Source organism: Lupinus angustifolius, chromosome LG12 (assembly GCF_001865875.1).
Source record: "Lupinus angustifolius cultivar Tanjil chromosome LG12, LupAngTanjil_v1.0, whole genome shotgun sequence".
Taxonomy (NCBI): Eukaryota; Viridiplantae; Streptophyta; class Magnoliopsida; order Fabales; family Fabaceae; genus Lupinus; species Lupinus angustifolius.
The window spans coordinates 14,983,412-15,122,899 of NC_032020.1; the positions used below are offsets into that span (position 1 = coordinate 14,983,412).

General features: G+C 32.6%; 21 protein-coding genes and 2 long non-coding RNA genes across 38 annotated transcripts in view; 14 read left to right on the forward strand and 9 right to left on the reverse strand.

Annotated features, from left to right (window-relative positions):
• LOC109362797 (ATP synthase delta chain, chloroplastic-like) lies at window positions 3,957–5,060 on the forward strand. Its single transcript, XM_019608815.1, has 2 exons — window positions 3,957–4,855; window positions 4,894–5,060. Exon 1 carries the CDS (start codon window positions 4,077–4,079, stop codon window positions 4,818–4,820), a length of 744 nt encoding a protein of 247 aa, XP_019464360.1. The 5' UTR covers window positions 3,957–4,076; the 3' UTR covers window positions 4,821–4,855; window positions 4,894–5,060.
• LOC109361460 (nucleotide pyrophosphatase/phosphodiesterase-like) lies at window positions 7,519–16,071 on the forward strand. Its single transcript, XM_019606919.1, has 12 exons — window positions 7,519–7,758; window positions 8,164–8,255; window positions 8,434–8,503; window positions 8,593–8,697; window positions 8,884–8,976; window positions 9,313–9,442; window positions 10,141–10,222; window positions 10,313–10,445; window positions 11,002–11,207; window positions 11,308–11,433; window positions 15,168–15,477; window positions 15,683–16,071. The coding sequence occupies exons 1-12, from the start codon at window positions 7,552–7,554 to the stop codon at window positions 15,986–15,988; spliced, it is 1,860 nt and encodes a 619-aa protein (XP_019462464.1). The 5' UTR covers window positions 7,519–7,551; the 3' UTR covers window positions 15,989–16,071.
• LOC109361461 (probable inactive purple acid phosphatase 27) lies at window positions 11,977–14,754 on the forward strand. The gene is made up of 6 exons (XM_019606920.1): window positions 11,977–12,109; window positions 12,446–12,575; window positions 13,274–13,355; window positions 13,446–13,578; window positions 14,135–14,340; window positions 14,441–14,754. Exons 2-6 carry the CDS (start codon window positions 12,446–12,448, stop codon window positions 14,568–14,570), a joined length of 681 nt encoding a protein of 226 aa, XP_019462465.1. The 5' UTR covers window positions 11,977–12,109; the 3' UTR covers window positions 14,571–14,754.
• Window positions 21,363–23,671, forward strand: LOC109362646 (exocyst complex component EXO70B1-like). Its single transcript, XM_019608598.1, has one exon. The coding sequence runs from the start codon at window positions 21,514–21,516 to the stop codon at window positions 23,521–23,523; it is 2,010 nt and encodes a 669-aa protein (XP_019464143.1). The 5' UTR covers window positions 21,363–21,513; the 3' UTR covers window positions 23,524–23,671.
• Window positions 28,475–38,546, forward strand: LOC109361970. Of its 3 annotated transcripts, XM_019607517.1 has the most exons (29): window positions 28,475–28,626; window positions 28,777–28,978; window positions 29,080–29,198; window positions 29,297–29,413; window positions 29,777–29,923; window positions 30,098–30,475; window positions 30,560–30,714; window positions 31,116–31,243; window positions 31,326–31,417; window positions 31,552–31,801; window positions 31,888–31,945; window positions 32,399–32,547; window positions 32,663–32,733; window positions 32,825–32,995; window positions 33,655–33,726; window positions 33,854–33,955; window positions 34,033–34,122; window positions 34,862–34,937; window positions 35,012–35,105; window positions 35,188–35,257; window positions 35,386–35,565; window positions 36,284–36,406; window positions 36,504–36,587; window positions 36,657–36,841; window positions 36,974–37,112; window positions 37,205–37,264; window positions 37,658–37,762; window positions 37,860–37,974; window positions 38,056–38,410. In XM_019607517.1, exons 1-28 carry the CDS (start codon window positions 28,531–28,533, stop codon window positions 37,971–37,973), a joined length of 3,627 nt encoding a protein of 1,208 aa, XP_019463062.1. In that variant the 5' UTR covers window positions 28,475–28,530; the 3' UTR covers window position 37,974; window positions 38,056–38,410. The 3 variants fall into 3 exon arrangements, with proteins under 3 accessions (XP_019463062.1, XP_019463061.1, XP_019463060.1); XM_019607516.1 differs by having other exon boundaries at window positions 30,098–30,714; window positions 37,860–37,998; window positions 38,068–38,546; XM_019607515.1 differs by having other exon boundaries at window positions 30,098–30,714.
• LOC109361971 (conserved oligomeric Golgi complex subunit 2) lies at window positions 39,448–45,464 on the forward strand. Its single transcript, XM_019607518.1, has 12 exons — window positions 39,448–40,037; window positions 40,493–40,699; window positions 41,782–42,118; window positions 42,358–42,519; window positions 42,733–42,832; window positions 42,921–43,136; window positions 43,224–43,332; window positions 43,558–43,758; window positions 44,009–44,113; window positions 44,758–44,883; window positions 44,962–45,096; window positions 45,189–45,464. The coding sequence occupies exons 1-12, from the start codon at window positions 39,582–39,584 to the stop codon at window positions 45,300–45,302; spliced, it is 2,268 nt and encodes a 755-aa protein (XP_019463063.1). The 5' UTR covers window positions 39,448–39,581; the 3' UTR covers window positions 45,303–45,464.
• LOC109361977 (F-box/LRR-repeat protein At3g58900-like) lies at window positions 46,342–49,125 on the forward strand. 2 transcript variants are annotated; one of them, XM_019607528.1, is made up of 5 exons: window positions 46,342–46,495; window positions 46,715–47,613; window positions 47,695–47,838; window positions 48,255–48,588; window positions 48,915–49,125. In XM_019607528.1, exons 2-4 carry the CDS (start codon window positions 46,729–46,731, stop codon window positions 48,555–48,557), a joined length of 1,332 nt encoding a protein of 443 aa, XP_019463073.1. In that variant the 5' UTR covers window positions 46,342–46,495; window positions 46,715–46,728; the 3' UTR covers window positions 48,558–48,588; window positions 48,915–49,125. The 2 variants fall into 2 exon arrangements, with proteins under 2 accessions (XP_019463073.1, XP_019463072.1); XM_019607527.1 differs by having other exon boundaries at window positions 46,342–47,613.
• LOC109361976 (argininosuccinate synthase, chloroplastic) lies at window positions 48,965–52,882 on the reverse strand. Its single transcript, XM_019607526.1, has 10 exons — window positions 52,766–52,882; window positions 52,401–52,453; window positions 52,242–52,281; window positions 51,474–51,615; window positions 51,122–51,170; window positions 50,768–50,950; window positions 50,551–50,625; window positions 50,247–50,432; window positions 49,752–49,840; window positions 48,965–49,635 (listed from the first exon to the last, which is right to left on the reverse strand). The coding sequence occupies exons 1-10, from the start codon at window positions 52,833–52,835 to the stop codon at window positions 49,083–49,085; spliced, it is 1,440 nt and encodes a 479-aa protein (XP_019463071.1). The 5' UTR covers window positions 52,836–52,882; the 3' UTR covers window positions 48,965–49,082.
• LOC109361975 (protein ROOT INITIATION DEFECTIVE 3-like) lies at window positions 54,024–57,449 on the reverse strand. Its single transcript, XM_019607525.1, has 8 exons — window positions 57,050–57,449; window positions 56,555–56,668; window positions 56,123–56,256; window positions 55,872–56,016; window positions 55,574–55,770; window positions 54,932–55,053; window positions 54,581–54,813; window positions 54,024–54,366 (listed from the first exon to the last, which is right to left on the reverse strand). The coding sequence occupies exons 1-8, from the start codon at window positions 57,305–57,307 to the stop codon at window positions 54,118–54,120; spliced, it is 1,452 nt and encodes a 483-aa protein (XP_019463070.1). The 5' UTR covers window positions 57,308–57,449; the 3' UTR covers window positions 54,024–54,117.
• On the forward strand, window positions 59,675–62,745 carry LOC109361978 (proteasome subunit beta type-5-B). Of its 2 annotated transcripts, none has more exons than XM_019607530.1 (8): window positions 59,675–59,804; window positions 59,897–60,020; window positions 60,203–60,332; window positions 60,486–60,592; window positions 61,469–61,603; window positions 61,685–61,788; window positions 61,871–61,971; window positions 62,447–62,745. In XM_019607530.1, exons 2-8 carry the CDS (start codon window positions 59,907–59,909, stop codon window positions 62,572–62,574), a joined length of 819 nt encoding a protein of 272 aa, XP_019463075.1. In that variant the 5' UTR covers window positions 59,675–59,804; window positions 59,897–59,906; the 3' UTR covers window positions 62,575–62,745. The 2 variants fall into 2 exon arrangements, with proteins under 2 accessions (XP_019463075.1, XP_019463074.1); XM_019607529.1 differs by having other exon boundaries at window positions 59,795–59,813.
• Window positions 64,423–67,402, forward strand: LOC109361974 (nucleolar protein 56-like). Of its 3 annotated transcripts, none has more exons than XM_019607521.1 (9): window positions 64,423–64,535; window positions 64,708–64,929; window positions 65,015–65,229; window positions 65,323–65,480; window positions 65,571–65,758; window positions 65,848–66,100; window positions 66,328–66,476; window positions 66,565–66,705; window positions 66,914–67,402. In XM_019607521.1, exons 2-9 carry the CDS (start codon window positions 64,725–64,727, stop codon window positions 67,240–67,242), a joined length of 1,638 nt encoding a protein of 545 aa, XP_019463066.1. In that variant the 5' UTR covers window positions 64,423–64,535; window positions 64,708–64,724; the 3' UTR covers window positions 67,243–67,402. The 3 variants fall into 3 exon arrangements, with proteins under 3 accessions (XP_019463066.1, XP_019463069.1, XP_019463068.1); XM_019607524.1 differs by having other exon boundaries at window positions 64,434–64,535; window positions 64,719–64,929; XM_019607523.1 differs by having other exon boundaries at window positions 64,443–64,531.
• LOC109361980 (adenylate kinase 4-like) lies at window positions 70,389–73,463 on the forward strand. 3 transcript variants are annotated; one of them, XM_019607532.1, is made up of 7 exons: window positions 70,389–70,468; window positions 70,509–70,745; window positions 72,155–72,300; window positions 72,399–72,518; window positions 72,677–72,844; window positions 72,998–73,087; window positions 73,299–73,463. In XM_019607532.1, the coding sequence occupies exons 2-7, from the start codon at window positions 70,634–70,636 to the stop codon at window positions 73,398–73,400; spliced, it is 738 nt and encodes a 245-aa protein (XP_019463077.1). In that variant the 5' UTR covers window positions 70,389–70,468; window positions 70,509–70,633; the 3' UTR covers window positions 73,401–73,463. The 3 variants fall into 3 exon arrangements, with proteins under 3 accessions (XP_019463077.1, XP_019463076.1, XP_019463078.1); XM_019607531.1 differs by having other exon boundaries at window positions 70,395–70,499; window positions 70,632–70,745; XM_019607533.1 differs by lacking the exon at window positions 70,389–70,468 and having other exon boundaries at window positions 70,523–70,540; window positions 70,632–70,745.
• On the reverse strand, window positions 72,154–73,079 carry LOC109361981. Its single transcript, XR_002109333.1, has 2 exons — window positions 72,967–73,079; window positions 72,154–72,887 (listed from the first exon to the last, which is right to left on the reverse strand). It is a non-coding gene; the product is annotated as an uncharacterized LOC109361981 (long non-coding RNA).
• Window positions 75,456–78,316, reverse strand: LOC109361972 (cyclin-dependent kinase G-2-like). 2 transcript variants are annotated; one of them, XR_002109332.1, is made up of 5 exons: window positions 76,907–78,316; window positions 76,551–76,775; window positions 76,339–76,450; window positions 76,006–76,250; window positions 75,456–75,930 (listed from the first exon to the last, which is right to left on the reverse strand). XR_002109332.1 is itself a non-coding variant. In XM_019607519.1 (4 exons), exons 1-4 carry the CDS (start codon window positions 78,235–78,237, stop codon window positions 76,152–76,154), a joined length of 1,767 nt encoding a protein of 588 aa, XP_019463064.1. In that variant the 5' UTR covers window positions 78,238–78,316; the 3' UTR covers window positions 75,474–76,151. The 2 variants fall into 2 exon arrangements, 1 of the variants encoding a protein (XP_019463064.1); XM_019607519.1 differs by having other exon boundaries at window positions 75,474–76,250.
• Window positions 80,098–82,909, reverse strand: LOC109361973 (malate synthase, glyoxysomal). Its single transcript, XM_019607520.1, has 4 exons — window positions 82,493–82,909; window positions 81,854–82,179; window positions 81,242–81,572; window positions 80,098–80,813 (listed from the first exon to the last, which is right to left on the reverse strand). Exons 1-4 carry the CDS (start codon window positions 82,871–82,873, stop codon window positions 80,157–80,159), a joined length of 1,695 nt encoding a protein of 564 aa, XP_019463065.1. The 5' UTR covers window positions 82,874–82,909; the 3' UTR covers window positions 80,098–80,156.
• On the forward strand, window positions 100,835–102,176 carry LOC109361759. Its single transcript, XM_019607299.1, has one exon. It carries the CDS (start codon window positions 100,912–100,914, stop codon window positions 101,776–101,778), a length of 867 nt encoding a protein of 288 aa, XP_019462844.1. The 5' UTR covers window positions 100,835–100,911; the 3' UTR covers window positions 101,779–102,176.
• Window positions 105,117–107,383, reverse strand: LOC109361922 (lysine histidine transporter 1-like). Its single transcript, XM_019607447.1, has 7 exons — window positions 107,220–107,383; window positions 106,697–107,080; window positions 105,956–106,349; window positions 105,650–105,755; window positions 105,459–105,550; window positions 105,308–105,376; window positions 105,117–105,215 (listed from the first exon to the last, which is right to left on the reverse strand). The coding sequence occupies exons 1-7, from the start codon at window positions 107,381–107,383 to the stop codon at window positions 105,117–105,119; spliced, it is 1,308 nt and encodes a 435-aa protein (XP_019462992.1).
• On the forward strand, window positions 116,938–119,283 carry LOC109362546 (nucleoside diphosphate kinase 2, chloroplastic-like). The gene is made up of 7 exons (XM_019608401.1): window positions 116,938–117,234; window positions 117,328–117,384; window positions 117,534–117,620; window positions 117,928–118,008; window positions 118,107–118,219; window positions 118,292–118,341; window positions 119,020–119,283. Exons 1-7 carry the CDS (start codon window positions 117,001–117,003, stop codon window positions 119,085–119,087), a joined length of 690 nt encoding a protein of 229 aa, XP_019463946.1. The 5' UTR covers window positions 116,938–117,000; the 3' UTR covers window positions 119,088–119,283.
• LOC109362545 (26S proteasome non-ATPase regulatory subunit 6 homolog) lies at window positions 120,069–124,889 on the reverse strand. 2 transcript variants are annotated; one of them, XM_019608400.1, is made up of 9 exons: window positions 124,663–124,889; window positions 124,447–124,561; window positions 123,669–123,759; window positions 123,441–123,586; window positions 123,127–123,346; window positions 122,917–123,025; window positions 122,555–122,723; window positions 122,307–122,456; window positions 120,069–120,274 (listed from the first exon to the last, which is right to left on the reverse strand). In XM_019608400.1, the coding sequence occupies exons 1-9, from the start codon at window positions 124,796–124,798 to the stop codon at window positions 120,250–120,252; spliced, it is 1,161 nt and encodes a 386-aa protein (XP_019463945.1). In that variant the 5' UTR covers window positions 124,799–124,889; the 3' UTR covers window positions 120,069–120,249. The 2 variants fall into 2 exon arrangements, with proteins under 2 accessions (XP_019463945.1, XP_019463944.1); XM_019608399.1 differs by lacking the exon at window positions 120,069–120,274 and having other exon boundaries at window positions 122,124–122,456; window positions 124,663–124,888.
• LOC109362547 lies at window positions 120,293–121,315 on the forward strand. Its single transcript, XR_002109416.1, has 2 exons — window positions 120,293–120,373; window positions 121,052–121,315. It is a non-coding gene; the product is annotated as an uncharacterized LOC109362547 (long non-coding RNA).
• Window positions 126,066–128,302, reverse strand: LOC109363031 (GDSL esterase/lipase At3g48460-like). 2 transcript variants are annotated; one of them, XM_019609194.1, is made up of 3 exons: window positions 127,595–128,302; window positions 126,236–126,751; window positions 126,066–126,202 (listed from the first exon to the last, which is right to left on the reverse strand). In XM_019609194.1, exons 1-2 carry the CDS (start codon window positions 128,216–128,218, stop codon window positions 126,245–126,247), a joined length of 1,131 nt encoding a protein of 376 aa, XP_019464739.1. In that variant the 5' UTR covers window positions 128,219–128,302; the 3' UTR covers window positions 126,066–126,202; window positions 126,236–126,244. The 2 variants fall into 2 exon arrangements, with proteins under 2 accessions (XP_019464739.1, XP_019464738.1); XM_019609193.1 differs by having other exon boundaries at window positions 126,066–126,751.
• LOC109362866 (RPM1-interacting protein 4-like) overlaps window positions 135,381–139,488 on the forward strand; it is a 7,643-nt gene continuing 3,535 nt past the window's right edge. Inside the window, exons 1-3 of one of the 2 annotated variants that reach the window (XM_019608926.1) lie at window positions 135,381–135,648; window positions 136,881–137,072; window positions 137,189–137,219. In XM_019608926.1, coding sequence (XP_019464471.1) covers window positions 135,640–135,648; window positions 136,881–137,072; window positions 137,189–137,212 — 225 coding nt within the window. In that variant the 5' untranslated portion in view covers window positions 135,381–135,639 and the 3' untranslated portion in view covers window positions 137,213–137,219. Of the gene's footprint in view, window positions 135,649–136,880; window positions 137,073–137,188; window positions 137,618–139,488 lie in introns of those variants that run through there. The other variant, XM_019608925.1, reaches the window with a different exon arrangement.
• LOC109362865 (protein STICHEL-like 2) overlaps window positions 138,106–139,488 on the reverse strand; it is a 4,894-nt gene continuing 3,511 nt past the window's right edge. For all 4 annotated transcript variants that reach the window (XM_019608921.1, XM_019608922.1, XM_019608924.1 and 1 more), the window contains exons 5-6: window positions 139,295–139,488; window positions 138,106–138,795 (exon numbers count right to left, since the gene is read on the reverse strand). The exon at window positions 139,295–139,488 is cut by the window's right edge and continues 22 nt beyond it. In XM_019608921.1, the coding sequence (XP_019464466.1) occupies window positions 138,224–138,795; window positions 139,295–139,488 (766 nt within the window). In that variant the 3' untranslated portion in view covers window positions 138,106–138,223. The remainder of the gene's footprint in view (window positions 138,796–139,294) is intronic.

The window sequence follows — 139,488 nt, forward strand, 5'->3', positions numbered from 1 at the left end:
TTCATAACAAAATATAATTGATGCATTTAATTATTTGCATACGTTTTCTCAGGATGAGTATAAAGAATGTAGATGAAGATTGATTTTAAAAAATGAAATGTGACAATGCAACTTTAATATATTTTCTCTCTTCGTCAATAATCAGGCATAATTAAAATGTGCAATTTTCAATCGGGACAAAGAGATAATATTTTATGGAAAAAAAACATGTTATCGTTAAATATAGACAATGAATGATGATTATTTTGTGAAAATTTTGTAGCAAAAGTTTGAAAGTAAAAATGCAAGTTATCTTAAAAAGCAAAATGAAATGTTGCTTTATAAGAAAGGAGATGAGTAGCATTTTGAAGAAGAAGAAAAGTGAAGTAATGGAGAAGTGAGACCAAATATGAAGAGAGAATACGTAATAAATGTTTTAAAAACAATATAATGTAAATTAACTAAACTACCTTTGAAATGGAATTGTGTGAATAAAATGAAATCCGGCTATGGGATTTACTAACTTGGATAAAGAGATTCTTTAGTCGGAGTAAGTTAGCATTAGGGATGACAAAAAACCTGATTCATGGATACTCGTGAAAATGCTCACAATATGTATTCATAATAATAGCTTATGAGTTAGAACGAGTTTTATGATATCCGCCTTGCAGGTTCCGCAAATTTATATTTAATTTTTAATTAAATTTATATATATATTTATTATTATTTTAAGATTATATATCATATACTTTATTATTATTATTTCATAAAAAATTACACATATTTGATTATGATCATAAATTTATCATATAAATATCATATTATTCATGTAATAATTATTTTTACATATTGATTATTACAATGTATATAAGTATATAATTAAAATTAAAATTTTGTTGGATACATGTAAATATTATAGGATTAGCATTATGCACCAAGACTTTTGGACAAAACTAAACTTCTTATTTTAGTTGTAATAGGTTTAGTAATTAAAGTATTTTTATAATTTCCATTTTACAAAAAGAATTGAGTTCACTCATCCTAACCCTATTTCCCTCCCCCATTAACCTTATCTCAAACAGTTTGGATCCTGTCATGTAATGGAGAGACCAATACCAGTATTGGATTGTGACACATGACAATATTATAATTAAGGGTCAAGATTTTCAAATGAATTTTTCAATTTTAAATTAAAATATTATGGAAAATGTTTCTAACCTTTCTCTTCCTCTTCTCCAAAATCACCTACCACAAAAAACCTTGAAGTTCTCTATCCTCCATTAACCTCATTGATGTATGATAAGTGCCAAATTGTTAAACAAAATCATATGTTTTGGGGCACTTAGTGCACATTTATGATGTAACTGTGTAAGATTCCTGATAACTTAATAATCTTGTCCTGTGTAGGATATTTTATATGTTTATGTTATCTCAAGATATGATTTAAGAAAAAAAGGAGAAAAATATGAAGATTGGTACTTCTGAGCACCGCAAGCCTCGCCCAAGCGAGGAGAGGGTCGCCCAAGCCACAAATAGGAGAAAAATCACCAGATATCATTGTTGTCATTCGCCCAAGCGAGGGAATGTCGCCCAAGCGACAATTGGACCAAAAAAGGACCTGATGTTAGGCCTGGTCCTCACCCAAGCGAGATGCTCAGGTCTGAAATCCTCTTATTTACTCGTCCAAGCGAGAATCTCTAGCTTGGGCGAGGGCTTGGAAGTTGGAACTGATATTGGCGGTTTTCAGAAGTCAGAAAGGAGGCTATTCACTTTTCAGAACACATTCAGCACGAAAATAGAGAGAAAAACAAACGGATTATGATAGAAATCGTGGAAACGATTCCACTTCACATTATTCCTTGTATAATTTCATGATTTGAGTGTTGTAATAGCGAGAAGGAGTGATTAGATACTGTTGAGGGATTCGAAATGTAATATTCAATCCTTTGTACTCCTGGATTCGATTCCATTGTAATTGTTATTTGATTTTGGGAAGTTAATCTCGTTCTTAATGCATAAATTTAATTTGCTACTAATTTCTTGTTCTTGGGTTCAAGTTTAATTGGGAAGTTAAACTTGACACCGAACCTGGATCATCTTCCTTCATACATCATTACTCTATGAATGGAGAATGATGCATGAATTGCTTTTACATGGAACATAATGCTAGTTAATTAGTCAAATATCCAATGAATTGTTATTTGAGCAATTATCTAAGGATTTTACACTCAAGAGATTGATTTGAATGATATGTGCATCTGAATCAGTAACTTCATAATTCACTTGGAATTGAATTCATAGATATCATTGGGAAATAACGATGCATTTTGATCCCAATTTATTTTACTTGTTTTTTTATTCAATTTATGAGTTTTTACAATTAAACATAAAATTTTATACAAACATCATTGCAAATATATACTCAATTCATTCTTGTATGAATTAGTATAAATCCACTCTGCTCCCTGAGGACGATACCCCCGTACTTTATTGGAATTTATTACTTGTACGATACGATGCACTTGTCGTTCCGTAAATATCTAACAATGCCTTCACAGACGTGGCCTTCTCGATGTAAAACCATGTGAAATCATCACCTGTGTGGTGGGAGTATATAACACTGATGAGATTATCAAATTCTCTCTTCTTTCATTAACCTCCTCCATTAATGTGGTGAGATATGACTTCCGTTAAAATTTGGGGAAGAGAAAGAGAGGGTAAAGTGTTTGTCTTTTCAAAGGCTTGGTTTTTGTCAGACATATATAACTTTTAAGATTTTGTGACCGTAGGATGATTTTAGGGAAGAAGAAGGAGAGAATGGTTAAAACTTAAAAAAAATATTCATAACTTGCTTTAATTTAAAATTAAATAAATTTATTTTAAAATCTTGGCACTTGATTATAAAATTTTATAATGTCACAATCTTACATTAATATTGGTCTCTCCATTATACGAGAGGATTCAAACTCTTCTAAATGATAGATACCAAGAGTAATACCCAAGTACAACATGTTATATTTTTTATCAATCAGTTGTTATATATGGGATGTTACTACACCAACTTGCTTCTCCAATAAAATTTATCATTATATTAGTTTCTCAAACATTAAATTTCTCAACAACGTCTTTCTATTAAAATATTTTTCGTCAATCAATTGTTATAGTCGATATATTATTCACCATTCATTTATATTATTCGAAAAATTAATGATAATTGAAAATGAATGATAGATGATGGATCAATACATAAAACTTATACACTATCGATATATATATATATATAATATATATATATCTTTTCCTCTAAAATTAATCTTTAATGTGCAAATTTGATGAGCAATATCATTGGACAATTATGTTGGTGACACCATAATTTTGTAAAAACTAAGTTGGTGGCTATCAAAATAAAGATTTAAATGACAAAATCAAATTTTACGATTAACATGTTAAATACAATAACTCTTTTAAAATATAAGATGATTATTTCTGCATTAAATCCAACATCTATATATTTGGGGGAAAGAGATGTTTATCATATAAGTATAGTAATGGAAAATAAGACGATTTTCATATTTTATAAACTCCATCATATATTTATATAATATAGTTTTAATACCTAATTTTGTCTAACCTATTTTAATACAATGAAAAAGGTAAAGGGGAGGAAGAAAGAAATTTTTTTGGGTATTTTTATGGTTTTATAAAACCAATTATCTTGTACAAAACCATGAGTTATAGGGCCATTTGACTCATCTTGCTCTATTAGGGTGTTACCACATGTTCCTCCCTTCACACCAACACACTTTCGCACCTGCATCCCTTCTTCACTGCTGTAGTGAGTCACTCTTATCCCAGAGTCTTTGTAAAATAAACTTGAAAAACATAAAACAAAATCCCCGTTTCACCAATAAGAATCTACCACGTGTTCAGTCGCTATTATCTTATCTGAAAGCCAAAGAAGCTATGGTGTATGTTCCTCGCAATCGTATCCTATCCATGAAATCGAACAAAACACCCCTCTTCTCATTTCTCAATCTCTTACACTAATTTCTCAATCTCTTGCACTCTTTTCTTTCTCCTCTTTTCTTCCACCAAAAATGGCTTCACTACAACCAACCACAGCAACACTCCAATCCAAATACACCCAAATCCCTAGAAACCTTCTCACCCAAAAACCCATCCTCAACCTCTCCCTCTCTACCCCAACCTTCTCTTCTTCCTCCCTCAAACTCACCACCACTCGTCGCTCCAACGGCGGTGCACTCGGCGCCAGAATGTCCTCCACCGCCGCCAACTCATACGCCACCGCCCTCGCCGACATCGCCAAATCCAACAACACCCTTGATGCCACCACCTCTGACGTGGAGAAGATCAACGAGATCTTCTCCGAGAAGCAGGTGCTTGAGTTCTTCATCAACCCTACCATCGCAGTTGAGAAAAAGATCCAAGTCATCGATGACATTGCCACGTCATCAAGCCTCCAACCTCACACTCGCGATTTCCTCAAGATTTTAATCGACTCGAAAAGAATCGATATCGTGAAGGATATAGTGAAGGAATTCGAGTTGGTGTATAACACGTTAACGAACACGGAACTTGCTGTCGTGAGCTCGGTGGTGAAGTTGGAATCGCAGCACTTAGCGCAGATAGCGAAACAGGTTCAGAAACTGACTGGGTCAAAGAACGTGAGGATTAAAACAACTCTTGACCCGAGTTTGGTGGCGGGTTTCACGGTCAGGTATGGGAATTCGGGGTCTAAATTGATTGATATGAGTGTTAAGAAGCAGTTAGAGGAAATTGCTGCTCAGCTTGATTTGGGTGATATTAAACTCGCTGTTTGAGTCTCTTCGTATTTGGGTTCTTTTTTATTTATGTTCACGTTTATGTTCCTATATTTTGTTAAGTATATATAACTATGAAGTATGGATCATCAAGTGTGTACAACCTTCTCACACTGCCTTATGTACCTTTTGCTTTTGGAATATTTGGGTTCATTGTGCTTTCCAAGCAGTTTTGGATGGCTGCTATTTTGGGGTGAATTATATTGCCATTGTCATAAAGGAAGTGGAATTGAAATATTAGTCTCTGTCATTTGAGTCTACAGTATAGAAAAATGTCCTACAATTAAAATTTGACAATTTTTCCTACGAGGGTACTCTTATTTTATCGCCTGAACTTGTTAAGCTTATAGTATATTGATATTCAATAAATGAGTTTTATTTTGATACGCTTGAACTTGTTAAGCTCATACCTTATAGTATTTGATAAACTAGTTGAAGGAGTTGATGTATTCATAAGCAGGGTTCATGACGTTCTGCTCAAACTAATCTTATAAATAAAAAACTAAGACTAACCCAGTTTGGTAAGAGATAATTTTTACCATTTTGTTGGCAAGAGGTTTTGGAACAGCTCCTTACTTATGTGTTCTAATTTCATGAGTGAATTGGAGTGAGTTATGATGGATAAGTTAAGGCTTTATAAAAAGTATTTTTACATCATTTTATATTTATCGTCATCTAATTTTAATTTTATAGTTGTAAAATATTTCCAATTCAATTGATTAGATTATCAGCTGCCCATTACTTTTAAGCCAGATGCTTAGTTTTTAACCTTCAAACAACATTTTAGACTGAACTTTTTTTGTTTCAAACACCTAAAAGTGTGCACTTCATCCTTTTCTTGTTTCCTTTCCTACAAGGGCTTCCAATGAGTTTCCTTTTCACAAAGGTGTTATGATGGTAATCAATTCATTTAGTCCATTCCACCTATTATAATTAAAGTTTGTCCGTTGTCTTCATTGTCTTCTTGGTCTTAGTTTAGTTGGGATTTTATGGTGAAAATTTAAAATGTGGAGGCATCGCTTTTCATTCCAAGATTAAGGCAATCTCATCTCGTCGGGCTCGAACTGGATAAAACGGCATCCTTTTGATATTTAGGCACCAAATGCTAAGCTAATATTAATATATATATATATATATATATATATAGTAATTAGCTTATCAAAAGACAATAGTAATAATATCAGTGTTGTTAAAACCGTACCGGTTATCAAACTAGTCAGTATACTAGTACAATGGTTCAATAATTAAACTGCATGTCGGTTAAATTGGACATACCTGCTTTTATATATATATATATATATATATAACAAAAAAAATTCAACTAGGTAGATACTCAAATTTATAATTCATATTTATAATCTACTCAAAATTCACATAAAAAAACAACTTTAAGTCTTTAACAAATTCAAAGTCTAAATTACAAAACAATTATCAATTTAAAAGTATCACTTAACAATCACAAAATATAAATAAATGACACAAATTCACAACTCACCTTACGAAACAAATAAATTTGGAGTTTTAACATTTAACACCAATGAGTCAAAGTTGTCTAATATGTTTTTAGACAGTACTCTAAGATTACACAAATCCTATCGAGATTATATTTTTGCCTTAGAAGTATGTGTCTTGAAGTGTTAAAGAAGAGTTGGAAAGATGAGTCACATTGTAATAGGTTTTTAAGTTATTAAGTTTTTTTATAAAAAAAATATGTGTATAAATTGGCCGGTTTAGTCAAATACCGGTCGGTTCACCGGTTTTGATATTTGACTAGTTCAACATTTATATCGGTTAAGGGTCTGATTCGCCGGTTTTTCGGTCGAACCGGCCGGTACAGTACGGTTTTTATATCATTGACTAATATAATGACTTAATTATAAAAAGTTGTTTCAAAATTATCAAATAAGAAGTGACAATATTAAAAGAGAATAGAATTATAATGTAATATTTTTTTGAAACATCAAAAAAATTAACTAAATTGACTAGTTTTATTAATATTTTTAATTAAGTGGAAAATGTCTTGTAATAAAAGAGTAGCTAACATGATCCCTACATTATCTGAAATTTTGTATCTATTAAAGAAACTTAAGTTTATAATTTTAAAATTATAATGTAGTCTCTATGTACTAATTTTGACGTCTCAATATCAAGATGCAGCAGTTGTAGAAACATTCTTTTGTCAGTTTAAGTGATATTAGGAACTGTCATTTACTTCTTATATATTTTCAAATTTTTGAAGCGCAAATCTTTATGAAAACAAATCAATTTTAATTGTTGTTAAATTATTATACTTCTCTTTCCAGGGAATGATAGGGATTATTTTTCAGATTTAAACTTACTAAGAGAAAAAAACTGTTTTATCTAAATAGTTCTTAGATAATTTTAGTAAATAATAAATTGAAAATCTCGTACAAATGCACCACTCTGGCACCAGTTAAGTCATATACAATTCAGCATAATTTCCTTGCAAGTTGCAAAGGTCAATGAGTTATCGTGTTTTAATCGGGACAGTAGAATATTCGTGTTTGTCCTCTGCCTAAATGAAACCGACAATTTGTTTGTTTCATTGCTGTAATGATCTGTTAATCTATTCATTTGGTGTAAAAATCGGAGGAAATTTAGTAATAAAGTCAAAGTGGAATCTCGGTATCCAAACAGCACATATCATCATATTCACTATATATATCTATGGATTCAATTCTCGTTCCAAAAACTGCATGAATAAATTGAAATGGAGTTAGAAAATCGTGTTATTAGATTCCTCATGTGCAACATGGTTCTTACAATAATAGCGTGTTTAATCAATTTGAGCCTAGTTTATGGTGATGTTAATGGATTTGATGGGCAACCACTCTCTAAGGTTGCTATTCAAAATGCTGTTGTTTCGCTTCAAAGTAGCGTCTCCATTACCGCTTCCCCTTCTCTTCTCGGCACTAAGGTAATGTCATCATTCAAGATAAGCTATATAACATTAAGTTGGCAAAAAACAAAGTGTTACGATGTTTATTAAACTACTTGTTAATGTTGCTGTCTAACTTTGATGTTAGGAAATGGTAAATATAGTTCGTATAAAAATTTCCTAAAAAATAGTATGTCTGGAATGCTTTAGTCTTTAATGAGTCTTTTCGACACAGATTAATGAGTTCAATGTGACATGTGATGTGAGTGTCTTTAGTACTAGATAGTGATTGCGACACGTAAACAAATAAATTTTTAACGGCTATAATTTTAAGTAGCAGATATTTTAGACTAACGTATCTTCCTACGATTTAATTTTCGTGATATTTCAGTTAATTGTTATGGACAGTTTTAAAGTATTTTTTAAATATGTCCATGATTTCAGGGTGAGGATACTGAATGGGTGACTGTAGATCTTGACTACCCATCTCCTTCTGGAGATGATTGGGTAGGGGTTTTCTCTCCAGCAAAGTTCAAGTATGTTCATATCTCTTTCTCATGCTTGATTTCTATTGAATATAACTCAACACTAGATACTAAAACTTTACTAAGCAGTTATCCAATAACTGACATTTTCAAGTCTAGTTATTTCTAAATCCTGCACATCCAATTAGTGCTAGAAGTTGTAAATGAATGTCGTCTTTTTCAATGGCAGTTCAAGAACCTGTTGGCCCGGAAGTGACCCAAAAGAACAGGCTCCTTACATATGCTCAGCCCCAATAAAGGTTAGTGTCACGAATCTCTATACATATGGATTAAAAACTTCAAAGTGCAGTAGTGTTAATCATGTGATTTATTTGAATGTTTGTACCAGTATAAGTTTGTGAATTTGAAAACAGGAAAAGCTTCTTTGAAGTTCCAATTGATCAATCAACGTGCAGATTTCTCCTTTGCACTATTCTCGGGTGGATTATCAAACGTGAGTCTGTGATTCTTTCAATGCTCATGGTATGTTGAGTCTGACCTTGTATCTAGCATTGCGTTGCTGTTTACAAGACCGGCATAACATATCAATGCAGTGTACTTAATACAAAATCAGTGTATCTTCATTCACAATATGTAAGATTATATTCTATGCTGGTAATAGTATGATTGAACATTGCAGCCTAAACTGGTGGCAATTTCAAATTCCATATCATTCGCCAATCCTAATGCGCCTCTGTATCCACGCCTAGCTCAAGGGAAGTCTTGGGATGAAGTAAGTTTATACTCAAGCTCTTAGTTCTTCGATACTAGGCTATCACAACTAGTAGTATCCATTACTTTTATGTGTCCTATCATGGCTTTAATTCAGTCATGCAGTTCCTTTACTTGAAGCATCACCTTAAATTTAACTAGTATCCTAAGGCACATGATCTATAAAGTTCATAATTTTGAGCCCCCTCTCACCAGTGATGATAACATTCTAAAAATATATCATTAGTCTTTCTAAGTATGGCATGATAATATAGGAATGTGAACTGACACAATCTGTTTTTCAGACATTCTGGAACCACTTTTAGAACTATACACTAATTTCAGGGTTGTTGTGCAGATGACAGTTACATGGACAAGTGGATATAACATAAATGAATCTACACCGCTTGTTAAGTGGGGTCCTAAAGGGAAAAAACTTGTTCAATCTCCTGCTGTGACATTGACATTTGGTCGTTATAGCGTGTGTGGTATGGTTTATTTAATCTGATTAGCATGGCACAGTGTTGGGTTTTTATTGCATACATATTCTGAATCAGTTAGTATTTTTCCAAAAGTAACTGAATAGTAAATTGAATTTGTGCTTGCCATTCTGTAAATGAGCGAATCCTGGCTAAGAGCCATCAGGACTCAAGAACATTAATTACTTTGCAACTGAATAAAATAAAATTTCAAGGTTTATATACATCTTTCCTACTCTCCAAAGTCCCTTCTAAAATGCTCCCTGTAATGCATTATCAAACTCTTCCAAAGATAACAGTTTTATTTTCCAGAAAGTTATACTAGAGACGCCTTATGAAATGAGTCAAAGGAGGGGGTAAGAAAGACTGAAATGAAAATCTATGCTTACAGGAGTATGTTTTAAGTTAGCAGAAGTCAATAAATACATTTGCCATTAATTCCTTTCCTGATTGAAATTTCAATCAAATCTTGTTTCCCATGTCTTCTATACAATTTATAACATTTCATGGCAAGCTACTGCTTCCTTATGCACCTGAAACTAATATTTGGAGTATCAATTATGCGATATGTTGGAAACTTGTAATCTGTTATATACAGGATTTCTAGCTTCTTTTTCATTTTCAAATGGACTCCTTTCAGTACAAATTGAAAGCAGGCTCTTCCATATAGCTGTGCTGCATAATGTGGTTATTTTTCTACTCCACAGGTTCTCCTGCTTCGACTGTTGGTTGGCGTGACCCTGGTTTCATACACACAAGTTTCCTTAAAAATCTGTGGCCAAATTTAATGTATGAATTTAGATATCTATTTATGTTTATAACCCAATGAGAAACTGGCAGACTTTGGTCCATGCCTTTACTTTAAATATATTTTTTCAGGTATACATACCGATTGGGGCACTTGTTGCCTGATGGTTCATATATTTGGAGCAAGCAATATTCATTCAAGTCATCACCTTATCCTGGACAAAGCTCGCTGCAACGTGTTATCATGTTTGGTGACATGGGGAAGGTAATATTTATGATTCCAAATTAAAATTTATATTAAGAGAGAAGATTTCTAAGCCCTTTAAGAGGAAGAACTTAATATGTTGTGAACCAAGTCCAACTTTGAGCATGCTTATGTAAGAACAAAGTAAGCATCAAACCAATGATGGCCTTATCAAGCAAAATATTTTAAGCTTTTTAACTTCTCTATTTATTTGACCATTCTACACTAAAAATGTATTCAGTGTAGTCTTGAAGATCATAAACCATTAGTTGGCTGTATAATCGATATTTTGGAAATTGTTAGACTAGAATATTTAATTACAATAGTCATATTCTGCTTTCAGATGTCTCCATTGATTATAATTGTTTATCTTATTGACTCCTGTCTTCTGATTTAAGTGTCTTTGTTTTCTTTACCCGGCAATTTGACATCACGGAATTGACCTATTTAAGCTTTCTTTTGAAGCTAATTCACAAGATATCATCATTTCATTCAAATTTTAGAGAGAGAAAGAGTATGATTACTGAGCATGAATCAAAATGAGAAATATATTTACTTTTCTTCCAAAATGTTGCAGGCCGAGCGTGATGGTTCAAATGAGTTTAGCAACTATCAACCTGGTTCACTTAACACCACTGACCAGCTCATCAAGGATTTAGAAAATATTGACATTGTTTTCCACATTGGAGATATTACATATGCAAATGGATACCTCTCTCAGTGGGACCAATTCACAGCTCAAGTGGAACCAATTGCATCAAAAGTGCCATATATGACTGCCAGGTTCGTTTACTGTCAATATCTTCTCCTCCTGGGATGTAATGTAGATTTATGTATTACTGATATATTGAAGAATGAAGAATAATTGTGAACCATCTTGCAGTGGTAATCATGAACGTGACTGGCCCAACACAGGATCCTTTTATGACACTACGGATTCAGGTGGGGAATGTGGAGTTTTGGCTCAGACCATGTTTTATGTTCCGGCTGAAAACAGAGCGAAGTTCTGGTAAATTGACATTCGTGAAACAATTAATGCTATTCGTTATATGTTTTCGAACATTACAATTAGTTATAAGACATGAAGCTGCACATAATGAAATTTAACATAAATAAATTGAATCAATGCTTTTTTAGTTACAACTTACAAAGGAGGCTGAGTTTAAATAGTGGGAGCTTTTGTAAAATGGCTCATGACATAACTATGCTTTTGTATCCTGACAGGAAAAATTAGTTGATCCCACCTTATCGGGTCAAGGCTTGGTTGTTATTGTATCCTAACATGAAAATTTCTAAGTTGATACAAAAATTAATTTATAATACATAGTAGTTGTTGGACCAGACTGTGACCGGGGAGCCTCCAACAATCGGTTGGTTCCATTGTTATATGGGTATGGGAAGAGTGAAGAATCACAAGTGAAATACCACGTCTTAAACCAAAACTTTAAGGCATTAGTTCCATGAGCCTTTCCTTCTTATAAACCTCGGCATAACATATCAATGCAGTGTACTTAATACAAAATCAGTGTATCTTCATTCACAATATGTAAGATTATATTCTATGCTGGTAATAGTATGATTGAACATTGCAGCCTAAACTGGTGGCAATTTCAAATTCCATATCATTCGCCAATCCTAATGCGCCTCTGTATCCACGCCTAGCTCAAGGGAAGTCTTGGGATGAAGTAAGTTTATACTCAAGCTCTTAGTTCTTCGATACTAGGCTATCACAACTAGTAGTATCCATTACTTTTATGTGTCCTATCATGGCTTTAATTCAGTCATGCAGTTCCTTTACTTGAAGCATCACCTTAAATTTAACTAGTATCCTAAGGCACATGATCTATAAAGTTCATAATTTTGAGCCCCCTCTCACCAGTGATGATAACATTCTAAAAATATATCATTAGTCTTTCTAAGTATGGCATGATAATATAGGAATGTGAACTGACACAATCTGTTTTTCAGACATTCTGGAACCACTTTTAGAACTATACACTAATTTCAGGGTTGTTGTGCAGATGACAGTTACATGGACAAGTGGATATAACATAAATGAATCTACACCGCTTGTTAAGTGGGGTCCTAAAGGGAAAAAACTTGTTCAATCTCCTGCTGTGACATTGACATTTGGTCGTTATAGCGTGTGTGGTATGGTTTATTTAATCTGATTAGCATGGCACAGTGTTGGGTTTTTATTGCATACATATTCTGAATCAGTTAGTATTTTTCCAAAAGTAACTGAATAGTAAATTGAATTTGTGCTTGCCATTCTGTAAATGAGCGAATCCTGGCTAAGAGCCATCAGGACTCAAGAACATTAATTACTTTGCAACTGAATAAAATAAAATTTCAAGGTTTATATACATCTTTCCTACTCTCCAAAGTCCCTTCTAAAATGCTCCCTGTAATGCATTATCAAACTCTTCCAAAGATAACAGTTTTATTTTCCAGAAAGTTATACTAGAGACGCCTTATGAAATGAGTCAAAGGAGGGGGTAAGAAAGACTGAAATGAAAATCTATGCTTACAGGAGTATGTTTTAAGTTAGCAGAAGTCAATAAATACATTTGCCATTAATTCCTTTCCTGATTGAAATTTCAATCAAATCTTGTTTCCCATGTCTTCTATACAATTTATAACATTTCATGGCAAGCTACTGCTTCCTTATGCACCTGAAACTAATATTTGGAGTATCAATTATGCGATATGTTGGAAACTTGTAATCTGTTATATACAGGATTTCTAGCTTCTTTTTCATTTTCAAATGGACTCCTTTCAGTACAAATTGAAAGCAGGCTCTTCCATATAGCTGTGCTGCATAATGTGGTTATTTTTCTACTCCACAGGTTCTCCTGCTTCGACTGTTGGTTGGCGTGACCCTGGTTTCATACACACAAGTTTCCTTAAAAATCTGTGGCCAAATTTAATGTATGAATTTAGATATCTATTTATGTTTATAACCCAATGAGAAACTGGCAGACTTTGGTCCATGCCTTTACTTTAAATATATTTTTTCAGGTATACATACCGATTGGGGCACTTGTTGCCTGATGGTTCATATATTTGGAGCAAGCAATATTCATTCAAGTCATCACCTTATCCTGGACAAAGCTCGCTGCAACGTGTTATCATGTTTGGTGACATGGGGAAGGTAATATTTATGATTCCAAATTAAAATTTATATTAAGAGAGAAGATTTCTAAGCCCTTTAAGAGGAAGAACTTAATATGTTGTGAACCAAGTCCAACTTTGAGCATGCTTATGTAAGAACAAAGTAAGCATCAAACCAATGATGGCCTTATCAAGCAAAATATTTTAAGCTTTTTAACTTCTCTATTTATTTGACCATTCTACACTAAAAATGTATTCAGTGTAGTCTTGAAGATCATAAACCATTAGTTGGCTGTATAATCGATATTTTGGAAATTGTTAGACTAGAATATTTAATTACAATAGTCATATTCTGCTTTCAGATGTCTCCATTGATTATAATTGTTTATCTTATTGACTCCTGTCTTCTGATTTAAGTGTCTTTGTTTTCTTTACCCGGCAATTTGACATCACGGAATTGACCTATTTAAGCTTTCTTTTGAAGCTAATTCACAAGATATCATCATTTCATTCAAATTTTAGAGAGAGAAAGAGTATGATTACTGAGCATGAATCAAAATGAGAAATATATTTACTTTTCTTCCAAAATGTTGCAGGCCGAGCGTGATGGTTCAAATGAGTTTAGCAACTATCAACCTGGTTCACTTAACACCACTGACCAGCTCATCAAGGATTTAGAAAATATTGACATTGTTTTCCACATTGGAGATATTACATATGCAAATGGATACCTCTCTCAGTGGGACCAATTCACAGCTCAAGTGGAACCAATTGCATCAAAAGTGCCATATATGACTGCCAGGTTCGTTTACTGTCAATATCTTCTCCTCCTGGGATGTAATGTAGATTTATGTATTACTGATATATTGAAGAATGAAGAATAATTGTGAACCATCTTGCAGTGGTAATCATGAACGTGACTGGCCCAACACAGGATCCTTTTATGACACTACGGATTCAGGTGGGGAATGTGGAGTTTTGGCTCAGACCATGTTTTATGTTCCGGCTGAAAACAGAGCGAAGTTCTGGTAAATTGACATTCGTGAAACAATTAATGCTATTCGTTATATGTTTTCGAACATTACAATTAGTTATAAGACATGAAGCTGCACATAATGAAATTTAACATAAATAAATTGAATCAATGCTTTTTTAGTTACAACTTACAAAGGAGGCTGAGTTTAAATAGTGGGAGCTTTTGTAAAATGGCTCATGACATAACTATGCTTTTGTATCCTGACAGGAAAAATTAGTTGATCCCACCTTATCGGGTCAAGGCTTGGTTGTTATTGTATCCTAACATGAAAATTTCTAAGTTGATACAAAAATTAATTTATAATACATAGTAGTTGTTGGACCAGACTGTGACCGGGGAGCCTCCAACAATCGGTTGGTTCCATTGTTATATGGGTATGGGAAGAGTGAAGAATCACAAGTGAAATACCACGTCTTAAACCAAAACTTTAAGGCATTAGTTCCATGAGCCTTTCCTTCTTATAAACCTTTGCACTCCTCCCCGCATATCCAATGTGGGACTTCACACTTGAATAAACCCAATAGTAGTTGTACTTTCATATTTTGTATCCAGCAGTAAAGTAAAATAATTGAGAGTTTCATTATGAAATGCAGGTATGCAACAGATTATGGCATGTTTCGCTTCTGTATAGCTGACTCTGAACATGACTTCAGAGAAGGATCTGAACAATACAAATTTATCGAGCATTGCCTTGCAACAGTAGACAGGCAAAAACAACCCTGGTTGATCTTTGCTGCTCATCGTGTTCTTGGATACTCCTCTGATAATTGGTATGCGCAGCAGGGTTCATTTGAAGAGCCCATGGGAAGAGAAAGTTTGCAGAAAGTTTGGCAGAAATATAAAGTAGACATTGCATTTTATGGCCATGTCCATAACTATGAAAGGTCATGCCCAATTTATCAGGTAAGAACAATAGCCAAATATGCCACCATTTACTTTCTTCCTTGTATGCTTTTCATGGTGTGGTTTTCTTCCTTTTCAAAATTGTTGAGTTGATCTATGGTTGGTGCTCGTTTATTTCTGTATTACTTACTCCTATGTTGCAATGCTGAGCTTGTTCTAACTAACATGAAAATGCTAATTTTACGATGCACCAAAACATATGCAGAGTCAATGTGTGAATTCAGAACGATCTCATTATTCTGGCACTGTGGAAGGAACTATTCATGTTGTTGTTGGAGGGGGAGGAAGCCACCTGTCGAAATTCAGCCACGTAACCCCCAAGTGGAGTCTTTACAGAGACTACGACTTCGGCTTTGTCAAACTGACTGCGTTTGATCATTCATCTCTCCTATTTGAGTACAAGAAAAGCAGTGATGGAAAGGTTTATGATTCTTTCACCATTTCAAGGGATTACAAGGATGTCTTGGCCTGTGTGCATGATGGTTGTGAACCAACCACTTCAGCACATTGAACTGAGTCTTTTATATACATACACATTCTTATGCTTTTTTTCTTTTAATATATCCATAACATGTTTTTATGGCTTCAACTTTACATATTGCAATAAACACTGTCAAGTAATAGTTGTTAGTTAGTAGTTACGCCTTATGCAAGAAATAGGAAGCTTGGCCTTTACATTACTTCATAATAACGTGCATGTTAAGCTGCATAACTGCATTAGTGAAAATCCAAATTTAAGTGCAAAATAAAGTAATAAATAAAGTGAGGATAAATGGATAACACACCTCTCATTTGTTAAAGATACAAAAACATTCATGTTCCTTTACTTCAGAGCTTATACTTTTTGGGAGAATTACTCATGATTTTCTGAGGAGATAGTAACCACACCACATGCACAATAATGAAGAAAACTACTAATGCTCATAGTGAAGTAACAAGCATCAAAGAATATGTAGGTAGAGTAAAACACAAGTGACTTAGATGCTATATTTTGATTCAAAACCTAAAAACTGGGTGTATGAAGTTTTTCACAAATAAGTTCTTCACTCATTCTTGATGTATAGAGTAATATACTTAAAAGTTTATCATGACCTTACCCTATGTTTACCTTGTGTACAAACTCGCGAAGGATCTTCTTGAAGCAATATTGCGAGACTTGAAATTTACACCAATGCAAACACCGAAGATTAAAAGTTTAAAATACATTGTTCACACAAACTATATAAAACTATGCTTTGCAAAGATGCTAAAAGTGTAAGTTGACACAAGAAAAAGAGAAATGGATAGAGATGACTGAGAGTGTGATAATGCAAGTGAGGATGATATGCTAGACTTTTAATTATTTGATTTGGACCTTTCATTATCACATTATTTTTGTATGAACAAAGTGTTTGGTTTTCTTTAAGTAAATTTTTTATTAAGAGATAAAAATACTTACAACGAAATATTGACAAAAAATGACATCCTAACCTTACCAACAAAAACAAAACAATACTAATGTTTCATTTGGTTGGGAGAAGAAAATAAGAAGAAAGAAATATGTAAGAAAGAGAGTGAAAAGAGAGAAATGGATGAGAAAGATATGAGAAATAGAGTGGATTTTAGTGTTGTTTGGTTGTATAAAAAAAGAAGAGAAAGAAGTGATTTTTCTCCCCTCACTCTTCACTGGATAAAGATTTGTTGTCCCAAATTATGTTTCAAATCATGCCGAACATTATTGAAAATATTTCATGTCAATTAAAAAAAAAAGTTCATTATTTTTTGTTTTTTGTTTCAATATTATTGGTGCATGACATGGTTTGAGACACAGTTTGGTACAATAGATCGGGGTCTCTCTTCTCATCTCATTTTCTCTTCACTTGGGAGGAGAAAGAGATTTTGCGTGGCCCTCTTCTTTTTTCCTCTCCTCCCTCAAACTCTCTCCTAAACCAAATGAGAGAAAATGATATTTCTCCTCAACTTCTCTCCTCCCACTCTCTTTCTCTTCTATTTCTGCCCTTCCAAATGAAGGCTAAGGCCTGATTTGGTTGAGGTGAGTGTGAGAGAAGAGAAAAGGAGAAGATAGAAAGTGAGAGGAGTTTACACATTTCTCCTCTTTGGTTGTGGAGTGAAAGAGAGTGGAGAGAAAGAAAAAGGGTGGGTCCCATGCCAAATTTTATTCTCTCCATAGATGAGAAGAAAGTGAGTTGAGAGAGTAAAAATTTGCAAATGCCAAAATTGTCCCCACTAATTTCACACTATCACATACATGGGCCAAATACATTATTGTGGAGTTCTAACCATTAAATATCATATAATCATTTTATGTGATCCGTTTGTTTAATATTTTTAACTATTTTAAAAGTATAATTAATATTTGTTTTCAAAAACTTGAAATAAATACTAATTTATTTACTCATTTAAAAACCAAATACATTTTTATACTTAAAACTTAGAAAATAAAGTTAGTATATGAATATTTACAAAGATAAACTTGTATATGCATAAAAAAACTCACATTTTATTTACCATTTTTTGTTCACTCATTTTTATTTTCTATTATTATATTTATCATCTACCTCTAATGACATATCCCTAACAAAATTGTGAGTCACACATAGAATTAAAAATATTATTGTTTGTGTGTCATCATCATTATTAAGGTTAATTTTAAATATTAATCAATTTATTTATTAAATATTTCAATCGTAGTTTAATATTATTTTTAGACAATTTAATTATTTAATCATTTACATAAAAGTATATATTTAGTAACATTATATTTCTTAAAAACTTTAACTAATATTTAATTTTAACCTAGAATGAAAAATAGTATGAATGTGAATGAGGGTATAATTGTCTATTCAATATGTGGAGAAATTAAATCATGTTCTCTCTCTTCTTTTTCTTTTCCTTTTCTCTTCTACCAAACAACCCATAATTCCACTTTTTTTTCTCACCTTTTTCTTTCTCTCCATCCTCTTTCTCACCTCTTTCTTTCCTCTTAACTTCTTCTCATTAACCAAAGGAAGGCTAAAGGAATGCACTTGCACAATCTGTGAGAGGCATTTTCACCTTGTTGCTGTCAATGGAATGATTTGGTTCGAAAATACCTATAACTCTGACTCCATATGCCTACAAACAATGGTACAACTTATTTAATATATTATGGTGAAATTTATGTTTTGTCTAAAATACAAGATTAAAAGCTTGGTCTATCTGAGTTTGGAACTTGCTATTTTAAAAGTTTGGTATTCGCTTGTTTCATTTGTTCATACTTTATGGTGACACTTTTTTTGACACAATTGCATTGCAAATAGGCAATTTACAATTTTTTGGTTCCTATATATTGACCTTATATTATGATAGAAGTGAGAGTGAGAATGTTCAAACAATTCATAACAAGAATAAGATTCAGATAGACGCTTGACGGCTTGAGTGCTGACCAGCAAATTGATCGATTAATATTAAATTAAAAGAGATCCATTTAGTTGATAATCACTGGTCAAATGAATTAACAAATACGTTATAATTATTTTAGTGTAGAGATTTATAGTTAGTTACCACATCACTTGTTAAATGAATTTATAAAGAAGTAATATGTAGACACTGTTGAAACTTGAATGTAAAGATTTAAAATATTGTATTACTTTTTTAAAGATCAATGATAATTAAATATGGATAATGAAATGACTTCAGATTTTTTCTCCTTTATAAATATAAAATCTGCATTTTCAATTAATTCAGTCATTCATCTATATTTGACAGAATCAACTTTGTCTCAAAAATATATATATTGAGAAATTAGTATACGTTTAATACATTTTTCTCATAATAGAGAAAAAATGTATACATTAGAAGTACAAGAGTTTTTATATGTCAATATATTATCCATCGTATATTTTCAATTATTATTGACTTTACAAAAAAATATATATAAATAAATAATAGATGATGAATATCTGTATATAAATTTTTACATCATCATCGGTGCATAAATATTATACTCAATATATTTTATCACAACATTTTTATTCTTTACTTTTTTTGGTAGTGATATCACAAATTTTCACTTATTTATATATTTGGCTTTTTTTATATTTTATCTCAAAATTATGTGCCTGGTCAAATTATTATAGTTTTCACACTTAAAATACTTCAATATGGTATATAATTTTTTTAATTTGGATTATTCAATGAGCCTACGGCATGCATTAATTGAAACTCTTTCTCAAATAAAAAGAAGTGGACCCCCCTTAGAAATCTTAACAATATTTGAATGATAGTTATCATGATTCAGGTGGTATGATTATGATAGTGTCATCTTATACATACCTAAGAGTAATTGTAAGGTATCATGAGTCTTTTTATTGTTGAACAAGTATGATTAATAATAAACAAGACTATGATATTATGATTATGATTGTGATAGTTATCATGAGTCTTGCTTCTTATTTTTAAAAATTTGTGCTTAAAAAATTGTTTTCTTCATAGTTTTAAATGAAAGGCGGGATAAAAACAAGTTACTATATTTAATTGAGAAAAAAAATATATGCAATAATAATATATAAGTTTTAATACACTTTTAATATCATCATCATCCAAGTTACTTTGCAAAAAAAAAATCGTATTAATTATTATATTATTGATGAACACGGGTTGACTATTATCGTGTTATTAATTCAGTGTGACGACCATAAAATAAACAACCATAAGAATCCAGAGTGCGAGTTACGACACTGGATACGCAAGATTGTTGCAAGTGCCATAAATACACGCCGTGATTAGCAGCGCCTATCTCTCTCTCTCTCTCTCTCTTCTTTTAACATCCCAAACAAATCAATCATTTTCAGATGAAAAGTAACAAATATCTTTTTATATTTTATGTGATTTCATTTTAGTGTGTTTACTACCTTTTCCCGACATTTATGAAGTGGGTTTAAGTGACAATTAGTCTAATTTCCTTTAAATATGTTTTTAGATTTAATAATAGAGATTAAATATGTGTATTGAGAATATAAATTTTTGAACATATCATTTATATAAATTATTTTATTTAAAAGTTACTAATTGTTAAATCAGGTAAAATGAATAACGTAATGACGTTATAAAAAACTCACATTTTTAAAATGCTGATAACAGAGTTTAACATTTTAATAGGAATAAAGATTTAATATTTATATTTTTTTTTCATTTTCTTTTATAGTGTATTAAAAAGAATATGTTAATATTAAATGGAATATTTTTTAATTTCGAGTCCACAAGACATTATTGGAAGCTGGAGAAGTGTGTTTTATTTAACATATAAATGATATAAGAACATACCATACCTCATAATTAAATATATCATTTTAAGTTTTAATCAACAAAATGAATATGAGAATGAACATACTAATTGTTGGTCTAGTTGTTATGATCTTGCTGAGTTTAATTCGTATGACTTAGTGAAAGTGATAATAATATATTCAAGATTAATTCCTTATCAACTAGGTAAGATAATACATTAGTTATAAAAAACAACCTTGTAGTAATCTGATTTTGAAAAATAAAAACTTAAATTAGTATACAATTATAATATATAAGTTAAAATAGTTTACGTAATTATAAAATATATTAAAAAATATAATTTTAAACTACATTTGATATTTTAGGAATTATAATAAAGTTTCTAATTTTTAAGCAACCAAAATGTTTGAGGAATCAGAATTAGTAAATGTTTTTTTAATGAGAAAGAATTTACTTATTCTAAAAATAAATTTAAAAAATTAGCTTATATTTTTGTCATTAATTTTAAATTTTTTTAATTATTTAGATTTATTAATTAATTCAAATATATGGATTGAAATTGATATAGTATTTTTTTTTTATTACCGGTAGAGGTAATAAGAGTTAATGAACAATCCCAGATAAAAACCTCCTAACAAAATATTAAAGACGAACAAAATGACACATCGCTGTGAATAACGCTTTACGAGAAGATCTTTCTTTCCCGATCCTCCTTCTTACCCACTCTCGCAATTTCTGACCCCAAACCCTAGAAATTCAGTGGAGTAAGAAATGACCACCACCAGATTCAGCGGCGGCGGTCGTTGCGGGGGAGGAGGAGAGGACCGTGTGCTTGCGACAGCTCAGCAGATCGTCAATAGCCTCAACACTGCTCAAGAGGTTCGCGAAGACATGCTCTTAATCTTCTCCAACTTCGATAACCGTCTTTCCGCAATGTCCGACCTAATCAAAGGCGAAGGTTCCAACAACAACAACGATGACGACCTTCAACGCTTCCAAGCCGCCGAGAAAGTCATCCTCCGCTGGGACGCTTCTCTCTCCGCCGGACCTTCCCGCCACTTCAACTCCCTCTTCGATTCCCCAATCGAAGTCTTTGAGTACTTCACTGCTCTCGACGAAATCATCATCTTCATGGAGCAATTCTCGATCTCTCCACCTCCGTCCGATGGCGGAAGAAGCGAACAAACCATGGCGGAGCGTGCAGAGAACGCGGTCCAGCTCGCTATGTCCAGGCTTGAGGAGGAGTTGCGCCACGTGCTGATTCGCAACACTGTACCTCTCAACGCTGAGAGCCTCCATGGTTCAATGAAGAGGGTTTCGCTCTCTTTCGCTTCACATATTGACGAGAGTTTGGAGAGCTTCGGTGATAACGGTAGTGATCGAGGTTACGATCGGTTTCACTCGCGTGGTTCTAGTTTGGACTATGATGATGCAGTTGTCGATTTGGTGAATCTTGATGCGGTTTTAGGGCTGACAGATATTGTGGATCGAATGGTAAAGTCTGGTTATGAAAGAGAGTGCCTTCAGGTTTATAGCAGTGTTCGCCGGGATGCTTTAGATGAGTGTTTGGTAATTCTTGGTGTTGAGAGGTTGAGCATTGAAGAGGTGCAGAGGATTGAGTGGCAAAGTTTGGATGAGAAGATGAAGAATTGGGTTCAAGCTGTTAAGATTGTTGTTGGTGTGTTGTTGTGTAGTGAGAAGAGATTGTGTGATAGTGTGTTTGGTGATTTGGATGAGATGAAGGACATTTGTTTCTATGAGACTGCTAAAGGATGTGTGATGCAGTTGCTGAATTTTGGTGAGGCTGTTTCAATTTGTAAAAGGTCGCCAGAGAAGCTGTTTAGGATATTGGATATGTATGAGGCTTTGAGGGATGCTTTGCCTGATTTGGAGTCTTTGGTTTCGGATGAGTTTGTGATGGGCGAGGTTAGAGGAGTGCTGATTGGACTTGGTGAGGCCACAAAAGGGACGTTTGCTGAGTTTGAGAATTGTATTAGGAACGAGACTTCCAGAAAACCGGTCATAACTGGGGATGTTCATCCATTGCCTCGTTATGTGATGAATTACCTGAAATTGCTTGTGGATTATGGGGAGCACTTGGACCTGCTCCTAGAAATCAGTGACGAGGATCTTCACCATTTGCAGAATGATTTTGGTGGTGGTGGTTCTCAGTTTGAATCCATGTCCCCCTTAGGATGTCGAGTGCTGTTACTGATGTCTGAGCTTGAGTCTAACCTCGTGGAGAAATCAAAACTCTATGTAGACAACGCGATGCAGCAAGTATTTCTGATGAACAATCTCCATTACCTTGTGAGGAAAGTAAAAGACTCGGATCTTGGGAAGGTATTGGGAGATGATTGGATTCGCAAGCGCCGTGGTCAGATACGCCAATATGCTACGGGCTATCTCAGAGCCTCTTGGAGCAAGGCCTTATTTTGTTTGAAGGATGATGGAATTGGAGGGAGCTCTATTAGTGCAGCAAAGGTGGCTTTGAAGGAGAAGTTCAAGAATTTCAATGCATGTTTTGAAGAAATATACAAGAATCAGACAGCTTGGAAGGTACCAGATGAGCAGCTTCGAGAAGAGCTACGGATATCTATATCACAGAAGGTGATTCCTGCATACCGCTCATTTCATGGGAGGTTTAGTAGTCAGCTAGATGGAAGGCATGCGGGGAGATACATAAGGTATACACCGGACGATTTAGAAAACTATTTACTGGATTTATTTGAAGGAAACCCTGCTGCTGCATTGAATCATGTAAGGAGAAAAAGTACATAGGATATAGAGTGCTGATAACAGGTGAACTCATTTTACAAGGATCAGTTGTGAAAAGTTTCATGTATCATGTTTATATTTGTACTTGGATAGGTGTTATTTATCTTACAGGTCTTAATGTTAAACGAATGAGACTTTATGAAATTAGACTCTCCTCCAAACTCCCAATCCCCCTCCCAAATACCCAAAAAGGAAATGTTTGATTCCCCTGCGATTACAACCACAAACTATTCACAAATCTAGTGTGGCGCACTGAGTCAACTTTTTCCTCATAAAACATTATCTTCGCTCTGTCGTTTGCCAGTTGAGACTTCAGGACATTGCATTTGACACGGAAAATGGATGACAGTCTTTTCATTATACTTGCAAATGTTGTTTTTTGTGATTTATAAGATTATTCATTATTGTTCATATGTCTATAGTGGTTTGGAATTCAAGTGCATGTGGAAATTCACTCAAGTTCCGTAGGTTTGTGGGTTTATACTCATTGAAAGACTTGTCTTGATTGCCACCAGTTTTACTTAACTAGAGATTCTTCCATTCATTGCATCTGCATTTTCATTTAGGAATCGTTTTGCAGTTATAGCTTTTGTAAATGGCCAAAACAGAGATGTTTATTTCTCTAATTAAATACATATCTGCAAGTTGTATGTTTCAGATCATTTTGGTTTAGCTTGGCCGGCCAAGGTTGCAGGAACTGCTCAATCCTAACCATGTCTAATAGTACGATATGATTTTGTCCTCTTATCGCCTGTTTGTGAGATAGTTTTTGGAGGCTAAGAGAGGGAAAGGAAAAGTTTGGGAGCCATGAAATGCACTTGTAAGATGGCTCTTATGCCTTTCATTTCCTTTATTCCTCTCACAAACAGACCCTTCATGAGTGATAATAGTTTGTATTGCACATCTAGTATAATAAAATCAAGAGGAATGGTTTTGTTGATCATCTGTCTACTTTTCTGTTAGTTTATAATCGTTTCTGATTTAACTCTGTTGGATTAATAATGGTTAGAGAGTAAGAGGCATTACCTGGTGGGAGGGGCATGATATGGAAGCTTCTCTAGCTGTCATGTGCATCTAAAATATATTTTAAATTATCTCATTCCTCCGTATCTAAACTTAATGAATAAATTTTAATTCATTCAATTTATTCATGACTCTATTTTTATGGATTTAGATGGATAAATATTCAATCTATAATCTATTTGATTGTTTTTATTGAAATTAAAAATATTATTAAACAAAATCATTATTATAAAAACTACTATCTAATAAAACATTTTTAAAAATCTCCTTTTAACAAAATGTTTTTAAAATCATTTAAAAACACTTTTAAAAATCATTTTTTGAACTTTTAAAAAAATACAAAATTCTATTAGCATGCGATGTTTAAATTCTACGTTAAAGTACAATATTTATGCATTGTTATTGTAAAAATTTATACATAATTAGTTTCATCCACCATTTATTTGAGTCTCTTTTTTTAAGAGAGAATGATGATTATTGATTATATATAAATGGTGGATAATGCAGTGGCGATGTATTAAATTCATATACTGCCAATACATACATTTTTCCCATACTTATATATATATTATGTACTTAAAAATAATCTTTTAATATTAATTACATACACATATTCTATAATTAATCAATTTAATAAAATATTAAACGTGTAAGAATCATGGATGAATTTGTTTGAATTTAATTTTCGTGAATATTAAATGAAATTGAAAACCAAAGGACAATCAATTTTGAAATTTTGTTTTTTTGGATGTATGAGATATTCATCCAAATGAATATATTTATGAATATTCATTATATATAATAAATGGATTCAAATCTATTGTTAAATTTTTCTATTGAATTCATCCATTTAAATTCATTGGCTCTATGAATAAATTTGGATGGATTTTGATAGATTGTGAATAATTTTGTCATATCTGATTCATAAAGGTACTCTATTTTTGGTTTCCCATTTCGCACTAGAGACAATCATATCCGATCCGGGAATATCTACAGGTACGTGAGGCTAATTCTCACGGCGGACATTTTTCCATCCACAAGACTCGATCCCGATAACTTGCTTAAGGGAAATCAAACATGTAACACTTGAACCAACACTCGTATGTATGAAGGGATTATTTTGCTGTCATCTATGGTGAATAGCGTAAAATTGAGTATTTCTACCTATTACGGGTGTTATGACCATGTCATGAGTTGTCTCAATTCCAACCCAATTACAGAGTGACCACAAGGTGAGCCTGAAGCAACATACAGAACCAACCCAATTATCACAAAACCGACTTCTAATGTCATATGACAAGAAGTTAACAAGAATAGCGAAGTCCAATAACCACCTGGGAGAACATATTTAGCAATGAAATAATGTTCAATGGAATTTGTCGGGAGCACGTCATGTGATTAACCAAACAGGAACCTTATTCTTTTCCTTTCAAAATCGATAATTGCCGCACCAAACCACAACACTCTTGATTAAACGAGACTAAACTAATGCGTCACACATATGACTAGGAACTACTTTATGGACAAACCCTAATCCTGTAAATGAATGAGGAATCTCTCAAAATGTAAATCGTCATCCTCCTAAGCATCTAAGGTGAAAAATATGTTTGGTAGTATAAAAAAATCGAGAATCTTAAAATACGCTTAAAGTTCATTTTGACGTTCAAATTGGAATTGTAACTAGAATTGAAACTGACTTGGAATTGTAACTGTAATTCTAAAATAATTTGGTACTAGGGAATCCCCACCCTTTCGAGTAATGAACTAATCTATTTCTAGGTTCGTGGATACTCTTTCCAACAACTGTTGCTCCCAATAATTGAACTCTTAACATTTTGGTCATCATACGGATATATAGTAAAGTCTTACACTACTAGATCAACACATTGTTGGTGACTATAATTAAAATTAACTTAGAATTGTAATTATATGTTTGGAGTATATTAAGAATTGGAATGCATATTTAGAATTTGAAGTTGAATTCCAATTCAATTACTTGTGAGAATTAGAATTAAAAAATACAGTATTCCACATTAAATTTATTTTTATTTATTTTTCCAATTCTAATAATATTCAAATTATAAAATTTATTGCACAACAAAAATATTATTTTGTATTTACATTTTAAAAAACTGATTTTTAAGATTAAAATTATAACCACGCCATTTAAATAAAATAAATTATAATCAGAATGAGGAAAATAAATAAATCTGATGACATCTAACTTTTGATATATTGTACAGGATTCAAAAATTAATATGTGCCACTAATAATTTCTTAAGAATATATGAATATAATCACAAAATATAATCCCCAGATATTAATATATAAATCAAAACATCAACATCAAAACTTCAAATAGTATCACGATGAAAACTTAAAACAGTATCGTGATGAAGACTTAAAATACAAAGTCAAAATTACTCACCATATGTAAAACTAAACAATAATATCAATGAAATTCAATATACTATCAAACTACTCATTTCTTGATTTGCCACAAGTTCTGCAACTTTCTACGTGTAGTTGAAAGAATCTTAAATGACTTATATTTTATTGTATCTTCCATATAAAAAATATCTCAAGTTTGGAGGAATTCCAAACTTTCCAAATCTGGTACTTTTTGAAATGGAATATATGAATTCAAACTCATACAAATTATGACAAAACGTTGGTCACTTCTACTATTAAATTTCAAGAATGATCCGTTCGACTTTTGAAAACGATATTTAATGAGAGAGACATTTACACATTATAAAAATAATTAGTTCCTATATGTATTATTTATGAATCAATTTTTAACCTTCTAATTTTTTATCTAGCAGATCTTATACTAATAAATCAATATTTTTAGCTGGACACTTTGTCCTTCTCCTTTTCTAATGTAAAAAAACTGTAGAGATTCCGTGATTAAAAAATATTAATTTTGTTATGAGCAATGATGTATGAAGTGGAAAAGAAGGTTGAAAAGCTTCACTGTGCACAGTGACTTCGGAAACGAGCTTTCCCGTACTTTTATTATAGTAGTCAGTTTCAGTCTGCAAAAAATACAACGTAATGAATCAGAGTCAAACGACTCAAAACTAGAATACTCAAACTAGCCACAAATGCAACAACTCAGCGCATTATATTCATTACCCCCATGCCCTGCTAGATTGCGCCACAACTAATACATAAATCCTTATTCATGCAAATGGTGTCGTGTACCAGGTACAATTAAAATTAAAAAGAAGAAAATAATAAAAGGTGTATACTAACTTTCCAACTACTCCCTCCATTATATATCATTTAATGTTTTAATTCTGTTAGTTAATTTATTTCAATTTTTTTATTATTTTATAAACTTAATACATATTTATATTTTAGTTTTGTTTACTATTTCTCATTTCTTATTTTCACCTCATATTTTTTCATTTTTTTGATTCAGTTTAATGTGCATTAAATACTTTTATTTTAAACAAATTATTTTCAACTTTTACTTTATTCATTGACTTTATAAACTCTCTACATAATTCTATACATCAAAATATTTTGGAAATAAGAAAATATTAGTCGGTTCACAAATACGTGAATTGCTGTTAAAGTTGTTGGATAGGTAATATTACTATCAGAACACAATCATTTTATTTATTTTCAGCTTTATTGGCTAATTCAGAAATTGTTGTAATCGCTATTAATGTAAATATTTGTAAACAATTATTATATTATTCTTCTATTTTATTTTTTGAAGAGTTAATAATAATTAAAAATAAATAAGAAATAATGAATTTATAATGTATTAGATTGTTAATGAATACATTTTTTTTCTCTATTTTTTAATGTTAAGGATGAGTTAGTACCATAGTAAAAGACATTTCACTAATGTACCAAAAAAAAGACATTTTACTAAAAAAGAAAAAAAAGTAAAATAAATTCATTTATATATTGAAAAAACAAAGAGGTGTGAAGCTAAAAAACAAGAAGCAGAAGAAAGAAGAGAGAAGAAGCATGGTTTCAACGAGACGCAGCGGTTCTCTCTCTGGCAACAATTCCAAAAGATCTTCTTCTTCTGAAGATAAAACTCCTTCACCCAAGCGTCAAAAGGTTCTTCCTTTTTCTCTTTTCTGTTCTCTTTTATTCAATCAAATCAATCCAAACCGTTCGACTCTTACCTATTACTTTTCTGATAATTCAACCCTTAAACCTTGTTTCTTCTTTATATTATAATCTTTACGATTTATTCGATTTTTCTAGGTCGACAATGACGGTTCGTCGGAGAAACCGATGCCGGCGGCGGAAAATTCCAAGGAGTTACGTATTCCAGAGCCGGCGCCTGATCCCGGAGAACGTGGCTCCGGCGATGTTCAGATCGCTGGAGATGGTGCGATTGATGCTGTGAGCTCCGGCAAGGCTGATGCTACCGCCACTGCAGCTGTGGTGGCGCCGATTGCTGATGGTACATTTTAGCTCTCAGATACATAATTTTTAATCCAAATTTTGTTTCTTTTTTGTTTATTATACTGAATAGGTGTTTGGTTATTGAATTTTGTTATGAAGGTTCTTCGCCGATTGATAAGGCCAAGGGTGCGTTCTCTTCTTGGAGTGCGCATCAAAAGCCAAGTCCTAAGCTTGAGAGTTCAGCTCCATGGGGCAGGCTCTTGTCTCAGTCTGCACAGGTAATTTCATCGTTATTGAGTCAAGTGAATAAGAAGTGTTTGCAGTTGGGATTTTTGAAGTTCAAAGTTTGTTAATTTGAACTTTGTTACTGTTGCAGCATCCAAATGTCATCATTTCCCCACAGAACTTCACGATTGGTTCCAGTAGAAATTGCAGCCTGCCACTGAAAGATCAAACTATAAGTGGAAATTTATGCAAGATCAAGCACAGCCAGGTATGTCTGAAGACTTCAAGTAAGGTTTCTAGATGGAGTTTTCAAACATTGATAAGATTGTGTGTGGCCAGGCTCCTTTCAAAGAAGCACATCCTAATGGGTCATTTTACCTGGTTACTATTTCACAAAGTTCTATAATCCCTATAGTTAATTGCAGTCAGGGTTGTAGTTCTATTATGTTTTCTGCAATTGCAAAGGCATCCAAAAATGTAATATCGTAGCTATGATTGCAGTTTGGACCGTAAACACAATACTTATCTGCAGTCTTGTGCTTGGATAAATGGTTTTCTTCTAGTTGTTTGAGGTGAGTACTTTAGGATGTGCATCTGAAGTATGCTTACTGTTGTTTATGGAAATGATCAGGGCAAGGGAAGTAATGTAGCTGTGCTAGAAAGTACAGGTAGCAAGGGATCTGTGCTAGTAAATGGGACGCTTGTCAAGAAGAACACCAACTGTGTTCTTAACTCGGGTGATGAGGTTGTTTTTGGTTTGCTGGGAAAACATTCTTATGTATCCTTTTAGTTCATCAAATTCAATTTGATTTTTCCTCCCAGGTGCTTCTTCAAATGAGAAGTATTGATTATACTGTTTGGCTATTTCTCAATTATCTATGATTCCCTTGTTCCCAAGGTTTTTATTTTTAATTTTTGTATGGATGATTTTCTTAATTTGTTTTCAACCTAGATTTTTCAGCAACTAAATACTGAGGTTGCAGTTAAGGGTGCAGAAGTCCAGAGTAGTGTTGGTAAATTTCAGCAGATTGAAAGGAAAGCTGGAGATGCTTCAGCTGTGGCTGGGGCTTCTATCTTGGCTTCTCTTTCTAGCATCAGACAGGACCTCACAAGATTGAAATCTCCAGCTGAAAGTTCCACTAAACCTCACCCGGAAGCCCCTAGTCATTCTGTTCCTCATGGTGGTATAGAAATTGAGATCAATGCCTTCGAATCAACTCCAAATGTGCAGAGTGATAAAGCAGCTGATGTTGGAGCAAGCGACAAGGATTCACCAATGGATTGCGATCCAGATGCTAGGACAGAGGCTGGCAATGTAAAACTCTCTGGGGTGAATGATTTCCTAAGGCCTTTCTTCAAGATCTTAGCCCGTCCTAGTTGTAAACTGAAATTGAGCAAAAGTAACTATAAACAGGTATTGGAAGAATTAAATGGGACGCTGGATACACAGGCTGCATCGACTTCGACTACATCTGTGCGCTGTGCAGTATTTAGAGAGGATGTCCGTGCTGCAATACTGGATGGAAATGAAATAGATGTGTCTTTTGATAACTTCCCATATTATTTGAGGTATAAATATCTTCTAATGTATATCTATTGCAATGCTATGTGTGATCCTAATCCTATAAATGAAATTAGTCTGGCTACCTTTATTTTTATTTATCATTTGAATTTGTTACATGGTGTAAATTTATAGGTGCAGCTTTTATTATAAATGCCTTCTGAATCAACTTACTAGCTTTCACGTATCAGTTGTTAATGTTGTCGCATTGTCTTCTTGAAATGTCTATATAGTTGGATATTAGGAACTTAGCAATGGATGTTAGCATTTAATTTTTTGGTATGTGTTGAGGTTGCTATGATTCTTTGTAACTAAGATTATTCTTTATTTGTTCGATTTGATTACATCTTTGTTGCAATTTGCTTGAAGCCATTCTTATAGCTTCTTCCTTCAATGGATATTTTTGCAGTGAGAATACAAAAAATGTCCTGGTGGCAGCTTGCTTTATACACCTCAAGCATAAAGATAAAGAACATGAGAAGTACACTACGGATCTTACAACTATAAACCCTCGTATTCTGCTCTCGGGACCGGCAGGTGTGTGGGTACTATATTACTGCTCCCTTTATTTTTCTTTAATCGTTTCCTTAAATTGCCATTTTGTTGTTGTTGTTTGCAGGGTCAGAAATCTATCAGGAGATTTTGGCAAAAGCACTTGCAAAATACTTTGGAGCTAAGTTGCTCATATTCGATAGCCATTCACTTTTGGGTGTAAGATAAATCTTCCTTGTTGGTCTCAAACTGTGATCAAGCCATGCATGCTTCTTTTGTTGATGTGTCCGTGAAGTGTTTTGAGTGAAAACTCTGACTCTGATAATCAATCTTTATTTTCTGTGTGATGACAGGGTTTATCCTCCAAGCAAGCTGAGCTACTCAGAGATGGATTTATTGTCGAAAAAGCCTGCAGAGCCACCAAAGAAAATCCTACAGCCACAGATATGGCTAGGAACATGGATCCATTAGCTAGTGAAACAGATATGCCTAGCTCTTCAGACGTACCTACATCATCATCTGGCCCTGAGTCTCAACTTAAGTTGGAAATTGATAACATACCATCTACCCCTGGGACAGCCAAAAATTGCTTGTTTAAATTAGGTATGTGCTCTTTCACTTATGTGCATCTCTAAGGTGCTTTGATTTCATCTCAAAAGTGTTGGTAATTTCCATATATAATCATGCAGGTGATAAAGTGAAATTTAGCTGTTCATCTTCGTGTGGCTTGTACCAGCCATCTTCAAGGTACAAATATGATGTAAACTCTTCTGAACTGATTTCTTTTATTCATTGATATACATTGTTGTGTAGACTTTCTTGCACTTGTGAGATGAACTATAGAATGTAAGTTATCATGAATGGCTCCTACTTTTTATGCATGATATAGTAGTGTAATGGTGGATGATCTTCATTCACCAAATTGAGGTGCAACACCACAATACCCTGGTTAGTGGTTACTCTTGATTATGAAATGACAATTCATATAAATTAGAACTCTCTCAGCAATTGAATTGACCTTTTCTATAGTTTCAGTTTCTCTCCATTTTTGTAGAATGTAATTCAGATATTCTTTTTCTAGCTTATCCATCCATATTCCCCTTGTTTTCCTCTCAACAAATTTCTCCACTTTCACCAATTCCAAACTAAGTGCAACTGTTTCTGTTTTTATTTAACATTGATTAGAAATTTCACATATAGGGGCCCACCTAATGGAAGTCGGGGAAAGGTTGTCTTAATATTTGATGATAACCCGTTGTCTAAAATTGGTGTGAGATTTGATAAACCCATATCTGATGGAGTTGATCTTGGAGGTGCCTGTGAGGGAGGTCAAGGATTTTTCTGCAATGGTAATACATTACTATCTGCTACAACATTTATTATATTTCTTAGATATTCTATTTTCTTGTAAATTTGAGCCTATTTTGGTCCTAGAATTTGAAGGTGTATTTTTTCTGTTTTCAGTCAATGATCTTCGTTTGGAAAACAGTGGTGTGGAGGAACTGGACAAATTGCTTATCAATTCGTTGTTTGAGGTTGCCTTTCACGTCGCTCTGTGGTCTATAAGCATCTTGTAATCATTTTCTAGCCCAATGTTATACTAAGATTTTATACATTTTGTGTCAGGTTGTTTACAGTGAGAGCAGAAATGCACCATTCATTTTATTCATGAAGGATGCCGAGAAGTCTGTAGTAGGAAATGGAGATCCATTTTCATTTAAAAGTAGGCTTGAAAACCTTCCAGACAATGTGGTGGTAATAGGTTCACACACTCACACCGACAGTAGAAAGGAGAAGGTAATATATATATATATTGGTTAAATAAATTTTTAGGTTCTTATATTATTTGGGGTTTAGAATTAGGTCCCTATGCTTTTAATGTTTGTGATTAGGCCTGTGCTGTTAGAGAACTATTATAACTTTTTAATGGTGCTGGATTGAGGGACGATGACCTATTTTGATAATTTTGAAACTATTGGAATCCAAAAAGTTTGTAATTGGGCCCATATAGTTTCATGACCTTACGAGTGAACATTTGAGCACCGCTATATGTTTAACATTGCTTTAATAATAGGGATCCATTTAAAAAAATTCGAAACTATAGGGACCCAGTTACAAGTCTCCAAAGATATATAAGGAAATAATAATTAAGATTAATTATCCCTTTTTTGGATCAAATCATAACCCTGTTCTGTAATGCTAAAGTGTCATGCACATTGACCCTGAAACTGAATATCTTGTCTGCATGTCTTTTGGTTTATTTGCATGGGAATTTGTTGAAAGAATGAAATAATCAGTTTCTGAAGATCTGTATTGTTTTAGTAGTTATGCAATTTATAATTTTATTTCATTTTGTTTTATATTAATTGGAAACTAAGAAATATTTTTCTTTTAGTGAATAAATGTTCAAATTGGAAGTTATAAATTAACTCTTTGAATTTTTTCTTTCCTTGCAGTCGCATCCCGGGGGTTTGCTTTTTACAAAATTCGGTAGCAATCAGACTGCCCTTCTTGACTTGGCTTTCCCGGTAATGGCTCATCACCTTTTAACTCCACTTCCTTTTGTTTGAAAGTGAGAAGCAGGAATTGCATGTATATGCTTGTATTTGCTTGTATATGCTTATATTAGGGAACATTATGCATTTACTTTTTCAGGATGGTTTTGGACGATTGCATGACAGAGGAAAGGAAGTCCCAAAGCCAAACAAAATGTTGATTAAGCTTTTCCCTAATAAAGTTACAATTCACATGCCACAGGTACGTTCAGTGGATTATCTGTCATTTGTTTGTTCATAACTTCATATATAATATTCATAGTATATTTTCTGTTGTAGGATGAGGCACTTCTAGCATCTTGGAAGCAGCAATTGGATCGAGATGTCGAGACTCTTAAAATCAAAGGAAATTTGCATCACTTGCGCACAGTAAGTATCTTGTGTTAGCTTGTAATTTTAGTTCTGACAGCATGATGGAAATATATTTTCATGTTTAATACTTGTAAATTTTGCACACGAGAAAACAGGTTGGAGGCTATACGGAATTTTCCTTTATACGCCATGTTATTAATGGTACTGTTAACTTCAAAGTGTGATTTAGATATGAAGGATTGGGATACCAATCATGCAAATTATGCTTCCCATTGAAACTTTATTTCCCAAGGATATGTGTTCTTTAGATCAGCGTTTAAGATTTTGAAGGATGTTTCGGTGAGTGTGTGGGTTTTTAGAGGCTTTTACCTTGTCTCTGTGATCTCCCAACCTTGCATAATTTGCCACTTGAAATTTTAACCTCTTGTATTAATCTAAGACTGAGAAGCTGATGAGTTAGAATTCCATCTGGCCCTTGATTCTGTTAGTCAGCTTTTCTAGACTGGAGAATTTTGATGGTTGATTCTTTTGGTGTTTTAGTTAGTCCTCCTATAAGTTATTATCTTCGCAGATTTTCAGAGGTCATTTTTTGGTTTGAACAAAGACTGCGTACATCTACCCTACCTAGACCTCACTTCATGGGAGCCTTGTGCATTGGTCTCCCTAATAGTACATAATAGGATTACTCAAGACATATGTTTAGCCGTATATTATTATAAATGTTTGATTATTTATAGTTACATTAATGGTGTTCTTTGCTTACAATACTTATAGTCTATCAAATTTTATTTAATAGGTTTTAGGCCGTTGCGGAATGGAATGCGAAGGACTTGAGACCTTGTGCATTAAGGATCAGACACTTACAAACGAAAGTATGTTCTACCATTAAGTGGTTTAGGATTTGCCACTCAAATCTCTCTCCTATATCATGTTTGCTACACTGCAGATGCAGAGAAGATAGTCGGTTGGGCTTTAAGCCACCACCTCATGCAGAATTCTGCAGCTGATCCTGATTCGAAGCTGGTCTTGTCTTGTGACAGGTAATTGCCAACTTGCATCGCTTGTATTTTTGAAATACTGTGTGTACTGCATTATAATTTTATAATGGTGTTACCCTACCAGCATCCAGTACGGAATTGAGATCTTGCATTCTATCCAGAATGAGCCCAAGAGCCTGAAGAAGTCTCTTAAGGTGATTGTAATGCTCTTTTGATACTAAGAAGTTTGTTCCAGTTTTGCTCTTTATAAGTATTTCTATTGGGAGAGTTTAACCAACTTCTTTCATGAACACTACTCATGTGTTGTCTGAAATGAAATCAGGATATTGTAACAGAAAACGAGTTTGAAAAGAAGCTTTTGGGTGATGTTATTCCACCTAGTGACATTGATGTTACTTTTGATGATATTGGAGCTCTCGAGAATGTCAAGGATACACTGAAAGAGTTGGTGATGCTTCCTTTACAGAGGCCTGAGCTGTTTTGCAAGGGACAATTAACCAAGGTTATGCTTTCTTCATAGATAGAAATTTATTTTATTAAAAGTTTTCGTTTCTGCTCTTTATGTCAGCTGACCGTGTTTTGAAAATTGAGATAGATCCCACTATATTTTTGCCTCTTTTTATCACGTACTTTTACTACTTTGCTGAATTGTTCATGGACTTATTGATTTTATGATGATTTTGATGGGCTATGATGATGCCTTCTCCCTGTCCCCACTAGAAAAGAGAGGGGGAAAGAAGAATCAGCTGTGTTTTCTTAAATCCTGTTTTTGGAGTGACCTTGACATCTGGGGATCTGTATCAACAAGATCTAGTGGTGTAAGGCCCCACTAGATCTTCAAAAAGACCAGTTCGATTCCCGGGAGCAACACTTGTTGGGAGGGACAGCCACGCACCCCAAAAGGGATTAGTTCCTGGGGATACCCTTGGTAGTTCCAAAAAATATGGGGATCTGTAGCTTTTGTATGTGTTATCTGATATTCACTTGTGCATGATATGTAACTCATTTGTTGTTTGCAATCCGTCATAAAGCAATCTGACATAAAACAATGAAAGCTAAAAACATTTGTGATGGGCTTCTGGTTCCCCGAAATTATTTCCATATTCATTGAAATACATGGTAAACGGTGTAACTTATAAAACCATTTTTTTCTGTGATATCACGCCCTTTGTCAAAATATTACACATGCTGATTTCTGACTGAGTTTGCCTGTTGTGCAGCCGTGCAAGGGGATCCTATTATTTGGCCCCCCTGGAACAGGTAAAACAATGCTTGCAAAGGCAATTGCTACTGAAGCTGGTGCAAACTTCATCAACATTTCTATGTCAAGTATCACGTCTAAGGTTTAATTTGTGCCCCACTGGATGTAGTTATTCTTAGTATCTTACCTATATCAGTTTGTTGTACATGTTAACTCGTTCTTGCCCCTTTTTGCTTCAGTGGTTTGGCGAGGGCGAAAAATATGTGAAAGCTGTTTTCTCTCTGGCTAGTAAAATTGCTCCTAGTGTTATATTTGTCGATGAAGTAAGCTTTTCACATAAAATGGTTTTCGTTTGTTTTGTATCATCAGATGTAACTTTACTATTTTTTTAGGTTGACAGTATGTTGGGACGGAGGGAAAATCCAGGGGAGCATGAGGCCATGCGGAAGATGAAAAATGAATTCATGGTGAATTGGGATGGGTTGCGTACAAAGGATACTGAGCGGGTTCTTGTGCTTGCAGCAACTAATAGGCCTTTTGACCTAGATGAGGCTGTCATAAGGAGGCTGCCACGGAGGTATATACCATGCTCAATTATGCTTTTGATATCCCTTTTCTCCTTTTTCTCCTCCCTCTTTTGGGTGAAGAGGTGCTAAAGAACACTAGGTGCATGTTGAAGTTTTTGTAATCTTTCGGTCTTCTTCTGCAGATTGATGGTAAATTTGCCAGATGCTCCTAACAGAGCAAAAATTTTGAAAGTTATACTGGCAAAAGAGGAATTATCCCCAGATATTGATTTGGATGCAGTTGCAAGCATGACTGATGGATATTCGGGAAGTGATCTAAAGGTTGTAGATGTTCTATTTCCTGTTATCCAATAATACTTTTAACATTGGTGTTATATGTTTGTCATTATTTGATGTATGCTCTTATACTGCAGAATTTGTGTGTAACTGCTGCACACCGTCCAATTAAAGAGATATTAGAAAAGGAAAAAAAGGTATGGTTCTTCTATATGTTGTTGTGTGTTATGCTTGGTACCTTATGTTGTTGTGTGTTATGCTTGGTACCTTATGTTGTTGTGTGTTATGCTTGGTACCTTATGTTGTTGTTAAAACTTAGGTTTAGTACTTCTATTGGTTTGTCATTGCTTCTGACTATAAAAATACAGTTAGGAGGGTTCCACAAATCATTCTGGAAAGTTTACATGCTCTTTGAGCATTGTAAAAATTAAGTTATATGTTGACCTTTGTTGGGACAATACTATTACTATTTGGTGATGCTCTTAGGTCTTCTGTACATATGTATTCATATTAGTTCATAGACATTCGTGGTTGTACTACTTGGGAGCTTAAAGGAGATTCCAACCTAATGTGTTTGAGATGCATTACAGGAATGTGCTGCTGCTCTAGCAGAAGGTCGACCTGCTCCATCATTATGTAGCAGTGTGGACATCCGATCTTTAAACATGGATGACTTCAAATATGCACATCAACAGGTATGAAACGAGAGCCTCTTTTATGCACTCACTCCCTATCCTTCCAGCCCTCCATTTTTTAATAAAAATTAACTTTGTATATTATGTTTTGAGGCAGGTCTGTGCAAGTGTTTCCTCCGAATCAGTAAATATGACCGAACTATTACAATGGAATGAACTCTATGGCGAAGGTGGTTCAAGAGTAAAGAAATCTCTCAGCTATTTCATGTGAGGGCTGTTTCTTTGGTAGACACCTAATGCTGCCTCCATCTCGTAAGGTCCGAGCATTTGTAGTTTTTTTTGCCCATCAATAGGGCTAGCAGGGGTTGTTGTTCAGCCATTTCCTTTGTAAAATGAAACCTTCTTTGAAGTTACTTTTCTTATGTCCCAGATGGTAAGTTTTGAAGGGAGTGGAGAGCCTTACAGGATTTTGGTCATGCTCTTCTGCTTTTGTTTGGTTCCTCGTCCCAAAAGAACGCGGGTTGAGTTTTTTTGTTAATCTTTTGAAAAGTTTTAAATGTTGGACCATATAAGATAAAGATAATATTGTAGATGATCCCGTGCATATATATTTGTTGTCACTCCTATTGAGATATGCTGGAATAATAAGCATTTAGGCCCTATCATTCTCTGTTTTTTGTTCATATCATGCGTTTTAAAGTCTCTAAATTGATTCCATGGGAATGCAAGCGATTGATGAAGTTGTATCCTGCTACTGCAATTATGCTGTGCATAGAGCGTTTATCTTTATAGTTTATTAAATACCTTTAATAGTAAGTTAACATTCCATGTTAAATTCACACTATATTCCCCCTGGCAATAGGAAGAGTGTTGGTTGCGTTAAATTGTAGATAGCTACTTCTGTGTGTGGATATATATTATGTAAATTTGACTTTTACTAGTAGTAGATGCCACAACAATCTATATTATTTAATAGAAGGGTTTTCTAGATCTTCATGTTTTTAACTAAATCAAATAAAAGTTGAAAAACGTATTGATAGGACTGAGATGAAACAGAAACTAATTTCTGGACTAACTTGAAATCAGAAAATAATTTGCACTAATTTTTTCATTCTCTATCATAGTCAATGTGCTTTGGCCTCTTTTATGGACCAGGTATTCTTTTTTCACCTATCATCTCACAGTTCACTTGCCATCTCTGCAGCTAGCATTAGATCACAAAGAGTTCAGCCTTGGTTTGTCTAGCTGTCTAACAAAAACACCCAACTAGAAGTTCACAATTCTTAATACAATACAAAGGATAAACGAATGCAACAAAAACTGGCCAGTGAGTACTACCACTGAAATGAGGATAATTTTTTGAAAAATGAAATACTCAGCCAATATAATCCATACTTCAACCTCTAATCTTGCAACCACTAAAATTAGACTTGTCATAAAAAAGTTTGGGTATTTGCCCTAAATTATAGATTGAATAGTAGAATTTACAAAATGTTCCATTTTTATATGAAAAATTAGATTACATGAACTCTACATTATACATGGGGTAGAATATTATAAACTTTATAATAAAATTTACATATTGTTTATGAAATAAATGGATGAATCAAACCAAACTCAAATCAATTACCCAGAAAAGGTTTAACCAATAAAAAAACACAAAATTTATATATAATTAGAGACAATAGGAAAAAATTCACTTTATTTACTATTTACTAGTACCAGATAAAATTTCTCCATCCTCATGGCTTAACAAATATATTTGTATAGTCTCAGACCCCTGCAGTTCAAGCAGTTAGAGTTGTTCATTACACATTTCTATCTAAACAAAAATAAATCCATTTTCTCTTCTACCAAATCAGACACACGCGCGAAGCAAATGGCGGATCCGATCGCAACTCCACCCAGATCCGCCACGGACCTCTTCTCCGATCCACTTGACACTCACCCTCTCTGGTTCAAACCGACGTCATTCCTCTCCCCTGACTTCGATTCTGAATCCTACATTTCTGAGCTCCGAACCTTCGTTCCCTTCGACACTCTCCGTTCCGAACTCAATAATTATCTATCTTCTCTCAACCACGAGCTCATCGATCTCATTAACCGTGATTATGCCGATTTCGTTAATCTCAGCACTAAACTCGTTGATGTGGACTCCGCGGTGGTGCGGATGCGTGCGCCGCTTGTGGAGCTTCGAGAGAAGATTGAGCAGTTTAGAGGATCCGTGCAAGTTTCGCTCGTTTCTGTTACGAACGGGTTGAGGCAGAGATCTGAAGCCGCCTCCGCGAGAGAGACTTTAGAGCTCCTACTTGATACGTTTCATGTCGTTTCTAAGGTTTGAGTTTTTATCTTTTGTGTTTGATTGTAACTTTAGTTATTGATTAGATGTAGTAGAATAGAAGCGAGGACCTTTTATGTAAGAAGATTCTAATTAGTTTGAGTGAATTTATATGTATAGTATCAATTTCATTGTTAGGTTTCCATCGTGTACTCGTATGGATATTGCATTCCATAAGATTTGAAACTTTGAAATTTCATTTTGGTTGCTGCTATGTCGTGCTTACCATATTTGTAGACAATTGTCGGAAATTGTGGCTGATGTGGTTGCAGAGAGCAGGTGACTGCTAGAACCACAATATTATTACAATCAAAATAGTCGCTGACAGCATTTTGGCAATAATTTGTTGCATTGATTTTCAAAATGTTGCGGAATTTAGGCTTAACGCTGTCACTTAAAATTCAATTGCCTTATGTAGTAAAGTTGTCATTTCTGTTCTGTGTGATTTTCAGGTTGAGAAATTAATAAAGGAGCTGCCCAGTGTACCTGCTGATTGGTCAAACGGAGATGTAAATTTGCCAGAGAGAAATTTCTCAAGCAATGGGGTTTCTATGCAACATGTTGAGAACGGTACAAGTGTCAGAGAGACTCAAAGCATGCTACTGGAGAGAATTGCCAGTGAGATGAACCGGCTAAGGTTCTATGTTACTAATGCAAAGGTTTGTTTTAATTTTTTTCTCACTTTCGTTGAACGTTTAATCTATTTATGTTTGTAATGATAATTTCCAGTAAATTTCTTGAAGCAATTGCCATTACAGTATTAGTTGATTAGTACTTGTTATTCCCTCATTGTTAATGTATACACACTGCCAACTAAGTAGCTTTCATGAGAGAGAGAGAGAGGAGACTCAACGGACATACTTGACTTGACATATTGATTGCCATTTTCAGAAGATAAAATTTTAGTTTGACTCCACAGATTAAATAGTTTTACCATATATTTCATTCTCATATGTAACCATTAACCAGGCATTATAAGTATTTATAAGTCAAGAACTGTGTTTACTGGCATTTTCATTGACCTATAATTAGACTTGTTTACACCAGTGGACTTCAGAATGTGAAAGTCTAGAAAGGAATCTACTATGTAACGTGTTCCTGACTCTGATATATTATTGTGGAATTGTACAATATCATTAAAAAGAAAATAAGCAATCTAATTTTTAGATTTTAACAATTTTTAATTTCAGCAATTCCTGTACAGTTATATGGTCAATATTTACAACTTTCACTCTCACATAGAAAGGTCCTCTCACTAGAAGTTTGTGTCCTACAATTTTTAGATTTTTGTTGCCCCTTGTGTGTTAGTATTTTCACTTCATAGATTGTGAAATTCTTAGGTTGTGTGTAAATAAGGTGATTTAGTTAAGTTTTTAAAGTGATTTTGAGGAAATAAAAATTAGTTGAAGAATAGCTTCATCGGGTCCTGCATTAATTAGGAGCTCTGTGGAACTAGGAGTAAAAATGTCAAAATTTTGTAGTTGCATGTCAACTTTTTGGAGTGACTGGTAGTTGATAGCGTTATCTGCCTTGAAGTTTTAAAGATGTTAATGTTTTTATTATATTCATTTTAATTTTTTTATCTTCTAGTGTTCTTTAGATTTGTGATTCATTGTAACATAACCTATGTGAAATGGAGAACTTGGCATGGTGAGAAAAGGTAAATATGTTCCTTGGACCTTTTGTCTAAGGCCTTAGTACATTCTGTGCTCATCTCTTTTACTCTATTATGCCAGTACAGAACCTTCCTTTTATTGAGAATATGGAGAAGAGGATTCAAAATGCAAGCTTGACTATAGATGCAAGCTTGGGACATTGTTTTGTAGATGGTTTAGAGCACCGGGATGCTACTGCAATTTACAATTGCTTACGTGCATATGCTGCTATTGATAACACCAAGAATGCAGAAGAGATATTCCGGGTTACTGTTGTGGCTCCATTGATACAGAAAATTATCCCACATGGACCGTCGACTGTGGCTGCTGGGTCATCCGGGGATGCGCTTCATAATGATTATCAACTAATTAAGGAGCGCATTAATAAAGACTGTAAATTTTTATTGGAGATTTCTTCAGCTGGTACTTCACCTGACTTTTTTGCATCACTTAAATTCACGAGATAAATTGACCTTCTAAATTTAAAGCTTCCTACTCCCCTTTCAGTTTCATATACTGCATATACTTTCAGCTAGACCCTTTATGGTCACACTATGATTTTGCCAAAAAGCCTGTCATGGTTTCCTCAAATTTAAAAAAATGCAATGTGTGATATATAAGAGGTTTTTGTTCAAGTATCTAAAGTTTGGTCGTTGGTGCAGAAAATTCAGGTTTGCATGTCTTTGACTTCTTGGCTAATTCAATTCTTAAAGAAGTTCTCTCTGCAACTCAGAAGGGAAAACCAGGTGCGTTTTCTCCTGGAAGACCGACAGAGTTCTTGAAAAATTACAAATCAAGCTTAGACTTCTTGGCTTATCTAGAAGGTAGTATTCATATCCCCATTCTTTGTATTTCACCTTGCACCTTGATAAACAGAAACAGCAAAGAAAATATGGCCAGAACTTCGTTGATAGATGCACTTATTAATTTATTGATAGATGCACTTATTAATTTATTGATAGATGCACTCTTTTAAAAAAATCGATACATGTATCTTAAGAGTATATATTCACTAATATTGTAACATTTCATGCAAGGCTACTGTCCATCCAGATCTGCTGTTACTAAATTTCGATCTGAAGCAATTTATACCGAGTTCATGAAGCAGTGGAATATTGGAGTTTATTTCTCTTTGAGGTGCTTCTGCTACTTTAAAGTGATCATAGATTTAGAAGGCTTGTATTATTGTTCAGTGACATAGAAACCATATCTGGAATTGCTTCAGGTTTCAGGAAATAGCAGGGTCTCTTGAGTCTGTGCTTACAACGTCTAGTCTTGTCCCTGTTCAAAATCCAGACTCTGGTGAAGCAAATTATCAAGATTTAACATTAAAACAAAGTGTTACTCTGCTGGAGAGTATGAGATCATGCTGGAGAGAAGATGTTCTTGTCCTTTCTTGCTCTGACAAGTTCCTTCGCCTATCCTTGCAGCTTCTTTCTAGGTTATTTAAGCTGTGATGTTGTCTTTTTGTCGTTGTTATTGTTGTTGTGCTGAATGCACAAAAGCTAACTTCTCTTCAAACTTACAGATACTCAAGTTGGTTGTCATCTGGACTGACTGCTCGCAAGAACCGTAACACAAGCACCAGCACTGGGTCTGAATGGGCTGTTTCGGCTGTCATAGATGATTTTATTTTTGTATGCACCATGCCTTCTCTTTAGTGCATATATGTATTTGTATTTGTTGCTTTTTTAACCTACATTCTGTGTGAAATAAAACTTGGTAATTCACTCCTTGGAGTCTTTGATACCTATATTTATGCCTAGCAAACATCAGTGCTGTCTGCAATATTTGTCAGTTATGACAAATGAAGATATGATTGTACCTTACGTGAAATATAACTGATGTTAAATGATTTGTAGGTTATCCATGATATAAGATGTCTGGAGGAGCAGGTTCGTGGGGATTACTTGCAACATGTGCTTCAGCTTCTAACTTCTTGTTCCCCTGATGTTCTTGAATCAGTAAAGCAGAGCATCTTACAAAGCGGTCAATCGTTGAAATATCTAGAACCATTAGTCATCAAAGCAGTGGTGGAGTCACTAGTAGAAAAGTCAGTTGAGGTAGGTTGTAATCTACCTGGTTTATAAGCATATCTGGTGAGAGGAGTATTTATAGTGAGAGATGAGGGGAGAAAATCTTGACAATTAAACCATACATGGATAGTCAAGATTAAAATTTAGTTGTGTCACGGCCAATTAAAAATGTCACATACATTTCTTATGAACTTCTAATAAGATCCAATCACCAGGATCCACTTTTTTCACCTTTTACTAAAGCTCTTTTCCTAACTATGGCCCTGAAATAATGTAGGACTTGAGACAAATGAAGGGAATAACAGCAACCTACAGGATGACGAATAAACCTCTACCTGTGAGGCATTCACCATATGTTTCCGGGGTATTACGTCCCCTTAAGGTATGCAATATCAATAAAGCATGAAGGTTTATTTTATATATTTACCTTGCTTCCTTCTTTTGCTGTTTAGCTCGATTTCTTGACAAAGCAATGGTGATATGTAATATTAGGATGTTGAATCTGATACAGGGGCAGAACCAAATTAAATAATTTTGGGGTGTTTTTTTTATAAACATTGAATTTGATATGTTATTTTACTGTAGATCACTTCTTTTATGTATGGGGATGAAGCTACTCCCTTATCTTCAAGGTAGTATTGCCCCTAGTCTTATAGCATGAACACAGGGCAAGCTTTAAATATCCTTTAAACATTTCATTGTGTGATGCAGACACTTTCCATTTTAACATATAACATGTTCTATTTTTTAGAAAAAGGGATTTTTTTGTGTGGTACACAAACTTAATGTGCCTTTCTTAGGAATCAGACAGCTTGTGTTATTCAGGCCATTTTTAGGTGCCCCCAATTTTGAATATAGTTTTGTTTTCTATATCAAAACAACGCGATGGTAACTGGCATCCAAGACCCCCTCCCCCAATTAATTAAGATGAAGTATGCTTTGTGGGTTACACTTATACATAATTTTTTAAGCAGTACGTACTGTTTTCAAAGAATGTATATTGATGACATGCCGATTACACCCCAGGCTTTCTTGGACGGGGAGAGAGCTAAGAGATATTTGGTAAGTGAAGCCAGAAATGAAATACTCCTTGGTGCTGCAACTGAGATTACTGATCGTTATTATGAGTTAGCTGCTGATCTCGTCAGTGTGGTAAGTGCATTCATGAGAATTTTGGATCTCTTGGATTCTATCTTTGAAGTTGTTTTAATAAATGTTAATCACGAGCAGGCAAGAAAGACAGAGTCTTCACTTCAGAGACTTAGGCAGGGTGCACAAAGAAGAGCTGGTGCTAGTTCAGATGTTTCAGATAATAATGTGTCTGACACAGACAAAATGTGTATGCAGTTGTTCCTTGACATTCAGGTTGGCTTGATACTGAACTACTACCAGTATTATCTTTCTCATTCTTTAACTGCAAACACATTTAGATACTGATTTTTTGCTATTGTCACTAGGAATATGCCCGTAACCTTTCTGCACTTGGGGTTGAAGCACCAAGTATTGCATCCTACCGTTCATTATGGCAGTGTGTGGCTCCTGCAGATAGGCAACACACAATCAATATCTAAGACTTCTCTCATGTGGAGTCACATGGCCTGTAGATTGCTTTCTGCCTTGTTCGAGAGTTTCTTTTGTAACTTAATTCTGAGATAGTGAGATCCATAATGCACAATTTTAGTCTCTTAAAAGGAAAATAATATTTTGCTGGTTACTGCTGTTTAGATGTGTCAGGTTGTTGTCATTATTGAGTTAAAAGAAAATGTAAAATAGGTAAAATTTATAAAAGTAAAATGGATGGATGGTAATGATTCATACCATAATCGAAGACCATTTAATAATTTCTCATCAAAATGCGTTTAGTCCATGGGATGAACCGTCTTGTTTTTTATGGGTAGTGAATGGGTCAAATAACCCAACTCCGTTTGCGGGCCATGACTGAGCAGTTCGAGTTGAGTTGGTTTAACCGGCTAAAAAAGCTTGTATTTCTAGCAAAATAATATTTTAAAAATCGGACAACATTGTATGTGCAAGATTTTTTCTTGTTTGGCATCTGGAATGGAAAAACCTTATTTTTGGCGGGCCTTATTCAAGACTTGGACACCAATAATACTAACATTCTTAAGCATATATGAGGTGGCTTGCATTCAGTGAAGATAGCTTAACATTGACTATAAAAGTAGCCTCTTTTGATGGTAAAAAACTCAAGCGAGTGAGCACCCAATAGCTCACTAGAAAATGAAGCAGTGAAATAGTAAAAATGTAAAATGGTGGATGCTCTTTCCCTCTTCAATTTGGCTTGTTCTGTAGCTTCATCATTAATAGTCTTTTTAAACGGGGGTGTCCAATGGTGGATGCTCTTTCCTCTTCAATTCGACTTGAAAGGTTTTCAGTTCTAACAGACTCGAGTAACCAACAAGTATTATATCCCAAATGTTAAAAACTTCTTTTAATTTTGGTAGCTTCTTGTAAATAAATCATTAAACTTCATTAGATCACGACCTAACAGAAAACATCAATGAGTATGATTTTTATTTATGAAGAGCATTTGTATTCAGTTGGCCAAATTATTACCATATAAAAAATTCATACTTGAAATTTAGTTATTTTTGTTTGGCCAAACCGAGCATAATCCGGATCTTCACATCGCCAAAGGTGGTATATTATTAGTTACTAAGATCTATTTGCAAACATTCGCTTCAAATACCAATCACAATCATAATATTCATCTCATTCAGAAATCACAAGAGAAAAAGATAGGAAGGTGAAAACAGGCATCTTTTCCCATTCATTGCTTCTTCTATAAACGGTTTTACATCTTTGTTAATTAATCATTAGTCATGACTAGATTCATTTATTTTACAGCATAAACATATATTCAAATGTCTTATATATATGCTATATTTGTGTTTTGTTACAATCATAATACACATATTATTTGCTTATCCTGATTATGTATAAATTTTGGTAACATTTATGCCAGGGATTGTCTGCAAGATGCAGATTGCAAAGGATGATAATAAGCAGAAAAGAACAAAAGCTTATGATGAAGATCTAATCAGCCAATTGCCATATGGAATCCCTGTAGACATTTTATCAAAATTGCCAATAGATGAAGCAGCTAGGACCAGCATCCTCTCAAGAAAATGGAGACACTTATGGACTTTTTTTTCAGGGACCTTAGAATTTGATGGTTCACTTATTATGAAAGACATGAAGAAAGATATTAAAAAGGCTTCAGGGAGGCAATTGCAAATGGCAATGGAGATCATGTATGATGCTGAAAGGCAAACATATACAAATTGGATTAATGAATTGTTGGCTTCACTTAAATGCTCAACTCTGCAAGGATTGAAGTTTTGGTTCAATGTTGGTTCTAGGTGTGATATTGATAAGTGGGTTGACTTTGCAATTCAAAAAAAGGTTCAAAAGCTTGAGCTTTATTTTGGACATTCATTTGAATATGTTCTTCCATTGCATTTGTTTAAACATGCAAGTTTTAATTCCTTGTGTGTCTTGAGGCTGAAATCCATTACTGTGACCAAAGAGATGTTAGAGTATTTCATGTGTTGCTGTCCATTACTTGAAATAATGAGTCTGGTTAATTCAGTAGTTCCAAAGACTATGGAGATTTCAGGTTCATCACTCAATCTGAAATGTCTTGAATTGGTAAGATGTTTGGAGCTGAAAAATCTTGAAATATTTGCTGACAATTTAGTGTCATTCAAATACTATGGACCACGTTTGGACACAGAATTTAAGAGTGTCCCAAGCCTGGTAGAAGCAACATTTGGAGGATCATATGCTGAATTCATTACAGAAAGCTTTCTCTCACAAATAAAAGTGCTTAAGTTGGATATTACACAAAATGTACCTGAACTGGTGGGTAGCTTGCCCCCTCCTTTAAGCTGATTTTCTTATTCTAACAACAATTAATATCTTCCTTGCTGTTTTAATCTTCAGATTTACTGGTTCACTCAACTTCCAGAGTTCAAAAATCTCAATCATTTAGAGTTGGTTGCATGTGTTGATGATGATAACGTCACAATTAATGCTTTTGCTTTGCTATTAAAGGCATCTCCTTCACTAAAGAGGTTCACACTCAAGGTCTGCATATCTTTGTATTCATGCTTTTGCTTCAGTCATCATTACTAAAGGAATAGGGGCTTTTATTGTGTTAGATGCAGCTGCTTTTAGATGTAAATAACCATTGGCTTTTTGTAATTGAAATCTTGCACTTTCTATTCGACCCTTTCTTGTTTTAGAAGAACAAATATGGTCATTTTGGAAAGAGAAAGACACAAACTTCTACATGTGACATGCTAAAAGAAACTTGTATGTTTCTCTTTTCATCAAGACCAAATTTTGTTCTACCAAAACAGGATAAAATCCCAATCCTATACTAAACTCAATCATCCAAAACCATCAATTATATACTATTTTATCATTATTTGGCAAATGGTTCTGTTCAAATTCTAAGATAGCTGCAGCTTGAATCTGTATTTTTGTTTTACTTGTCGCAGATGCTAAACACCAACCGCATTTTTAGAACTGAACTCAAATTTTCAAGGCAATGCAAGTACAGCTTGAAGGAGTTGGAGTTGGTTGGATTTTGTGGAGCAACAAGTGAAGTTGAATTACTTATGTACGTGCTTGAGAATGCAGTTGAACTCAAGAAGATAACTATTGATACAAGGTTGCCTACTAAACCCAAATTAAGACGTCAAGGGGAGCACCCCAATACTTGGGATCATGAGAAACACAGAAAGCGTGCATGGGAACTGCAGGACAAAATACCAACTGGAATTGAATTTGTTTGTCTTTAACTTGATATTGAAAGAACAACGTTATAATATTACCATTCTGAGTTGATTTCATCTATAATTAATAAATTTTATCTATAAATATATAATTTTATATAATTGATAATCAAGTATAATTACATTGAAGTAACATCTTCATCTTTTTTAGACTAGAGTAAAACAAAAGATTAGAGTAACGTTCAGTTTTTTTATTTTTAAAAGAATCGTTCAGTTTAATTCTCGGGTTAATCCAGTTTAACCTAGTTTAACACGGTTGGACTGTAATTTCCCCAGTTCAAAGCGGTCAAACTCTCATTCGGATAAGATTGTAAATCAGAACCGTTTTCAAATCAAGTTAACGGCCAGACCGGTCGGACTGTCTAGTACAGTCCGATTCTCACAACACTGCATTGGAATAAAATATCAGCTCATCTTTTAAAAATAGTTCAAAAGTTTTATTGCATCAATTGCCTCCCAAAATAAGTGAATGTCATCAAATCTACTTTATCTATTAAATAAAGTAGCCCCTTTTGTCAAGGGAATCAAAACCTAGATGCCCTGCTCAAGCATTGCTCGGACCCTCATCGGAAGACCATAAAGCCGGATAAACCCAGCAGCATCAGCTTGATTATATATCTCTCCACTCTCAAATGATGAGATGTCTTGCCTATACAGGCTAAAGGGGCTGGTCCGGCCAGTTACGGTAACTGAACCTTTGTACAATTTCAAAGTCACCGAACCAGTAGTTGTTTCTGTGATCTTCTGCATAAAGGCATCCATGGACTCGCGAAGTGGATCGAACCATCTGCCAGCATACACTAACTCGGCATACTTAAGGGCTAATGAATCTTTGACTTGAATCGTTTCTCGATCAAGTGTCAAAGACTCCAGCTCACGCACTGCAGCAAATAGGATGGTTCCACCAGGAGTTTCATAAACTCCACGGCTCTTCATACCTACAAGCCGATTCTCAACCATGTCAATTCGGCCAATTCCATGCTTTCCACCAACTTCATTGAGCTCAGCAAGTAAAGATGCTGGTGAAAGCCTCTTCCCGTTCACTGAAACTGGAAGTCCCGACTCTATCCCAATTTCCACATATCTGCAAGACATAATACATGCATTTATAAATGTAGAATACAAATTTATTTAAAGGACAACAAAGACTTGATGAAGGCCATAAAGAGAGCCAAATCACAAGTAAAGATGGAAGCTTACTCAGCTTGATTTGGAGCATCCTCTGGGTCTATAGACATCATGAACATATCCTTTTTAGGCTCATTAGCTGGGTCTTCCAGAATGTCACCCTTCAGTATCACAGGTTGCATATATCAGAGAAAAAGTGACATGACATTTTCAAAATATAGTTTTTGGGGCTGCACTACATAATGCATAACATAGATACAACTAAAGATTTAGAGTTGCTACGTGATCATCTCTAGGAATTACTATAAATGATGATATGAATTTGATTAGATGATTCACATCTATAGGAATTACTATGTCTGTGGCAGCACTTACAATAAGATGTGTTTAACATCGAGCCATGCACTACGTGATCATCTAAAAGAAATAGGAATGCAGTTTTCATTCATCAAACTTATTCACATTAAAAGTTTTAAATGAAATCTTAGATCCCAAAAATGACAATGTTAGATGTATCTAACATAACACAATAATCAGAGCTAGAATGAAGATAACTGCAAAACATACCTCGTGACTAAGGTGCCAGAGGTTCCTATCCCTGCTATATATGGATTTCTTTGTTACAGGAACAGGTACATTATGCTTTTTAGCATACTCAATAGCATCTTCTCGCCCTGTAATATCCCACTCTCTCCATGGAGCCACAACATTTAGCTTGGGGTTTAGAGCAAAGAAAGTGAGCTCAAAGCGAACCTAAATGATTATATAAATGTGTCACAAGAAAATAATAGATATCATGTAGTGTTTTGAGCCTAATAGTAGAGAAATAATTTATATGATGTAGTGTTTTGGGCCTAATAGTAGGACATGCCTGATCATTTCCTTTCCCTGTACACCCATGGGAAACAGCATCAGCTCCAACTTCTTTGGCAACATCAACCATGGCCTGTTAGTAGGTAGGCATCAGTACATACTATTATAAGCATGGTTCATCATCATGTCACTATGATTATTTTTCAATATAAAGAGTGAACACTACATTAGGAGCTAACAGAATAAATGGTAATATCAATTTTCAAGCGTAGTACCTTTGCAATAACAGGGCGAGCCATTGATGTGCCGAGCAAATACTTCCTCTCATAAACTGCACCAGCACGGAGGCAAGGGAATATATAATCTTTAACAAATTCCTCCCTCAAATCCTTTACCACTAACTGAGAGGCCCCACTAGCTTTGGCTTTGGCTTCTAAACCATCCAGTTCTTTTATACCCTATGGAATTTAGATTTGTTACCAGAATGCAGTAAATAAACAATAAATGGGGTATAGCAAAATCCCCTAGTCAGAATTTGACAATCTTGAAACACCCCTTTGCAATAAAACAAGTTGTAAAACAATAATCTAGATTAAGCAAGCCGAATCTAAATAAAAGTGATAATATACTTGGCCAACATCAGCTGTGAAGCAAACGACATCACAACCATAATTCTCCCTGCAAGACCAAAATCACTAAATGAGAGATTAGAATAAGAACAAATTATACAACAAGGGTAAATTGACTGGGTCTTCTACAGTTCAATATCCCAGATCACATCCTAAATATCTTTAAAAAGCAAGAATAGCAAACTTTTGCTCTCATGCTTCAATGCAAAACTTATAGTTATTGAATTTAAAACTCATCAAAGCATCCATACAATCTCAAAATGATTTCTGATCTCTATTTACATATTGTATTAGAAAAAGTCGAAAGGAAGTTGAGTAGAAAAACTGGAAAGGGACAAGGCAACATATATACCTCAGCCATGGGACAATGACTGATGTGTCTAAGCCACCACTGTAAGCCAGGACAACCTTATTTAACTTTCCACGTAGCCCGCCACCCTTTTTGGATTCAGAGATTTCTATCTCTGCATCACTGCGTACCACTGCTTGTATAACTACACGTCAAAAGAACTTCATCAATGTTACAGACATTAAACTTAAATATTGAGTGGTGAACACACACAGTGCCTCCAATGTGCTCATGTGTTTTCAACAATAACTGTCCATATTCTAACAAGACACATATAACCCCTCGGAAACTTTTTTGTCTTTGGCTGCTGTCATGACACAATTTTGCTAATGAGTGCTGATTTTCAAGTACATGTGAAAAGGGATGAGTCAAACCTTACAGATGAAGAATATTATGCAATAGGAAATACTACATGCTCGTAAGTCAACTAACAAGATGTTAACGAAGGACTGTTGATAGCAATAGGAAATAGTGCATGTTAATAATTAATGAGATCATAAATTAAGACACTCAATTCAAAGATATCTCACTTTCAAAATTTGTTTACCCCAGGTTGAACTGGAAATTAAAATTTGCTTAGGCAACCTCACTCTGCAGTTTACCTCAACTCCTCAAGGCTCAAAGTTCAATTCATATCTTATTATCCCAAATGAAAAATTAACTAGCATAAGTTCATTACGTCATGTTTATAAAGTCAATAAAGATAATGCCACCCTTGAACAAATTCCCATGGATGGGAAAAAGAGCAAACCTGAGACTAAATAATCTCACCTTGATGTTTACTGGTTTCAACAGTTGTTCTTGTCCTCAACTACAGACAGAACAAAATTCCGAAATAAGACCATTAGAGACCCACCAAAACACAGAAATATAGCGAATATAAAAAAATGCTAAAAATAATGGTTTAAAGTTTTGAGTTCTAAAGATAACCTCTTTGAATGATGATGGATTTGCCTTCCAGAACTGCTGACGCAGAAGCTGATCTGGAAATATGAATAATTGCAAACAGTTAGTCTTAAACAATACGAATTCCTTTGTTTAAAAAAACCCTACAAAACTAGGGAAACGTTAAAATAACAATACAAGTTAATGAAGGAGAAATATGTGCCTTCTAAAACTCTAACCAAGAATAATCATATAATGCAATGAATAAATTGTTACATTCAAAGTAAAAAGTCTAGATTTTTTCAATTTCCACTTAACTAAATTATCAGCATGCAAGTTTAAAAGGTAATAGTGTGACAGAAGGGAATTGAAGAAAAAATAGAGACTAAACTGAAAAGGAAACAACAAACCTTTTCTGTGTACGGAAGGAAAAGTGGCAGGGTATGAAAACGATGAAGGAAGTGTTTTCAACTGTGCCATTGTTTTTGGTTGCAGCAACAAGGTACAAGTGATGAGGTTCAGTGTTATGATCTACCTCGGTTCTGTGTTTTTAAGGGTTTCCACTTTCACGGGGCAGTATTGTAAATTAATCAGTTATCCATTTATATTCTCTTCTATTGTGTCCTTGTGGGTTGTTGCTATGTGGTGGGCTTTTGGTTCTAGCACACTTTTCACAAATTATTAAATTATATTCTCAATTAAATTCTCAATATTAGTGCAGGTTAGGTATGGATTAAAATTTTAAATATTTGTTTATTTTTTGAAAAATAAGCTTAAAATGCAAATACTAAAAGATTATAATTTAAATCAGTAAAAAATGTTATGATTGATCTCTGCTAAAAGTTAGAATTTAGTCTTTGGGCGCACTTGAATATAAAGTACAACTACATAAATTGAAAATGCTAATTGCGCATATATAAATATTGAAGAGAGCATGTTGGAATGTACACAATACAAAATTGGCAATTACATGATTGTACTTCTAATTTTCAATGTCAATGATACACTCCAGATTTGCATTATATTTCATTGTTAAAAAAAATGATAGACAACTGTTATTCCAATTATTGTGTGCAACTTTTATGATCATTTGGACTATTTTGAAGTTTAAACCCTCAAGTATGAATTTAGGTTTTGTTTTGACAAACTCTAAGTCAAGATTATGTAGAACAAAGCCCACGGCTATGTGCAAATATGAAATTTGAACTCTATTTTATGGACACTCTCAGCAAATATAAAATTTGAAGATTATTTTTATGAATTCCATGGCAATTCTTATCCTCTTTTTACTATATATCTATTGATAATGTAGAATAATATAAGTGTAATATTTATGATAATATATACTAGTAACAAGAAATTATATGAATATAATATTTATGTATTATTAGTATAAAAATTTATATGTATTTAATATATCATTTATCATTCATTTATATTATTATTTTTTAGTGAGTCATTCATTTATATTAAACTTAATATTGTTAGTTTATACATTTTTTTTTTAGAAATCTTATTCTCTATATTCTCAATGACCTTATGAACATCAGCTGCTACCGGAGTTTACTTTTGGTGAAAAAGAGGTTACCAGAGTTGAAAAACTAATAGATAATATAACTTGAGGTTTTGGTCAAAAGCATATAAAAATCATGATGAATGAATGGTCTCTTTACTTTATGCTAAAGCTAAATAGGATGGAAAACCCTTGCGTTCAGTATGCCATAATAAAAACTTAAAGATCCTTGTCTTAAAAAGGATTAAACTAAGGTTTCTCGCTTTCATCCTCTTGTACGAGGCTTTCAAATTTGAGTTTCTTTATACTAGTTTTTTGAAGGTTGTCTATGTTTGAACAACATAATCTGCTTTGTATCATCCCCAACAGTTGTGACTTCAACTGTTTGTTTATCCTCATGATATGTTTTGTCATCTCTATTGCCCACATACGATGCTCTATATTTGTTTCCACTTTCATCTGTGTGCTCATCGCCATAGACATATCTGCTTTCTGCCCCTGAAAAGTGAACAATCAAAATTGCATATTTTCAGCTGCATGTAAACTACATATATAACTAATAGTACAATATATATTTAATATTCATGTAAAGATTCATGTGTCAGATGTAAAAGCATAATTCTCCATGTTGGTTATAATGGATACATCGTCAAGTCAAATTGTTATACTTTGTGTTAGTAAATGGAGAATATTTAAAGGGAATAGGAAAAACCTGTGAATAAGAGGTGTGATGTCTTAATAAAGTTGCACTCCGTAAATCAATAGAAGACTGGTTTTCTTTATAGAGGCCACATAATGAAACTAGAGTGGTTGCTCCCTTGAATGAATTATATGGTTCGTGACACTTATGAAGTGGAGAAACAATATACTGATTGGAAACTTTCTTATGATTTGATTTAGAGAGCATTGATGACCGCATAACTACCACCAGATTAGTCACTTTCCCTGCTATCGATTAAAGTATATAACCATCAACGTTATTAATGTATGGCTTTGTAACCTCACAATAATTGTCTGAAGAATATTAAGAACTAGAATAGCATAAATGCACAGGTTATTTTACCTTTCTGAAGATTGAACCTTCGAATAATTGTCCTATTGATGACATTCCAGATGCAGATTGTGCAATCTTCAGAGCCAGATATTAGGCCAGCCTGGCAGGAAGTTAAGGCAGTAATCGATCCACTGCAGCATATATTTCACAATATTTAGGTTGAAAACTATGCTAAAAAATTGACCACTCTAAGAAAGCTTCATATCTTTACATGTGTTCCTTTCTTCATATCAAATGTATGCAGTAGAATTAGCTTTTGACAAAATATCTTGGAATTTAGATATATTAGAGAAATATTTACACAATAACAATGTAATATCTATGAATTAATTTCTTTTAAACAATCAGTATATCACTGATCAATTATCTGTAATATTTTTACTCAGGGTCAATTATGGATAATACTCTTACAAGAAAATGATAAATTTATTTTAAGTTTTTATTTCATTTCATATGTTGTCACTGTACCCTTAAAAAAATGGCACCTTAGTTTTTGTTTTCAAATTCTTGTGTGAAAATAAATGGTTAAAACAATCATTAAATGGGTGTTTTTTTTTTGTTAAACTTAATACATAGTTTCTAACCATGGGCTGAGATGAAATCATATCCTTAAAAAATATTGAGAAATAAGCTCCAAGCAAATTATATTACCTATGTCCTTTCAATTCAAATGATTGGCCAAATGTGATAGGACCTTCTTCAAGACCTATGTTGAGCTTGTTGACAATTATCGTTCCATTTACAATTCCATAAAACAAGAACTCATGTCCATGGTCAAGGGAAATGGAAGTTATAGGTAACGAATAAACTTGAGATTGCAGAAGCTTTCCTGATATAATGTCCCAAACCTATGATTAAACAAATTAAAATTTCTCATCTTGAAGTAAAGCAATATCATCAAAATCTAATAGTTTGTAGAATTAAGAATCTTAATGCATAGTTTCATCACCTTGCATGTACCATCAAGGGAGCTTGATACTAAAACTGAGGAGCAACTTCCAGGTAAGGTTAAAAGACCCGTTATAGTGGACATATGCCCTAACAAACAATGCAACAGAGAAGGCAAGCTTCTCGATTCTTCTACATCTAACAGACTTTCATCACATTGAATAGAACAAATGCATAAGAATGAAAGTGCATAATATTTACTTTATTGCATTTATTATTGAAGCTAAAAGGTGATGTAAATTTTGACTATACCTAATCATGGACCAAACACATATCATCCCATCATCTGAACCAGAAATAAGAAGTGAATTGTCATCTGAAAACAACATGCAGTTCAGGGGTTTATTATGAGCTATCCAAGACTTCAGCAATTCTCCACTGGTCACCTACGATTCATGACAATATTTCACTAAATACAAATTTCATCTAATTCCCACATTCAAGCTTATAATAATGGATGTTGGCACTATAATAATATATATGTATAATATATATACATGTGTGTTTGTGTTTCTATTCACATGTATGTTGCGTCATCCTATATATGTGAATAGAAACATATATCAATGAACTGAAAGTAACAAATTGAGAAACAAGTTTTTAACTTTTCTATATAGTAAAAGTAATATATGTATTAGCAAATAAAATTAGACAAAAGAAACAATTTAAGGTGTTCTTACTTACATCCCAGATATAAACATTTCCAGAGAATCCTCCTCCCACAAGATAAAGGCCATCTTTTGTGCAAGAAAGTGGCCCAATGGCTTCCATTGTGTAATTAACAAGAGGTTTTAGGGGCTGAAACAAGGACGTGTAAGTAATAATGGAGTTTTCTGCAGAAAAATATTTAGAATCGTAGAATAACAAGTACTTCCTTCGAAGTTATTGAACTGCCATGGCAACTGTTGGAAATATATCACAATCCACCATTAATTGTACATCACAATCACAAGATAGATAGCATTTGTAAAATTTTGAAAACATTAGATAAATAAAAAGAGATTTACAAAATTACAGTTACTTATTTGTAGCACACATGGCATGGAATACACGTGAAAAATGGCCCCCTGATGAACCAATGAGAAGCAAAAACATGCAGCTTTAATAACATAACAAAATCTTTTAAATGAAATAACAAAGAAACCTCCCAATGGGAGTTTTAGATGATAAAAACGTTACCTTGTTCAGAGACCAAATAACAATGGAACCGCCACCAACAGACCCATGTCTGTTCAATTGAGATGCCACGAGGTATCGGTTTCTTAAGCATAATAACCCGAAAGGTAGTGAAGCACAAGATGGTATGTGAAGAAAGTTGTTTCCAGTGTTAATGTCCCAAACATTCACACCAACTTTCATGCTCTTGTCACTACATGCCACCAGAACCTCTCTTTCTCTCACCATCACCCTTTTTCTCTGGGTTGTGCACATCATCATTATCAACACATTCAACTGAACCTCTCATGTTTTTTTCTTCTTCTCTTATAATTTTATATTGAATGAGAGGTGTATGAAATTTCAGAAAATGACAAAGGTGGTTCACTGAATTTAATATCTCATATAAGTTCTTTGAATATATCCTCCTGCATTTAAAAGAATCATGACTGGTATTAAATAAAAAGTAAGCATATTTAATGTTTTTTGAAATATAAATAATGATAGTATTTTATATGAGTGATCTGTTTCAAGGCACACGAGTTTCAGAACTTGGTTTTGTCTCCCTCAATAATTTTTTTATGTTGTATATTAGGTGTTGTAAATTTAAATAAAATGATTTTGACACATGATGTAGTATAGAAAGAAATTTTAAGAGGATAATAAACATATTAAGATGCAATATGCTAGTGTTGGAGTGAGAATAAATACTGTAAAAAATAAAGGAAAAATAATATACATTAATATTTATATTATTTTTATTTAAAATATGATTATATTTTTACCTTGAAAATACATAGGAAAAAATTACTCTTCTCTTCGTTACTTAAGAGGAGTGTGCTCCTAGTGTTGCTCATGATGACCAGTGCTGATGCTGCAGTAGCATCTGAGTTGTTGCAATGCACTTGAAGTGTGGAGTGCGCATGGCACATGTTTCATGCTCATCAAATATGCTTTTGTTCTGGCTCGTGCCAGTTGGACTCAAATGGGGCGTTACACCTCTCGATTATTTCAAAATCATGATGAAAATTCAGATCACTACCAAAACTCCAAAAGTATTAGCATATGAATTTATATCTCAACAATACATTTATTTTACTGAAATAACTATCATTTAGCCAATGGCAATTGACTCGCATGTCTGAGATTCTGTTTATAGAAATGGGAAGATTTGAGTTAAAATTATATAAAATTGTGTTAGTAGGAATGAAGGCAAACTAAACTAGACAAATATAAGTTGCACTTTCTTATTACAAAAAGCTAATGTCTAACCTTAATGCAACAAATCTTCTTGACTTCACATCTTATATTTGTTAATGGGGAGCCCGTCTTTTGTCCATAATTTGTGTCGTTCTATGTGCCATGAGTTATCGTTGGTCAAAAAAATATTTAATAATTAAATTTTAACTTAAATATATTTTTTCAATCAATCATAAACTCACTACAAATGAAATGGTACTCACTCTAGGATAACACCTCTCATGTTGAAGCTAAATGGTATCTTCAAACGAAATTTAATGCTAAAATGAAAGGTTTGTTTATGAATAAAAACTTTACCTAATCACCATAATTAGTCAAAGTGTGGAAATAATGACCTAATGAATTTGGTAAGTTTTTTTCTTCATAAACCAAATAAAAATATTTATCTCAATAATTTGATTGAATTTTACTTATTATTATCATCCACTCCATTAAATACGGACTACAAATTTTTTGAATTAGGTAACCAAAAAATACATGAATGTTGATTGAAAATGATACTCGCTACTCCCTCTTCTCTTCCTTATTATGTCACTATTTCCCATCGACTTATGTTCCTAATTGCTACAAGGTGAGCCACAATTCCCCAGCGTCACAATGCTTTCTCTCATGCTTACCTAACCATTTTATTGCGTTCTCTATAAAGATTTTGAAAATGTAGTTGTGCATCCACTGTCCTCTGAACAATGATCCTCTACCTTAATGTAGTAGTGCATTCACCTTCCTCTATACTAACCAATGATGTCAAAACCGGACCGTACCGGCCAGTGAACCGGTCTCCTAACTGGTACGGTACAGATGTTGAATCGGTCAAGTATCAAAACCGGTTAAAACCGATGAACCGGCTGGTATTTCACTAACTGACCGGTTTATACATATTATTTTTTTTGAAAAAAAAACTTAAAAAAATCATTACAAGGTGACCCATCTTTTCTACCATTCTTCAACACTTCAAGACATATGCTTCCAAGACATACTCAGATTACATATTTTATTAAAACTCTAAATTTATTTGTTTTGTAGAGTGATTTATAGACTTGTGTCATTTATTTATATTTTGCGGTTGTCAAGTAATAATTTTGGATTGATATATGTTTAGTAATTTAGATTTTGAATTTATTAAAGATTCAAAGGTTGAACCACTGTACCACTATACCAGTACCTGACCGATTTGATAACCAGTACGATTTTAACAATAATACTAACAACTAATTTCTTAGTTAAACTTGACCGGAACTCAATTATTTGCTTATAGAAACGCCACAGTGGGCTGAATTTAAGAATTTCTTTATATAAAAAAAAAGAACTGCGTATAATTTTCTTCTTCTCCTTCATGTACTAAAAAATAAAATGGGTTTCTTACTTGTATTGGGGTGGGCCGGTCCAGACCAATTATTGAATTACCAGCCCAAAACCGATTTCCCTTTCCCCAAGTCAGCAATAGTTTTTTCTGTCTTCAAAAGTTCATATTCCAGCAAACACAGATCTCACACTGCAACTCGTTCTTCTCTCATAATCGGTATTTCATGTTTTATATATTCTCAATCTATATATATATTTTTTATTTCCATAAATATGATTATTATTTTAAAATTATTCTTTTTCGGTTAGGTCTGCAATCATGAAGCTTGATACCAGTGGTCTTGAATCATTCTCTACACAAATTGGATTTCAAAGCGACGTCGTTGGAGATATTTCAGCTGCCCCATCATTCGATCTTCCCAATTCAAGCGACGTGAGTAAAATTTTGAAAACTACGGTTATTATATTGTGCTCATGGTTAATAGGGTTTAAACTTAATTACTGATTGGTTAGTAGGTTTGAAATGGAATGATTGTTATGCAAAAGATTTGAAATTTATTCTCTGGGTTAATGGTTTTATCAAAAGTTATATGTGTTTGTTTGTTTGTTTGTTAGTTTGATGGGTTCGTGAAAGAAGCTATTCAGATGGTGAAACCCGCAAAGGGTACTACAACTCTGGCTTTTATATTTAAGGACGGTGTTATGGTAGCTGCTGATTCTCGTGCTAGTATGGGTGGCTATATATGTGAGTGCTCAACTCATGTTTCATCTTTCCTATTTTTGATATCAACCCATTGTTGAAAGTTGATTTATTTTGTGTCTTCTTTATGTTTGTGTGAATGAAACAGTAAGTTTATTTATTTGTTGTTAACCTTAGTGATTGGTTATTTATTTGCAGCATCTCAGTCTGTGAAGAAAATTATTGAAATCAATCCATATATGCTTGGAACGATGGCCGGAGGAGCTGCTGATTGCCAATTTTGGCACAGGAATCTTGGGATCAAGGTAATACATGCTATTTTCAAAATTATGCAATCGTTTTTATCTGTCTTAGTCTCTTTTGCTAGGTGTATTTTACGCTTATATTAGTGACTGTTCATTAGAAAACACCTAGTCTGGAATAACTAGATACAGTAGACTACTAGAGCCATAAATGTTACTGTATTTGCAATGGCTGGGAGGGTATTTTTCTATTTTGTCAGGTTTCTTGTAGACTAGACATTAAACTATGTACAAAATTCAACTCAGATTGTTTATTTTTTTTAATCTTAAAACAATGGATTCATCTTTTAAGAAAATCTACTTCACTCCATATGTTAGAAGCTTTAAATAATTATTGTTTCCTGCTGTGGGCCTGATGGGGAATTGGGGGCATACTGATCCATGAACCATGATCAAGATTTTTGGTGCTTGTCAAAACTCAAAACTTTCGTAGGCTAGTATTCATGCCAACAGAAATTGTCAAAATTCTTTTCAATTTGTGTCACTTTTATGGATCTTTTCTGTCTCCTTTCTTATAAATCACCTTTTGTTCATTATCTTCCATTTGGCTTTTGGAAGCATAATGTTGATGCATAACTCATGTGATATATTCATATATAGAGCTCTTGATCAATTTTATGACTTACTGAACATTTTTACATTCGTAACTCCACATGATTTTTGGATCCCTCAAGTTTGACAACATGTAGATAAGTACGTTAGTGGATGAAAATGACTTAGTTCGCATGAGGTAGAAGTGTTATATCTTCGCAAGTTAGAGATTTTTTCTCATTGAAGCATTTAACTTGATCTTATGCTTTCCAAATGATTTATTCCTTACACACATACACATGCACAAGGTCACAGATTATTTATCTGATTCACTTGTACTCTTTTTAGTGTCGGTTGCATGAGTTAGCAAACAAGAGGAGAATTTCAGTGACAGGAGCCTCAAAGCTACTTGCAAATATTTTATACTCTTATCGTGGAATGGGATTATCTGTTGGTACCATGATTGCTGGGTGGGATGAGACGGTAACTTAAACATTCCAATTAGTAAGCTTTGCGCTGGTGGTTCTATACTCCTATTTGTGTTCATAATGGATCACTTTTCAGGGTCCTGGTCTGTATTATGTTGATAGTGAAGGAGGAAGACTGAAAGGCACTCGATTCTCTGTTGGATCTGGTTCACCATACGCGTATGGTGTATTAGACAGCGGGTTAGTTAAAGTGTTTTGCTTTTCTATACATCACCTAGAGCTCTTCTGCCAATTTTCATCAACATTTTTCTTGTACTACTAGGTACAAGTATGACATGTCAATTGAGGAAGCTTCTGAACTGGCTCGGCGAGCAATTTATCATGCAACATTTCGTGATGGAGCTAGTGGTGGAGTTGCTAGTGGTACGTTTTCTTTCTCCCCTAAAGAAGACCTGCAGGCTGCATCTTCATATATATGCTTATGACATTTCATTTCTCCCCCTCCCAGCAGCAAGAAAAACAGTTAAATATGTATATGTGCAGTAGCTTATTTAATATGTCTAGTGTGAGGCACACTTGCATTTGTGTTTGAGCACAATTATCATGTGCTTGCTCAAGACCACAACATGCATTGTTCTATCTGGTCTTGAACAAGTCATTTAAAAATTAAAATATAGTCTATACTTTCAAACTGGCTAGGATGAAATGCTTGAAATCATGTTTAGCGTTTAGCAATTATGCATCAATTTATACAAGTACATCAGTGTTGTTACCACCGACCAGGTCAGCATTTTCCACCAGCTATTTTAGACTCAGTGAAAAATATGCACTTTATAGCCATGCATTTGTAACACATGAAACCATTATCTGACTAGTCTTCGGATTTATATGATTATAGTGTACTATGTGGGACCAAATGGATGGAAGAAATTGTCTGGTGATGATGTTGGAGAACTCCATTACCATTACTACCCAGTCACCCCAAGCACTGTTGAACAAGAAATGGCTGAGGCTCCCAGAGCTTGATGGAAAATTAGCCATGCGGATGTCTTCAAAGTTTTCGTTACTTGCTTGCTTTCTTAGTCAACTAAACATGAAACTTTATTGATTTCGGATTGGAAAATCGACATTACTTTGATCTTGATGTATATTAGATCATTAGTGCTGATACCAAAACTATTTCCCATATTTATCTCTGACCTCTCGTCTCCTTTCCCAACCACCACAAGGGAGAAGTGCACTTTTCTTGGTAATCTCTAGTGCATGAAAACTTGAAACGCTGAATATCATTTTAAATGGGAAAGAAATGAAGGCCCTCATTCATAATGATCTTAAATTTTTAAATCAACCTTTCATACGACAATTGAAAATAAAATTTGGTATTGATAAAAAAATAACCAAGTAAAATAACAACAAAACTAGTCAGCCTGAGATTTAAAGTTTGTCGTTAATTTTATAATTCAGTAATACATTTCTAAACTTGGTTCTGATTTTTTAAGCATTAAATATTGAACGATTTCTCTAAATCGCTGAATATGACATTGATAAAGATAATTATCTCAATTAGTTAATCAACGACATCAAAATTTATCTAAATTCATGCACATTATAAACTAAAGTATGAACCACACTTTAGAGAAGCTAGTCCATATAAACAATTATTGCTCTCACTTGTCCTTATTGTATATACTTTTAATCAAATTACACAAAAAACTCAGGTGTTTGTGGTAATTTGGATAGATTTTTGTGGATAAAAAACTTATGATCCAAACACATAAATATAACTAAAATATTAAATATGGTACACTTTAAACTGTGAAGCATATATATTTATGTTAATAGTGTTACAACTATCATAGTATTATTTAAATACATTATAAAGGTATAATGTCGGAAGTTCACATCCTGGTTCTTAGTACCATATTAATGTAAACAACAAACAATTATTGTATAAATTAAAAAAAATATTCATAACAAGATGTTATTATTAAAAGAAATATGAAATAATTGGACATACTAAAAAAGTTGACATTGATTTCTTTTATATTTGGTTATATTTATCCAAATAAAGATTATTTAACAATGTAAACATTTTATCTACATGTGAGAATATATTACTTAACGAATATATATTTTTAGTCATATCAAAAGAATATTGTTGAATCTACCATATAAATAATTAATTATTGAATTTGCTAGTTGTTTCAATTTTTAAAGAGAAGGATTAAGTGTTAAACACTTAAAAACCTAATTTTTTATGTCCATAATAAGCTAAATTAATTCGGTCTTTGTTCATATAATTGAACAAAAATTGAAGTGAAAGGATCGTAATAAAATATTGTTCCGATACAATCAAACTATATTTAGATTTTGCAGTTTTGATTCATTTTAATTTGATTTTCGGTTATATTTTTGGACAATTTTAAATTTGGACACCCTTAAATACAACTAATAGTAACTAACTTGTTTGGTTTATAAAATACTACAATACTATTATAATTTTATCCTAATAAGTCTTCTTATAAAATTGTATTGTTTTATGAAAAAATTATAGATAAAAGAAAAATAGATAATACATAAAATAAATATAATTATCCACTAATTTTTTTAAATGATAAATTATATACTCCATACGACGAGGGAATAGTAATAACTACTAAAAGAAGTCATGGTCAAGTTATAATGTTGGATTCTTACTTTAATTAATCACTCCTAAATCCTAACACGTAAGCAATTTTTTAACCTAAAAAAAAGAAATAAAGATCCGATGGTTATTATTGTCATTTCAACAAAAATAATTGTGTTGTATGGAAGTGTAATGTTGGAGTGTGACACTGTGACTAGTGTCTACTATAAAATCATCCTTCTCGGATTCTTGTGTTGGCGCTGTAAACCCTAAACCCTAGTTGCATTCCAAGCGAATGCTCTTTTGTTAAACACACCCACTCACACGACGCAGGCACCACCACCACCACCAGCCGCCGTTGGTAACTACCCTGCTTTCTCCACCACTCTCAACTCTCCACTAACCCTATAACCTATGTTCACTACAATCATTTAGAAGCATCATAATTAATTATTCCAGTTTTTAAATTTATCTATATCATATATTTCAATTTGGTTTTTGAAACATTGCTCTTTTCATTTACTTTGTTTTAGGGTTTTTTTAGTTTTCAATGGCGCTGTTCCTGCTTTACGAATCCGCTTCTGGTTACGCTCTTTTTGAGGCTCACGGTCTTGATGAAATTGGTCAAAACACCGAAGCTGTTCGCAACTCTGTTTCGGATTTGAACCGTTTCGGGAAGGTTGTTAAGCTCCGATCTTTCAATCCTTTTACATCTGCTCTTGATGCTCTCACACAGTGCAATGCCATCTCTGAAGGTAGTTAACCACTTGTCGAAAATTTTGGATTGATTTGATTGTGTGTTGAATACTTGAATTGATTATATTTGGTGTTCGAGTTCAGGCATATTAACCAATGAGCTTAGGACTGTTTTGGAAACTAACTTGCCTAAACCTAAAGAAGGTAAGAAGGCCAAGTTCAGCTTAGGTGTTGCCGACCCTAAGATCGGTTCCCAGGTATCTGAACTCACAAAAATCCCTTGCCAAAGTAATGAGTTTGTATTAGAGCTGATTCGAGGTGTACGCCTCCATTTTGATAGGTTTGTCAGTGATCTCAAGGTTAGTTACCTTTAGCCTCATTTTATGTTTAATAGTCATAGGAGTAGCACTCTCATTATGTTATAATATTTTTTGTATTCTTGAATTGTGCAGTCTGGAGATTTAGAAAAGGCCCAACTTGGCTTGGGGCATAGTTACAGCAGAGCAAAGGTGAAATTTAATGTTAACCGGGTTGACAATATGGTCATTCAAGCAATCTTCCTTCTTGACACACTTGATAAAGATATCAATTCATTTTCCATGAGAGTCAGGTAGTATAAGTTTGAATTATTTTACTTCTTTTAAGAGAATTAATAAACTTGAAGAGTTAAAATTGCCACATGTTCTTTAACTATGTGCAGAGAATGGTATTCATGGCATTTTCCTGAGCTGGTGAAGATTGTTAATGATAACTATCTGTATGCCAAACTTACAAAATTTATTGAGGATAAGTCAAAGTTGACTGAAGACACAATTTCAGACTTAACTGACATAGTTGGAGATGAAGATAAAGCAAAGGAGATTGTGGAAGCTGCAAAGGCCTCCATGGGTAGAATTCTAATTTTTGTTCTTGTATAAATTGCATTCAACTTTTGTATTATTCTCTATCTTAATCTTTTTTCTCTTGGTTTTCTCCAGGACAGGATTTGTCGCCTGTTGACTTAATTAATGTCCAGCAATTTGCACAGCGAGTGATGGACCTCTCTGAGTATAGGCGGAAGCTGTATGATTATCTGGTTGCTAAAATGAGTGACATTGCACCTAATTTGGCCTCATTAATTGGTGAAGTTGTTGGTGCTCGTTTAATTTCCCATGCTGGTAGCCTCACAAATTTAGCTAAGTGCCCTTCTTCAACTCTTCAGATTCTTGGTGCTGAGAAGGCTTTGTTCAGGTTTGGCCTGCACTTTTTGTTTTAAAGTTTTTTAGAGTTCATACTGGTTATCCGTTTATTGAAACTAACAAAACAAGGCTCCATACAAGAACTGTAAGAATTTGTTGTTTCCTTATGGTAGGTTGTGTTTTGTCGAGACAATATCTAACCTTTGTCTCCAATGTGACACTACTACTCTGATGTGCTGTTACTTTAAATATATCTGACTCTTTGCATGCTTTATTCAGGGCCTTGAAAACAAAAGGAAACACTCCCAAATATGGTCTTATATTCCACTCTTCTTTTATTGGGCGAGCATCTGCTAAAAACAAGGGTCGTATGGCTCGATATCTTGCTAACAAATGCTCAATTGCATCACGGATAGACTGCTTTTCTGGTTTGTTTCTTACATATTTGCTTTAGCCATCTCTTATGCTTAACAGTACTCCTTGCATCAGAAATGATTTTGTTGTACTGTAATGCAGAAAGGGAAAAGGGTACTACTGCTTTTGGGGAGAAATTGCGCGAGCAAGTTGAGGAGCGACTTGACTTTTATGACAAGGGAGTTGCCCCTCGTAAGAACATAGATGTCATGAGGTCTGCTATGGAAAGTGCTGATAATAAAGGTAGGGAACCAGGGGTTTCATATTAATTTATTTCTATGAACTTGTGACTTATATGGTGAAAGCTTCTATCTTTTTTCATTTTTTATGTTAAAGTTAAAAGGGGAAGAGTTCAATTTGTTTGAACTTTGGAAGCATATATGTTTCATTCCCTAATGTACATGTGTAATGAGTGAATATCAGATTTGCTGATTTAAAGTAATTGATGCAGATACAGAGTTGGAAACCGAAGAAGTACCCCTCGAAGCTTCAAGCAAAAAAGACAAGAAGAAGAAGCAAAAGGGTGATGATGATATTGTTGTTGATTCATCTGAGGATCCTAAATCAGAGAAGAAGAAGAAAAAGAAAGAGAAGAGGAAATTGGACGAGGAGCCAGAGGTTGATGATCAGGGTGTAGACGATGGTGCCAATGGGGTTGCAAATGAGAAGACTAAGAAGAAGAAAAAGAAGGATAAAAAGGTTGATGACTCTGAATCACTGGAGGCTGCTAGTGAGACTAAGAAGAAGAAAAAGAAATTAAAAAGTAAGGATGCCGAGTAGATTTTGGAACGCTTTTTAGAATGTGTAAAACGAATTTGTCCTATTATTTTGGACATTAATTTATTTCTGCTTTGAACTTTTACGTATGTCTTCACATGTCTAGACTTGTATTGACTTCTTTTCATTTATCTTATGTTTTGTATTGGCAATTTTGGTATCATCGTAGCATTTGAGAAGTGTCACGTTTTGTTTTTTAAATTTCAAGACCTTTATAATCTTTGCAACTGTATTTAGAAAATTGGCCACGACTCCATGAGGAAGTGACCAACCTTGTTTCTCTTATGCCAAACCATACTTGTACAGAATTGCGAAAATTAAGCCTTATCTGAGCTTTTAAATGGTCCCTGAGGTCATTTTTACTTAAACTACCGAGTCAAAAACTAAATGATCACTGGTTTGACCACAAGATTGTTCTGCAACTCTGCATATTCGATATCTCACTAGCATTGTTAAAATAGATTTGCTTGGCCTGAGAGTGTTCGGGACACATTTGTTAAAAACTTTTTACTTTTATTTAACAGATAAGTGGTGGATTAACGGATAGATTATTTTGTTGATTATCATTGGTCATCAAGTAAGTCTAGATCTACATTTATTTTGTCCCAGTTCAAAGCATCATCTTTCCACGCTAACCAATGTTTTTACATCATATAAAAGTTGTCCCAAATAAGTTCTGGTAGCAGGTTCCCGGATTAACATTGTTAGTTGAATCTTGGATTTAGCTTCTTAAAGTGAAGGTGCACTATAACTGTTAATCCAAAAAAATCACTCGAGATTAGACGTGTGTTTGATTTATTGTTTTTTTTTCTGTAACAAATGCCTAGATATAATGATCGCTCCTAGGATTGCACAAAAATGATATTTATTCCAGCTGGTTTTCAATTAATCACAATCTTATATAAACAAATACCAATATGGTGATGGTCAAGTTATTAAATAAAATTAGATTTCAAGCAATGTTATTAATATCATACTTGTTATCAAACTAGTCAAAGTATTAATATTATAGTATAGCGATTCAACCGATGATTCATTTATTAAATTATATATTGATAAAGTTACATATACATATATAATATATAATATATTAACATTAATGTTAAAAAATTAAAAAAAAATTAATATTTTTTTATTTACATTAAAAAAATAATTTTAAATAAAAATCAATCGGTATGATCGATACGGTTCAATTGAAAACCGGTTGGCATAATCGGTTTTGATCAGTTTGATTGCATGAATGATACAATTATAATATCATATCGACATTAGGGTTGATTTACTGATTTACTGATTGAACTGACCAGCATGAACCATTTTTACAACACTAATTTTAAGTATCATATAAAATTAAACTTCAAAGAATTTGTGAACGATATTTGTTATAACAAAGCATACCTTGACAAAATTAGTTTCAAAATGTAAGAGAATACCTTAACAAAATTAGTTTCAAGTTGCAATTTTGATTGAAATTCTTTTTCGATTGCGAAAGTAGATGACACTTATGGCAGCTGAAAAAAATATAAATGAAAAATGTATGGTGGTGTAATGATGATGAATTGCCTTTGACTTTGATCCAACTCGTAATTTTTAATCCACAATGACGTATAGATTGGTAGTACGATTCAAAATGCCACCCTGTAATGGATGGCTTTTAACATTTTACATAAATTAACTTTCACTCATTCGAAAAGGCAACAACGTATTGAGCCACCAAAAAGAATCAAACTAAATATATTGGGTAACGATATGTTGTTTTATATAGCTTTTCTCACTCAATAAAAAATATCACATGTGTTAGTATGAAGATTTATCCTAACAACAAAATCATACAAAAAATGTAATACATTTTAGGTAAATATAAACCAATAAACATAAAGTCATAAACTTATTTTTCCTAAGAGTGTTGATTGGCTAATAAGTAGATATCACTTAGTGTACTAATTACTTAATGTGTTTTGTCTATATTGATAAATTCTTGAGAATATCTCATATCATACTTACAATCTAACTATCTATTAAGTATTTATCATGTTGTCTCTTATTGATATCAAGTCATAAACTTTAAACATCTCAATAGAAAAACATTTTTTCCGCCTCCTTTCTTTAAGCCTTTCTCTGCAGGTATGATGATGAAGTATCCATGACTAGAGAACATATATACTCACACAAATACACAATAAGTTTGACTTCAATTATCATCCCTATTTTGTATGTCATTGAATTTTATAAGAGACTCAAAATTATTAATAAGGAGACATCTTAATCACATAAAACATATTTTAATTTCCCAAAAAAATAATCATTTCACGAATTTTTTCACACCTACACAACAATCACATTTTTAAACACAAAACCTTTGTAGTTAATGACTATAGAACATACATATAAAAAAGCATGACATATTATTAGGGTTGGCAAAAAAACCCAACTTTGTGGTCACCTATGGAAATATTTGTAACGAGTGCTCGCAAAAATAGCTTATGAGTGAAGATGAGTTCTATGATACCTGCCATGTGGATATCCACAAATTTATAAATTTAGTTTTTAATTTTAATTTTTGTATATATATTATAGTTTTTATTATTATGTTAAAATTATATATCATATACTTTATTATTTTTTTATAATAAATTACACATATTTGACTGCTATAAAAAATTAACATATAAATATCACTTGATAAACCATATTTTAGAAGTATAAAAATGTACTAATGAATTTGATCTCACGGCAACATTTTAGTAAAAAATACATTTTCATTATAATTTTTTAAATGAAATTGGTCGGTATTACCTTACGGTTTCACTAAAAACTAACGATATGACCAATTTTGACTGGTTTTTAACCGATATAATTACATAATCAATATAATTATAACATATTAATATTTGGACCAGTTCACCGGTTTACTAGTTCAACCACCAACCCAAAACACGTTTACCTACCTTCCTTTAAACACGTTTACCTACCCCAAGATTAAAATAATAATAGTTTAGGAAATCTGCCATGACCAAAAATTCCCAGTCTCATACACCTACCCCTAGAAATTAAATTAAATCTACAAGCATTTTAATACCCCTACAACTTTTTCGTAGAGTTAATAATAATTAAAAATAGATAATATATTATGAATTTAAAAACTCACTTACTAGTTGTGCAGGCAGAGGGGGTAAGAAAGTGAAGGAAGGTGACGAAAGGCGACTGAGTTGATTTTGAAGCGTTGGAGGTTTCGAAAAGGGCAACGTTGGAAGGATTAGGTGAGAGAGATTAAGAAATAGGAAGAATACGACATTGCATTGTGAATTTATTAATACGCATTCTTCTTCTCTTTCTCTCTGTTCCAACAACCACAACTATAACCTTAACCATAACCGTATTCAACTTAACAGGAATGGCTGCAGCAGTACCTAACTTGGAAGATGTTCCCTCTTTGGATCTCATGTCTGAGCTTCTGCGTCGTTTCAAATGTTCCTCCAAGCCTCACAAGCGTCTCATTCTTATTGGTACCCTCTCTCTCTCTCTCTTCAAAATTTTCAATTTTTATTGTCTCTGCTTCTTTAGATCCGGGAATTTTAATTAAAAAGTTCAGTGCTTTGTGATGTTAACGTGGTTATTATTTAAGAAGATATGTAGAAAGAATCTCCACTAAGGACTGTAGATGAAGGGTAGCCTGGGTGCTAGAGGTTGTTTATGAATCTTTTAGGTTTTTTCACGTGTCTTATGTTTATTTTTAATGGATGAAATGATTTTCTTATTAGTTTTTAGGAACATGTAGTTGGTGATGTATCCATAGACATGATTACGATAGAACACTACGATACCATTTAATCTATGTAGTCGACCCTATTGACACCCTACTGACCACGGTTCTCGCCTGGTGGGAAAACCCATATTGTTGTACTTGTCGGTCACCACCTAGTGAGATTAAAGTTTGGTTGTTGTTGTACTTGTTGGTCTCATGCTTTAAAGCATTGCCTGGCTTAGAACCCCACAAGGTGTCTCATCAAGCTGTTAATCTTTCTGAACTGCTTGCTTTGCATATGGTAAATCTACATGTATCCTTTTCTTAGAGGTTTTTTCTCTGTTCAGAAAATTGCATGTCGTTCTGCTTGGTATGGATTCACTTGTGCCATTTGTTCTTTCTCATCATTTACTGCATATTCATTTTTAATTGTAATTATTTACATCGTGCCTTGATAATTTTATTACAAATAACATACCAGACTTGACTTTTCTCTGGCTTTGCTTTTCGGTAAATTGTCATGGGCTTATTTTTGCACATTGGTCATGGAGAAGTTCTTACTGTTTGACCAGATAATAAACTAGTTTACTGTATGAAGTTGTGAACTACCGGTGGAAGGATGCTTGGCATGATGAAACTAGTTCATCTAGAATACATCTGTCCATGATGGATTCTTTTATATTGGTTTAAATTAAGTGTTGTGATTACTTCTCTGTGATTGTATATTTGCATGATTATCATTTGAAATTGTACTCCATGACAGAGCACATCCTATAACAGTTACCTGTCAGCATTTTCCTAATAAGATTACCTGGGATCTCTTGTGCTGCTCTCTCTATATGTAAAACAAAACCAAGAAAGTACAAAATTAACTTCATCCATTTAACTTTCAAGTTGGACCTGCTTATGTCACTAGTTTGGATGGGGAATTTGATATGTTTATTCCTATTATAAATTGTGAATGGCTCTTAGTCTTTGATTTGTATTATTCTTTGCAATGAAGTAGACTGCGATTTTACGTTGATGTGTTTCTATCTTTCTTACAAAGATGTTCTATTTGTGCAACTAGTTATTGTAGTTTCCAGGTACTCTTGGCTATCATGTCTTAAGATTCATGATTTAATAGCACTTACCAACACTATTGATTAGTATTATCCAAAATTAATGCAGGCCCACCTGGATCTGGGAAAGGAACCCAATCACCAATCATAAAGGATGAGTACTGCTTATGCCACTTAGCTACTGGTGATATGTTAAGAGCAGCTGTGGCTGCTAAAACCCATCTTGGTGTTAAGGCTAAAGAAGCTATGGAAAAGGTAAGGTTTCTTTCTGTACACAATCTTGGCTTTGCTCTTTTATTCTATGCGTACTTCCCTAGAGATTCCTAATATGACATTATATTATGATTTATCAGGGAGAGCTTGTTTCTGATGACTTGGTTGTTGGTATTATTGATGAAGCAATAAAGAAGCCATCATGTCAGAAAGGTTTCATTCTTGATGGTTTTCCTAGAACTGTGGTCCAAGCACAGAAGGTATTACATTATTTGACAAACAAATTACTCAGTGTTTTTCTTTTGTTTGAAATACTGGATTGTGTATGCGAAAACAGAATCACCATTCACCAGATAACCTGCACTGTTTTACCTGTTGTCCTTCTGCATACAATGAAGTACTTTTTCTTTGTTTGCAGCTTGACGAGATGCTACAAAAGCAGGGAGTCAAAATCGATAAGGTGCTCAATTTCGCAATTGATGATGCAATCCTTGAAGAGCGGATCACTGGTCGCTGGATACACCCATCCAGTGGCAGAACCTACCATACAAAATTTGCTCCTCCAAAGATCTCTGGAGCTGATGATGTAAGTCTGCATCTTTCTGTATAAATTCTTCTCCAGTTTCACCCTGAAAAATGTTAACTGCTTAAGAATGGTTCATGCATAAGCATTATTATCATTTATAAGAGTTCATTTAAGCCTATCACCGGTTTTATAACATTCATTTATTCTCCACAGGTTACGGGTGAACCACTTATCCAGCGCAAGGATGACACCGCAGCTGTTCTTAAGTCAAGATTAGAGGCATTTCACAAACAAACTGAACCGGTATAATTCCAAATCCTTGATAATGTGATGCAATCCTTTTTGTTATGCTTAAATTGAATGTTAATGCAAATTCCCTCCTCCCCAGTTGAACCTATTCCTCTTTATTTCTGATTATTTGAAGAGTGCCTTCTACACTTATAGCTGGTTTTGTAGCTTTTTTTTTAAACTTCCCTTGATGGTTTTCAATAAAAAATGTACTATTGAAATGCAGGTTATTGATTATTATGCAAAGAAGAGCATTGTTGCTAATCTTCATGCTGAGAAACCTCCCAAAGAAGTGACAGTTGAAGTCGAGAAGGTGCTGTCTTCGTAGGGTTACTCTTCCTCGGAGCCTTGAACTTCCATTTTTTTGTTTTTCAATTTGCAAAGTTGTACTCTATAATTCTAAAATCCGCAGACCTCAGCCTACAGATGCAGACAGTCCTCGAACTTAAATTCAAATAGTTACTTAGATGAAATAATAAGTCAATTGAATTTGAAGTTTCTTGTGTTTTATTTCTGCATGAATTCTATCATCAACTATTGCAGATTTTTATATAATTCAAGGATATTCATTTCATTTAAACTTACTGGCTACATGAGCATATAAAGAGGTGAACGGTGTTGTTTGAGTTATTTATCAGATCAGGTGTTCTATCACAGAAGTTTTCACTTTTCACAAATCTTTTTTTTTAAATGGCATAGCCCAACAAGTGTTTCAAATTCTTATATACACAAATGGAATATTATTTTTATGATACGATACAATAAGTAATCAAGATTATTTAAAACCATTTTGTTTCATAAAAAGGGAAATGGTTGTTATCTTAAGAGAGTAAGGTTTTCAGAGGTAATGGAGAGAAAAATGTGTGAAATAACGTTAAGTTTTATATATAATAACTTCATTATCCATCATTTATGTTTTATTATCATTGACTTTTAAAAAAGTGATAAAATTTCACACTAACAATACATAAATATTATACTCTTAATTTTAATCCTTAAATTCACAAATTAAATGCAATAAATAAGAAATAATGAAATTCCGAACAGTATTTTATTTAAAAAAATTCTTCGATAAAATACGATTACTTGAAAGAAAGAAAAAATCCCATCTCTTTCCTTCCAAAATCCTGAATGTTGAACACAAGCAAATAATTGATGTCCAAGAATTTTTATTGATGATATAAGGTGATTAAGTCTTCATAAATGAAGACTAGGATGGTAAGTCCTTTTTTATTCAGGCAGCAATGGGGAGTGGATAATAATGTCAACTTACTAATTTAGTATATGACCTTTTGTACCAGAGGTTCAAAGTTCAAACCCTTCCAAGACATGCAACAGGGAGGAACTGTGAATACATTGCCGAGAGCATTTCTTTCATCACTTTTTTCAACAGTGTATTTCATAGAGTGATTGCAGCCTAACTTGATCGTAAATCATGGTAACTGGTAAGACAGCGGATAATTTTTTTTATTGATTGATTAGGTTGCGTCATTTGATTATTGTGCTTACATTTCGACAAATGTTGTAAATATGAAATAACATACCTTGTTCAAATTTTATTATGAAAATTATATTATCATACTAATTTCTCCTACACATTTCATAAAACAAAAAAAAGTCAGATGTCACAGATATTAATAATTGGTTTATAAATGGCAGATGTCAAGGAAGATTTGTATGAAAATTTAGCAAGGGATGGAATATATAATAAAAATAAGAACAAATTAATAAGATAAAATACAGCGAGAAATTCATCCACCCCTGAAATATTGTTAAGAATAGTTTTTCTCATAGATATTAGAATATATTTTTTAACTAAGGCTCATTAACTAGCGCATTGATCTACTAGTGTAACATCTCAATGTATTAGTTCTAACACTTTGATTTATTCATTGGAACAAAACTTGTTGAGAAAAGTGGTCATGCACCAAAAAGATGTTAGTTCTTTATTCATAAGATATTGGATACCCTAATTACATAAAAAAAAGAGTAAGGTAGGATTAAGAATGAAACCAAATTCAGTGCAGAAAGCAAAAACAGGCACAGCGAGCCACAGATCATGTCAGCATTGTCAATCCCGTCAAAGAATAACAAACCATTTTCAGTCCATCACCTTGTTGTTCTTTTGCTATCACATCACCAGTTCACTGTATTCTGTATATATTATCACTAATTGGAATAGCAATCACAACAATAACAAAAATAGAAACAGGTAGTGTATGTTATTGCACACCTTTTCAGGTCACATCATTCTGCCGCTTCAAATGATGTCAACTGCCTGGTCCTTGGCAATCACCAACACTTCGTGTGTTCGTGATCACTTCGTAAGACAGTTAGAAATATTGACAATATAAACCGGGCGTAGCCAAGAGAAAAAATCGAAAAAAGAGAGAGATAAGAGTGTTACCATAACAAGAAACTCATCATTTATTACTCAACATCCTGAAACATATATGTACATCTTTCACTGAAAAAACACATACCATTGCAAAGAGGCTATGTTACACTACTGAATTGCAGTGAAGAAAAAAATAAGGAACACATGCGCAATGTCATTTTCAGGTCACTTGACAATCACATATCGATCGCTGCTTGTAATGAATAACAAACAATTTTCTAATGGCATCCATTGCCCTGTCCTTCGCAATCAGGTTATCTTTGTATACGACCACCAACTTAGTTAGACACAGAATTACAGAAACAATGAGAATAAAAGAAGCATGTGGACCGGGGCAGCAAAGCAGAATATTTGAATAAGATGTCAATGAGCTAGAGAACATTACCATAGCAAGAAAAAAAAATGGCAAAAGATACGACCAATACCACAGCAAGAAACTCATTATCTATTACTGAAGATCCTGAAATATATGTACATCATTTAGCAAGAAATACACTGAATTTCATTGTAGAAAAAAACCAGGTGCAATGCCAACCTTCTCATGAAGTCCACAGCCCAGCCCCTTCGAAATCACATATTTCTTTCATATGATCAATAACCTTGGTAAGGCAGTTAGAAATAACTACATTAAAAATATCAATGTCCCAGGTTGTTCATGCATCCAGCAAAGGTACCTGGGTCCTAGCCACGCCAAGAAGGAAGAATAGGCTTGAAATCAGATTTGGGGAGGGGGGATTCATGAAACCAATCATGAAGGAGAGCATCTTCTGCGGTTATCCTCTGCAAGAAAAAAATGTTTGTCATATATATCATTCAGTTTCAAGTCACAACAACGACAATCAGAACTTAATACATGAACATCATATACCTTTTCAGGGTCGTAGGTTAGAAGCTTCTCCAACAAATCAAATCCCAGCTCAGACAGAACTGGCAAACCAATGAAAGATGTGGCTCGAAACTTCCTCTTTAGCATATTATACCTAAAACAGCATAAAATTATAAAGAACAAATTGATAAAATAAGAATAATAACAACAATGTATTCTTAAAAAGGAAAGACATGAGAGGAAGATAAGCTTACGGTTGCTTAATAAATTTTCCTTTAGAAGCAGGTAATTTGGATAATCCTGGCCAAATTTTCTCATCTGGTGAGCCCAGGGTCCGGAAAATCTTGTCAAGTTGTTCCACTTCAGTTTTCCCCGCGAAGAGGGCTTCCTTGGAAATTAATTCGGCCATTATGCAACCCACTGACCACATGTCAATTGCTGTTGAGTACTCCTTAGCGCCTAACAGAAGTTCAGGTGCCCTGCACAGATAACCAATATACTAAGATTCTGCCCTATCTACCACAACTCTATCTATATAACTGAAAAACACAACAGTACATATATTAACAGAAATAACTTGAATGAAAACAAACTTTATAATGCTACTCACCTGTACCATAGTGTAACCACAACAGGAGTATATGGCTTCAGGGGACTTCCATACTGCCGGGACAGACCGAAGTCACATATTTTAAGGTGCCCTTCATTGTTCAGCAGAATATTTGATGTCTTCAAGTCCCTATGGATCACCCAGTTGTCATGAATATACTTGACACCTTCAAGAAGTTGCTTCATCATGGATTTTATTTCACCTATACTAAAGGGGTGCTTTTTTACCTTCATCAGCTCCTTAAGGTCATGCTCCATGTATTCCATTACCATAAACGTACCATCATAATCATCCACAGCTACTTCTTTAACATCAACAATGGAAGGATGATCAAAAGACAAGAGAATGTTCATTTCCCTCAAGGCAGACAATGGAAAGCCATCCCTACTTATGTTCATCTTCACCTTCTTTATTGCCACTACTTCTCCGGTTTTCTTATCCCTAGCCTTATAGACAACACCATAAGTACCCTCATTTATTTTCTTAATCATTTCATACTCACATATACTTCTGCTGCTCTGAAACATGTTTCTATTTGTCTGCACATGTACTAAACCACTGTCTTCATCAGAATCAGATGGAGAATCACTAAAATCACTTGGTTCTCCAGCATCATCTCTGGAGTCAGTAGGGAACTCCTTTTCAGAATCAGTATCATAAGCAGAACGGCTCAGATATTGATCTCTTCCACCGGTTCCTGATGATCTAGTGATTGTGCTTTCTGATAGTTCCGTTTGGAATTCACCAATTTCAGGACTTGAAATCACTTTGAGACCTTTGGATTTGTCATCAGCACCCCTTGGAGAAAGTCCATCAGAAGCCCATCTTGACATTGTGATGTTCCATCCCTTCACTTTGTTTTCTTCATCCCCCCCATCTTCCTCATCGTTCCCACAATATTTTTGAGGTGGCACATGTGATGAATTTGGTGGAGACACCTCAGAAACACCCTCTTGCAAAACATCACCAGCTGTAGGACTGTTTGGTAGATTTTGAGGGATGGGAGACACAGGAGCATCCTGTGTAACCCGAATTTTGGAAGAGACTTTCACATCCTTCTCAGCTAGGTCCCATAGAATTGGTGAAAACTTTCTCTTCTTCTCCGGTGGTGTGAAAACATCACCTTCACCATGTTCAAAACAGAGCTCACCTTCTTCTCTCTCCTCTTTTTCACCATGAAAGAAGTTCTTGTCAGAATGGGTGGTGTAATTGTTGTAAGTTCCATCAACTTCCACGCTGTGAGAATCATTGTTATGATGACCAAGTCCCTTTCCGGAACTAAATTCGAAGGAATCTCTTTTCCGCAAAACACTTTTTCGCCCTGCGGCCATGTGATTGACAATCACAAGCACAAATCCTCGAAATCAAAAATCAATTATCGAGGAAAAGGTGTATTCAAACCCAACAACCCCAAAAGTTCTCGATTTTTAAAACCCTATCCCCAAAAAACAGGTCAACGATTCGATATTCAGTAATTCAAATAACCCGATTCAAAAATTGGAAAATAAATTCAATTAAAACTGAGTCTTCTACCTCAATCCAATAAATAGCGAATTGTATCAAACCGGAAATTTAACAAAATACGAAGAAAAAAATATATTGGGAAAAGGGGGAAGAAAGAAAGAAGAGGAGCAAAACCCAAGATAATCGCAACGCCTCGATAAGATTCAGATGTATGGAATGGCCTTACCGGATGCAAATTGAGGAAACCCTAGATGAAAGGGAGCAATTGGGATCTCAAGAACGATATCGATATCTCAGAAGCCGATTTGGTACTCTGCGTTTCGTTTACGCGTTTTTTGTGAGCGATTAGGTTAGGGTTGTGGGCTTTATATTATAAACTAACAAAACGTGTTGCGTGTATTGTAGGCGGTTTATTTTCATACATATTATATTACTGTCAAATTTATTAATTAATTTGTCATAATTGAGAGTAGTTTTATTGTTTTAATAATCTTATTCTTTAAACAAATAATTTTGATCAAATATATGTGAACCAACAAGGTGAATGATTAGATTTTAATGAGTAAATACTTATTTGGAATAGCAGTTCGGTACTTTTAGATGAATTAATTCTTTAGGAAAAGAGTGAAAGAATATCTTGACAGTATTAAAAGGAAAATATTTTATATGAGAAAGAATATTTTATAAAGAATTATTTTTCTAACAGATATTGTCTATCATCTTTATAAATTGCATTTCTCTTTCTTGTTGCTGGTTACTATGTACATAACTAACCTTAGGATTGGGTACACGTCTTTTAGAAACACACTTCCTTCTAAGTTAGGTCACAGACGTATGGGTCTTTATAATACCATCAATAATTCGACGTTATATTGATATTATTTCTTTAAGAAAACAATACATTCTTATCAGGGAAATCAAAAATAATTATCTGTATAATTTATGATTCCTTGTTATTATTATGACATTATTTCTACAAAAAAAATAATATAATATTATCTTCTTATTTTGAAAATGTATTTAAATAACTAAACATTACATCAAAAAAGTATTTGATATCAATCAAATAGACTCAAGTGTAAATTACAAATATTTGATATAAAAAAAAATATAGCAGATACGAAATGTTTGTCGTCACACTAGTTCTTATAATTATAAAACTGCATTTTTAGTTTTGTTCAGATAAATTTAGTGGTTTATTTACTTTATGTAAATACTCAGTGTAGTTGTTTTTGATTAGTAGTTAATACCATTCTATACACAAAATTGTGAATTTACATTATCATATTCAAATATTAGATCCAAATGTTTGAATGTATAAAAAATTTGAGACAGAAGATATCAAATTTTTATCACGATCTTATAATAACAATCAAAAGTATTAATTTTTATTATATTAAATCTAATGTATTTATCTATCTATTTGCCAAAAGATTCAAAACCTAATAATACATTAACTTGTGCATTGGATGGATGTCTTACAAGTTGATACTTTAGAAAACTAGCTAGCAACATCTCTATGAAGGTGCTCCTGAATACTATCAGGTGGGTTGCTCCACAATGTTTCATAAGCTGCTACTAGTTAACATAAAGAATACCAGTCAAATATAAAGAAGAAAGAAACATAAAGCATAGATTGCATAAGTCAAAATAACTAGAATCACGAACTTTATTCCTTTAATGCATAATTATGAACCTTAGTTGGCCTTGCCATATTTGAAATTACATAAAACACAATCCAAATAAAAATAAGCATACTATTAAGTAAAATGAAGCAATTCAAACTTCAAAGGTTTGATAATCCCCTGGGATGATGCATGACTATATGATTATAGGCATCCAGAGTCAGAAAATCATCCAGTATTGGTGATGTGCATTGCTTGGTGAAGAACTTGCAAGCTTCCTTGTACATTCCCTTCTTGAACTTCTCTTTTCCCACCTCTTTTTCAATCCTAGCCATCTCCTCTTCAACCACCCTACCAAAAAGTTCCTTGTTCACTTTCACTCCAAGTCCATCCCCATTCAACTCTACTCCATACTTGATCCACTGCCAGTTCTGCACCCTGCTAATCTCAGCAGTGGCAGCATCTTCCATGAGGTTGTAAAGAGGAACTGAACCAGATCCAGTGAGCCATGCTGCAACATACTGAATACCTACCCGTGTGTTCAGTCGAAGACCATCCATCGAACGGGTTCCTCTGGGTATCTGCAAGAGGTCTTGTTCAGTTAAGTTTGCAGCATCTTCACGCTTCATTGTCTTAATCTGATTAGGAACATTTCCCATGTTGGTGTTGAAAATTTCCATGCAGGCTGGAATTAGACCAGGGTGTGCTGCCCATGTTCCATCATGTCCTGCCACCACTTCTCTAAGCTTGTCCTTCCTTACCAATTCCATTGCTGCATCATTAGCCACTGGATCATCTTTAACTGGAATTTGAGCTGCCTGTTGAAGAATATGAAATTAAATACATTTTTGTTATAAAAAGCTGCATGCATCTATGGATTTTCCACAATTTAATTTCTTAGGTTTGCAGCCAATTTGTTCACTCAGATTTTGTGATAATTTTACTAATTTTCATATCTGACACTGCCCACTAGTTAGCACTTGATACAGATTTTGTGGGTGCACTTCACATTACATCAGTTTAAGGAAGGGGGTCCTGGTGTAGGCCATGGCCCCTTCAACTTTGTCATGCTTTTATGCATTATCTTTGGCTTGGTCTAGGCCCTTTCAAATTAACTTTTTTATATTATATATATTTGGTTTGGTCTAGTTCCCCTCAAATTATATTTCAGGCTCCACCTTTTAGATGGTGAAATAATGTGTGTGTATACATATGCAGAAATGGTAAAACCAAACTAGTTATATACCATTCCTCCCATAGCATGAACACCACGCTTATGGCAAGTCCTGATGAGAAGATCAGAATAGCTCTTCATGAAGTGTTGAGTCATGCCAACCAGGATCCTATCCGGTAATAGGCGATCAGGGTGAGCCTGGAAGGTCTTGACATAACTGAAAATGTAATCCCAACGACCACAGTTCAGACCCACGGAATGGTCCCTCAGTTCATACAGAATTTCATCCATTTGAAACACTGCAGGAAGTGTTTCAATCAGAACAGTCGCCCTGATACTTCCTCTTTCTATTCCTGCAACCTTCTCTGCCCTCTCAAACACGTTGTTCCATATCCTAGCTTCCCTATCAATCACAATAACAAGGTACTTTTGTATGTATCATTCGATATAGATCACTTAAGCTACATTAACCACTAGTGTCAACATTTTTAATGTAATAGCTTATAACTGAGCTATCACATTAAATAATATAGAGAAAAAGGCTGCACCAAATTTATTATATCTCCAAAACAAACAAAAACATCCTAGCCTTAGCTAAAAGTTTATACATATAAGTTTATCACTTTAAGGTTGCTACTTTTGTTCTGTAGTTCTTATGAGTTATTATAGCATATTAATACATACCTTGAATTCTCCATTTTGGGAAGATAGAAGAAAGGGCCAAACCCAGCACCTTGATTAGCCCGGAAAGTTGCATGATTGTGGTAGAAGTAGAGACCAAAATCAACAAGGCAACCAGTTGCAGGTTCACCATCAATCAGAATATGAGCCTCAGGTAAGTGCCAACCTCTTGGTCGGACAAAAAGCTTAGCAGTTTGATCGTTGAGCTTGTAAACCTTGTTCCTGCTTTTGTCATTGAAGCTTATTGTTCCAGCCACAGCATCCTTTAAGTTCACTTGGCCTCTCATGAGATTCTCCCAGCTCGGTGACAGTGCATCCTCAAAATCAGCCTTGTATTTAAAAGAAGAAAAAACTTTTCAGTGTTTTGTTTCAGGACTAGCCAAATCAAATCCACCTCTTGTGTGGAAAACTGATAGACAGACAAATATGTTTAAGGATTAGTCATATCCAAAGTTTTAAAGGGGTCGGGAACAATAATTGCATTCATAATATTGCAGTTTAAATAGTTTTAGCAATCATGAATCCGAAAGCGATTAGTTCCCTGCTATAGGCTGAGCAGATACCCAAAAAAATAGTTTCAGCAACCGAATCATGATTGCCATCCAACTCAACGATAAAAACATAGGAGTGCAGTGTACTTACCATAAAGACTTTGGCTCCAGAGTTAAGAGCATTGATGACCATCTTTCTGTCCACGGGGCCAGTGATCTCCACCTTCCTATCAGAAACAGCTGGTGGAACAGATGCACAAACCCATTCTCCTTCTCTTATGCGCCTAGTGGCTGGGTCAAACCCTGGAAGAGCACCTTCATTGTACCTCTTCTTTGCTTCTCTTCTGCATTCAAGTGCATACTTGACATGGCTCCTGAATTCACGTTGCAGGTCAGCAACGAATTTCAAAGCATCCCTTGTGAGAATTTTAGCAAACTCTTCATCATATCTTCCTCGAATGTCCACTCCTTCTGGCACATCATAGTGCGAGTCAATCCTTTTCATTGATGGTGTACGATTGCCAAGGTCCATTTTTGCATGCAATTGTAGTGTGAGTTGAGAAGAAGGGCTAGTTAGAATTTATATTCAAGTATGGAACAAGATGTTAGGCTAAAAATAATTTTTGTTCTTATCTTTTTGAAGTGTGCAATTTTAGGTGATCTATTTTTTATTTGTGATTTTCATTTTAGAACTTTTGAACTGGAATGTGATATGATAGTATATCTCAGGATCAGATAATCAATCACATACAATAATATATACATTATGACATTAAATTATTTAGATAAAAGTGTTTTAAATAACTAGTAAATGCACACACAAAAATATGATGAAAATATGAAATTATACATATAAATAGATTGTTGTGACAAAATACACTATCTACTTTAGGCTAAAGAAATATGAATTTTTGTGCAAAATCGAATATGTACGTATAAATAAAAGGCATGGGTGACAATGAGCGATGGGGATCCTCTGTCCCCAAAAATTCATGTCCTCATGTACCAAGCCAATGAAATATTATAGAATAGCATAAAAATATTAATTTATGTTATTTAAATTTTATTTTTAATCAAATAAAATTCTCTGATTGGATGGGGACACCAAATGGGACACCAAATGAGACAGGTGATCCCCATCCGACAATGAGACAGATTGGATCAAGTCATATGTTTGTCTACTATCTAACCCTAAATTTTAATTATGCTTAATTTTTGAAATCAAACCTGAACATATATTTAATAAAACCAACCATATTCTCAATCCAATTATGATCGAGTTAAATTAAGTGAACAAATAATTGAAGCTAGGACTCACTCCAAGCATTAAATATTTTATGCAAATGTATTCAAAACGTTATATTTGGGAATAGATATATGTATTTTAGGTATAATCATTTAATTAAATTTTAAATAGAATTGAATTTTTAGTATATTATTGAGATTTTATTAGTTTTTTTTATATAAATACGTGTACGGACAAATCTTTATTGTTTAGATATTAAAAAGAGACAGGGGTGGTGTAACTTATGAAAATAAAAATAAGGAAAATAATATAGATTGATATAGGGAGCATAACCGATATGGAACAGAAGATATTGAGTGACTTTGTGTGCGTCAGAGGATCAGGTGATACAAGAAAATTACCATATTTTATTGACGATAAGAATAAGGAGGCGTTATTGAATTATGTGCCATGCCATTATTGGGAGTTTTGGTCATGTACGATATCATACTGAGGGCCAGTGAATGAGAATACGTTGTCCTAACTTTGTCCTAAATACAAAATATTTATCTGAAGATGTACTTATGTAAAGAAAACCTACAAAATATTCACATTATATTAAAATTTGAATTTTAATTAAAATTTAATCTTAAAATATAAATACATTTGATTATAAATATGCATATTGGATATATTTTTAAAAAAATTATATCTTAAATCATGTTCAATTAAATAAACCTTTATAACTCGCCAGAGTATTTACAATGGATTGTTCTTAACTATTCTTATGAAAAAAATAAGAATATTTTTATTGTGTTCTCTACTATGACATTTTTATTTTATGAATTTTGTTGTTAAATAGGAACAAGGAGAGATAAATAAAAACAAAGATCGAGAACGAAAAAAATAGTGTTTGGTTAATAATGAGATAAATTGTGAGATCTAAATAAAAAATAAGAATTATGTTTGTCAGTGTGAAAAAAAAGTATATATCATTCTTATTTTATAAAGAGTTATAATAAATTATAATATATGTGATATTTATATAAGAATGAGTACGTTATTTGTTATTAAAGATGCTCTTAGTGTGCAATTCCTTTTTTTTTTTCTAACTCCATTCATGCAAAATATACAAAACCACTGAAGTGTGAAGTTTGACTAGTTTTTTTACAATTCTACGTTATCTTATTGGGTTATTTTAAGTGGGAATGAGCAAGTTACCTTGCATTAGCATGAAGGAGGAGTAACTTTACTGCATGATTAAGAACGTATATATCATATGTATATTTACATGGTTAAAAATATATATGTTACTCATAGTTAAAATACATATATTATATGTGTATTCATATTATTAAGAACACATATGACCCATATTCACATGTTAAAAACATACATATTACTTGTACATTCATATTGATAAGAACACACTAGTTATTCATGAATTTGTATAGTTATAAAACACACATGTCACTCATATATTTGCATTGTTAAGAACACATGTGTTACTTGTATACTTGCATGATCAAACACATAAGGAAAATAAATGATAATTTCGAATTTGATTTTTTTAATGAAAATGAGAAACCTAAACATGATACAATGCGATTTTTTTGAAAATAAACATGATACTAAATGAGTAATTTTTATTAAAAAATATTTAAAAGTTACAAAAAAAAAATCTTCAAATTCGAATTTGATTTTTCAATTATTATAATGGGAGAAAACTAAAATTTAAATAATCTGAACTGTGATATTAAAATTCAATGAAAAAGTATCAAAAAACTTTGATGAAATGAAATTACGGTAATTTTAGACTAATATATTATAACAAGGAAATAAAAGTATAGTGTGAGAATATATACATGAAAGAGATAAAACCATTTTGGAGGGGAGAAATGAATGAAAAGTTGATATGTAGCGATGGATGATGTGGAATAACTTTTTCATTATATACTTAATAGATAGTTTATCTCGTACTTATCCACCATTCTTTTTCCTTCACGTGGACCACTCGACCACGAGTTTGCTTTTTCATATATAGAAAATTGTGTATAGGAGTTATGATTCTTTAATTCGTTATTTATTATCATAAAAATTGTGTGAAAACCATGATTTTTCTTTTATTTATATTAGGTTTTTAATGAAGTCGTGTATGTGATTAATGACGTCTGCAAGTAGGCTTATTACTTTTCGTTATAATTAATTGCAAATTGGATAAAGTAATAGCCTCCCAGCTATGAAATATTCGGTCCAACCAGTAAAAGTGACAAGAGAATCATTAAATATGTTAATTCTTAGAGTAATAAAAACCATTAAATAGTATAGATAAATTAATACAAATGAATGAGGTGAAACTATATAGTAGATTTTCAAAGAGATTATATTAAGATTTTGTCATCAAAAGTGGGATCATAAGAATTACATGTTTTCTCACAAACTCAACCACCAAGATTTATATGAAGTTTGACACCTACACCTAGGGGTGAGCATGTGGGATCATAAGAATTACATGTTTTTTCTCTAAGTTCAATGATTATTACTTTTTAACACACAAAATATAGTGATCAATCAATAATTAGCATTAAATTATTAAAATATAAATTATATAAAAAGTAAGGATGTAGTGTGAGAATGTGCATATATATACTTCTACACTATATATAATGAGAAAACATTATGTTACTACCACCATGATATAATTTTACTATTTTGCCTTTATTATTTTTTATTTTCTATAAAAAACATGTAATCATATATAATCACTACCGATATATTAACTAGTCGCTCACCTTAATTTGACCATGAAAATAAAGACAAAAAATATAATATATAATGTGCATCCAATAAAAATTTCAATAAAGTATATTCAATTAGAAAATATATTATAATTTACCAAAATAAAATATATAAAACTTAAATATTTGACACAAAAAAGTAAAAATGTAGGTCGACATATACAAATTGCATGTCGCCACACTAGTTGTAATAATATAAAAACCTTCTAGGAGGGATAACATGAGGAAAATATGACATGTGGCTTGAATGAGTTTTTTTTAATTATATAGTTAATAGAAAAAATATATATTACATGTGCATTCAAATGGTTAAGAATACACATGTTACTCGTGCATTTCTATGATTAAAAACACACATGTTATCTGTGCATTCGTATTGATATGAACATACATGTGATTCGTGCATTCATAATGCTAAGAAAACATATGATATTCTTACATTCACATGTTACCCATACATTCATATTATTGTGTTACTCGTCTATTTGTTTGTTCAAAGTCATAAGAAAAATAAATGACCATTTTGAATTTGAATTTTCTGATAAAAATAGGAAACCGAAACATGATACTATACGATTTTTTTTTAAATAAATATTTTAAAAGTTATAGAAAATTAAATAATTTTTCCAATTTTGAACTTGTTTTTTTAATAAAATATGAAAACCAAATCATGATATTATATGAGTCTTTTATTAAAAATATATTTAAAAGTTATAAAAACTTTAGTTTTGAATTTGATTTTTTTAATTATAATAGGGAAAAATTAAAATCCAAAAAATCTAAATTGTGATATTAAAATTTAGTGGAAAAAGTATCACAAAATTTTGATAGGATGAAAATTGCACTAATTCTTAGAGAAATAAAAGACATTAAATATCATAGATAGATTAATACAAATATTAAATGAGGTGAAAGTGTAAAGTAATTTTTTAAATGGATTATATTAAGATTTTGTCACCAAAAGTGAGATAATAAAATTTATATGCTTTCTCACCCGCTCAACTACTAAGAATTATATGAAGTTAGACACTTACATCCCTATGTGAGAGGCGAGATAGAAGAAAGACAAAGAGGTAATAGTAGAAATAAAATAAAATGAAACATGAAAGAGAAATAGTATGAATATGAAAAATCATATCAATTCCATATAATGTTCGCTGATTATTAGTTTTTAACATAACAAAATGTAGAGATCAATTAGTAATTTGTATTAAATTATTAAAATACAAAATTTATAAAAAGTAAGGATGTAATGTGAGAAATTACATGGTAATAATATAAAACGTTTTAGGAAGGAAAAAAGTGAGGAAGAGATAACATATGGCTTGAAGGAGTTTTTTATTTATTATATGGTTAATAGATGGAAGGAAAGTGTTTTGTGAAATAAGAGAAAAAATAAAATAATATGATAATTATATTATTCTATTTACACGTACAATTATATTTTTATCCTTAATATTAATATAAAAATAGTAATTTTCCTTCCACAATAGAGGATCACTACTGGTGAATAAATTGAATGAGTTCATCATGAATGTATGAAAAATTATCAACCAATAAATATAATTATATTAAATTATATTTTAAATAATCAAATAAATCAATATCCAAAGTTAATGTATAGGTCCATTTATCAGTCCATTTTAATGATATCTAATTCATTTGTTTTCGCTCATAGAAGAGAGTATTTATCAAAACATTTTTTATTAATTAAACCACTTTTGTAAAGTACTTATTTAAAAATAACTATATAAAAACACTTTTCCAATAATATTTTTAAATAAAATCATTTTATTCTCTACAAAAATACTTTTCCAAAAAAACATTTTTTAAGTAAACACTTTAAATTTAAATCACACTATAGTATAAGAGTGATAAACAACACTTTAGAACTAGTGTTTTAAATAATATCTCTTTATAATTGTTAATATATTTTGTAACAAAAAATAATGAAGATATATTGAGTCATATATTATTTAAATAATTCATATTTTGTTTAACTTAATTACACTTATCACATTTTTTCTTTAAGATATTACATTTTTTCTCATGTATGGGTAATGAGTATAATATATGGACATAAATTCGAAAAGTTTATATAGATGTAAAAAAAAAGATTAGTTTTGTAATTCCACTAAAACCCACAATTTGTTAGTATAAGATGTTGGAGGAACCTAAAAGAAGACAAATGGTAGTTAGAAGTGACATTAGTTACAAATAATTGAATTGATTAATATGAATCATTAAGATTTGATTGGATGAAAAGAGATTTAAAAGCATATTCTCATTCACAACTGGCTACCTTTATCATAAGAAGGTAATAAACTACTTGCATTGTCGTCTTAAATCCTCTTAGCATTTACTAAGTTTTATGGAGTTTTTAAAAGTATGAATGTATTTGAACAACTTAAATTTAACAAGTTACCTCATATCAATGAAAATTAAATATTATAAATATTATTGTTTTTTGATTTTTTTAGTGCATTTTCTTACAACTTGTCTCCCCAATAATGAATATGAATCTAACTCATTTAAAAAGTTACCATCGAAACTACGCATGGACAATATAGTTTTTATAATATTTGGTCGACCTTGATCTATTTTTTTTTTTAGTTTAGCTCAATCAAAACTATTACCTCATCCTTATCTATATGTTCATTTTGAATAATTTTATAGTTTCAAACTGTCCGTTTAGAAGTCAGCAATGCATTAATTATTATTTTTCATATTTACTACTATTATTTAATACTTTATTGATTTCAGTAAGTATTGAACAAAATAATAACTACAAAGATAAATGATATATTAGGAAAAAAGAAACAAATGTATAACCTAATCATGAAGGACGAGGAACTCAACAAATTGTGTAAACTTTATGCACCAGATATAACGTTTCAACGTGAAAGGTGTATATTGAGAGACAACGAGATCTTTTTGAAAATAATATAAAAATATTATGAAATTAATTGGGTGAAACATAAAGTGAGGCAATAATGAAATGTAGGTGAGGGATAAGCATGTACATGGATCAAGTCATAAAAAGCAACACTATCCGTAGATAAAACACAAACTTAAAGTACTAGATTATTAGAGTTGTGTCCAAAGATGGAGGTAATGGGATGACATGTAAATGAATTTACCCCCTCTCAGCTATTTTTATATTTACATATGTCTATTATTATTTGGGCATGTCTTCTTTCTCTTATTGTCTTATTCTCTGTCTTCACTCTAAATTTTCAACCAATATACTTGCACACTAACTACCAAGAGCACTTTATTTCATTATTAATACTTCACAAAACTTTCTAGAGAGGTTGGGTAAGTAATTTAGTCTTTCATCTCTTTCATTTTTCTCATTTCACAAAATTATTGATTTAATTAAGCATGTAAATGTTTTTTATCCTGCAGTTTTTTTTATAAGAAAATTGTATTAAAACATAGCATAAGGGGTGTCCACCCAATACAAGGAAGATCAAGAAGTGATCTTTTTACAAGCTAAATTAATACATAACATTGGGTCAATACACTAATTTGCAAAAGTCAAAGAAGGTAAAGTTACAAAAGAAATAACCAGATCCAAAATTTAGTTTGAATCCTATCCATTAAATGAATATAACTCACTTCTTTGTCCATAAAGATAGTTTCGTTCCTCATAATCCAGATTGACCACACCGCAACAAACCACAACATCCTCCACACTTTGGCAACTTGAGAGCCAACGAGAGAATCATGAAGATTAAAAAACTCAACAATAGTAGGGGGAGCCTGAACTTGAATATGTAACAAGAGATATTTGAAAGCACACAGTTTATCCAACATTTATATAAAGTGTTACCTAGAGATTGTTAAAATAGTTGAGTTTTTGTTAGTCGGTTAGTTAATTTGGTTAGGGTAGTTAGTGTTTTTTCCCTTTATATAGATAATTCAATGTAACTTTGGAATTTAATTCAATTCAATAACATTTTCTCATTCTTTCTTGTTCATCAAGAATCTCTCCTATCCATGCCTACTACCATTTCAACATGGTATCAGAGCTAATTATTTCTCTTTGATTGATTGCTTCCGCTTATCATACATCCTTTCCAAGATTCATCAAAAGTTCAACAAAGAATCATCAAGAATCTAGCCAAGAAGTATCATGCCTTTCTTGCATCTGAATCTATCATCAAGCAAATTTATCGACTTCTGGGCTTCGGTTTAAACAAGTTTTGCAAAGGTTGAGAATCATAACTTCCAGAACGTACAACTTAGTCTCAAGTTCCTTGTCTCCTTATTGAAGAAAAAAAAGAAATTGAGGCAGCATTTTCAGGTTTGGATGAGGCCATTTTCAATGGCATGTTGACAACAATATTTGTTTCTTTCAATTACCTTCTTTCATCTTTTATCAATGACAACAAGAATCTACACATTCTTTCATCTATTACCCCCAATTATTTATCATTTCTTTATTACTCTAGTTTCTTTATCCCTATTTCTCTCTCATTAAACACACAACATTAAAGTGTGTAATTTTTTCCTCATTGAAGCAACTTATAAGAATCAAGATTAAGGTCCATCTCATTTATCTCTTTCATCCGTTATGATATGTTTGCTTCTGTCAAATAAATGGTTAAGCATCAGATGAAATTGCTTCTGCCAAATGGTGATTAAGCGTCAGTATTGCTTTATGTTCAGATTTCAAGACTGGGAGACGAAGATTCACTCACCAGCAAGAGGAGGTATTAGAGTATATCATCGTATTCAACACAATTATTTCAAGCTTGGAATGCTTGATACATTCCAGCTTGCGGGGAATGTTAAAATAGTTGAGTTTTTGTTAGTCGGTTAGTTAATTTGGTTAGGGTAGTTAGTGTTTTCTTCCCTTTATATAGATGATTCAATGTAACTTTGGAATTTAATTCAATTCAATAACATTTTCTCATTCTTCCTTGTTCATCAAGAATCTCTCTCATTAATGCCTACTACCATTTCAACAGAGATGAATGAATTTGATACACTTGAGCCAAATAGGAAGATTTGAAAACATAGCCACCTGAGGCATCTAAGCCCCACCTCCAACTATCTAATGTGTCTTTCTTGCATTTAAACCCCTCTACAATGTAAACTTTCCTGATTGAAGAAGACTATCAATGTAAACAAAATGTAGTCCACAATTCGAAATTGAAAAAAAATCATAATTGAAAAAATTATTTCATTTTTTAAAACTTTTAAAATATTTATTTTCAAATTTATTAACTATATAACAAAAAATGTCATTTCACATCATCTATTGCTATAGATCAATTTCTCATTCATTTTTTCTTCTCCAAAATAGTTTCACCTTCTTCATGTGTACATTCTCACATTATATATTTTCTTTCCTTATTATAATAATATTAAATACATTATTGCATTTCTTAATAATTTCAAAACAAAAAAAATATGTCGTTCATCATTAATCTGTGATGGCCACACTATATATTTCCTTTCCTTATTATAATGATATTAAATTCATTATTGCATTTCTTAATAAATTCAAAACAAAAACCATATATTATTCTAAGAATTAATGTACTTTTCACTCATCAAGGTTTTGTGATATTTTTCAATTGAATTTTAATATCACATTTCAGATTCTATGAATTTTAATTTTTCTTAATTATAATTGAAAAAACAAATTCGAAATTGAATTTTTTATAACTTTTAAATATATTTTTAATAAAAAAGACTCATATAGTATCACAATTTGATTTTCTAATTTTTATTAAAATAAAAAATTTGAAATTGAAAAAATCATTTCATTTTTTACAACTTTCAAAATATTTATTTTCAAAAAATCACATAGTATCATATTTCATTTTTCTATTTTCATTAGCAAATTCAAATTTGAAATTATCATTTAATTTTATTATGTGTTTGAACATGCAAATACATGAGTAACACATATGTTCTTAACAATGCAAATACATAGAAAACATGTGTGTTTTAACTATGCAAATGCACGAGTAACATGTGTGCTATTAGCAAGGTGAATATTCGGATAACATGGATGATTTTAACCATGCAAATGCATAGGTCAAATGTGTTCTTAATAATATGAATGCATGACTAACATGTGTATTTTTAAGCATGAAAATGCACGAGCAACATATTCGTTCTTAACCATATGAATGCACATATAATATGCGATTTTAATAATTATATAATAAAAAAAGGCTCTCTCATGTCATCTATTATCACCATATGTCTATTTCTCATTCATTTTTCTATCCAAAATGGTTTCACCTCATTCATGTGTACATTCTCACACTATATATTTCATTTCCTCATTATAATAATATAATATTATTAAATTCATTATTGCATTTCTTAATAATTTCTAAACAAAAAAATATGTCATTGAACATTAATCTATGATGACTATACTATATATTTCATTTTCTTATTATAATAATATTAAATTCATTAATGCATTTCTTAATAAATTCAAAACAAAAAACATGTATTACTCCAAAAATTATCGTATGTTCCACCCATCAAAGCTTTGTGATAATTTTTTAATTGAATTTTAATATTACACTTCAGATTCTTTACATTTTAATTTCTCTCTGTTATAATTGAAAAAATCAAATTCGAAATTGAAGTTTTTGTAACTTCTAGATATTTTTTAATAAAAAAACTCATATTATATCACAATTTAATTTCCTTATTTTCATTAAAAAAAATTCCAAATTGAAAGAATCATTTTATTTTATATAAAATTTAAAATATTTATTTTCAAAAAATCACATATTATCATGTTTCTTTTTTCTATTTTCACTAGCAAATTTCAAATTCGAAATTGTCATTTATTTTTCTTATGTGTTTGAACATGCAAATACATGAGTAACACATGTGTTCTTAATAAAGCAAACACATAAATAACATGTGTTTTAACTATGCAAATGTACAAGTAGTATGTGTGTTTTAACTATGCAAATGCACGAGTAACATGTGTTACTTATAATGTGAATGTAAGGGTAACATGTGTATTTTTAACCATGCGAACGCACACGTCAAATATGTGTTCTTAATAATATGAATACAAGAGTGACTGATAAGTGAAAAAAATATACACTTTTCACCATCATTTTATGGCACTTATCTTATGCAAACTGTAGAAAACCAACTTAAATTAACATTTTTTAGGTGATTTTTGCATGATTGAATAAATCAGTTCTTTAGTAATTCTTGTCCAAGTTTTCTTTGAGTTTTGTAGGAAATTGAATATTAAAGAATAAATTCAAAGATGGACAAGAACTCAAGCCAAAATTCAAGACAAAAACTCAAAATGATTTGCTAAAAGTAATCAAGTTAAAGCATGGCATACTATGTGCTTAATTTGGTTACTTAGCCTTGAAGGAAGGTAACTTACTTCGTCTTGAAGAAACCTAACTTAAGGTAGGCTAAGTAGCTTGCAAAAATCAAATGCATACCTTAACTTAAAGAAAATAGCCCAAAAGTGTCAAGCAACCAACAAAAATCAAGTACCAAACTAAAGAAAAAATGTTGCTTCACCTTGAAGAAATCAAGCACAAAGTTGTCCAGCCAAGCACCAAGCATCAGGCCAGGTCAGCTAAGCATCAGGCCAGGTCAGCTAAGTACCAGGTCAAGCCAGACCAGTCAAGCACCAAGCATCAGGCCAAGTCACCTAAGCACCAGACCAGGTCAACTAAGCACCAGGCCAGGACTGCCAGGTCCACGCCCAACTGGAACCAGGTCAGCTGAGCTGCTCAAGCAGGCAACTGAGCGTGGAACCAGGTCAGCTGAGCTGTTGAAGCTGACAGTTGAGCATGGGACCAGGTCAGCTGAGCTGCTCAAGCAGGCAGCTGAGTGTGGCACCACGTGAGCTGAGCGCCTAGCCCACCAGAAAAATGATTGCTCATGGAACATCCTACTTTTTTTTGCTTGAAGGCCAAGAACATGACCTCATGGATGACATAAGGCTATGACAAGAAGGAGGAGGTGTTACCATGCATGTAACCTAGTCCACCATAGGGGTCAAGTAAGGGCAAAGTGGCTCTTCATAGGGGCTAATGGTCAACATCTTAGCTGCCAAATAGGGCAGCTCAGAGCCCAACACCTTGGTCTATATAAAGGCATGAAATTCTCAATTTTAAGACATTGTACATTCTTTCTAATTTCTTTCCTCCATATTTTTCTTTCATTTTAGGTGTTTAGGAGCATTATTTCAAGTAAGTTCGTAATTTTAGTTTAGAATTCAAGAGGAGAAATGGAGAAGGCAAATGAGATGCAAAAATCAATTTTGTATTCTTATTTGGAACTCAAAAGCATCCAATCCTTGGATGGATAGCTCATGCTCCTAAACATTTTCTTTCGAACAAGGTTATGAAATTTCTATTTCTTTTTAATTTACAAAAGTTTGAATTTTAATCATTCAAGTTGGTGCTTTGATTAATTTTACTTGTTTGAGAAATTCTTAATGCTATTTTTAGATTGGTCACCTAAAATTGATTTCAAGTCATAAAATTACTTGTCTCAAACACTTAACAAATAAACTAAGAAGTAGTTATACTATTTAGTTTATTTGCCAAGTTAAGCATAATTTTCTTAAGTTCTTATATTCATTACTACTTCAATATTAGAGTAGCCAAGATTAGGGTGTGACAACCTANNAATCTAATCTCTTTGTGGACATAATATTGTTTAGTAATAAATGTAAGTGATTATTATTCTACCATTTTGGGACATACACTAAAAGGAGGATTTTAGAACTTGGTGTTTGAAGTTAATCAAAGTAAAACATAAGAACTTGTCTAAGTAGTTCAAATTCATAAAGAAGTTGAGAAATATTTTCCTTATTCAAAATGATCTTGTCTCATCAAGAATTTGTTAATATGTAGTTTATTTTTCATGTTAAATTGTTTATGTGCAAAACAACAAAAAACCAAAATATGTTTAACTCATTATTTGTGCATTGACATGTTCATATGATTCATTCTATTAGACAATTCCTTGTGGTTCGACATAACCCTATACTATACTACAATTGAATCTTGAAAGATGTGTAAATTGTAAAATAGTAAAGTGTTATCAATAAATTTATTTGTTGAAAACACCTTTTATTATACAAAAGTGATGAAACTAACTTACTAACTTTTATTTATTATTACTTACATTTCACCACTTATTTATTATTTAATACCAACCTTCCTTAAGGAAGACGTTCAGTTTGTTAATAAAAGGAACCCGAAAATGAGTAAATAAATAAATGTCACTTAAATTTATTATTTTTTTTGTTCTTTATTTATTTATTTGTTTCTAACAACTAACTATTTATCACTTTTATACATTAGAATACCATTAAATCGGTGTTGGAATTTATTCCACAAAACCGAGATAATATTCAAATGAACTTAATAATTATGTAATAGGGGATTACTTCGATACCATTGTACCGACGTTAGAATTTATTCTAACAAAGCCGAGATGGGGCAAAGAAAGTATAACTTATTCACATGATTATTAAAAGTAAGTTGTAACTTGAATATTCTTGAAACCATTATACCGGTGTTGAAATTTATTTCAACAAAGCCGAGATAGCGAACAAAGAATAAAACCGGGTTCACTTACTTAATCAAATAAAATAAAGAAAACACACTGAATTGAGAGAATTTCCGCTTTCAACAAATTTGTACTACTGCCACGACGATTTGTTGATAGGGGAAACCTTCCCTCTCACAAAAATAATCTTTCAACAAATTGACGTCGTTGTCGGGGACGATTTGTTGAGAGGGGAAAGCTCCTCAAAAATATCTTTCAACAGTAACATGTGTATTTTTAAGCATGCAAATACACGAGCAGCATATGTATTATTAACCATATGAATGCACATGTAATATATGTTCTTAATCATGCAACAAAAATATATATTAATTAACTATATAATAAAAAAATGTGCTCCCACATTATCAATTGTCACATGTCAATTTATCATTCATTTCCTTGAAAATGATTTCACCTCCTTCATGTGTACATTCTCACCCTCTATATTTCCTTTTATTATTATGATTATGATAATAATAATTCCAAAACAAAAAATGTGATTGTACATTAATCTATGATGGCTACACTATATATTCCATTTCCTTATTATAATAATATAATGAGTAAATTACACTGACAATCCTTGAGTTTTAGTGAAATTACACAAATCACCCAGACTTTTTAAAACATACACAAACTATCCCTAATTATCTATATACATTATACTAACTACCATTGTAAGAGAGATAAACATAATTTCTCAAACAAAAATAGTCATGAGAGTAATTATATCAAACAAAATATAATATAGTGCGAAGACAATTCTAAATAGTTTGAGAGTTGATGTCAATTCATTATTTTTTATTCGTTACATACTACAACAATAATTCTAAGGAAATGTTAAATTACTTTCATACTATATTATAACTATCCAAAATAATGAATAGACATCGACTCTGATACTATTTGGACTTATCTTCATAATATATCATATTTTGTTTGATTTAATTATACTCGTCTCCCTTTTTTATTTAAGAAATTACATTTAACTCTCTTAAAGAGGTAGTCAGTGTAATGTATATATCTAACTCGGAGTAGTCTGTGTAGGTTTTAAAAATGTTTGGACGATTTGTGTAATCTTACTAAAACTCAAGGGTGTCAATGTAATTTACTCGAATAAAATAAATCCATTATTACGTATCTTCTTAATAAATTCAAAACAACAAACATGTATTACTCTAAGAATTAATATATTTTTCATCATCAAATCTTGATGATACTTTTTCTACTAAATTTTAATATCACACTTCAAATTCCTTGGATTTTAATTTTCCCCGTTATAATTGAAAAAATCAAATTCAAAATTGAAGTTTTTTTGTAACTTTTAGATATTTTTTTTAATAAAAAAGACTCATATTGTATCACGATTTGATTTCCTTATTTTCATTATAAAAAATCGAAATTGAAAAAATCATTTTATTTTCTACCACTTTTAAAATATTTATTTTCAAAAAAAATGACATAGTATCATGTTTCATTTTCCTATTTTCATTAGCAAAATTAAAATTTGAAATTGTCATTTATTTTTCTTATGTCTTTGAAGATGCAAATACACAAGTAACACATGTATTCATAACAATGCAAATGCATAAGTAACATGTGTATTTTAACTATGCAAATGCACGGATAACACGTGTTATTAGCAATACGAATGTACGAGCAACATATGTGTTTTTAATTATGCGAACGCAAGAGTCAAATGTGTGTTCTTAACAATATAAATACACGGGTAACATTATGGATGGCAACGAGGCGGAATTGCACATATAGTGCTTTCTCGTACCCATACTCATACTATTTACGGGTACCCATGCGAGTAGCAGACATTTGCGGGTACCCAACGAGTTTTTAAGTTTCAACATATATTTATATATTTTATAATAATCAAGACATAAAAATAATTATTACATAAATAATAAAATTGATGTACATGTTAAGTTTATCATATATTTCAATCATTAAAATACATTATAAAATAATACAAAAATAGATTATATAAGTATAAAATAATAATAAAAATGTTATATATATAAATTATTTAATTAAAAAAATAAATTTATAAATATACAGGTACCCGCTCTCACCCATAAGTCATTTTTACGGGTACTCGTTACGGCTATTTTAATGAGTACCCACGGGGTGAGTATTTTTGTCATCCATAGGTAACATGTGTATTTTTTAAGCATGCGAATGTACGTGCAACATATGTGCTCTTAACCACATGAATGCACATATAATATGTGTTCTTAATTATGCAGCAAAAAAGATACCACCTCGTACTAATGCACATGTAACTTGCTTGAACAACTATCTAGCATAATAGAGGTGTAATTCTAGAAGGCTCACTCAAAATCTCTCACGCGGGTACATCGGATGTGTAAAAAATTGTACAATTTCATGTACCATTTGTTATAATTAGTTAAAAATTATATTTGAGTTAAAAATTTAATAATTGTGTGTTTTTATCCTAATACATATTATATGGAATGATATACATTTTGTGATAAAATATCTCTTCATGTAATTGATTGAGTACTTGGGTGGTTCGCATATTGAAATTCTACTTCTTTGACCCCCCCCCCCCCCCCCCTCTATATATAAACAATTAAAAATAGTAAGGTTTCCTGTTTCTTAACAAAGTGAGTTTTGTGGCATTTAGTTATAAATTTAGTCTTCTTAGCTAATCAAGCCCAGAGAGGAAATCAACGAGGCCCATAGTTTTACCTCAAATCATATATTAGAAGACAACTTATATCCTCTCATCAGTAAAAGTATGATGTGTGTATTATTTTGTTTAATTTTATAAAAGATAATTAAATATAACACATGTCATAATTTTAATAGTTGTATGAAATAATTCAACTCCTTATATATTAGGAGATACTTTATTTTCATCAACCGAAAAGAAGATTAAATGAATAGAAAGAAAATGTGAGAGATAAGTTAGAGAGATCATGCGAGAGTAAGAGAATATTAATTTTTTTCTTGGGAACATTATTAAGTAACACAAATAAATTCTTTAAGAGAGAAAATTGAAATTTTCGTTTTAAAAATTTGATGATTTAATGTATCCAAAAATAGCATACTTGATATTTTTTGTGATCAACCTTTTCCCTTTATCCACAAGTTTTGCTTATCCAATATCAAGATTTTTATCATACTTCTCTCATATGATGCCCATAATAGATGAACCATGATACTTTCCATTATCTGAGAGAAATTTTTATTTTTATTTATTTTCGGTGGCAAAAATATAATTTCATTATATATAAAAGGGTATAAATATTACATTATATTATTTTTTTTGAAGTATTTGTCTCTCCATTGCTAAAAATGATCCATACTCGTAATAGATGATTCAATTCTGGCATTAACTTTAAGCAATTAACCAGGATAATTACACTCCTGTTGCACTAATCAATAATAATTTATTATCCTGTCAAACTAATAATAATTTTTGTTTTACAAATTTATACTTGATTTTAAAAGAGTGTGAATAAATTATGGTCAATAACATTTCTCAAAAACTTGAAAACATCCATTGCATCATAGGGATAACGGAGTTCCAGTTCATACTGAAGTACTAAACAAATTTGGGTTACACTGATTTACGTATTCAACACACATGAAAGCTCTTAGTTGATTTGATGGTTATCTACCATCTTAATTTACGTCAACAAAACGTGTGGTTTGCTTGTCATGTACGTCGCCAAATCATGTATTTTCTTTCATTTGATTTTGAAAATGTTCTGTATGTGTACGATGAGATTCGAAAATAAACAAAATTATTCATGACCCATTTTCCAATTTTATCAATGATAAAGTTCATCCCATCCATTAATAAAAAAATGTTAAAGGAATTGGGATGGATTGCACACTATTAACTAATTGATGTACAAAAATGTTAACCCAATTATTCGAGTGAGACTCCTATCCATTAATGGAGAGACAAGTGGTGTGTAAAAGTGAATAAAAAGTAATATATTGATACTTATATCTCTTTTATGTGTAATAATATTACACTTCTATCCTTAAAATACAAATAAAAAAGTCATTTGTCTCTCCATTACTTGAGAGGAGTCTTACTCAAAATTTCCTGACGGATGTACTAAACCAAAAATTTTGAACATTAAGACGGGTCACTTGAATCAAAACACCACATTCTTAATTAACATACTTATGAGCACTGACTTTTCAATCCGAAAATAGTCCCATATTAATACGTTATTACAATTATACAACACATATAATTAAATAAGTTAAAACTAGTAAAAATTGGCAAAACCACCTGGTAAACATCAAAATTAGTTTGGCCATGCTTTTCTTCTTCAAAATAACAAATTAATGAAAGTTGCCTGCAACATGATTAGTCACTACACAAATTTAGTAATTGAATTATATGCCAAAAAATATTATATTATAATAATATAATTTAATCGGTACAGTATATCACTATAATGAAGAATATATCTTTATTTGCAGTGTAGGAGATTTGATTGGACAATACATAATTAATCTTATTAATATTCAAAATTAATCCTACATATGAGGTTGAGATTAGGCCAATGTGGCCTTTGAATTTTAGGTACCCAATAATTTTCTCGCAATCACAATGCACGATGCTGTCTATCTACGTGCCCTTCATCTGGCGCAAGGAATGTGCACTCCTCCTTCTTCCATTGGCTCTCTCTGCGGACCCCTCTCCTCTCACTCTTTCTCTCTCTTCCACCTTCCCGCCACGTTCCCCTTTTTCAACCAATCCCATTCTCCCCCTCCTCTCCTCGTTACTGTTCCTACACGTGTCTTCCCTTCCACGTGTCCCCTTCCACTGTTCCTATATAACCAAACAACCATCATTTCAACCTCAACTAAAAATCAACCCTCTTCCATATTTAGTAACTTTATTTCATTTCAAAATTCAAACACAAAGCAAAACGGCGAGTTTTGATTATTAAGAGTGAAATGGAGTGTAGAGGAGGTTGTTGTATCGCGAGATATGCAACTGGTGGTGCATACGATATGTCCAAGTGGGACAAAATAATGCTCAGGTTTCGCCCTATCGCTCCCAAACCCGTCTCCGGTAAAGCAACCACCGCTTCCGGTGGTTCTTCATCGGAGAGCAGCAATGCCTTCTCCGCAGCTACTCGACCTAAAAGAAAGTACGTAAGATCAGTCAAAGATAACAGCAACAGTAATAAAAGAAACACTCGCCGGAAATCCACCACGTTATCGTCGGAACAAAAACAACATCAGGTTCCGGTAGTAACTCTCCCGTTGCTTCCAGAAACTCCTGATCTGAAGGATCTAACATTACCAGTAACAAAGGAAGTACTCAACAATAACAACAAGACGAATAAAAACATTCCACTGTGGCTGAGCTTCGAGAATCTCAGCCACACCAAAGTTGAACCTTATCGGTACTACGGTGCCACGTCGTCATACTCGTGTGTTACAGTGGAAAGTGTGATGGACACGTGGCTTGAAGTAGAGAGTATTGGGAGTACGGACGATGAGCGACGAGTGAATCTTAGCAAGGACACGTGTCCAGGTTTCATAACAGACGGTTACGGGAAGGTGACGTGGATGAACGGTGCGTATAGGGAAATGGTGGGTGAGGGTGCGTGTGTGTTGTTAACGATGAAGAAGAACGTGAGTGCAACGGTTACAAATCCGTTATCGTTCACGTGTAGAGTGAGGGTGGTGGAATATGACACGTGTGGAAAAGAGAGAAGCTCTTTCACGGTACCCTGCGACGTGTGGAGGATGGACTTTGGATTTACATGGAGATTGGATGTTAAAACTGCTCTTAGCTTAAGCTTGGGTCGTTAAATCATCAAGGTTCAACAAAACGGTATCGTTTAATCGTCTTACTTTTTAATCATCTCGAACCCTTTGTGTAAGTGTTGAAAATCGTAAATATGAGAGGCCTGACTAGTTTTTATTTATCTGAGGTACTGTAAATTAATGCATGCATGTAACTTTGCTTAAGGAGCTTGTATTTTGTTTCCGGTTTGAGTTTAAGACCTGGAAGAATAGTGAACTTGAGCTAATCAAAATATTTCACTACCATTACCATGTAATGTGTCCTAAATTCCATTGAGCAGTAAAAAGTTTCTCTTTCCATCATTCCATGGCTAGCTTCCTGGCTTACGAATTTAACCTAATTACATTTTTGTGTTGATCAAATATGAAATAATATTTGTTGTTCCGTTAATTTGTTGTACCCAGAGATAAAGAGTTTCGATCTGATTAAACCTAATTAGTTGCTTGTCTATAATGTTAAGGCTTAACATATAATAATTCCATAAAGTTATAAATGGACAAAGATATATCATCTTTCGTTAACTCCTTCTTCGTTTGACCGATAAAAATAGTCTTGAGAACATGCCCTCAAATTCAAATAGGAGCCAATATACAAATTGAGAAATCGCTGGGCCAGACTGCGAGAAATAAGAGTACAAAGATAGTCACAAGTTTCTATGTCTTATCTATATGTAGATATCAATATAAACATATAACAACAACAATTAAACATGTGACGGAGTAGCTTATATTTATATTAGGGAGTGGAATGACTATGTTAATTACGTGTAGATTATTAAGTTGATTGAATATGACTTTTATATCCACCTTTTCATTTTTATCGTATTTTGGATATCAAATAACATGCTAGAGTTATCTTTCCCAATAACAAGGATATTAGCTTAGTGGTAGAGAAACACTAGATATGATAATAATGGAAAACAGAACGGAAAACTCTCATGGCAAACCACGAAACCATCACAACTCAAACAAAGAGAACCATATTGTTGCAGTTAAGAGTCTCGCCTATAAAATTGGCTCCTCAACGATAACTACGATATGCATTAGGAAATCTAAACGTAATACTCATCAAACTCAATTTTAGAGAGTCATAACTTAATGAATGAAGTACAAGAGTTATGGGTTCGAGTCTCACCCTTAATAAACGAAAGAGTTAGTTATAAGGTGATTTAATAGTTAGAGGGAAAGAAATTAAGCATAAGTCTCACTCACAACAAAAATACTAACATAATAATAATTGTCGATAAAAAAAACTCCAGACTTCGAAATCTACATATATTTTATTATCATGTCTGTACCGAAAAAAAATTATCATATCAACTATTTTGTTTTAAGCATTCATTTTTATTAATGTTGATTACGTATTATTTCTATTTTTTCCAACTATCAATTTTCTTATCTATATTAATATTTATAAATTTGTTTTTTTGTCAATCTTATTATGCTCTTTGCAAAATGCTTATTTGATCCTCTAATCACCGTAGATGTTTTAAGAGTTCAGTTGGAAAAGGTTTTTTTATTTAAAACAATGCATAAAGTGATGTGAGATGAGGAGAGAGGATAAAACAAATTGCATCCATTTCAGATACTGAAGTTAAGATTTTCCACTAAATTTTAAAGAATAGACCAGTCTTCTTTTTTTTAAGAGTATATCAAAACACACTAAATTAATTTTAAATATATTTCACTAATAGAATTGAATCTTGAATTTTCATCTTTATTCTAAACTAATACTTTAAACTTGGTTTTCGTGTTCTCATGTCTTGCCACTTTAAATGGATCTTTTATATGTAGAAACTAGAAAGAGAAGGATACAAAAACCTTAGACGAGGTTATACAAATTGACTAGCTAGAATTTTGGTATTTATCTGATTTAAGAGATTATCCATTCCTGGATAACAGGTAACGATACTTTGTCTCGGAGATTTTTTCGATGTGCAAAAGGTTCGGATTTGTTAAAATGGAGATTGATGAATTAATATTATAGATTTTTGTATGCTTTCTCTTCCTATATTAATTGCTCATTATAACCGGTATTTTATATGGCAGTAAAAAGGAATCCCTTCTCAGTGTTGAGACTGCACAAAATTTCAAGATCAACCATTTCACTCGACGTAGGAGTAAAGGTCCTGAATGAAACCATGTTAAATGTTTGGAAATCATGCTATTTTTTATGGATGGGGATCACCTGTCCCAGTTTTGTGTCCAAAATCCTGTCCTCTCCAATTAAAATTTGTCATATCAATTAAATATGCCATCTCATTTTCTTAAGAAATTATCCCAATTTATTCGTTGTTCTATTTTTACCCTTTCTCCTTTCCCTCTCATCATCCAAACTCAGTAGGGGAATCTCTTTACCCCTGTCCCAATTTGCAAATTTTAAATCCTAAATCCAGTAGTGTTATCTGGTTTCAATCCACAACCCATTATCTAATATTTTTCCCATTATGGTTCTACTATTTTCTTTCTCTTAAAAAATTCCCCATTTTTAGTTCTCCTTTTCCATTAGATTTCACTTTGCTTCATGACATCCTTTCATGTCACCGCTTTCCTTGGAGCCAACCAATGTGAATCAAGAGCCAACCAATGTTTGACATTCTTATGCTTAAATTTATCCCAGAAGAAGTAAAAAAAGGAGATAAAAGGGAAGAAGAAAAAAAAATGAGAAAAGTCACCTACAACAACAGTAAAAACGAAATGGAAGGGGTAAAGTTCCTAAATTGAGTTTGGATCAGGAGGAGGAAAGGATAAAAATGGAACAACAAGTAAATCCTAATAAATGAGATAACATATTTAATTGATGTGGCAAATTTTAATTGGAGAGGACAGGGTTTGGGACACAAAACTGAGACAGGTGATCCCCATCCATTTTTTATCACTTCTTATTTTTTTTAAATATTATTTTGTTCACGTGTCCACATATGATTGGTTTGGATAAAAAATGACACACGGTTGACAATATGTGATTCCTATGCTTAGAAATACTAAGATATTAATGTACCAAGTAGTTGCCAAAAAAGAAGATTCATAATCAAATAATTAATAATCAATAATAAGCGAAATTCTAATATACTTGTTTTATTGCATAGATGGAAATTTATTTATATTCAAAAGCTACTGCAAAAACTTCGTAGCTCCCATTCTATCACCTCTGTTTTAGGTGCTGCAAGACATAGCAGAATATTTACATAGCTGACTTTCCTAGTAATCAACACTAACTGAATAAAGAAATCTCCTAGAACTAATGAAAACATTAGATAAAACAACAAAGATTAAAAGAAGAGAAACATATGGTAAATGTAATTCTAAGCTAGCGTGATTCTGCAGACTTCTCTGTGGAAAGGTCAAGAGTAAAATTTGTAGTCCTTCGCCTGTAGTATGATCTGCCTCAAAGCACCAATAGGAGCTAAAATCATCAACATTACTCCGAATACAATGCAAAACTGAAACAACGAGAAAAAAATCAAACACATGTGTATAAAAAACATAACTGAATATTAAACAAAAATGTGAAGAATATATATTGTTTACTTACCCAATTTGCATACCAAGACAAGCTAAACCTCTTTGGTTTTCGGATCATAAGCCATATTATGCAAGGTAACTACAAAAGATTATGAAATTGATTAACATAAGCATATTAACTTTAGGCTGTAAAAAGTTGATGTAGACAATATTTTGCTTACAAAGTATGTGGTTGGTGCAAAGACAAATCCCCCTAAGAAACCGAGAAGCCCACCAAAGAAAGGGAATGTAATTCCAAGGAACATGGTAAGTGCTGCATATATAAAGGATTTATGAGATTGTTGGTTAAACTGAACTAAATGTATAAGGGAATTTTCAACCTATAAAGTATGAGAGGGAAAATAAGACTTACAAACATACACATTGCGACTTATGAATCGAAGAAACCAAGTTGGCTTGAATTTCATCTTTTTCACCAAGAATGACTCAACCGTATCAAACACCGCAACAGCATAGATCTACAACATGAAATTTAGTTAGATAATGAAGCATGAACGGTTTTTCATAGAGTAAATATTCACTCTAGTCAATCAATGACTATAGTGTCATAGTGTTATTAGTTAAATTTTTTGATGTGATAAATAAACTTTGAACTTTAGTCCTTTTTTCTTAACACAAACATTTATGCAGAAAAACTTAAAGGTTATATGTAGTGTACCTGATAACTTCCAATTACATGGATAACAACAAATATATTAGCAGTTGCAATGAGCCAACGAGGTTTCTGAAGTGATATAAGAATGTTATCATCAACACTGTTTCCAAAAGCCCAGTAACCTAAGACAGAGACAGGGAAATAACACAAAGCCACTATGATGTAAGCAACGATCATACCCTTCCACATGGGTCCTTTGGATGGCTTTTCTGGTGTGGAAGGGATTGTTGCTTGGATCTCCAATATCACACTGTGCCCAGCATAGCCAAAAGCTACATCTCCCAAATCACTAAAGAACCCAAACACATTTCCTGCAGTGGTTGAAGATCTATTGCCATATTGAACATTTGGTTGAACACCATTGTGAACAGAAGCAACCCAGGCTATGGTAGAGTAACTGCAGAACCAGCAAAGATAACATATGGCCAAGTTTTAAAGATATAGTATGCTCAATTCTAAGTCATAGAGTAAGAGAGTTTAAAAGTCTAACACATAAAACCATATTTGCATCTAAAAGCATGGATCATAAAAAAAGTATATCTAATATAATATATATATAACCGAAGTTGGACATCAAAAAGAATTGAGATGTGTTGTCCCAAATTATGTTCCGGACTAATAATAGTGAAACAAAAGTAACAAAAATAATAAATTTTTAATTGACATACGTATCATTATTTTTGGAAGAATGAGAATCTCTATTCCATCAAAACATGAAATCATGAATATGAATAAATAAGGTACCTCAAGGACATGACAGCAGCGGCCAAAGAGATAGCAGTGACTGAGTTGAGACTAGGGAGATGAGATAGAATATAATGAACACTAGCAAACATCATGATGAAGTAAGTAGTTCTAATTGGCTTACAATCATCACAAAGAGTGTCATGTAGCTTCTTCAATGATTTTCCACCAGTGATCATGTAAACTATGTTCACACCAACTTGCACCATCAATTGTTGAGGCACCACAACCCACAATCCAAGCTTTTCTCCAAATGCATGTTGTCCCAATTCATGATACCTATCAAATCTCTTTCCAGGCGCTGCCTCATGCAATTCAATCATTTGCCATGCAGTGTAAAAAGTGCATATCCATGAAAGGAACAAAATTGTAATGCCCGGACCCCTACCACACAAAAAAAGTTATATAAGGTACAATCATAGTCTTTAATTGCAACTCACATTACGATTACTATTTAACACAATTCAGAATTGCAAGTTGCTGACCCAAATTTAAAACCTCTTATAGAAACTTGAAAAATTACCATCCTAGTTCAGACATGGCGTAAGGAAATCCCAAAACGCCTGCTCCAACGACGGCAGTGACATTATGAAAAGCAGAATACCACCACTTTGCATTCCTGGACTTAGTGATTGGAAGCCAGTCATTGATATCTTTCTCTTGCTGTGTTAGGGTTTTACCTTCCATTCCTTCTTTTCTTCTTAATCTTGATCAATGATCAACACGTAGGAGATTATGAACTAGTCTTGTGCTAGTTTTTTATACTCTCAGCATTAACATTCAGTAGTAACAACAAATGCTAGTGATTTTCTGTTGAGTTGCTTTATATAATAACCTCCAACATCTACTCAACAGAAAAAGATAATACTTATCCATTAATGGATAAAACTTGTTTTACGATAAAATAAATAGGAAAGAACATAAAATTGTTTTAAATTATCATTTACACATTGTTTACAAAAAAACTATAATTATGTATAAATCAATTGAAATACTTTATCTTTACGCATCTCGGAATGATATATGAGACTAGCTAATTAACTTATAAAAGTTAAATAGGTTATAGGTCCTTTAATTTATAGCCAATAGTGATGGACAAAATTGATCTCATCTAATATAACTACTTTTATCCTCCAAGTTTTAATAGCTATTTTATTAATATTTTCATTGCTAATTTAAAATAGAGTTTAAAATTTATGCACCGATAATGTAAAGTTTTTATACTCTAAGTACATCATCCACCATTAATTTGTTCGATAATTAATAATTGTTAATAAACAATAGTAAATGAGTTAGTGATAGTATAAAAAACACTTACATTATCTATATATACATATTAAATCCTTGAAAATAATATACTTTGACTATGTTATCATTAATAACTCATAATTGTCATTATTATACTTTACTTAATGCAAACAAAGGGAAAAGGAAAAAATAGTTGATGTTATTAAGTGTCAAACAACATGAATAAATTTAACAAGGAAGATTAATCCATAAGGAATCAATTCATAAAATCTTGAGGTTTTTCCTAATCTTAGGGAGCATCTAAAATTCATCTCTTTAAACTTTATTTTATAATAATATAATATAAAAAACTTTAAATGTAATATTGGAGTTTCCGCAGGGCCGACCCTTCTGCAAGTGCAACAAGTGGGATGTACGAGGCCCATAGAAAATAAAGGTCCAATTGTTTTATTTACATAAATGATTTTTATTTTCATATATTTTATTCTTATAAAAAAATCTCACTCTTTCAGAACATGTCTACTCTTGTGTTTATTATTTATTATATTATGTATGGGTTTTTTAATATTTTATTGATTATTATATTATGTGATCACAATTGATGTATGTATGTTTTCCATGAGATTTTTTAAAATCCTTTTGTAAATAATGATCATTCCCCCTTTATAATCTGCTTTGAATTTTCATTTTCTTTTAAATTTCCACATATAAATTTTATTTACTTTTTTTTATCATAAATAAGAACCTTAATTTTTCATGCACACGCCCACTAAATATGAGGACGGGCCTATGTTTTCCATATGTATAGACCAGTGTTGTGAAACCCGAGTCGGACGTCAAACCGGTAGAGGTCCCGCATTAGGTTTAACCGGTTTAAACGTTTAAACCGTCCGGTCTGACCGGGTGATTTCGTACATAATTAATAATTTTTATTTGTAAATATATAGTTATATATAAATGTAAAACTTTATATAATTAATAATTATGTATCATTATATTGAAATAATATCTCTTTATCTTTTTTTGGATCGTAGTAAAACAAAATATTAGAACATTTCCCATTTTTTTTATTTTTATGTGAGCCGTCCGGTTTACTTCCCGGGTTAATCCGGTTTAACCGGGTTTAACATGGTCGGACCGGATTTTTTCCGGTTCAAAGCGGTCCAACTCTCATTCGGTTAAGATGGTAAACCAGAGCCGTTTTTAAGTCCGGTCAGACCGGTCGGACCGTCCGGTCCGGTTCCAACAACACTGGTATAGACTGAAATAACTTTTCAAGTAATCTGCAATCCAATGAACCTCTGTTTATTTATTTATTTATGTGCTCCAACTTTTTCGGTCAGGATAGAATTCAATTCGACCCATTAACAAAATCCAAGACATTCTTTTGATTGAAGAGAGCGAGTTTTGGTGAGAGACAGTTTATCTGCTTGCAGTTGCACGGTAAGGATAATTCCACCTAAACCCCATTAGTGAAAGCCTCTCTTTTTTACACACAAAAAAGAAACTCCGTCCTATGATATCAGTTAGAAGAGCCCAGGGAAATGTCAGTGCAGAGATATTGGCAAAGATGAAATTTGAGGCTCCAATCTTTGTCCATGAAGAATCTTATTTGTCAAACAGTGACAGCATAAATTAGAAAGTCACTAGGCATTTATTTTGTCAATAAGGTGGAGGGTCTACGTAGAATCACCCCAAACAGCAATATTTCTAAGCTGCATAACTCAAGCAAGCTTTAAACCATGCAAAATTCCCTAGGAGTACAGCAAATAAATTTGTGGAAAGATCGTAAAGAGCTGGAAAACCCGACAATAAATTATTTTGATGAGTGAAATAATTTATTGATAAGTGAAATAATTTATAATTGAAAAAATTCTAAAACCTGGGAAGCCTACAACTATAGAAGGTAAAACAAGCTAAGCCTATGGGTCAAACCGCTTAGCCCACAATATTTTGTGGCAGCACATACAAATTTTGTGTTTTTGTCTGTTTCGTCCAACCATTTATCCCCCATCCCTGTAGACATTTTTATTTGACAATGCGGACGGCTCATGAACTTGATGTAATAAAAGGAAGAAGAAAATTTCAAATACATGATGATTTAATAATCTTAAAAAATTACAATGTAGTATGTTTTGTTTCACTTCATATAAAATATCAACGTTTTTAAAAAAAAATCTGTTCAACTATTTTATTTAATTTTTTCTATTTTATTGTATTAATTTTTTCTTTTTATATTTCTTATCAATGTTCACATGCCGCCTATTAGCTCGTTTTTAAACGGGCAGGACATGCCATTTTGTCCGTTAAGCCAATGGAGGCATGCCCGCGCCCACTTAAAATATTGCGCGCAGTTGCATGCACAGGAAAAACGGTTGGGCAGCCCGTTTTGTAATCTCTACCTACAACCACCATGGAGTTCTATTATAACCTGGACATATGAAACTGAAGAGTCGTAGTTAAATATCACATATTAAACCAAAATCTTAGGACGATAGTTTTATTGCACTTATAAGATCTTTCACCTATCCCCTCACTTGTTACGAGGAAGTTCCATAGTTACTCAACATGCGAAGAGTAGAGAACTACATGTATAATAGCATGTCTTTGAACAAAAACGTTAAAGCATTATTTTCTAATTACAAACTCATTCATTCATCTCTTATTTATCAAAGTGAGATTTCACAATTTTTTGTGTATCCCTCGCCATTTTGGGTTAGAATTAATTCATTTTGGGTTCATAGTTCCTCTCTAAATAAGTGGTTTTTACTTGAATCGAACATTTAACATTTTTAATCATCATGAGAATCTAGAATAAACCCACTAAACCAATATATTGTTAATAAATATCAATTTCAGAACTGAATAAACTCAATACATATCAAACAAATCCCCAAACATTACTCCCATTCAACAACATTTACCCCATCATCGGTGGCGCTCGTCATAACAACCATTATCATCCACAGTGCCTGTGCCACCACCGCCACACTCCACCTCTAAGTCAAATATACATAATAAATTATATGTAACTATGACATTAGAGTATATAATTTTGTCATATATGTACATATTGTATTATATCTCAAGTTGTTATCCAGTGCGTATGATTATACCGTATAAGACTTCAATATTAATATAATAATACTAGTGTCCAACTTCTATACTATTGTGGATTATTATCTTATTCTAATCCTTACTCCCGATATTGTCTTAATCCCCACAAAACATGCAATGACTTTTTCTTTAATCTATGAAAAGTTCTATCGCATATATGCAAACCTCCTCTAAACTTTAAATTGAATATGGTATTACAAAGCAGAATATTTATGATGAATAATAAGGAACAATTTTTCTTGTTTCACGTTATGTGACATAATTTTTAATTGGTTAAAAATATTAAGTTATTGAGTATTTAAATTCTAAAATTTTAAAATATAACAACATAATTAGTGACTGCACTCCGTTTCTTACGACCGCCATCTTCACCATCAGACCACCTTATGACTCCAGTAATGACGGATAATTATATGAGGCAATGAATTTAAGCTAATAATGGGGTCAACAAAGTTCTCCAAATCAATCAAAATGACTTGCTCACATTATGCCCAACATCCCATTTTCTAAAACTAAAAGCCACACATGCCTAGAATTACGGGTTGATGTCCTCATCCTTTATTTGCAATCGTCACTTTCAATCGCAACAACACATTCAATATACGAACCTTGGCCCCTCTTCCATTTTCATTCACAGAACTTGACTGCAAAACATCAATATCAACTTCAAATGCATATGGCTGTTTAATAGCATACTGAAAATAATCAAAATATGCCTTATTTATAACTATTCAAAGCATGTTACATGTTAAAATATAGTGACAAAAATGTCAGGTTTATGTGATAGCTAGCATAACGCCAAATATTATAAAGGTGTGGTGGTTTTATAGATGCAGATGTATTCTACTGAATGGAAATTAACCTTTTTAGGGAGGGGATGAGCTGTACCAAAAGGATATTGTCCCCATGTCCATATCTAACGGAGTAACACTAAATAATATAAAAATATAAATTTATGTTTTTATTTTTCCAATAAAGTGAGATTTTTTGATTGATTTGGGACACAAATAAGGATAAAAGATCCCCATCCTTTTTAGGACTCCCGCAGAATTCATGATAAACTTGTTACAAATTTCTCATTATTTGTTGTGTTGTGTGATTGGATAATAAAGAGTACTTTTTTTACATTTCTTAGTTCGGGGGAAACGTACTAATGTAAGGTTTAGACAAAATCATTGATCTTGACGAGAATCACCCAAGCCTAAACGAACATGAATAGAGGATATGACGTCATGTATCATGAGTACATGTCTCCATGATAACTTTTAACTTAACCATTAGTAAATAAAATAAGGTGTATGAGTACAAAAAATGATTTATTGATAGAGATAAAAAAAATACGAGAAAAAGATAAAAGATGTATGCATTAAGTTTTATATATTTTTATTATATAATTTATCATTCATATATATTTAATTAATATTAACTCTTCAAAAAAAAGTAATTTAAGTGGATGTGAATAATATAATGATTATGTATAAATCTTTACACTAAAAATTGATATATATTTTTCAATCATAATATATATGCTTAAAAAAGATTATTCTTGGCTAATTTATTGGGAAAGACCACTGAACAAAAAAACATTTTCACAGGTAATTTCATTTTTTAAGTACCATATATATTTTTACATTGTCAAATTATAGCTTGAAATTTACTTCAATATTTAGTCACACCGGACTATTGATGTTCTAGCTCGAATAGAATTGTATAATTATAATTGTTTCTAAATCATAATAAAATAAGTGGAGAATTCATTGGTTCAAGAGTTTTTTTGTCCAAGGTAATTTGTTTATATTCTTTCCACATCACGAGATTATACAAGTTCTAAACATTATAACTTATGGAAAATAAATCACTAAAAAAAACTTATGTAAAAGAAATGATCACGTGGAGTACACATGCTTTGATTTTAAGCGGTTTTGGTTCATTCACCTCTTGAAGGAAAATTCATTTGCAGAAATTCAACTAGTAAGTACTACATATTGTATTCATATTACCTCATATTTACATATATTCTATTATATAATTAATCTCAGTATTATTATTTCTTTGAATAACTGTAATTTTATTTTCTGCAGTGTCCATTATCCAACAGTCGAAAAAAATAATCTTTTTTTGAGATATAAAATAAATAAAAAGTGAATTTTACCTCTACCAAAAAACATTTTTTTAAGTCAACATCACAAATACATATCATTCACATTCATCTACCAGCCTAGAGATGGGTGGAATATTTTGGTAGCCTATCACACACCCTAAATCTATGTTCTTTTTCATTCTTAGTTAAGTTGTTATCTTTATTTCCACCTATAGTAAGTTGATTAGTTCAAAGTTAGATATTTATCAAATAAGGTTAAAAAATCCATAGACCACAACTAATTATAAGATTAAAAAAAGAAAACATTGGGCCCAAAGGAAGTGGATCAGGGTAGAAGAGGACAAGAACTTTGGCACATGCTCACATGGCTTCGCACATGAATAACTCTCAATCCCTTAGGGTCACGACAAGAGTTCCCAGTGCAACGTTATGGACAACAAAGACTTGAACATATTGAATGTTTGACCTCTTTGTATCTATCTTTTCTAGATTGTATTAAGTCATTATTGAAATGATTGATAATACTTTTGTCATGCATGTTTTGCTGCTCAAATTTAAATCCGTATGCATATGTTTTCTTTTTTGTTTACAACATTATATGAGCTTAAGTATGTATTAATCAAGTAATCATTGAATTCAATAATTAGCTCAATTATCATTTGATTCTAACATCAATAATGAAAGATACAAAGATGATGGTCATGTCCTCGAATATTTCAAAACCAAAAGAATTACATAACCATGTAGTTTCACTTAATGATTATTAGTATTTTTGTCCTGAGCAATTGTTATGACACACGATATAAGAAAACTCTAGTTCCAGTTATAGTCTGGCAGTTGCATTATGTTAACCCATTCATATTATGAAATTATACAATCATCTATCTCATTAATTGTATGTGCATTTTTTTCTATGCCTAAAAGGGCAGCTAGGTTGGTTTGTTGTTTAGTGTTAAATTGTTAATATACTTAATATAGTTTTGCATAATTTGCTGCAAAAACTTGAAATACAAGATTGAATGCCAGTGTGCAATAGTGATCTATGATTATGGTAGGTACCTTGTAGTTGTCAAAAGTACTATACCTCTATACTTGTGGTGTAACATTCAAACATATAGATAGAGACAAAATTTCTAAGTTGGCTACCATATTTTTTATAGCAATAATATTTTTTATACATCGTTATAGGAATAGCATTTGATGTTCCTTTAAGTTTGTTGATGTATTTCTGAAATGCATATATAAAATAAAATTAATTTTTTTAGAGATAAAGATGTATGTATACAATATACTATATATCAAGTAGAATCTATACATGATAGAACCCATATAATAATTTTTAAAATGGGACCCAACTCTATCCCAATTGGAGTAATTGATAGTTAAGTGATAACTGGCAGAAACTCACTGGCATTTTTGTACCAATGAACTCTATAAAAGGGGACACTAATGTAATTGCTGTTTTCCATGCACAATATATCAATTCTCTCTCACTTCCTGTTTTTTCTATTTCAGTTTGATATTTGAGTTTGGTTAACATTATTAAAGGAAAGTATGGTATCAAAAGTGGAAGAAGCAATGAAGAGGAACAGGCAACAACAACAGACTCAGCAACAGCAACACCAGAAACCACCAATTCAATGCAACAAAGGAAAAGCTGGGAAATTCAAGAGAAGCAGTTCCAATCTTGAAGAGGATGGTGCCTCTTCTGCTATTCTCTTTCTAGCTTGTATAGTTTGTGCACCTTCTTATGGGTAGCATCTAGAAGCATAATTTAATAATGCAATGTGCCTGATTAACTTCTCTATTTCTTCTACTTCAATCTATTGCCTCCTTCTTCCAAATCTTTAATTCAAAATCAACAACAATGTTACATGTTATTGGTGCATTAGTTTTTTACATCAAATCATAATGACTTCTTTTTTTGGAGAAAAAAAAGCGGGTACCACGATTTATGTTTCTTGCTATTTTCCTTTTCTTTTTTCAGAAAAGAAAGTCGTCAAATTTAATGTTAAAAAATGTTGTAAAAATAACGAATAAAAATATATGGATATGTCATGTTCTTCCAACTCCATTTTTTTGGCCTATGAGTAAAGAATTCTTTAAACAATATAGCTTGTAACCTTTTATGCCTATCCTTTAAGACCCCGACGTAGCAAGAAACTTGGTGTAATGCCAAATTACCATCACAAAAGTAAGAACTCATTAATGAAAGGAATGTGTAATATAATATTTTTTAGATTACTCAAGTATTAATTATAGTAAAGACATAAATAAAAGTAGTACACATGATAAACAATTTATTGAAAGTGTAACTTGAAATAAACAATTATGTTTAGAACTAAGTATATTAAGGATGAAAACAAGTCGATTTGAGCTTAACTCAGCTCGACTCGTTAAGAATTGATTTAAATTGAGTTCAATGCAAACTATTTTTGCAGCTTAAGTTTAGCCAAATTAAAGTTCATTAAATTTTAAGTGAATTATCGAGTCAAATTTATACATTTCACAAGCTCAAATGATAATCATCGAGATATATATATAAATTTAAAGTTTCTTTATATATGATTGAATCAAATTTAACAAGTCAAATTATATTTAGCTCAAGTTTAACTTATTTATTTAGCAAATTTAATTTTAAACTCAAATTCATCTTATTTGGTTGATGAACTAAATTTTTTGAGCTAAATAAAAAATATGGTTTTGAATGAAAAGTCATTCCTAAAGCATATTCCGACCAAATATTGTATTGAGAAACATTATTTGTATTTTTAGAATATTTTTGATTTTTATGTTAATTTGATTTATTGATGATTGATTAGTATGTTACCATCTTAGTCTTATTTTCATGATATTATTTAGAGATTAATTTTGTTTCCTATAATCTTTTCCAAAATTCAAATTACATTAATTTGTTTCTAGAATATCATTATCATCATTATTAGTTACCATATGATGAAAATATCCATATTACTTCATAAATTAATCTTTCATTCCTTAAAAATGGTAAGGTGTTTGTAAGCTTGAGCCTTTCAGACAAAATATATGCACTTAAAGTATATGAGTTTTATACAATATCAATGCATCATTTATCATTCATGTTTGTTATCATTTATTTTTCAAAAAAGTAATACAAATGAATATCGTATAATATACTGTTTGTATATAAAATTTTACAAAAGAAAACACTCAATATTGTGGTTAGTGTTTTAATTTTGTATAAGAAATTTCTGCCTTTAAAGTTAAATCTATTATTTTTTAAATAATTTTAAGATCATTTAGTGTAACAATTAATAATTTTGAATGGAAAATTTTGAGATGAAAGTTTAAAACTCATAGAGTTGTCACTTGTTAATTAGTAATACTTACATTTATTTTCTTTAAATGGACTCAATGACTACCATGAAATTCTATTGTATTTGTAAGTAATAATATCAAAATGACCCCTTGTGTTTGGTGAAAGCCGATGGTGTATTGGGTTTCGTTTACCCGAATCAACCCAATAAACGAAACCATATGGGTTGAATTGATTTAGTTTAATATGAGATTTACATAATACACATGTGTATCCATAATTGCTAACTTACTATGATTCTAGAATATGCAATGTGATGTTTTTTCCTGCTTGTAATTTCTTTCACGTAGCAAACAGACCCAAGAGTTCATTCATTTCAAAACGAGTTAAAAAAAATCAACTTTTTAGAAATTTATTTAATGAATAAACGAAGATAAAACATTCTAATAAAAAAGATAAATATTAAATTCGCTATCCAACTTGAAAACAAGGAGAGTATTTTCTTACCCAGAAGCAGAACGCAACAGAAAGCGGAAGAGAGAGATGGAAAGCGTAGCAGTGTTAGGTGGAAATGTCTCATCCTTTCTTCTTCTCCCCTCACCACCAACCAAGAGAACCACCACCATGATACGCGCCACGCGCCACCACCAACACTTAACCGCGTTTCCTTCCAAATCACACCTTTTCTATTCTTCTACTTCTCGTACCTTTCCTAAAACCCGATGCTCCAATCAATCCAGCAATGGCATCTTCCTTCCCCACTTAATTGCCTCTCTGGTTTCCTCTCTCAACAATTTTAAATTCTCATCACTGTATTTCCAAGTAAATATTTTTTCTTCTTCTTATTCTTATTGTTGTTGTTATGCGCAGGAACAAGTTGATCAAACTTATATTATGGTGAAACCCGATGGTGTTCAACGTGGACTTGTAAGTCTCCTAATTTCTTTACTTTATATTTTTATGATGTTCTGGTTTGAGGAACAAAGGAAAAAGAAAAAGGAATTTACAGTGTAAGATTAGAATTATTTACTTATTTTTAATTTGATTGTATTTAACTCGTTGTCCTATTGGTTTAGGTTGGAGAAATTATTACTAGGTTTGAGAAGAAGGGGTTTAAGTTAACTGGCTTGAAGCTCTTCAAGTGCTCAAAGGACTTAGCAGAGGTTTGTGTTTGCCTCAATATTCGATTGTATGAAACTATGTACATTATGTATAATTGTGAAATAAGAAATTTAATGTTATCTAGTTATGTTAAACATAAAATTGGGTTTGATTGTAGTTGCATAAAATGTTAGAATGTGTAGTGTTTGAGTAACTGAATTCGATTATCCCATTATAAATCTCATTCTGTCCTTATTTTCATGATTGATTACTGTTTCATATGATAAGAGCTGATATCCTGTGTTTGCATTATTGTTGATTATATTTAATAATGTTTATAAGGCTTGTTGTAACTGTTTATTGTTCCAGGAGCATTACAAGGATTTGAAAGGAAAGTCATTTTTCCCTAAGCTGATTGATTACATTACTTCAGGACCTGTTGTTTGTATGGTATAACGCTCTTCTCTAGTATCCCATTTTCACGTGCATTTTTGCAATGGACATGTTGAATGTGTTTTCTGGTTTTCACATGATGCTATACTTGCAAGGCTTGGGAGGGTGTTGGGGTTGTGGCATCAGCACGTAAGCTGATCGGGTCTACAGATCCTCTTCAAGCTGAGCCGGGCACAATAAGAGGAGATCTTGCTGTTCAAACTGGAAGGTAAGGCATTTTCTTTTGCATCTGACTTGTGTCTTGTGAGTTCCTCTGATCACTATGATGAACTTCTCGCAGGAATATTGTTCATGGTAGTGACAGCCCTGATAATGGCAAGCGTGAAATAGGTAAAAGCCTCATCTTCTGTGCAGTTAAATTTATAAATATGCAACAAACAACTATCTGAATTGTGAAAAGAGTCTAAAATGTTGCTGGTAATTTAAACATCAACAGGTTCCAGAAGTGATGTAAATACAAAAAACAAACTTTGATTTTAGATATTATTTGCTGCTTTTTAGCCTCTATCCATATTTTGCTTTGATGAAGTTTGAAAACCCGAGAAAGTTGCCCATCTTAGGAGCTGGACTTTGTAAGTGTCAAATGATGTTTAATTGTATGGATATCCCATGCTAGAGCTCCCTATAGAGTTGATGAACATCAAGTATATGACAAAACCAGGGAATGTCAGAAAAATTCAGTTGCAGGAATAAATGGTGCAAAAAAGGTTGGGCGTTAGAGTGAAATTAGGGTGCAACAAGGTGATGACGAAAGCAGTGAGAAAATGTAGAGAAGAAAATATTATAGGAAAAAAGTTTAATGAGTGTTTGAAGCCAATTATAACAGTAAAGTTACCTCCATTAATGTTAAGGACATCATGTGGAAAAAAGATACAGCACCTCTAGAGTTAGGATTTTTGGGGTGCTTGTGATCGGTATATTTCTGTTAAACCATCAGCTTAACTTAACTACAGGCAACTGTAATATATATTGAATTGAATACTATCTGCGTTATTCCATCTGTTGCAGGTTTATGGTTCAACGAAGCTGAATTAGTTCACTGGACTCCTGCCCAAGCAGCATGGCTTAGAGAATAAATAATTATGGATGCCCAGTTACAGCTATACCCGCAGTTTCTAAGTTGAATAAGCTGATCAATTGTTTTTAGTTGTCAATGTGGCACTGCATTAACTTTCTAGATTGAACAGTTACTCCGAGAGAAATTTTGTCCCTGTTACTTGGTTTAAATTTTCCTTCCACCCCTCCCTAATTTAAAATCAATTTTGCTCTGAAGTTTGACATTGTTTCAACTTGGTATAATTATCATATGGTAGTGATGCCAGACAAAAAGTGTGAGCATGTAGGTTCAAACATGTCACTCCTTGCACGTCATAAAAACATGACACTCAACAGAATGCAGAGCAGAACTATCATTTTTTCCATTCCAATAAAAAAAGCACATGGTTAGGAAAGCAACTTATGACAAAACCCATATATCTGGAGTAAAATCCTGAGCAAGTGAATATATATATAAAAATATAATACTTTTCTTGATCATTTTAAACAATATCGAGTGTGTAGTAGAAATTACTTTTTTCCGTACTAGATTATTTACTTCATTGTTTTCAGGTCACCCAGATTTTGTCAATAAATGGGTTTTTCATATATCATATCATAGTGGTATCACAAGCTAAAAAGTAATGGTAGTGATGACATACTTGATATTCACAGCACAGAAATATAGGTCCTGATAACAATTATGTGTTGCACAAACTTAACAGTGCACTACCATTCAAGCTTTTCAAGCACAAAGCCACGATAAATAAATATAAACATGCAAATCAGGCAGGGGAAACATCAAACGGAGAAAAAACAACGTAAAACAACTTCTAAACTTGGCAAATTGATAGATAATACTGGATAGTTTTTTGGTGAGCAATAATACTGGGTAGTATCAACTCCTGTTTCAACCTGACAGGCCTTGGAACAAGATTAGGTGAAACAATGGTTCATGGATGAAGAGAAACTGCCAGTAACAAATACCACACCCACATGTAAGCATTCAAACGCAAAATATATTCATCACAAAATAATAAGAACAATAATAGAAAAGTGATTGAGATACTTGGATTCAGCTAGCTTGAATGTTCCATCAGTATAAAAATAAAGAGATAACAGAAATGCCAGTCCATCTAGTAAAATGCACTCAACAAGATGTCCTTGAAATCATAAAGGTCAAATTCAATTTCACCTAAAGATCTATAGATCAATCACACGTGATAATTTTTGGATCCGGTTCAATTCCTCTGATCACTATGATGAACTTCTCGCAGGAATATTGTTCATGGTAGTGACAGCCCTGATAATGGCAAGCGTGAAATAGGTAAAAGCCTCATCTTCTGTGCAGTTAAATTTATAAATATGCAACAAACAACTATCTGAATTGTGAAAAGAGTCTAAAATGTTGCTGGTAATTTAAACATCAACAGGTTCCAGAAGTGATGTAAATACAAAAAACAAACTTTGATTTTAGATATTATTTGCTGCTTTTTAGCCTCTATCCATATTTTGCTTTGATGAAGTTTGAAAACCCGAGAAAGTTGCCCATCTTAGGAGCTGGACTTTGTAAGTGTCAAATGATGTTTAATTGTATGGATATCCCATGCTAGAGCTCCCTATAGAGTTGATGAACATCAAGTATATGACAAAACCAGGGAATGTCAGAAAAATTCAGTTGCAGGAATAAATGGTGCAAAAAAGGTTGGGCGTTAGAGTGAAATTAGGGTGCAACAAGGTGATGACGAAAGCAGTGAGAAAATGTAGAGAAGAAAATATTATAGGAAAAAAGTTTAATGAGTGTTTGAAGCCAATTATAACAGTAAAGTTACCTCCATTAATGTTAAGGACATCATGTGGAAAAAAGATACAGCACCTCTAGAGTTAGGATTTTTGGGGTGCTTGTGATCGGTATATTTCTGTTAAACCATCAGCTTAACTTAACTACAGGCAACTGTAATATATATTGAATTGAATACTATCTGCGTTATTCCATCTGTTGCAGGTTTATGGTTCAACGAAGCTGAATTAGTTCACTGGACTCCTGCCCAAGCAGCATGGCTTAGAGAATAAATAATTATGGATGCCCAGTTACAGCTATACCCGCAGTTTCTAAGTTGAATAAGCTGATCAATTGTTTTTAGTTGTCAATGTGGCACTGCATTAACTTTCTAGATTGAACAGTTACTCCGAGAGAAATTTTGTCCCTGTTACTTGGTTTAAATTTTCCTTCCACCCCTCCCTAATTTAAAATCAATTTTGCTCTGAAGTTTGACATTGTTTCAACTTGGTATAATTATCATATGGTAGTGATGCCAGACAAAAAGTGTGAGCATGTAGGTTCAAACATGTCACTCCTTGCACGTCATAAAAACATGACACTCAACAGAATGCAGAGCAGAACTATCATTTTTTCCATTCCAATAAAAAAAGCACATGGTTAGGAAAGCAACTTATGACAAAACCCATATATCTGGAGTAAAATCCTGAGCAAGTGAATATATATATAAAAATATAATACTTTTCTTGATCATTTTAAACAATATCGAGTGTGTAGTAGAAATTACTTTTTTCCGTACTAGATTATTTACTTCATTGTTTTCAGGTCACCCAGATTTTGTCAATAAATGGGTTTTTCATATATCATATCATAGTGGTATCACAAGCTAAAAAGTAATGGTAGTGATGACATACTTGATATTCACAGCACAGAAATATAGGTCCTGATAACAATTATGTGTTGCACAAACTTAACAGTGCACTACCATTCAAGCTTTTCAAGCACAAAGCCACGATAAATAAATATAAACATGCAAATCAGGCAGGGGAAACATCAAACGGAGAAAAAACAACGTAAAACAACTTCTAAACTTGGCAAATTGATAGATAATACTGGATAGTTTTTTGGTGAGCAATAATACTGGGTAGTATCAACTCCTGTTTCAACCTGACAGGCCTTGGAACAAGATTAGGTGAAACAATGGTTCATGGATGAAGAGAAACTGCCAGTAACAAATACCACACCCACATGTAAGCATTCAAACGCAAAATATATTCATCACAAAATAATAAGAACAATAATAGAAAAGTGATTGAGATACTTGGATTCAGCTAGCTTGAATGTTCCATCAGTATAAAAATAAAGAGATAACAGAAATGCCAGTCCATCTAGTAAAATGCACTCAACAAGATGTCCTTGAAATCATAAAGGTCAAATTCAATTTCACCTAAAGATCTATAGATCAATCACACGTGATAATTTTTGGATCCGGTTCAATAGGAAGTCCCCTTGCTTAATAGTTGCTTGGTAAAGAGCATTCTTAGCATCGGGACGGTTAGTTTCAAGAACTCCAGCAACTTTATCAATCTTACAATGAAGTTTCCCTGCTGCAATAAAACGTGACAGCTCCCTGGAAGAGAATGAATGTAATGAGTTACCTCCCACAGGATTTAAAAACCATTCATTAATAATCACTAAAACCAAAATCTGTGAAACGCATTCACTTACACATCAATGAAATCCACTGTCACTCCAAAGGCTTTTGCCATTGCTTCAATTGTCACGCTCTTGTATGATTCCAGATATTGGGAATAAACAACAGTTCTGACCTCCCTCATGTAATATCGGAAGTGAGGAAGCAAATATCGGTCCAACTTAATTTGCTCTGTGAGGCCAGCTGAAATAAATTTCAAAATGGAACAAAACCATGAGCATAGGATAAAAAATAAATAAATTAGTTAAATCACTGCGACAAATTCTCAAATTATAACAGAAAAATAACTTGTAGCATGAAGTGTCTCCAGTAATAAAACAAAACTTCAAAAAATCATTACCAGAGTACTAGAGATACAAGGCAGATGTACACTCACCAAATGCTGAGAAAAAGGACTTGTATTGACACTCATATAGGGAGTTCAAGAACTCTGAAAGATGTGGAACTTTGCCAATCACAGTCAAGATCTCAGGAGCATCCACTACCTAATGCAGATTAACTGAGGTTAATAACTTTTTAATCTGCAAAAACTTGTCAGGCAACATAAAACAACAGCTATAGGGAACCACATGAAAAAATAAAAAACCTTTTGCTTTAAGGAAACTCTATCCAACGATATAATGCTTGTCAAAACTGTGTAAAAAATAAAGGTGTCGTAGGGGAAGAGTTCATAGGTCGTAAAGGTTGAAATGGAATCCAAAAACAAGCTGGAGGCCTTCTCGAAATTTCGAGTAGACATGCAGTACAGGCCTTCATACACTTTCAGGCGATTCTTCCTTTCCCAATCACCACCTTCTTCAAACAAGCTGCCATCATGGTTGCAAACAGTTAGCAAACCAATCCATTACTGAAAAATATGGCAGAAGGCACAACTCAGATCTGCGTAATTCAAACAGTTACCTTTTAGCTTTGTCAATGCTTTTGGAAATGAGATCAAAATCCATGTCAAAGAACCCAAGCTGCAAAGTATGAAATACCAGGTCCATCTTTTGGCCAATTGCCACTGTCTTGCTTTCTGTCACCTTCAGATGATCCAATGCTTTCGTCTAGTACACAATGGAGAATGTTAAAAAAAAATGAATCCAGCAGCAGGCAGGAAAAGTTCAACAAGTTATCATAGGTATATACCTTGTCACCAATACGGATGAAAAACAAAGATTTAGCCAAGTGAGCCTCTCGAACTTCACTCTCACCTAAGTTTTCCTCAGCATCAGCAATCCTAAAGCGAGGCAACCACATGGAAGAGAATAAGTTCAAGGATTACTAAAGTTGCCACTTTTCAAATAATAGTAAGTAGCATCTATGGAATCACAAAAATGGAAAATGCAATGATTGTGATTCCATCTGGCCCGTCCTCAGCATTTTTTCATTATTAATGTTTTTATCTTCCTGGACTAACATGTGCTTCAGTCACATAGAAACTTTTGCTCACTTCTTGTATACTTAGATGGGCCTCACTATTAACAAGACAAGATACTAAAACTATGCACTACTGATGCAATAACCTCAGGTAGCGTTTGGCGCGCGGACAGAAGAATCCTGTGTTCGTATCTTTGGTCCCAAACATAGAACAGCTGTTCCATTCTATCCTAACACATCTACCAAAAGCTATTAAGCTACCCTAATTTCAACTCTTTATCAGGTTCAGCACAAAAATATATAATTTCTCCGTCCTCCCTATTTGTTTTTGTTAGTATCATAATAGTGAATTAAATTAACTATCACCCTCATCCCCTTTCCTATGAAGGGTAACCAAATGAATAACAAACATAATGATCTCACACAACCACAGACACTTATGAAACATTTGAAGATAAAGCATCCAACTGAAAACAAACGTGAACCTAATTGTGAAAAATATAGTTTTTAGATTAGTAAACGAAAAAGGAAGAGAAAAATAACAGACTTTTCATCAATCTTCTTGAGCTCATCATCAATTTTAGCACGCATTGAATCTAATAGGGCAGGATCTGAGTCCAATACGGATTGAGCAACTAGGGTTTCGTATAAAGGGAGCATATCTGTACAACAAGAAATTACAATTACGAGAGACAGAGATATTAAATAAAATTATAGTGAATTGAAAAAAGAACTAAGAATTGAAATCGAGATAGTTACAAACCATTATCCTTAACATAAGTAAAAACCTCGTCTTTGTAGCGAACTTTGTCAATGTCAGAAACATCGGGTTGTCTGAGAAGAAATAGCTTGTCGGCGAGTACAAGCTGAGGTTCCTGTGATCCTTCTTCTCCTTCCATTTCTACTGCTACTTTTAGATGCAAAACAAATTTCTGCAGAGCTTCTTCTATGTTCTATATCACTATCGCTGTTTTTAAATGTATCGAACAGGCTTCTATTTGTCTTCTTCTTTTGTGTGTTTATTGCAAACTAAATAGGCCAACCCAATCACATTGGGCCGAATCTAAGTTAGCCAAACCCAAATTTATGTACTAATAATAAAGATGTAACATTTTCTTATGCTTGCTTCTACTCGCCTTAAGGTTATGCATTTGCATTCCATCTCTTTTCACTTTTAATATATTAATTCAATTTAGAGCGATAAAAAATGCATGCTAATGAATCATGTATTGATTAGGTATAAAACTTTACATTCAGTATAGATGTTTTTTTGTTTCGGTTAAAATAAAAAAATGCAACTTTATATACTCTATTAATTCCTTGAAAAGTAAGCATAGAGCTCATCGACTTGTTAATGTACACAATTGCTGTGATGTTCATGTCTACATCATATTTCCTACTAAATTTATCCTTGACAATTTGTGTGTCTTAAGTATTTCAGATGAACTTACCTCTGTTGAAAATTTAACTCATGATTTGTGGGTTCTAACTTGCAAGAAGGGTGTGGTTGATGTGCAAACCATGTCTAGGGAAGATGTGTTGTGTTGCGTCTCTATCTATTTGCTACTAAATTTCCTCTTGATTATTTGTTTGTAAAGTACTCAATTATTACACTCTCTTGAATTAAGTATATCACACAGTGTTTATGAAGATGTCACAAGAAAAAGAGGTGACATCTTGTTTTAAATAAAAAATTTATACACATCAATACCCTCTTTACAGAAGTAGGACGATTACTTATATATAGTCTTATACTAACCAAGTGATATACGAGCTTTTAGCAAGTAATTTTGTATGATGATGGTGAAGCGCCAACGTAAGCTTTTCCAAGCTATTATTACTAATAATTGCTTGTTTTAAAAACACGGGTCATATCTGCAAACTAATAACATGTTGTATATCAAGTGTTTTGCAGTGTCAGAATAAGGAATTTGAACCAATGCAGCAAATCACTTATTGCTTTATTAAGTCTATGCTATTTATTGTTCATCTTGTTCTGAGAGCCTCAAGCTAACTAAAATGAATTACCCTAAGATGGATGAAGTTAGTTGAAAATGAATACATGTTTAGTAATTAGGACTGTTCATTTTTACACTAGGATTAATGGCAAATAACACAAACACAATATTATTGTTAATTTCACATATATCATGCTGTGGAAATAAGTTCAAGCAATAAAGATAAAATCTGAAACCCTCAGTCACTCATATAGTTACATTAGCAGACATAAGTTAAAGCAAAAAAGATAAAATCAGATTCCCATACTTGTAGTTACATTACCAGACACTCTACTAACTAAAGCCATGAGAGCAATCAATACCAAATATTATTCTTGGATGAACCATTCACCCTTGCCTCTCTTTCTTTTCCAATAAAAAATTGAATGGAGTCTGGCTGAAGTTTCCTTGAAGAAACATATTAGAAACAACCTTGTACATGGCCTCAGTTAGGTGAACACCATCCCAATTAATGTACTGAGACGGGCTTGAGCAGACCGTTGCATTAGGCGTGCCACATGTCTTGAACACGCTGAAGTTGTAAGGTGGATCTTGTGATCCGCAGCAGGCTTTGAATGCCTCTGCGAACCCATATTTGGTCAGATTCTTCATGATAGTGCTGTAGGCATTCCAGTAATCAGCATAAAGTATGACAGATTGGGGATACTGTTTCCTGAGTTCATCTAATTTGGCTTGCAGCACAAGGTTGTGTGTGTAGCTTTGGTTGTTGGCACTTTTCACACATCCAATTTCATCGCGGTCATCGGGAGAAGCCAGATACATGGCTAATGTTAAGCAGCCAGTTGGTGGCAAACCTTGTACAACTAGGTACTTGGCACCCTTCTCAAGCACTGTCTGCAAAACAAAAGAATATAAATTACTTAATGAAGGAAAATGGTTCTTACACATCTAGTTATGCTTCACATCACTCACACCTAGTTATGTGGTTGGCAAAGAAGATATGTGCACAAAATAATTTGAGACTGGTTTTAATAGAATACTATTTCTAATGCCCCTTGCTCCTATTCACTACATAAAGACAATATTGAATGTTTTTTGTATATTCCCAAGACATTCAATGCATTATTTTTTTGCTTTGTATTTTCACTATTTAGTATTAGGTGATCAGTAGTAAAATTTCTAGGAGCATATAGCAAACCTCATTTTAAAGAGATGATGAAAACTTATAGATGTGACTATGTGAGTAAAGTGTGTTTAAATATGTGCAAGTAACAATAATAGAAGTGAAGTATAGGTGTGCAGAAACTAAGATCAATTTAACCAGATAATAAAAACTTTATAGAACTGAAGTATGTGTAACAGCGTAACTAACAAAAATCTAATTCTAAATCCTCCTAAAAGGAAGGAAAATGCTTCTTACACATTTAATTATGCTTCACATCTTTCTTGGTGTAGATAGAGCATGGGTGTGCAGAAAACCTAGTGAGACCAAATTTAACTACATGATGAAAATTGTGTGGGCGTAAGGTATATACAAGTGTGTGAAAGTAGCATTTCTTGTGAACTAAAAGGTCCATTCAGTTTCATAGATTCACATTGTGCTTAGATGATTCTGTATATAAAATTGTTATGTGGTAAGAAATTAAGTGAGAATGTAAGATATGCTTTTGAATCTCAAGTTATAACTTTTAGCTAGTTTAGTATAAAAGGCCAAGGCCAATAGGTCATATTATTTACCTGTAAAGCTCCTGAGACACTTGAAATTGCTAGTTTCCTTATGGTATCATCTGAGACTGAAGATCCTAGAATGTAAGCATAGTCATTAACTCCAATCTCACCAAACCAAAATAGAGTCTCATTAAAATCTTTGCAACCAGATTCCACTCCTTGACATGCTTGGCTCTCAAGGTACCTATTAAACCATAGAATTTGGGTCTGAATGGACTGAGGAGTAAAATCAAGGGAAAGATTGTTCCTAACAAAGAACTCATGGTTTATTGCTGTAGAACCAGCAACAGCAAAGTTCACTCCAAAAGTGTCATTGCCTTTGTGGTGAAGATAAGGGGTCAAGTATGGCAATGATAGTGATTCAGCAACAAAATCAATCACAAGCCTGCCATCACAGTATCTGTTAGTGGAATGGTTAAAGAAGGTTTTTCCATATGGAGAGTTTGATACATGACCAAATCCACTTGGACCATTGCCATTTTTAGTGTTGCCAGTGTCAGTAAAAGAGTCACCAAAGGCATAAAGCTTCTTAAAGGGTCTTGTTTGTTCCTCATCAGTTGCTGCAGAAGAAGCAATGGACAGAACTGTGAAGAGTGTGCAGATGGTAATGATTTTAGGGGAGAGGGTTGCCATAGAAGAAAATGGCCACCTAAATTATTTTCAGAGAGTAGGTAGCAACTTGATTTTGCTATTAAGTTTGAGGCTTATATAGTAGTAATACTTGACTTGGATGTCGGGGGTACGGAAGAGATTAGTACTATAAAAACAAATGAAAAATTAACGTGTGTTAAGATACTTTTATTCCTTATAATAAAATAACATTTTGACCATTAAAAACTAAAGACAAAATAAAAACTTTAGTCTCCAACATGGGTGATGATCTTTTTTCACGTGTTGGATGTACATACTACACTGTAAAATTTTAATAAATACTTTCATAACTGCCAATGAGGGAGACAAAAATTTAGGTGAAATAATTATACTACCTACTATATGTATTTTGTGCTGTAGTTTGTTCCATGCTTTAAATTTATTTCTGCAGGATATATTGTCTTGGATCGGTGCCAGATTACATTTATAATCCTATCAATGTTTATGGTACTCATAAGAGAGTAGCTGGGGAGCTAATAATGCTGAATAATGGATCACTATCCCCACCTAAACTAGAGAAATGTTATATACCCTTTAACAATTTTTTCTATAGTTCTTACTCATTTGAAAAGAAAAAAATACGTTAAAAAATCAAGATTAAACGAATTTCATAAACCAACTAAGAACACTTTATTCAAAGGCTGAACTGCTGAAGCACTGAATTGTTGATTTACTGGGTGCTTAGTAAATATTGACACCGAGCTCCTTTTGTAGCCACCCTTAAACACAACCCAACTTTAAATTAAACGTTTGAGAAAGTTTGTAAAACATATATAATTTATATTCACTAATGTGAAGAAAAAATTTCATATATACGGATTAATACATCTAGTTAAATCTTTGGCACATATCCATTGTGATTTAGGTTAGATTCTCGTATTTTCCCTTCTTGATTACGATATGCAAACTTCATTATAGATTTTGATTAAGAGTGATGCTATTCTTCTTGACTTAAATGGGCCGTGGTTTCATATGTTTTTAATATATAAAAAATGTAATGAGAGAAGAAAAACATAAATTTTCTTACAGTACAACTCACTTTTACTCATATGAAGTCCACTAGTCACTTTTACTCATATGAAGTCCACTAGTTATGCTTTATATCTTCCCCATCCTTTTATGACTCTCATATATTAGTGAGTAGCGTGAATAAGATATGTCCCTACACCAATCGTTTTGTAATTTATGGTGTGTCTCACTGAAAAAGTTGCACAGCGGTTACCAGTATCCTACCTAGGTAACCTTGCTCTTGGTAGCTATAGGAATTAAATATTTGAGCAACTTTAGTTGCTATATTACTCATATCATTAATGGTACACATCTATTATCATATTATCACATAAGTTATATGCAAATCGTGTATTATCAACCAGTGACAGATCATGATATAAAATTTAGGAGAAATAATAATAATTAATTATAATTAATTGAATAACAAAAAATATAAAATAACCTATATAATTGTTTTATAGTCTCAAAATAACATAATAATTGTACCCAAAAAATAAAAATTAATTCTCAATAACAATTAAAAATGTTAAAGAAAAAAATATATTTAAAGTGTTGTTCTTCGTTAAAGATTAAAGCTCCTGATAATTGAATTAAGTGTAAAATTTCCAGTTACTTATTTTTCAAATAAATCATATGTTACATACAAGAAATTCGTTTACTATTTTGGTTAGTAGTTTTATTTAGTTGTCTTTGTTGCTGAAAATAATTTTTATATAGTAGTTAAAACAAAATAGTTAAGATAAAATAATAACTCAATCAATCAAATAATATGCACCTTTTTCCTTGTATCATCAAGATTGTACATAATTCAGAGATGATTGAGAGTTTTTCAAACATGAATGACTTATGACATTAACAACAAAAATTTAAAGTTAACCTCTCAAGTAAAATTTTCTTACTACATTGAAATTTATAGGGTAGAATCTTTGCAAAAAAAAATGCATATATTATCAATATTAAATAATTTAAAAATCCATAGAATATTAGGACTTTTGATACAAAGTTTGATAAAAATAATTTATAATTCCGTAATATATTTCATGTAAAATCATTATGAAGTCAAGTAAAATAATAGTATAAACAATATCAATATCTAAAGATGTAAAAAAGCTTTATCTATTATCTATAACTTTTAGAATGGCCACATAATTTGTAGAAGGTAAAAAAATATTAGAAAAAAACATTAAAAAAATATGTAAAAAAAGTTGGAAAAAAATCCAGTGGCAATTACCTCCACCTGCTTCCAACAAGCTCGGTCTCTGCCATCAACATTGAGGAAGATCCAAAAATGTGTATAACGTTCCCCAACAATGATTAATACATCATTATCTTTTATGTGCATTAATTTATTTTACATATTTAATACATCATTTATCTTTTATGTACATTAATTTATTTAATGTAATTAGTACATTAATTATTTTCATGTATATTAATTTATTTAATAAACAATTAATAGTTAATACATGAATAATGGTAATACACCTATATATCTATACCATTATATCTATACCATTATATAAAGGCAAAACAATTATTAACCGCCATGGATGGAGTAATTTTGATATTCCAATTTTAGCCTTTGCTCTATTATTAAAGTAACTTCCATATTCTACCCTAATTTTAAACTGCAAAACAAAATTGATACATGTAAATTATCTAATAACATAAAATTATCTATACCATTATATAAAGCCAAAATTCATTTTAACTACCATGCATGGTATAATTTTTTAATTCCAATTTAGCCATCACTCTATGTTGTAACCTCATCTATCCAAAACTCATTCTCATCCATTTTTCTTCTTCTATTCTCCACAATCAACTCTCTCTTCTATCAGGTTGTGATAAAAAAGTGAGACTTTATAAAAAAGAAAGAGACTCAATAACCTAATAATGCAAATGGGTTCTCTCTTGGAGGACTTTGAATCCATGAGGGCTGGAAAATTACTTCTCCATCATGTTAATGAAGTGATTGTTGTCTTGAATGGAGCATTGGATCCTTCACCAGAAGTGCTATGTTGTCTTTGATGCAGCGGTTCTGATCAGCGTAGACGGTGAGTTAGGAAGTGAGTTTTTGATCATACTCAACGCTGGAAATGGTGAGATAACAACAGAGATCACGTTTGCATTATCAGGTTATCTCATGTTGTTGTGCCTCGTACCTCTTTCTACAATTGCAATATTATCATTTTCTCTTATGTTATCATATACTCAATAAGTTTTAAAAACAATTTCAATTCATTATTTATAGTTTAAACTATGGTTAATTTTGAGAAACATTTGTTATAATTGTACTTTTAGGGTGAATATGTTAAGAGAAGTAATCTATTATTCTTTGATATTATACATCATTCTTCTCTTAGTTTCCTCTTTCTTATCTTTAATTTCTATTTTATTTTCATGTAGTTTATAAAACATTATGCACAAAAGATGTCTGGCGAAATACTTCACTCATTGCATGTAGAAACAACAATCATACATATGTAGAGGTGTGCATATTTTCTTTTTACATTTTGGTGTGGTTATCGGTTGTACTTTGGTCGGTAGTTGTTCCGCCCTTTTGCTGATTGATCGCTGACATAGTGATTATATAACCAACTGTTTGTGAAAAGTTCCAATATAATGTAGTATTTTCATGTTCTTTTACTTTTTTCGTTTCTTCACCAAACTGTTTCATATTCATATTATATTATATGGGTTACTTCATTTTATATCCTTGCTTTGTTATGTAGGATAAATTGCTGCTTTACAAAAGATGTTGTAACACTAACACTTTTTTCGAATGATTATTATCTCATGACAAAGAAGTAAAAATATATTCAGTAGATGTAGATAATTTATGCAATATTAGTGGGTGACAAAATCAAGGGATTTCAATAGGCAGGTAGAAAATTTTGAGTTAGTGGAAAATGTTTTATAATAAATCTTATTACTCTTTTTTTTGTATATATTTGTTTTGCCACTTATTTTTTTTATTCTGAATTTTGTAACTTTTCTAAATCTTATTACATAGTGCATGCCTCATATTTACTTTAAATTTACATGGATTGTTAATGTACATTCCTCACAATTTCATTTTGCAGAGAATGTGGGTGACATTAACAGAATGGGGCATGGTTAGAAGTTGGTCTCTTTATTATAGAAGTTGGCCTCCTTATTATCCATAACTATTGTCACATGTGTTCCTTTGATTCAATTTTTTGTCATTCACTCTTCCAACAATTTTTTGAGATGTATTAATAAATATGAGGTACACACTATGTATTGTATTCAAATATATTGTCGCTCATTTGTTTATAATTAGCTTACCTTCTGTTAATTTCATGCCTACACACTCTTATCATATTTTTCTCTTCGCTTACATTTTGTTCAAAGATGCCAAAGTGACACTAAGATGGTTTGTGTTTATGCTTTATATTTTTTGAGAGGGTTATTGTCAACCTTTTCTAACATATCCTTAAATTTATAAGTTTATCATACATTGCTTCCATTATGTTCGATGAAATGTCAAATATACACTAAAACAAACGTGTTTATGATTTGCATCTTATTAAGAAAGTTATTGTCAAGCTTTCTTTAACATATCTTTAAATTTTTATGTTTGCTGAAATTTAATTTAATTTATAATTTTTAGTTTCGTAATTGTTGAAACATGCATCCTAACATAAAATAATTGTTAGTTTTATAATGTGTTTACGCTTCATAAAACATGGACATACAAATAGCTAAAACCAAAATTTCAACATCGGTAAAATGTAGAATATTGCAGAATATAAGCCACATAAAAGAAGAAATGTCAAAACCTAAGCCTTCTATCTTGACATGTTTAGAATGGGATGTTTATATTTAAATAAATTTATTCTATTTTGTATAATATATTATATAATATATTAAACACTTTTCATATATAATATTCTATTTGTTTATAATAATAATAATAGTCAATGTCCCAATTTCATTTTGCAGAGAATGTGGGTGACATTAACAGAATGAGGCATGGTTAGAAGTTGGCCTCTTTATTATCCACAACTACTGTCACATGTGCTCATTTGGTTCAGTTTTCCGTCATTCACTCTTCCAACAATTTTTTTGAGATGTATTAATAAATATGAGGTACACACTATGTATTGTATTCAAATATATTGTCGCTCATTTGTTTATAATTAGATTACCTTCTGTTAATTTCATGCCTACACACTCTTATCATATTTTTCTCTTCGCTTACATTTTGTTCAAAGATGCCAAAGTGACACTAAGATGGTTTGTGTTTATGCTTTATATTTTTTTGAGAGGGTTATTGTCAATCTTTTCTAACATATTCTTAAATTTATAAGTTTATCATACTTTGCTTCCAATATACACTTTAAACAACATTAGATCAAGTATAAAAAATTGAAAGTAATCATTTGACTACTTAACTTGTTATTTTCTAGATAAGAGACATGCACATTTAAAGTTGAAATGGTGTGTTCACTTGGTTTTTGAATGTCTTTCCCATTCTAATCAAGTATTGTATGGATAGAGGTAACATTTTTACCTACCTTTTTAACTTTTTTTTTAAGTTTGTTGTTGATAATCATATTCATTAAAGCTTATTCTAACTAAAGACTGAAAACACTTTCGATTGGTGCATAATAGATATTATTGTATTGTTATTCAAGATGATAAATCTTTTGGTCACTATAAAATATATGTGAAATAGAAGTAACTTTGGAGAGTGAGTTGCAATAAATTGTCTACGCAATTAGAAGAATATTTATAAATCAAGAGAGTAATAACTAAAATCCAGAATTTGTATATGTCTTCTTCAATTGTTCGCTATAATAAGTACACATGTTAACAAGTCTTATGCTAACGAAAATATAACATAACGGAAATACCACTAATATTTATCATTATTATAATGTCCTTCTCACTCACTAAAAAAATTCATATATGCTATTTTCATTAATTGTTTAGTTTTAACTTAAGCGTATTCAATTGTTGCAACTTCTTATAGGTATATGTTTATTAGTATTTATCATTAGGATATGAAGAAATGTGACACCTTTCCCATCGATGATTATAATCTCAAGTTAAAGAAGAAATGAATAAGTTCTTCAAATATAAATTAAAATCAAACTTTTCTTCTTTAAGAATTCAAGTGGTGTTTATAACATGTAAATATTGAGAACTTAGTACTAAGTAATGAGAATGTGGGTTCACACACACGACAGTATCTGCCAACACGTTAAGTAATTAATTAATTTGTGCAATCATTATTACAGAATGTAATAATGCAGTTGGAAAACATCTCATGACGACCTTACAAATTATATTTCCAAATACTTAAGTTTAGAACATGATTGCGTGACTTTATTTGATTTTATTGTAGTGATATGAATAAGTTCTTCAAATACAAATTATAATCCAACTTTTTCTTCTTTAAGAATTCAAGTAGTGTTTATAACATGTAAATATTGAAAACTTAAGCATCAAGCAATAGGAATGCGGGTTGACACATTACATAATTACTTAATTTTTGATTTATGTAGTTGAAAAACATTTCATGACAACCTTACACATTACGTTCTAAACCTCATAAAATTTATTTCATTGACTTCGCCCTAATCATAAACTTGACCTACAAAAATAATTGCGAGTCACTCAATTATTTGAATGTTCAATTTAAAAAAATTAGTAATTAAACAAATCGAATAAACTCAACTGCAAATTACAATATTTTGTACAAAATACTATATTTGACATTTATAACATACAAAATACACATTACGAACAATAGGAAAGCGGGTTGGCAGGCACGGTAGTGCCTGTCAACACACTAGTATATATAAAATGTAATATTTATAAACAAATATATATAAAATGTAATATTTATAAACAAATAGTAATATATCAGTTAATAATAATTAAACTTGAATTGTTGTAGATAATGGAATAACATTTTATAAAACTCACACATTTTTTTAATACAAAAGATTTATACATGGTGAAATGGAGAATTTGTATACAAATCAAAATAAAAAATTATGAAATGAGATAAACAGTTAAGTCGTTGAAAAAAGAACAATTTTGCCCCAGAAAACTAAGACTGAGAATGAGGTGCGTACCCACTAACAAATTCTCATTTCTGGTATCGTCATCACGTTAACGTGAAACAAGAATCTGTTAGAAGTGGTGAGATCGTGCGTGTTGATGCCGTTTAAGTTCCGTTTCCTCACATTCCCCTCTGTCAGCCTTCAAATGTTCAACGTTATTATTGTTATTATTTTATAAAAGTGTTGTGTTCCTCAGCTCAATAATATTAATATTTTCTCTTTCAATATATCTTTCTACTATCTATCCCATCCATATCTTCATCACATTACATTCTTCTCCAATTCTCAACCATGGCCTCGGTATAATTCTTCACTTTTTTTCTTCCAACCCCAAATTTAACTCAATAATACATCATTTATCTTAATATATATGTTGTCAATGGATCATTCGTTTGTTGAGTGGCTTTTTATTCTTAACTTCCTGTTATTTTCTTTTCATATGTTTCTTAATCATTGGAAAATTATCGGTGATGATATTTTAATATAGCTGTGGAATTGAATGCTACTTTTGAGAGATATTGTTGCTGTTTTTTTGCACTTTATTATTGATTATGTAATGATTGATGAATAATGAGTTAGCAAAATTAGCAAGAATTATTGAACTACTTTTATTCAAATTTGGCTGGCCTCCTTCATTCATTAAATTTCTCTGTAGTTGAGTCGCATCAAATTCACATGGTTTACAAAAACCTCTAGGATTGTAATTGTCTATGAGTGAGAGGGATAAAGGAATAGGTTCAACCTGAAATTACATAGTTTAACCTTATTTTTTTTATACTACCAATAGTATTTCCTCACTTTACGTGAAGGAACTAATCCCTTACGGGATGTGTATATGCCCCTCCCAATAAGTACAGCTATCAAGAATCAAACATTTGACTTTTTGATTATCCTAAAGATCTAACAAAGCCTTATACTATTAGACCAACGCTTTGTTGTTAGTTTAATATGGTTTTGATTCGATGAAGCCAGTGCTCAAATCATTATGTTGTTACCTTATGTATGGACAAGTAACATTTTCTTTGCCTTTGGGTACTTGGGTAAAACAAGATGTTGTTTTCAGTCCAATTCAACGGTAGATGTTATTAAAGGTTGGACAATCCATACTATTAGCAAAATGTTGTTTTTCATTCATCAAAATAACATTGGTCTAGTAGTAGTATACTAGATTCACAAATATCGTATTAGGCCAACCGTCACGCACTCTGAAAGGAATTAGTCTCTTACTCACCCTTCGCTATATGAAATAAAAAACAATGTCATGCATAAACAACATAACCTTAATACCACTAGGTGGAGTCGGCTTGAGTTAATGAATAGGGCGAGTGACCCAATGTACGAGGCTTCGACCTAGTGGATTTTGTGGAGACTAGATCTACATAGCCTTACTCTCGCAACTAGAGAGTCTATTTCCAGAATTTGAAATAGTGACCTCTTGATCACTAAACAATAAACACTACCTTATTGTTGTGTCCATGCTAAAAAAGATATGCTTTCTGGACATTACATTTACACTTTTCGTTAATATACAGCAGGATAAAGGTCGGGCATTGCCAAAATTTGGTGAGTGGGATGTAAACAATCCTGCTTCAGCAGAAGGGTTTACTGTGATATTCAATAAGGCTAGAGATGAGAAGAAAACTACCGGTTCTGCTGCGAACATAACAACCCCGCATACATCTGATCCTGTGTTCAAGACTAAGACTGAGAATTATCCTCAAAAGGTAAACTTACATGCTTGATGCTAGTGTTCCTTTCCAATGTCTGAGACTGAGTATTCCAACTTTTCAATATCCCTTTGATGAACTTTATTTAATTTCTGAAATGATATTAAATACAGAGAATGTGGTTCTGCTGCGGTTGACTGAAGAGTGTTTTGAGCACCTAGAAGGGGAACCCTGTACAAACAATTCCAATGATTATGTGGACCATGTTCTTGCTAGGCTGGTGGAGCAGGGAATGGTTTAAAATCCTATAATTTTCACCTTTTTCCTATTTATCTTGCCTTGTTTTCAACCTCTTTACATTTGTATGATAATGTATTTATAATAGTAGAAAGAAACAAATTGGTGGACATAACAACCTGGTTTTATTGATGTTAATAATAGCAAGCCATTTGTAATTTGCTCACCATTTGTCTGGGCATGGGTGGACGTAAATTGGTTTAGTTCTTGCAATAGAGGCAAAAAAAGTAGTGTGAACTGATTGGTGTTGGAGAAAAAATTGTACAAAAAATACTAATCAATATTATAACTCGTTCTATCTTCCATCTTTCCTTTTCAAGTAATTGTACCTACACACGTTACCAGATATTTACTTAGTTTCGACAACCTCTCCATATTTCTATTGAATTTGCTTGCAGCTTAAACTATAGACAAACTGAAGTTGCGAATGTGGAATTTGTATATTTTAGAATGGAAAATGTGTTTTCATGCATCACCCCGTGTTAGTGTGTGTTTATTTTTATTGTTCAGTCAAGTTAGTGTATAAGGTCTGTGGAATTTACCATCCAATGCATTGGGAGCATATGAAATTGCTGACTTATAAGATGAGGGAGGGCTACTAATACTTCAATTTGTTTATTAGTATTTTTATTTAATCAATCAAATTTTGATTTTACTTAAAATATGACTGATAAGAAATATGAATAGAAAAATTAGAGCAACAACCCCACTATATAGTAAGATAATCCAACAGAGAAAGATATTTACCTATTCACATGTAAAGGTTGAGTGGCTAGTTATGCATGCCTAAAGATCTTTATAAAAAAACTTCAATATTAGAGCCACAGGAGAAAAACATGGGGTTCATTATAATTGCAACAAGTCTGAAAACATCTGTACCTATGGATTGATAAAGCAAAATCCTTCTTCTGTTATGATGCATGAGAAGAACAGGACTTCCTATGAAGCCAGTGGGTTTGAGGAAAACAGTTAGAATGACTATCCAAATCTAAGGTCGATGAGACTTGATGCGCATAGTTGCCTCGGTCGTCCTTGAGAGAATCAACTCTTGCACTTGAAATCCTTGGAGCCACTTGAGCTGTGCTCAGCAAATTCCCTTCAGAACTTCTCAAAGTTGTTACAAACTCAGTTCCACCATAGGACTCAGGTGGTGGCACCCGAGGTCCACAATCGGATGAACAAGTTAAAGTCGGATCCTTCATCATAGGCTTTTCAGAGGTACAATCAGCATAATCCGATTCAGTTTCGTGTTCATGAGATGATAATGATTTCCGTAGAATTCTGCGGGAGCAATTAAAGAAATTGAAAGATGACCTCTTGAATTTTGCAAACTTTGAATCTGAAGTACATGGTACATAATTGATCCTGAGCTCAATGTTACAACCCAATATGAATTGCAGGGAACTTGCAATTAATTTCCATGACTTCTCAGCCCGAGCAACAAAGTCATGGTGATGGAATTCCAACTCAGCAACTGCATGGCCTGAAAATTGGATATTTTCCATTCATTACTTGGTACATAGTCCTCACTTAAGGAAAGATCCATCTCATAAATATAAAAGAATTTTCTTTCTAAAAAACATGAGGGTGGGAATAATAAATTAGTGGTTGACAAAAGAATCTAATCTGTGATTTACACAACATAGTAGGTCAAAGAATATCAAATAAGTTGTTGAAGATTATGAAAAAACAGCAGAATTTGATGGCAAATACTTGTGCCATCATAAATATCATTGCTGTAAAAGTAAAACCATATTTTTAGTTAAACTAAGATTTGAAAATTCCATACTGCAGGCTATACTTAAAAGAAATCAATTAAATCATAATTAATAAGAAAAAGTCAGAAAATTCCACAAACAAAAAGGCACAAAACACCCACCATAACAGTAGGATATATCCATTATCCAATGATGCCAAAAAATTTGGTGACTGCAAAAATAATGGCCGGACAGAAACAATGCAAGTAAAAAGAAAAAGCATACCTTCATTAACCCAAAGTGAAGACAACTTCCCCTGCTTCCTGAGAAATTTCTTGAGCCGGCTAGATCGACATATCTGTGTAGCACTATACCATATGGAGTCCGGTGTTCCTCTATGACCCTCCTGCACTCCTAATCTATATGACTTGTCATCACACTGACCTATAGAAGCATGCTTCAGGCTCTCCCCTGTAGAC

Excerpts from the sequence above, each read along its gene's own strand:
- LOC109362797 (XM_019608815.1), top strand. The coding sequence starts at position 4,077 with ATGGCTTCACTACAACCAACCACAGCAACACTCCAATCCAAATACACC.
- LOC109361460 (XM_019606919.1), top strand. The coding sequence starts at position 7,552 with ATGGAGTTAGAAAATCGTGTTATTAGATTCCTCATGTGCAACATGGTT. Across the intron at positions 8,977-9,312 it reads AAGGGAAGTCTTGGGATGAA|ATGACAGTTACATGGACAAG; the intron begins GTAAGTTTATAC and ends GTTGTTGTGCAG. Across the intron at positions 10,223-10,312 it reads AATCTGTGGCCAAATTTAAT|GTATACATACCGATTGGGGC; the intron begins GTATGAATTTAG and ends ATATTTTTTCAG.
- LOC109361461 (XM_019606920.1), top strand. The coding sequence starts at position 12,446 with ATGACAGTTACATGGACAAGTGGATATAACATAAATGAATCTACACCG. Across the intron at positions 13,356-13,445 it reads AATCTGTGGCCAAATTTAAT|GTATACATACCGATTGGGGC; the intron begins GTATGAATTTAG and ends ATATTTTTTCAG. Across the intron at positions 14,341-14,440 it reads GTGCCATATATGACTGCCAG|TGGTAATCATGAACGTGACT; the intron begins GTTCGTTTACTG and ends ACCATCTTGCAG.
- LOC109362646 (XM_019608598.1), top strand. The coding sequence starts at position 21,514 with ATGACCACCACCAGATTCAGCGGCGGCGGTCGTTGCGGGGGAGGAGGA.
- LOC109361970 (XM_019607516.1), top strand. The coding sequence starts at position 28,531 with ATGGTTTCAACGAGACGCAGCGGTTCTCTCTCTGGCAACAATTCCAAA. Across the intron at positions 31,802-31,887 it reads AAATTGCTTGTTTAAATTAG|GTGATAAAGTGAAATTTAGC; the intron begins GTATGTGCTCTT and ends ATAATCATGCAG. Across the intron at positions 32,996-33,654 it reads CCGACAGTAGAAAGGAGAAG|TCGCATCCCGGGGGTTTGCT; the intron begins GTAATATATATA and ends CTTTCCTTGCAG.
- LOC109361971 (XM_019607518.1), top strand. The coding sequence starts at position 39,582 with ATGGCGGATCCGATCGCAACTCCACCCAGATCCGCCACGGACCTCTTC. Across the intron at positions 42,119-42,357 it reads ATTGGAGATTTCTTCAGCTG|AAAATTCAGGTTTGCATGTC; the intron begins GTACTTCACCTG and ends TCGTTGGTGCAG. Across the intron at positions 42,833-42,920 it reads GGAGTTTATTTCTCTTTGAG|GTTTCAGGAAATAGCAGGGT; the intron begins GTGCTTCTGCTA and ends GAATTGCTTCAG.
- LOC109361977 (XM_019607527.1), top strand. The coding sequence starts at position 46,708 with ATGCCAGGGATTGTCTGCAAGATGCAGATTGCAAAGGATGATAATAAG. Across the intron at positions 47,614-47,694 it reads CACAAAATGTACCTGAACTG|ATTTACTGGTTCACTCAACT; the intron begins GTGGGTAGCTTG and ends TTTAATCTTCAG. Across the intron at positions 47,839-48,254 it reads TAAAGAGGTTCACACTCAAG|ATGCTAAACACCAACCGCAT; the intron begins GTCTGCATATCT and ends TACTTGTCGCAG.
- LOC109361976 (XM_019607526.1), bottom strand. The coding sequence starts at position 52,835 with ATGGCACAGTTGAAAACACTTCCTTCATCGTTTTCATACCCTGCCACT. Across the intron at positions 50,626-50,767 it reads CTCGCCCTGTTATTGCAAAG|GCCATGGTTGATGTTGCCAA; the intron begins GTACTACGCTTG and ends ACCTACTAACAG. Across the intron at positions 49,841-50,246 it reads TCTGGCACCTTAGTCACGAG|GGTGACATTCTGGAAGACCC; the intron begins GTATGTTTTGCA and ends GTGATACTGAAG.
- LOC109361975 (XM_019607525.1), bottom strand. The coding sequence starts at position 57,307 with ATGATGATGTGCACAACCCAGAGAAAAAGGGTGATGGTGAGAGAAAGA. Across the intron at positions 55,771-55,871 it reads CCCTTGATGGTACATGCAAG|GTTTGGGACATTATATCAGG; the intron begins GTGATGAAACTA and ends GTTTAATCATAG. Across the intron at positions 54,367-54,580 it reads ATCACACCTCTTATTCACAG|GGGCAGAAAGCAGATATGTC; the intron begins GTTTTTCCTATT and ends TTCACTTTTCAG.
- LOC109361978 (XM_019607529.1), top strand. Across the intron at positions 61,604-61,684 it reads TTGCTGGGTGGGATGAGACG|GGTCCTGGTCTGTATTATGT; the intron begins GTAACTTAAACA and ends ATCACTTTTCAG. Across the intron at positions 61,789-61,870 it reads TATGGTGTATTAGACAGCGG|GTACAAGTATGACATGTCAA; the intron begins GTTAGTTAAAGT and ends TTGTACTACTAG.
- LOC109361974 (XM_019607521.1), top strand. The coding sequence starts at position 64,725 with ATGGCGCTGTTCCTGCTTTACGAATCCGCTTCTGGTTACGCTCTTTTT. Across the intron at positions 64,930-65,014 it reads GTGCAATGCCATCTCTGAAG|GCATATTAACCAATGAGCTT; the intron begins GTAGTTAACCAC and ends GTTCGAGTTCAG. Across the intron at positions 66,706-66,913 it reads GGAAAGTGCTGATAATAAAG|ATACAGAGTTGGAAACCGAA; the intron begins GTAGGGAACCAG and ends TAATTGATGCAG.
- LOC109361980 (XM_019607532.1), top strand. The coding sequence starts at position 70,634 with ATGGCTGCAGCAGTACCTAACTTGGAAGATGTTCCCTCTTTGGATCTC. Across the intron at positions 72,301-72,398 it reads CTAAAGAAGCTATGGAAAAG|GGAGAGCTTGTTTCTGATGA; the intron begins GTAAGGTTTCTT and ends ATGATTTATCAG. Across the intron at positions 73,088-73,298 it reads TTCACAAACAAACTGAACCG|GTTATTGATTATTATGCAAA; the intron begins GTATAATTCCAA and ends ATTGAAATGCAG.
- LOC109361972 (XM_019607519.1), bottom strand. The coding sequence starts at position 78,237 with ATGGCCGCAGGGCGAAAAAGTGTTTTGCGGAAAAGAGATTCCTTCGAA. Across the intron at positions 76,451-76,550 it reads GGAAAATTTATTAAGCAACC|GTATAATATGCTAAAGAGGA; the intron begins GTAAGCTTATCT and ends ATGCTGTTTTAG. Across the intron at positions 76,251-76,338 it reads TAACCTACGACCCTGAAAAG|AGGATAACCGCAGAAGATGC; the intron begins GTATATGATGTT and ends TTTTTCTTGCAG.
- LOC109361973 (XM_019607520.1), bottom strand. The coding sequence starts at position 82,873 with ATGGACCTTGGCAATCGTACACCATCAATGAAAAGGATTGACTCGCAC. Across the intron at positions 81,573-81,853 it reads CCCAAAATGGAGAATTCAAG|GGAAGCTAGGATATGGAACA; the intron begins GTATGTATTAAT and ends TGTGATTGATAG. Across the intron at positions 80,814-81,241 it reads TTCATGCTATGGGAGGAATG|GCAGCTCAAATTCCAGTTAA; the intron begins GTATATAACTAG and ends ATTCTTCAACAG.
- LOC109361759 (XM_019607299.1), top strand. The coding sequence starts at position 100,912 with ATGGAGTGTAGAGGAGGTTGTTGTATCGCGAGATATGCAACTGGTGGT.
- LOC109361922 (XM_019607447.1), bottom strand. The coding sequence starts at position 107,383 with ATGGAAGGTAAAACCCTAACACAGCAAGAGAAAGATATCAATGACTGG. Across the intron at positions 105,756-105,955 it reads ATGTAATTGGAAGTTATCAG|ATCTATGCTGTTGCGGTGTT; the intron begins GTACACTACATA and ends TTCATGTTGTAG. Across the intron at positions 105,216-105,307 it reads TGTCTTGGTATGCAAATTGG|TTTTGCATTGTATTCGGAGT; the intron begins GTAAGTAAACAA and ends TCGTTGTTTCAG.
- LOC109362546 (XM_019608401.1), top strand. The coding sequence starts at position 117,001 with ATGGAAAGCGTAGCAGTGTTAGGTGGAAATGTCTCATCCTTTCTTCTT. Across the intron at positions 117,385-117,533 it reads ATGGTGTTCAACGTGGACTT|GTTGGAGAAATTATTACTAG; the intron begins GTAAGTCTCCTA and ends CTATTGGTTTAG. Across the intron at positions 118,009-118,106 it reads CAGGACCTGTTGTTTGTATG|GCTTGGGAGGGTGTTGGGGT; the intron begins GTATAACGCTCT and ends TATACTTGCAAG.
- LOC109362545 (XM_019608400.1), bottom strand. The coding sequence starts at position 124,798 with ATGGAAGGAGAAGAAGGATCACAGGAACCTCAGCTTGTACTCGCCGAC. Across the intron at positions 123,587-123,668 it reads TCATCCGTATTGGTGACAAG|ACGAAAGCATTGGATCATCT; the intron begins GTATATACCTAT and ends ATTGTGTACTAG. Across the intron at positions 120,275-122,306 it reads CTATTGAACCGGATCCAAAA|ATTATCACGTGTGATTGATC; the intron begins ATTATCACGTGT and ends CCGGATCCAAAA.
- LOC109363031 (XM_019609194.1), bottom strand. The coding sequence starts at position 128,218 with ATGGCAACCCTCTCCCCTAAAATCATTACCATCTGCACACTCTTCACA. Across the intron at positions 126,752-127,594 it reads GTGTCTCAGGAGCTTTACAG|ACAGTGCTTGAGAAGGGTGC; the intron begins GTAAATAATATG and ends TTTGTTTTGCAG.